We start from the raw sequence: 112,939 nt of genomic DNA, 5'->3' as shown, positions 1-112,939 counted from the left end.
TTTCGCGCCATGCTTGGCATGGGGCGACTGTCTGTGGCTCTCTGGCGCATACCGGAAGTACAACCTTTAAGGTCTTTCCTGGAAGGGACGAGGTCGACCTACTGCCTCGGCCCTTTGCTGTTTAAATCCGACTTAGGGTTTTGTTGCAACAAAGGACAATCAGGTTTTATGTGCCCTCTTTTCCCACATTTATAGCAAGGCCCATGTGTTTTCTTCGTCTTCCTTGAGAATTTGTTTTTTGCTTTTCGCCTTCTCTTCAAGTTTTACTGACCATACTGTCAAAACTCTTTTGAAGTTTCTCAATGGCTCCCTCCAGAGTACTTAATTGAGATGGGACAGCGTTAGCTTGTGCCACCTGTGGTTGTTTACTCTGGACTGCATAAACTTTAGCGCCATCTTCTGCCACTTCTTTGCCAGCCCTCTTTTTGGAACGTCCATAAACTGACTGATGGAGATACTGGTAATACCTGATATTAGCCTTGGCCTCCTCTAAGGTTACAGGTTTATCCATGGCTACTGCTAAACCAGCATCTTTGTCCGCCAGGCCCTCACAGAATTTGCCAACAGCCTGTCGATTGGAATAATATTCTGCAGGTCCCTAAACGCATTAATTGCCAGGGTCATGACCCTATCTGCCCAATCATCCAATGATTCCCCAGGTTGCTGTGAAGATTGTTGAAATCTTACTTGAGCTGACTCAGGAAGTTCTCTTGACCCAAACCTCAGCTCCAGTTTTGCTAGCAGACTGCGATACGAAATGTTCCCATCTCTTTCCATGATGATAGCATGGTAATCTGCTGCTTTCCCTGTGAGACACCAGCACAAACCATCTGGGGATCATCAGCTCAATCCATGCTTTACATGCTTAAAATTCTGATTGAATCCACCCATTTCCCCTTTACCATAAACTGAAAACATTTCGGGAGCCCCGAATAAATGAACAGTGTGGATTCTTCTTCGCACCCCACCGGGGATGGTTGGGATGTTAATCAAAGTTCTGTTTGAAGAATCGCGCCATTTGGGGTCTGTAATTTTTGGGACGGCCCCCCCAGTCAGTGCTTAGCAGTAGGGTGGGGGGTAAACCTTTCATTTGCCCCTGTGCGTGAATGATACTTTCGCTATTTTGCAAAATTTTTGGGGACTTCCTTTCCAATATTTTTGGATGGAGTTTCATCATCTTCTCCTCCATAAATTTTTTTTTTCTTGTCCTGTTTATATTTCGAGAGAGTCAAAGAAGTGAAAACTTGCCCTCTTTATCCGCATTGATAACTTTTTTGGGAGAAAATGGCACATCGGGCAAATTTTCCCACATTAGCGGCAACTTATCATTTGGTGTGAAATCCAGCAAGGCAACTTCATCCTCGTCAAACGTCTTTCTGAGTATTGACTGAAGCAAATCAAGTGTTAGACTTCCCTTATTATTTCTAACAGAAACAATCACCTCTGCTGTTCGGCTAGCAACACCTGGAATGTCCAACAGCTCTCTTTCTGATGCGAAGTTCACCATGATCTTCTTGCTGCTGCATGCTTGTTCACTCGACATGTTGTTTTGCAAATTGTAGCCGAAAGATATTACAGCGATTTATGCAGGAATTAGTTATAATTCGTGCCTCGGAGTAGTTTTTGTTCAGCAAAAGTTTGTCAAGTCAGTCAGTCGTTAGACAGAGGACTTTCAATACTTTTATTTAAAAAATACTTGTATATTTATTCACAGTCTTAGACAAAATGAATAACAAGCAATTAAATTATTAGCAAAAATTTAACTGAAATTTTTAAAGTATTAATAAATTATTTACTTTTTACAAAAATATAAAGTCAAAAATAAAGAAAATAAACAAACCTGGATTTTGTAGTATTATCTGCAACGAGGAGCTTAGCCTCTAGTTAACAGAATGTATTTATAGCTGTGCGTTAGCTTCAGGTATAAACACAAACAAAAATCAGACACAGGTTTCTTCTATTAGAATTGACCTTGAAATCCTTGTAACTAAAACAAGAAAATAATTTCAATTACAATTTACAATTATAAATGCTTTACAATTAAATTATTATTTAAATATTTAAACAATGTTTAATTATTAAATAAAACTTATCTTATATTCTTTTATCAAAAATATTAAAGAAATATCTTTGCTGAACTTGTAGCAACGAAGGTTTCTCGTGCAATGCTACGATTTATTTGATTTTTACTCCTGGGCGGAAGTGGAAAATGCTTAGCTTTTCCGCTTGCGCATGCGCTGTGAGTCCAACTTTCCGAAGTTTCCAAACTCGCCAAAAGAGTACTCTAAATACTCAATTTTGACAAATTTCCACTATAAGTCATCTAAACATACAGTATTTGTTCAATCCAAACCAACAATCCCTTTCCCCCTCTCGAAAATAAAGGAAATACTATAATTTCAATGTTCGAAATACGAAATTTTTACGGTCGGGAAAGTCGCTGATTTACCTCCGGATTGCGTAGAATTCCTACGAAGTTGACGTGAATTCGAATAGTAGCTGCCACCATTAAAGTGTTCTGCTTACCTTGAAACACTTTCCCTGTATGGATGACTGTATATAGTTCTAAGTTACTTCGGATTTCGTCTTGTTGTCTTTTCTATAGTTCCTATCAAGATGGCGGCTTCGATCTTGCTCGTCATGCACGGACTAAATCTCGTCTATCCGGTATCGGAATCACCCGGATAAGGTCAGACTCTCATATCTCACCACACTTCTGACACCATTGTAAACGTATGTCAGGATGGGGAAAATAAACACAATTCTTATACAGTTTTCTAAGTTTATAACAAGTATTTCGGCAACAACAGTGTCTAGTGAGTTACTAATATTGGATTTAAATACATACAAACTTACAAGTTTGGATAACAATGTCGTTTGTAAGATGTTTACTGAATTTGAACTTTGGCGGTTTTAAAACTTTATTTGCATTACTTGGAGGTCAAGACCGAAGTGACAGCATTGGTTGGATTCCGACTTTTATAAGGTTCGATGTTTGAAATCCACCAATGAAACAACAGAAATCCGGAAATCCTCCAATGGACAGACAGCCGGATTTCTGAATCTGAAATCTTGGATTTCAATGGCGGCCATATTGAAATCTCATATAAAATCTACATACGAAAATCATTAATATACAAAAACATGTAGTGAATACTTATGGATTTCTGACCTTAATCAATTATAAACTTTACATAAATTATGTTCTTGAATTGAATTTGACTGAAATTGACATTAACAATAAGAAATCTTCAATATAAAATATGAAGTGACAGATTTCAAAGATGTCTGTCATTGGACGTCTGCTACACAGAAAATGTAAAGAGAAATCTGTTTTCTGCTATACAATAAGGTAAGTTTAACATTTCTATCAGCTAAATTGCAAAGTCAATAAGTGTCAATACAGTGTTCCTTCAGATTAATCAGGTAAGTGAATCTTGTTCTTGTAGATTAGTCAACAAATTATGAAGCTATAGGATTTCACAATGTCTCTTGGATTTCATTATAAGTTCTGTTGTAAGTACATTTCAGAATTATGCTAGAATGTCATATCCTTACAGATTGTTATTGCACTAAGATAACGATATAGTATTTTGTAATATATTTGAAGGAATTACTTGTTTTATATTGGCTTTCTGAGGCATCCATGACTGAATGTTTAAGCAGGGATTTACATCACTGTCAAATTACAGGGGTCCTATGGATGTTGGTCCCACCGCTTATACAGGGGGTCAAATTATTAAATTTGACTTAGAAGGTGCAAAAATTCATGGTGTCCAACAACAAAATTTTAACAGTTCAACGCCTTACCAAACAAAACTATTTACTTGTTATATTATATTTAGCTTAAAGTTTTTAACTGAAAGGGTTTTTAACTGTTTATGATGTTAATCAAGATTTTTGAAGCCATATGATGTTATTCAAGATTTTTGAAGCCAGCATTATATCTTTTATGCATCCACCTGGATGCAAGACCTTGGGAATTGTGCATCAAAGTAGGCCTTAGAAGGATCAAAGTTGGATCCTGCATCTGGTAAATCCCTGATCAAGGCAGTTTAAACGACTTGACACTCACTGCTGTGGGTTCAAATCCCTTCAGATACTTTGAATTATTTTATGTGAGGAAGCAATCCAGTTAGCTTACAAAATGTCAGTGGTTCTGAACTTCTACTCTGCCTGAAATAATGCACGGAGGGGCATTGGGAAGTCTTCCTTCCATGGGAAAGTCACCATATGACCTTTACAGTGTTATTATGAAGTAAAATCCAACCAAAAACAAAACAAATTTGTTTTCTAAACACATGTAGCTTGTTCTCAAAATAATAAAAATTACTTATCATTTGTCCCTCATCAATGTTTGCTTGAATCCTAGCAGAGACTTTGAAGTCATTTGTGTGATGTTTAATTTAGGAGGAAATAATACTTTTGTTGTGAGGTCTTATACTGAGGTGGCAAGTCATCGTTATCATGATCTTTAAAAATTACAATGTGACAGTAAACCCAACCAGAATATAATATATGTTTTTTGCTCGCACTGAATATGTTGACATTTGTGCTTGTAGAATCATGTATAAAACCATAAAATATAAATGAAAAACTGATGTAAAATTCTTTGAAATAAGTATTAAACAAAATTGTAATTTTACAACTACAAGAAGAAAAGATACCCAATGAAAACAGGTAATATACTTAATTTTTTTTCCAGAGGAATCCAATAATTGGTGACAAGTTTGCCAGTAGACATGGCCAGAAAGGAGTCTGCAGGTATGTGTATATCTTAATCCGAAATTTTGCCTTGGTTTATTGTAGGAAGTTCCTGTTTTATTTGCACTTTCAACGCTTTTTGATTGTCATTAGAAAGGAAGGTACCTTGTTAAAATCTCTTACTTAGTGACTTGTAACACTTGAAAATGACATATTATTTAAAAACCCTTGAAAGCACCTTGAAAATTAATGAAAGGTCTTGAAAAGCCATTGAATTTAAAATTTCATTATTATCATAAGAAAGGTTATATAAAATTATTAAAGAAATCTAAAGACTTTAAAAAAAATCAATATTGGAGATAGAGCTAAATACTGCATCTTGTGTAAGTACTTAATTTTGAATTGAAGGCCCTAATAACCATTGAAACCTCGTAAATTTTGCTGTAGAAAATGTGTTATATCTATGTTATCTATGAAAGTGATAGAGCATAGGATTGTTTGACTTTGAGGCTTTGAGATAATTATGGAAGCAGTCCTTGACATAGACAGGTCATTTTCAGCATCTCTCATAGGCTTAATTATGTTTAATAAGTATTATTTTTGTTTTACAGTATGATGTATCCAGTAGAGAACCTACCATTTACAGAGAGTGGAATGACTCCAGATATTATCTTCAATCCCCATGGTTACCCTTCTAGAATGACAATAGGTAAAGCTGTACATCATCTGTATAGAAAATCTCAGCATGTCTATATATTTAACTTCCGAATTCGAATTTGAATAAAACAATAGCAGTTAAAAAAGAAAACAACATGACCAAAATTGAGATGTTTTACCCATTTAAAAACACTAGAGAATACTGGTTAAATAGAAGAAATATATTTAAGAAATAATATATCCCAAATTGTGATTTTATTGCTCAATAACATCACTGTTTTGAGTTCAGATGCGGGGAATTATATCACAAGGGCGTAGCCCGAGTGGTATAATGATGCGCATGTGAACGGCAAACAGTGATGTTATCAAGCAATAAAATCACCGATTTGGATATATTATTTCGATTCTAACACAACATCAACAAATAAATGCTGCCGTACCTGATATTTAGCTAATTTTCGCCTGATCTTTTTCCGTACTTTTGTCAGCGCGTCACATTTTTAGTGGTTATGTCACGTGTATAATGATTACGTCACATGTCTAAATATAGAACGTCAAACAGTGATTTTATAGCATAATAACACATACTTTCGGTTCTTCTATGTTTAATAGGGAAAAATGCAGGTCGTGTTAGAATTATAGATTTTTAGTCCATTTATCTCTAGAATGTAATTGGCAGAAATTATTTAGAGGACAGGTAATCAGTCATAATAATATACATAGGTAAATACACATTAACTTTCTTTAACTTTCCTGAAAGTAATAATGTTTTCTGCTCAATTGATCAACCAGCTAACTGGTCTAGGTTAATCTTTTATGATATATATTTCAATAACATATTGCTTAAACTAGTATACAGTATATGATCATTATATGATTATTGTATGTGATTCAGGTATGATGATTGAATCAATGGCAGGAAAGTCTGCTGCATCGTATGGACATTGTTATGATGCCACGCCCTTCCAGTTTTCAGAAGATGATCCGGCAATCGATCACTTTGGAAACATGTTAGTTAAAGGTAAAATATTACAATGAAAAGGCAGTGTATTTCAAGCATACCTTGTACATATAATTATATTTATTTTAGGTAAAAAAAAAAGGCAAAATTTTTGTTTCTTCATTTTTGTATTTTTCACTCATTTTTCTGTAAATGTCCTCATAACAAATACACTAGGCAGTCACAGGAACAAAACTTTTCTCCTCGTAAAGAATAAAATGGTGGTTTCCTAACTTGACCCACGTGGGTCAGGTTAGAGCGTTAGCATTTCACAATAGTTGTCAAAGTGAACTCTAGAAACATTAAAGAACATGTCAAATGAACGACTTACACTTGTTTTAATCATACAATATCCAAAATGTCTTGTTATTGTAACTTCCAGGGTTTGATCAAGTCACATGACTTGTTTCAAAACTACTCAGTGATTCTGTCTGCATCTAAATTTCTTTCAACATATATAGATATACATGTATTTACACTTAAAACCCAAAATATGTAGAATTTATACATAAATTCATGATGGGACTTTAAAGAAATGTCATTTCAGCATGATTTGAGTATATAAAATCATATTAATATTTTTGTCATTGATTTGCCTGAGTATCCCTTTAAAACACAGAAATTAGAATTAATTGTTGCAAATGAAGTCATAATTTTGCTGTATGATATATACAAGTCATTAAGTTTTTACAGGCTTACGGTTCTAATCAGGTGATAGATTGCACTAGAGTGCATGGATTTCATATTTTATCATCCTCCACCAGTTAAATTGGAAAGTCGCCATATGATATTGACCTATACATTGTCACAGTGACTTGAGAGTCAAACCGTTCAGTTAGAATCAAAGATTGATGCTATATAACATAATTATGTATTTTGAAACTAAAATAGTGTTTGAATCATATATGCCATAAAGTCACACAGTCTTACATAATTATCTTGAATAATCTTCTATTTTGAAAGCTTTACATTTTAATTAGTTATTATCACTACATGTGAGGTCTAAATAATGATACAAGGGATTGTCTCCCTTTAAGTAGCAAGTTGGGATTGCATCTGTTAAAGCAAACTCAATGAAGACAATAATAATGTGTATATTCTATAATGTGAATAAAAATCCCATTCAATTATTTACTTACATCTTACTTTTCATTTACGAGGGTTGTTCGGAAAGTTTTGAGACAATATGATTTTCTCTGTTTCTAATTACAGCTGCGAATATTATTTAATACAAATTATAGCTTAATATGTGATTTATCCGAGTTATGTCTTTAAAACGTTGTAACGTTACTATACGGCATATAATCGTTTCCATAGCAACACCTGTCTACGCATCCTGGCGCACGGACTATTTTCTTGTTATAAGTTTTCTTACTGAATAAAAAGAGCCCCTAAAATTGCGCCAAACGTCACGAAAATTTTATGACGTCACTTCCAACTTAAGGACGTCATTTCCGCTAGTTGTTTAAGCCGTTACCGCAGATCATTATAGCAATACGTGCGCGACAAGACAACGACTTTGCAAACACCGTCAAAAGAGGAACAGCGTGTTTTTATTAAGTTTTGCGTTAATCTTGGGAAAACACCAACAGAAACTAAGCAACTTCTAGAACAGGCAAACAACGGACGTACTGTTAGTCGACCATTGGTATTTAGATGGCATAAAGAGTTTCGGGATGGCAGAAAGTCAACACAAGACAAGGAAAGGAGCAGTCGCCCATCCGTCATCGACGATAAACTGACACTTGCAAGAAACGCGCTTCAGTGCGACCGTCGCATAACAGTAAGAGAAGTTGCTGAAGTTTGTGATGTAGGTACGGCAACTGCTCACAAAATGTTAACTGAGACACTTGCAATGTCTCGGGTTTCGGCCCGTTGGGTACCGAGATTATTGACGGCTGATCAGGAAGAAAACCGAGTAAAAGCATCTCGACAGTTTCTACATTCATACCAGAGAGAAGGCGACGCGTTCCTAGACAGAATTATTACCACCCACGAGTCCTGGTTTTACTACTACGACCCAGAAACAAAGTCGCAGTCTTCAGTTTGGAAGCACACGTCGTCTCCACCCCCGAAGAAAGCACGTGTAACCAAATCGGTTGGGAAACATATGTTTATTCTATTCATGGACCGGAAGGGGATGCTGTTAACACATGCTGTACCGAAGGGAGAGACGGTGAACGCTGACTATTACTGCAGGGTGAGTAATTATGTTAACTTTATTAAGATGAAAATAATTAAAAATAAATATATAAATAATATAGATAATTAAATTGATTACTTACTTAATTATTAAAATAATTATTTGAAATTAATTCACCTGTATCTGTATTAAGTACGAGCTCCGATATTTCTGTTTAAGGTAATCAGACGGGAACTGATCAACGCTATCCGTAAGAAGCGGCCGGAAATGCTTGTGAATCTGGAGAACATCTACCTACATCAAGACAATGCGCCTGCACATACAGCATCTGCCACTTCTCTGGAACTTGATGTTCTCGGGTTTAACCGCATCGCTCACCCACCCTACTCACCCGACCTGGCCCCAATGGACTTTTCCGTTTTTCCGGCCATCAAATCCGAACTACGAAGAATCCGGTTTGAGGACCTAGTTGAACTGCGCTCTAGAGTTATGAGCATTATTGCAACATTTAAATCTGACTGGTATAGAAATGTATTCGCCAAGTGGGTTACGAGGCATGAGAAATGTGTACGTTGTGAAGGAAGATACTTTGAAAAGGAGTAGCAGTTGACTTTTCTACGGTGACGTTAAACTCTGGAAATAACGGCAACGTCGGATAACGTCGTTGCGTGCGCCGGGTCATGGGTAGTGTCTGTGCCTAACGCTTTGTAGCTTTTGTATACATGAAGCTATTGTTATGAAATTTTACACTATAATAGATGAGGTATTAAAGTAATACATAGTAAACTCTTGTTTGATTTTATCGTTTCCAACGCTAAATATTGACCCAGTCTCAAAACTTTCCGAACAACCCTCGTATAACAACCTCCATTTTGCTATTATGTTACAAAAAGAACAAAACTCATAGATCTATACATGTATATTATTTTATAGCTGGCTATAACTACCATGGTACAGAGAGGTTTTACAGTGGGATAGATGGTCGGGAACTAGAGGCCAGTATCTTCATGGGTGTTGTCTACTATCAGAGGCTTAGACATATGGTCTCTGACAAATTTCAGGTATGTGCATGTTTTTAGTTTGACTTTTCAAAGAATTAGGGAGAGCCATTGCACTCATGTTGGCATCAAAGTCACACCTTATTTTGTTTTGTCTGCAAGTTGGTTTCTCCAAAGCGCCAAAGAAAATGGGTTGAAACTTTACACAATTATCGGAGTATATAATAGGAGGTCACTATCCAAGGCCCATAACTCTATGATGGTTTTTGTCAGAATTATGGCCCTTTTTGAACGATGAGAATTCTTCAGTATCTAGGCTCTTGTTTTACTATCAATACTGAGAATAGTTGAGCTTGCTGTCCTTATCAACACCTTGTGTTCTTTTAACTATTATCTTGTTATGTTTATATTATTTGATAGAGCTATGTACAAGTGCTCATATTTTGCAATTGCTGTAAATATACATGATAACTGTCAGGAAGTTGTGTCTTGGGCTCAGTGGTATAGAGTGTTTTGTGAGTAAGTTTATTGTCAAGATTTGGAATCAGATACAAGTGATGGATTTCTTTTCATGTTTTTACATTTTTGTGTTACAACAAAAGAAATAGACAAGCTTTTCTTCATTTAGTTGTATAACTTTGAGAAGACAGTAATGAGTCTGTTTAGACACTACAGAAAACAGAGACATAGTGATACATTATTGATGCATGCATTTATATATATATGAGTTAAATTTAAGTATCATATTTTATAGTGAACTCTTAAATTTTAAAAGATGTACAGAAGTAAAGATAATCTCAAATATTTTCATTGATTTTATTTCAATTCTGTAATCCCTTTTTAAATTTCAATGGATATAAATTAAAAAACCAAATTGTCTTCAAGATATATTTCCAGGATTACAATTTTAAAATACTCAGGTAATGCGTAGCAAAACGATAAAATAGATTGTTGGCCAGTTCTTGCTGCAGGTTACAAAGGCTGTCCATATTTGTACTTTAATTGAAATCATTTTGTAAAGAAGGAAGACAGTTTATAGTAAAAGAGCAACATACACAATGTAATATGGAAAGAAGATAAGGAAGTTATTTTTATAATGTAGGTGAGAACCACTGGACCTATAGATCAAGTCACATACCAGCCTGTGAAGGGGCGTAAAAAAGGTGGTGGTGTAAGGTTCGGTGAGATGGAAAGAGATGCCTTAATATCACATGGGACATCATTCCTTCTTCAAGATAGACTTCTTAACTGCTCGGATAAATCTATGGTAATGTTTAGTTAAATTTTGTTGATCAATTTTTTTTCTCAACATTTGCAACATACAATTTGATTACAATTTTCTGTTGCTTGACAAAATTGAATGGAATTAAGTTAAAGCTTAGTCTATATTTTGAAACTGAAAACAATCTATTTCTTATAATAATTAAAATAATCTTTTAATTCATAATAATGATCATAGTCATGTACACAGAAGTTTTGCAAGATTTTCTCTATTTTTATGCCCCCGCCATGTAATGGCCGGGGCATATAGTGTTACCCTGTTCCGTCATTCCGTCCTTTCGTCATTCTGTCATTCCGTCATCATCAGTTTCCGTTCATTATCTTAAGAACGGTTGCGCACATTCAACTCAAATTTGATATATGGATATGTCATGAGAAAATACAGGTCAAGTTCGAATTTGGTTATGGTTCGATGATTTTTGGCAGAGTTATGCCCCTTTTACTTTGAAAATAATATGAAATTTCAGTTTCCGTTCATTATCTCCCCAACGGTACAACACATTCAACTCAAACTTGACATATGGATATGTCATGAGAAAATACAGGCCAAGTTCGAATTTGGTCGTGGTTCGATGATTTTTGGCAGAGCTATGCCCCTTTTACTTTGAAAATAATATGAAATTTTCAGTTTCCGTTCATTATCTCCCCAAAGGTACAACACATTCAACTCAAACTTTACATATGGATGCGTCAAAGGAATGTGCAGGTCAAGTTCAAATTTGGTCATGGTTCAATGATTTTTGGCAGAGTTATGCCCCTTTCACTTTGAAAATAATATGAAATTTTCAGTTTCCGTTTATTATCTCCCCAATGGTACAACACATTCAACTCAAATTTGACATATGGATGCGTCAAAGGAATGTGCAGGCCAAGTTCGAATTTGGTCGTGGTTCGATGATTTTTGGCAGAGCTATGCCCCTTTTACTTTGAAAATAATATGAAATTTTCAGTTTCCGTTCATTATCTCCCCAAAGGTACAACACATTCAACTCAAACTTTACATATGGATGCGTCAAAGGAATGTGCAGGTCAAGTTCAAATTTGGTCATGGTTCAATGATTTTTGGCAGAGTAATGCCCCTTTCACTTTGAAAATACATGTAATATGAAATTTACAGTTTCTGTTCATTATCTACCCAACAGTGTTACATATTCAACTTAAATTTGACATAAATTATGAATATGTCAAAGGAATGGGCAGGTCAAGTTGGAATTTGGTCATGGTTTGATGATTTTTTGGCAGAGTTATGTCCCTTTTACTTTGAAAATAATATAGATACATCTTAGGAATAAGCAGTTTAAGTTTGAATTTGGTTGTAGTTCAATGATTTAAGACAAACTTATCTTTCCTGAATGTTGGAAAAATTTTGAACTTTCACTTTCAGCACTCTTACTTTTAGCCATTATTTTGGCTACAAATATGCAATATGCTGTTTTTAAAAGGTTTAGACTGAATAATTTCAGTGCCTTGAACATTGTATGAAAATGGTTTGTGTTAACATTGAAAAGTTTTAAGGGCTTTGAACTTAAAATGAAAAAAATAATTAAAGCACCATCTGAAATTTTGGCTGCATGCGGGGGCATCCGTGGCATGATGACACATTTCTAGTTTAACCTGAAATTACCTAAAAATAGCAGAAAATCATATGTACTGTGAATTCACTTAGTTATTGTGGGCATAAATTAGTTATAGTGTTCATAAAATTTGGCAGTTCTGTTGTCAAAAAGGCATTTTCTTAGGTTCTTATATTTGTGAACCAACTGTTTTGCAAGAAAGTTAAATATAAATAATGTAATAAGAATAAGAGAAAAGCAGACAAAATCAAATTTTATTTGATCATTAATTTGTAGAATGACTTATCCATAACATCCATGAAGAAAAGAATAATAATGATTTTGCAGTATTTATTTTCATGTAAATATACATATATTTACAGGCACCAGTTTGCACTGACTGTGGAAGTTTATTGTCTGTATACATGGAGAAGAGAGCGCCATCTACAGCTGCTGCCTCACATGAGAAGCAACTTCAGTGGTCGTGTCTACATTGTAAATCGTGTCATATAGAAATTGTGACCATACCCTATGTGTTCAGATACCTTGTGGCAGAACTTGCAGCTATGAATATTAAGGTAGAAGTGACTGTGAAGGACTGATTGCAGTTATGAAAATAGCGAAGAATTCATGTGAAATAATAGTTACTTGCCTCCCAGTTTTGTATTGGTAATACATAGTATACACCGAGGTTTACTTGCATCTGGTCATTGTGATTCTAAAATTGTGAAATAGAGACACTTGAGGCAGAATTTGCAAGAGGCTTAAATTATAAAGCAAGCTGTCATTATTGCTGTTTGACAAACCTGTGTTAAAGTATCATTGGCAATCGATTTGCCTTGTGAATTTGAAACAGTCCATTCATAGTTACAGAAAATAAACAAACATTGGAAGTGCAGGCTAGCCTGGCTCTATACTGATGGCAATGGCTTATCACTTACGTTTTCAGTAGGTGAAGGGTTGCTTTCTGTCATTTGTCTCCCTTTAAGTATGAGAAATTAAAGTCATTGTTGCAATTAATAGTCAAAGAGATTATACATTTGTATTTGTAAATGCTTTACCAGTTTTTTTGACAAGTATTGTTATAGAATCTCTCATTGTGTGTGTATATCTTATTCACTCTATACATTAATGAAAACACATAATTGTGATGGTTTCACAAGTCAGCATACGTGTATACTCGCGTTTACGTGTATACTCGCTCAAGTCTGTATTTATGTACATGTGTTCTCACAACTCAGTATATATTTGTATTCATAAGCTGGTATTGATGTGTACTCACAATATGTCCTACACATGTACTTGGATATACACATCTACCTACAAGTGTACTCGCATATCAGTATAGATATTTTCAACAAGTATCCTACCAAAGGACACCACTGAACTACACTGTTTCAATGAAAGGTGCATGTATCATTGCATGCATAATGCAAAAATATTGAAATAGTTATCATACAAGTTAGAGAAAATTTAATGACATCACTGTATTATTGTAATTTTAAAATTACATAGATATTTGTTTTTTATGAATAAATATTGTTTTCAAGGGTGTACCTTGTTGTTTTTTGTGTCGCCTTGAAAAGGTGACATATAGGGGTTACTTTTGTCGGCGTCTGTGTCGGCGTCGTTGTCGTCGTCCCCTAAAGCTTGTCCGCAGCATAACCCGAAGTGCAGTGCACAAGGATCGGTACTCTGCAGTTCTTATTTTTTGAGTTATTGCCCTTTGTTAATTTTCATACTTTAATTTTGTCCGGGCCATTTCTCTTCAACTAAAAAAGCTATGGACTTGAAACTTCATAGGATGATAGATCTCATTAAGAAGAAGTGCAGTGCACAAGAACCGGTACTCTGCACTTCCTGATTTTTGAGTTATTGCCCTTTGTTAATTTTCATACTTTATTTTTTTCCGGGCCATTTCTCCTAATGTATAAAAGCCATGGACTTGAAACTTAATAGGATGATAGGTCTCATTAAGAAGAAGTGCAGTGCACAAGAACAGGTACTCTGCATTTCTTATTTTTTGAGTTATTGCCCTTTGTTTATTTTCATACTTTAATTTTGTCTGGGCCATTTCTCCTTAAGTATAAAAGCTATGGACTTGAAACTTCATAGGATAATAGATCTCATTAAGAAGAAGTGCAGTGCACAAGAATCGGTACTCTGCATTTCTTAATTTTTGAGTTATGGCCCTTTGTTAATTTTCATACTTAATTTTTGTCCAGGCCATTTCTCCGAAAGTATAAAAGTTATGAACTTGAAACTTCATAGGCTGATAGATCTCATTAAGAAAAAGTGCAGTGCTTAAGAACTGATACTCTGCATTTCTTATTTTTTGAGTTATTGCCCTTTGTTGATTTTCTTTATTTTTGTCTTGGTCATTTCTCCTCAAGTATGAAAGCTATGGAATTGAAACATCATAGAATGATAGATCTTATTGATAAGAAGTGCAGTGCACAGATATGCTGCTCTGCACTTATTTTTTTTTAGTTATTGCCCTTTGTTATTTTTCATATTTCATTTTTGTCCTGGCCATTTCTCCTAAACTACATTGTTCACAAGGCGACACATCCGACTCGCGGAGTTCTAGTTTTAGTATACACCAATAAGAGTCCCTTTGGCAAAAGGGCCCAAGTCTGATGTAAAAATTGCTTTTATTAAATAATTTAAAAGTTATTTACCATTAGGAAAACAAAATATAGCCAGATACCTCTATTGTAATCAACATGGGTAACTTTTTTAGCTCACCAGAACCAAAGGTTCAGGGTGAGCTATTAGTATCAAAGGGGGATGCTCCGTCGTCATGCGTCAACAATCGTCTTCTTCTCTGAAACTGCTGGGCAGATTTACTTCAAATTTGGTCTGAATCATCCTTGTGACAGTCACACTTGAATTTGCTCTTGTCATTTCAATTGGCCCCTTTAAGGGGTCAACAGAGCAAAAAATAGAAAAACCTTTAAACATCTTCTACAGAACTAATTGATGGATGATCACAAAACTTTGTCTGTAGCATTCTTGGGAAGTCTTTTATCAAGTTTGCTAATATTAATTTGATTGGCCCCGTTTAAGCTAAAGCTTAAATGCCCCACGTCATGGCATTTCTTCAAATTATTGTTTAAACATATTCTATGCTCAAATTTTATATTAGAAAATATTGACAATTGATAATTTCCAACACTGAAAAGCAGTTGTTTCTGGTGAGCAACTCAGGGCTATCATGGCCCTCTTGTTTTTTTTTCTTTTTCATTATATCTAAACATGAGGTCATCGTCAGAACCCACGGTACACATTCCGTATGTACTACATTTAATACATGTATTTGGTAAATAGCCCGGGTTACCAAGTATGCATGAGATATAATCAAGGAAAATATTGCTTTAAAAAGTATTTACCATTAGAAAAACAAAACATAGCCAGTTATCTCTGTTTTAATCAAGATATTAAAAACATTATTTTGTTTCGTTCTTTTTTTTTTCAACATATACCTAAACAAGAAATATAATCAAGGAAAATATTACTTAAAACAATCTGTATGACCATAAAACAAACAACAGATTAAATGTTTAAGTGTAACAATTAATATATAGCATCAAAACCACACATGTATTGATATGCGATCATTTAAGTCCCTAAAATAATAATTTTAGCAGTGCATTTTGTAAATATTAGAGAATAATTGTTTTTAACAATTTTTCCTCAATTTTACTCTTTTAAATTCATTGATATATTTTAGTTATATTATTACATAGTTAAAATTAATGCCTTACTAGTCGGGCAGAATTTTGGCAAAGCCTTAGGAAAAAATGATAAATAACATAGGATTTTGTATCGCATACAATTATTTACAAACGAACAAGACAATACAATTACTTACAAATGAACAAGATCACGGGGGGAATCACGTGACTTTGTATAGTAATACCCACAAGGAAATGGCGACTGCTGAGCCCCGGTAAGTACCTTATTATGTTAAATTAAGGTGACAAACGTTTCTTAACTTAAAACAAAACCTAGCGTGTCATATGCGCGGTAATTTTCTTCAAATGACAATACAAAGTGCATTATCCTATGAGAACATTGTGTGAAAATTGCACATTCAGCGATAGTAATTCGCACGAAGCGATATAATTTGGTACCAAAATAAATGAAAAAAGGCTTTCTTTCTGCACTTAAGACACCAAATCAATAATTTTATTGACATCTGTTCTTGTATAAATCCATATAAAATATATTTTCGAAGGTCTGTAGCCTACAACTGTTCTTTGCATTTCTGGGTAGTAAGTTGCACGAAAACAAAATATTAAATTTCACGCAGCATACATATACATTAAGAAAGTTAAAGTTCATATGTAAAGAGATTAAAATACTTATTTCAATTATTCAAGATCAAATATTTCACTTTTTGTCTATAGGACGAATGCTTAATTGGTTGTTTTTTATAATATATCAAATTAACTTTTGGTGGGATTTAATATCACACGGCTCAGTGTTCTTTTTCTTTTGCGATAGTAGTTCTTTGACCTATGCAGTGCCAGGTGTGTCTTGGCCCTCATTTTACTGTAATTAGAAAAAAGATGAACAAATATGATTACTTGTTATTTGGTATGGTGATGTCTTTTAACTGAATGCTGATGCTTTTATGGCGGTATTTGTTACATTAAGTGACTATGTTACTGAATTTATGAAAATATTAAAGAATCCGCAAGAACAAAATAACTTCTTACAAAAAAAAAAAAAAAACAACAAAAAACACCACCACCAACAACAACAACAAAAAAAGAAACAATAATACAATGATTCAAGTTATGATTAAAGGCGCATTGGGCCTCAGAAATCCATATTGTTTTAATTCTTTAGAAGTGTCAAACATGTGTTTGATAATGTTTATATAATGGATAAAACGCATGATAGTATTTTATTACAACTGAAAAGGTAGCGCTGAACATTAAGTGATGTGTGGTAAAGGTAGCAAAATGTAAACAAAGTAGTATTTTTGCTTCCATACAAGAAACTAATACACCAAAGGTATACCAATTGCCAACAGAACCAAAGGTGAAAAACATTGTTTGAGTATCTTACAAATGAGTATGTTTTCGGAAACTGTAAAAGATACCAAAAATAAACAGAGTTTTTTTAAAATAAAAATGATACTATTACAGAGGCATAATGGGCCTTTAAGGGAAAACGAAAATTTGAAATCAAACTGTCAAAGATATTTATACTTTTTAAAGTGAAGAAAAAATATTTACATAAAACAATCTTAGATGCTGGGTTTCAAATCACATCGTCAATGCCACGACACCGGAGTTAAAGCACTTACGTTTTGTTAGCTAGTTTGATGAAAGTATTCAAGGATGCTGGTGGAACTAGAATCCATAGCGGCGAGAAGCATGTGTATAAAAATAATGGACTTTAACCGCTCGGCCATGGATGCCCTAAATATCTTATTTACTTACTCTATCACAAACATAACGTTTTAACAAAACTTCTTGGGTATATTTATAAATTCTGCCACTGTATAAAAGAATATATCTAGTTCTACAGATGACGGATGTGGGTCCGATCTAACGTGAACTAGAAATGTGTCCAAAAGACACGGATGCCTCCACACGCCACTGTTCTGTCAATCTTATGACTCTAGGTCAAATATTTTTTGGACTACATGTGCCACAAGTTGAAAACCAAAAATCAACAAAGGGCCATAATTCTGTTAAATTTGGTCGCAGCAAAAATTCCTCCCTTAACTACCAGCTACACATTAAGGTTGTTCATCCCTGGAAGTTTAAGCAAAATCTGCCATCCGGTTTAAGAGGAGTTGCGTTCACAAATTTTCTACATAGTATATAGTGAAAAAATCAACAAAGGGCCATAATTCTGTTAAATTTGGTCGCAGCAAAAATTCCTTCCTTTACTGCCATCTACACATTAAGGTTGTTCATCCCTGGAAGTTTAAGCAAAATCTGCCATCCGGTTTAAAAGGAGTTGCGTTCACAAAATTTCTACATAGTATATAGTGAAAAAATCAACAAAGGGCCATAATTCTGTTTAATTTGGTCGCAGCAAAAATTCCTCCCTTAACTACCATCTACACATTAAGGTTGTTCATCCCTGGAAGTTTAAGCAAAATCTGCCATCCGGTTTAAGAGGAGTTGCGTTCACAAAATTTCTACATAGTATATAGTAAAAAATCAACAAAGGGCCATAATTCTGTTAAATTTGGTCGCAGCAAAAATTCCTTCCTTTACTACCATCTACACGTTAAGGTTGTTCATCCCTGGAAGTTTAAGCAAAATCTGCCATCCGGTTTAAGAGGAGTTGCGTTCACAAGATTTCGGGACGTACGGACAGACGTACGGATGGACGGACACTCGGACGGACAAGTGCAATGTTATATGCTCCCACTCTGTGGGGGCATAAAAAGGGCCATGTGGAACGTATATTGTTGAGTATCAATGTCTCTGGCGTGGGTTCGATCCCCGGGAGATGCTTTGATAGTTTAGCACGGAGGAAGGTAGTCTAGGCAGGAACGATGGTTAGGAAACTACCCGCCTATATGACTGAAATACTGTTAAGAAAAGGCGTAAAATGAAACAAACAAACAAAACATTTATTTTTTTCTAAGTTAAGTAATCTTTTAAAGATTATATGAATACATGTATTATGAAATAATATGAATTATTATCAAAATACTTTCTCGATATTTGTTTCTCTGTCACCGTAGACGGAACACACTTGCAAATTGGTAGATCTAAACAAAATAATTATAAAACAGATTCGTCACATTTTAGTAACCTATTGGAAACTATGCGTGAAACTAACTATTTTGTTTTCGTGCGACTTACTATCCAAAAATTGTTCGTTTTACTTACTATGCACTTGCATGGAACATTTGTAAGCTACAGACCTTCGATTAAAATTTTCTATGGAATTCTACAAGAACAAATGTCAATAAAATGATTGATTAAGTGTCTTAAGAGTGGAAACATATTTTAGTTTTGTAAAAGTTCAAAATGAGAAAAAACTCTCTCATATGGCTACACATTGTTGTTATTAACCAGGTTTTCACCGAAAACTGGTTATTGAAATGCCGAGGTCGGCGAGCGGGCAAACTTTTGTTTTCCACTCAATAACTTTAATTTGCTTCGGCCTGTTGACACCAAACTTGGTGTATGGGTAGCTTTTATCAAGAGGCAGATTGGGATTGCTACTCAGGTGTCTGTTCAAGATCAAGGCCACTGTTACTAAAGAAAAAAAAGAAATTCAGTTTCCGCTCTATAAATTGTGTTTGCTTTGGCCTATTGACACAAAACTTGGTGTATGGATAGCTTATATCAAGAGGCAGCTTGGGATGGCAACCCAGATGTCAAAGATCAAAGTCAAGGTCACTGTTACTAAAGATAGAAATTCAGTTTCCGCGTTGCTTTGGACTATGGACACAAAACTTGGTGTATCGGTAGCTTTTATCAAGAGGCAGCTTCGGATTGCTACCCAGGTGTCTGTGATCAAGGTCACTGTTACTGAAAATAGAAAATCAGTTTCCGCTTAATTACTTGAGTTTGCTTTGTCCTATTGACACCAATCGTGGTGTATGGGTAGCTTATGTGAAGACACTTCAGGGGATAACTACCTAGGCCACAATGATTAAGGTCAAGGTGGCGAGTATAAAAAACTCAAATACACAAAATTCACCTCATGAGCATATTGCCAAAAAATGGCTGTTTTCATTGAAAAGCCCCCTGTTACAAGTTTAAACTGCTGTGAAACTATAAAAAATGCTTCAACATTGATCAAACTTGGCACAAATGTTGACTGGATCATAGTCTTTGTAACAGCATGCTCAATCTTAAATTCCCTGTGGGGATGTCTCAAAATTGCCAAAAATCACTATTTTGCGTTGTTTTTACCCATCAAAACTGATTTCAAAGTGCTGCAACTTCTCATTGGATTGAGATAGAGTCAAAGGCTTTTCAGCTTTGGTTACATGTTACCTTAAGATCAAACTGAGGTCATTTTTAACCCCTCACAAGTCCAAAGTTTTTCTGGTGATCACTTTTTTGAACAAATTTTCTTGGTGATCACTTTTTTGAACAACATTTCTCAATGAAAAGCAGTGTTTGGGGCCTACATATGGCATTTTTTTTCACTATTTGAGGCGTCAAAAGGGGGGGGGGATGAAAAGCCCTCAAAACACGCCTATATGAGGTAAAAGGTTAAATGTTGTTACAACCTTAATAACAACATACAGGAGCTTTAAGATTTAGATTTTACATCTGCTTTTGTTTATAGCTTACAATACAACTTGTTCCTTGTCAGGAGAGTATTGATATTCAGGTGAGCAATATTAGGGCCATCATGGCCCTCTTGTTAAAAAATATTTCCTCATTTTCTATCCTATAGTAGGAATACTTAAGAGTGTAGCATTGCCTTGTTGACCTCAACTAAAATGATATATATCATTCCCCTAGGCAAAAATTTTCCACACCCAAAAAGGTTAACTGTAACTTGGTTTATAATGATTACAGCCAAATTAATGTAATCCTTATGATGTGTAATTATATGGCACATATCTTAGATATTTGGCACAAACCATTGCCCTGTGGATCTTTACAAAACATTGATTTATAATGGGCCTTGGGGTCAATATTGGCCCCTTCCCAAAGGTTCAATTGATATTTGTAGACTAATATGGTATTAAAATCTGGAAAGTGATCCCTTGGAAGCATTAAATCAGTCATTATCAGTTTCCGTTCATTATCTTAGTAACGGTTGCACACATTCAACTCAAATTTGGCATATGGATATGTCATGAGAAATACAGGTCAAGTTCGAATTTGGTCATGGTTCGATGATTTTTGGCAGAGTTATGCCCCTTTAACTTTGAAAAAAAGGAAATTTTCAGTTCCCATTCATTATCTCCCCAGTAGTGTCCGCTTTATAAATCCTACACCAATTGAAGGATTGTCTTCAAACTTGGCTAAAATGTTCACCTCAACAAGGGGATGTGCAGAACCCATGTCGCCCATGTGTCAGCTCAAGGTCACAATTGAAGGTCAAATATCAAACAATCAAATATTAGACAGTATGTCGTGTACCCTCTCTAAGTCCTACACTAATTGAAAGATTTTCTTTAAACTTGGCTCAAATGTTCACCTTAACAAGGGGATGTGCAGAACCCATGTTGCCCATGTGTCAGCTGAAGGTCAAGGTCACAATTGAAGGTCAAATATCAAACAATCTAATATTAGACAGTATGTTGTGTCCGCTCTGTAAGTCCTACACTAATTGAAAGATTTTCTTCAATCTTTGCTCAAATGTTCACCTCAACAAGGTTATGTGCAGAACCCAATGATGTTACCCTTTTGCCGGCTTAAGGTCAAGGTCACACTTGAAGGTCAAAAATTGAGTTAGAAAATGTTCTTAAATTTTAATGAAGTGTCACAATTAAGATATGCTGGTCAAGTTTAATAACTCTGCATTTTAACAAAGTTATGCCCCTTTTTAAGTCTTCAAATTTACATACAATCAAATATTAGACAATATGTTGTGTCCGCTCTATAAATCCTATACTAATGGAAGAATTTTCTTCAAACTTTACTCAAATGTTCACCTCAACAAGGTTATGTGCAGAATCCATGTTATCTTTGTGACGGCTAAAGGTCAAGGTCACACTTGAAGGTCAAAAATTGACTTAGAAAATGTTCTTAAGTTTGAACATTTATTTGAATAATTCTGAACTTAGCACAGATATTTGCTTGAAACATAAAAGATATATGAGGTGTCACAAATAAGATATGCAGGTCAAGTTTCATAACTCTGTTTTGCATTTTGTCAAAGTTATGCCCCTTTTTAAGTCTTTAAATTTACATACAATCAATACTAGACCATATTATGTTATGTCCGCTCTATAAATTCATTGCTAATGGAAGGATTTTCTTCAAACTGTACTCAAATGTTTACCCAAACTTGGCAATGTGCAGAACCTATCTTTCCCTTGTGCCAGCTTAAGGTCAAGGCCACACTTGAAGGTCAAAAATTGACTTAGAAAATGTCTAGTACATTGGGAAAATGAAAGGTTATTTGTAACTGTTTCGAACATGATTTGACAATATATATTTATACTATTACCTGTACAATAAGTCTTTTTTTCACCAGAGATATTTTCTTTTTATGTATTTTTATTTGTGCCACTAAAGTTATTCTCTTAACCACCTTTCCAAGTCGTCTTCTGTCAAGGACATTGTTGTGGGTATGAATCGCATTCAGCGATAGTTCTAGTTGATAATGTTTTTAATGCCATGTGTACATTGTGATTTGCAGGCATAACACATAATGGTCAAGTTTTACAAAATATAAAAAAATCATACATGAAAACATAAAAAATCACTTTATCGAGCCTTCAGTCTTCAATTTGAAACTAACTGAAAATCTAATGCCTTGCCATCGAGGCTTGTAAAGCAAGTGATATGCTGGTAATTCTACTTGTAATTCTACTTTATACATAAAGTGTTGTACCATACATTGAAATCTGTATGGTTTATTTCAGAATCTGATAATTACCGACAAATCATTACCAATCATTGAATATTTGCTAAGTGACTATGAAAATATATATGTTGAATTATTGCATGAAACAATGCAATTCTACTGTAAAAGAGGTGTCTGCAGGAAAAATTATTCTTATGCGCTATGAAAAATTATATAATTTAGTTGAAATCAATATTCCTGTTGTTACATAGGATATAGTTAAAATTTTATTGTCTTTCAGTGCGATAAACTATCAACACAAAGATAGTTTATAAGATTTCTCTATTTATCTAATACGATTCCGGATCCAATGATTTTCATCCTACTGTCATACCGTTTTGGAAACCTGCGCAATGGAAATGGACGGAATAAATTACCACTATATATTTCAATAAATGTGCCTCTTAAGCATAAATTTATTTTGTGATGTTCAGCCTAAACTAAACTTAGAAGTTTGACAGGAAGGGCCAAGTTTAACCTTTTACCAAGAAAAAAGGAAAATGTTTTGAAAATCTATTTTTACAAGCCTCGATGACAAGGCATTAGATTTTCAATTTGACTGAAGGTTTGATCAAGTGATTTTTTATGTTTTCATGTATGATTTTTTTATATTTTGAAAAACTTGACCATTTTGTCTGCAAATCACAATAAAAAGTCGTCACATAGAGGATATATTTGTTTGTTTTGCATGCAAGATTGAAATAGAAAAGGTATCATGAGATATATTTTAACAACCAGATACACAAATTTACAACTTATATGCATTTATTACTTTGCAATGATTATTATTATTTTAAATGTTTCTGGGTTTATGTTTAATAAAATTATTTGTATTTAAAGTTGTTATATGTCAGATTAAATGCATAATTTTAATGAAACCGAAATTCGCAGATTTTTTTTAGCTCATGTTTGATCATATGCACAGAACCCTAAATTTTTCTTACCTCAACTTTTTCAAAGAAAAATTTCTAATTATTGCTATAGTCAGGTTATCATTCCTGTTGTCGTCTTTTTCTAAATGGATTGCCTTAATTAATACTTGGACATACATGTAACAACACATTGGACAAGACCTTCAAGTAAACTGGACTGAACTTGACCTTGACTCATCAAAGACCTTGACCTTTGAATTATGTTAGTATTTTGCTTGATTTGTGCTAAAATTGTCTATGCATATAAATTGTAAATTTGTGTATGATAACTCACTCCCGAAACAAAACAAAATAGACTCAACCAAAACAAGCGTCTGCTTCTTTATCTACAGTAATTATGTAGTTGCATGACCATGATTTGCAAACCAAATTTAAGACTAAATTATTCTATGACCACAGCAGATTTCGTACAGAAAACAGCCACTTGAGACTAGAATTATTTATCAATGTTTTTTTTTTCAGAAACCAGCAGCAGTAAACTAGATCTATGTACTTTTACATGCTTTCTCACATTTTTGGCCGGGTTGCATAGGCACAAACCCGGGTTATAGTATGATGAATGTCGGGCGACAGAATGCCGGATGGGCGGGCAAGCTGAGGAAAATATTTTCTAAGCAACAACTTATCAAATTAGCCTCTCGATATTTTGTATTGAGCATTAACACGTGGTCCTATACTGTGGGAATCGATTACATGTCTGTCCCTCATCCACTTCCTGTTTACCGACTTAGTTAAATTTTAAACATAAATTGTCAATGGTAGGAAATTTTCGTAACAGTTTTCTCTCAGCAACTACTTATCGCAGCCTCTTGATATTTGGTATACAGCATAAACACATGGTCCCATACTGTGGGATTTTATTTGAGGTCTGTTGCTCATCCACTTCCTGTTTGCTGACTTAGTTAAATTTTCAACATTAATGAATGGTCAATTGTAGGAAAGTTTCGTAACATTTTTCTCAGCAACTACATGATCATAACATGTACTTATCACAGCCTTTCGATATTTGGCATACAGCATAAACTAGTTGTCCAATACCGTGAGATTTGATTTCAGGTCTGTTGCTGGACATCCACTTCCTGTTTACCGACTAAGTTAATTTTTCGACGTCAATAGTAGAAAATTTTAGTAACATCACCACCGTGTATATCCAGTAACGCCGGAATGTGAAAATGACAAACGATTTGTTCAAAAAGTAACACAGAATTGTGCAAAAATGGCGGATACCTGACAGGATTTTCAACGCGGTTAGTAAACTGGCCAATATATTTTTCATTTAACCAAACTGAAAAAAGAAATAGCCGCATTCCGGCGTTACTGGATCACTGTGCAGCCTCATGATATTTGGTTTACATATGCAACCCGGCCTTTTCTGTCTTTGACCTATCTTAAGTAGACATTTTCGATTTATCTAAAATTCGTATAGAAATTTTAAACACAAAATTTGGACATGAATCCAGCAAACCTATGTCCAAATAAAGTGTAAAATTTTCATTAGAATTTGATTTAATAATCAAAATTATACATCTAGTATCTCAGTCATTGTAGGGCCAAAAAGTAATACTCGAGTTCTGCCTAAGTATGTCTGTAACCAAAGTATTGTATGAAGTTTACAAAACAGTCTAAAAGCTTTAATTTTTCGGAGTTGGTTTAGAAAAAATAAACTAAAAGACTAAAATAAATATTATTTTATTTTAGCATACATACATTTAATGAAAGCAAATAATGTTTTTTCCATGATATTTTAAATAAATCTATGATGATCAACATATTGTTTCAGAACCATGTATATTAAGTTAAAAAACACACACACAAAAAAACAAACTAAAATCTTGTTTGATGAAAGAATACTATGATTTTGCACTGTAGCAGGTATGCGATTGAAGATCCAGCTGTTACACAGTCATATTCTGAAATTAAAGTACAAACTTGACTTCAGGGAATCCTAAACAAGAAAGTATTTTTATGTCTCTACTAAAATATGTGACCATGGAGTAGGTAACATTTCTACGTGATATTTTTTGTCCGTTTAATATTTTGAGAAGGCAAAAACCTTGATTTGTTAATAAAGAGAAAAGACGGAAAATAAGTGACCCTTACTGATTTTAAGGTCATTGCGGACTTGACCAGTAACAGCTTGTCCGAACAAATACAGACAACATGGCCTTGACCACTAAAAGCTTCTGACCAATTACTAGAAAGTGCTTCAATCAGCAATCCTAAGATAAGGTTCGAAGTTTTAAGACTATTAGATAATAACTTTCCATTTCAAAGTCGTTAGACTAAAGTAAAAATTACCATTGTGTTGGCCACTAAATCTTGTCCTGACAATAAACAGAGAACATTATTTGCTGTTTGATGTGGAGTTGGTCATTACTAGCAGATGTTCCTAATGATTTTAGGTCAAAGGTGGAGGTCACCGTGTCCTTGAATACTTAAAGTTTTTAGCTCACCTGAGCATATGCTCAGGGTGAGCTATTAGGATCACTCTTCGTCCGTCGTACGTCGTCCGTTGTCCGTTTACACTTTTTAAACGACATCTCCTCTGAAACCATATGGCAGATCATAATAAGGCTTCACAGGGATGTTCCTTGTGTGAAGCCTTAATTAAGTTGTTCAAAGAATTCCATTCCATGCAGAACTCTGGTTGCCATGGCAACCAAAAGAAAAAACTTTAAATATCTTCTTCTAAAAAACCAAAAGAGCTAGAGCTGAGATATTTGGCATGAAACATCTCCTAGTGAGTGTCTACCAAGTTTGTTCAAATAAAAGCCCTGGGGTCAAAATTGGCCCCGCCCAAGGGGTCATTGATTTTCCCTATATGCATATAGTAAAAACTTGAAAAATCTTCTTTTAAAGAACCGAAAGAGCTAGAGCTAAGATATTTAGCATGAAACATGTTCTAATAGGTGTCTACCAAGTTTGTTCAAATAAAAGTCCTGGGGTCAAAATTGGCCCCGCCCAAGGGGGTCATTGATTTTCCCTATATGCATATAGTAAAAACTTGAAAAATCTTCTTTTAAAGAACCGAAAGAGCTAGAGCTAAGATATTTAGCATGAAACATGTTCTAATGGATGTCTACCAAGTTTGTTCAAATAAGAGCCCTGGGGTCAAAATTGGCTCCGCCTCAGGGTCATTGATTTTCCTTATATGTGTATAGCAAAACTTAAAAAATCTTCTTTGAAAAAACTCAAATAGCTAGAGTTTAGATATTAAGCACGAAGCATTTTCTAGTGAGTGTCTACAAAGTTTGTTCAAATAAAAGCCCTGGGGTCAAAATTGGCCGGCCCCGGGGGACATTGATTTTCCTTATATGTGTATAGCAAAAACTTAAAAATCTTCTTTGAAAAATCTAAATAGCTACAGTTTAGATATTAAGCATGAAACATTTTCTAGTAAGTGTCTACAAAGTTTGTTCAAATAAAAGCCCTGGGGTCAAAATTGGCCGGCCCCGGGGGACATTGATTTTCCTTATATGTGTATAGCAAAACTTAAAAAATCTTCTTTGAAAAAACTCAAATAGCTAGAGTTTAGATATTAAGCACGAAGCATCTTCTAGTGAGTGTCTACAAAGTTTGTTCAAATAAAAGCCCTGGGGTCAAAATTGGCCGGCCCCGGGGGACATTGATTTTCCTTATATGTGTATAGCACAAACTTAAAAATCTTCTTTGAAAAAACCTAAATAGCTACAGTTTAGATATTAAGCATGAAACATTTTCTAGTAAGTGTCTACAAAGATTGTTCAAATAAAAGCCCTTGGGTCAAAATTGGCCCTGCCCCAGGTGTGTCATTGTTTTTAACTATATGTGTAAAGAAAAAACTTGACCAGCTAGACCTTAGATGTTTAGCATGAAACATCTTCTAATGGGTGTCTACCAAGTTTGTTCAAATAAAAGCCCTGGGGTTTAAACTGGCCCCACTCCAGGGGTCTATATACAGGTGAGCGACTTCAGGGCCATCATGGCCCTCTTGTTTACTAATAATTAGATAATGCTTTGACGTACAGTCTTAATATTTGACGCGTAGGTTTTTATGATAGATGACCCGTTTTGATTTTGTGGTCAGTAGACGAAGGGTCAATGTCATTGTGCCCTTAATTACTACTAACTATAGTCTGACTAATAAATGAAGATCTCTTAGTCTATATCCTAAGATTTGGTATAAGCAGTTGTTTAATAGTCAGTTGGTGAAGTTTTAAGGACACTGGCTTTCACAACTGAAATAACCCTATGTGACAGTAAAAATATTTAATATATTTTTTCAGTACCATTTATCAAATGATAGTGAGGCTATATTGGAGCTGAGTAGATTATGCTTCACTTACAGTCCTTTCTATGTATAAATATATACATTGTTATATAACATAAACTTGCAGTAGTATTCTTCAAGTTTTTATATTAGCCCAGTGTATTCAATTTGTTTAATTTGATATACCTGTCATGCAAAGAAATCGAGTATGCGTTGTATTGTAGTTGTCATTCTTCCGTTATTGAAATTACTGATAATAGTTAAAGCAATAAGAATATAACTTTCTTTGCAATTTTAATGTTTCAAATCAGTGAAATGTGCGATGAGACATCACTTTAATTCTCTTATTTAATAAAAGCTCATTAGATATACCATCTTCCATATTGCTTTCCTATCGCAAGGATAAGTGAAGATAGCCATTGTGATTCCGCTTTCCCCGACAATTGGACTGCTTGTGAGATTGCATAACCGAAACTTTCATAGTCTCCTGGTAAAAACTGTCCGTTATGTTTGCTACTTCCACAATTCCATCTCCAGTTGATGACTGGACCTTTTTATAAAATAAATGTTTGTAAGAAACAACTAAATAGATCAATAAAAAGTAAAATAATAACATAAGTGAAACAAAAAAGTAAAATAAGAAATATATTTGTGAAACAATAAAGTGAAACCGTTTGTCTTATAATAATAGGATACTGCTACAAACAATTCAGCAAGAGAAACTGTAAGTTTCATCAGAATTCATTAATGATTTACGCAACATGTCCGGATTTGAATCCCATCGGATACTTAAGGGACAATTTATTCCAGCTTGGTTGTCCTATTCCATTCGAGTCGAACATCAATGTATTAACACGAACCATTATCCTTAAGTAAAATAACATTCACAGACATATGAATTCACTTGTCGGTTATGTGGCAAACAATGCCAGGTAGTACTCTATGTTCAAGGTTGCCATAAGCGATATTAGTGTGTGATATTTTGGTCTGCGAACCCTGCCGTCAAATTCACACGAAAATATACTCCTAAAATACAATTAAAACAGCCCACCCTTCCTCTCATATTTACGTATATATATCTGCACTTAAACTTCTGTTCAGCATGTCAATCTATCGATTTTGATTTTTATTTTATGAACTGATACGGATCAAATATGCGGCGTCAGTGTATATATGAGTACATGTATAGTCTATGGACAATGAGGTCCACCCCCCCCCCCGTAAGGGTTCAAACTGCAGCATTCGCTGTCGAGTACGGACCCCGGACATGTCACAAATCATGCCGTTAAAGAGTTAATTTTGAAGCACAAATTAAGTGGTGTTAATTTAACTCCATGCAATTTCCACTGATTATAAAGACGTGAATTTTGAGCCAAAAGAAGATTATCCGTGCTAAGGGCTCACGCACCCTAGCAGTGGCGTACCTACCGATAAGCCAAAACGCCCCGATGAAATCAATACTTTGGGAATAGATCGATCAACATATTTATATACATGTAGCTGCTAATTTATTCTTCTGGTATGCGTAGGATTTTACCTTATTCTTATTATGTGTTACGTATTTTGATAATGTGTATACACACATAATCACTCAAAGGTTATAAAAAAAGGGTTTAAGCACATATAAGCAAATTAATTACCTTGCTTGGGTATATCAACGGGAGGCAATTTTAGAGAGAATTATTATATCGTTTTTTCGGTCTAGAATCGGTGTAATCAAAGATCTTAAGAAGGCATGGCTTAAGACTTTCATATGCAAAAATAAAATGTTCGGCCTTTCCACAGAGCCCCGGAGTGACGTTCACAATGTTATAATTAGGAAATAGATATCAATTCTGAGTGCATTGTTGTAGAATAATGCACGGTTTGAGTTCAAATGCGTAGTAATATAATCACGAAGGCCGATAGGCCTGAGTGATTAATTACAAAGCATTTGAACGAAAAAGGTGCATTATTATAGGGTTAACGCACGTTTTTCCGTGCTATAACGTCTGCAGAGTCCCGAGGAACGGTTGGTGCCCGAGCCCGGTAGGGCGAGGGCTCAAACAGTTCTAAGGGACTCTGCAGACTTTATAACACGAAATAAACGTGCGTTGACGCTACTATAGCATAAAAATTTAAAACAGATTCATGATGTATATTTAATACAAAACACAATACATTAAATCCTTGTGCTTGGACGGTATTTATCCAATTCTACATGTTTTATGTATGCGTTTTATTTTTCCGGAGCCAACAACTTGGGAAATTCTCAGAACCGAGCGAAATTTTGAATTTTAATTGATTTTACATGTGTTATTTATAGTATATACTGGAGTAATGTCATTATAAATGCCTTATATTCGCTTCTAAACAAGTGTCTGTGGGAAAAACGTGCGTTAACCCTATATTAATTCTCGACTTTTCGCTTGGCGGGGTCGCGGGGCGAAAACACGAATGGCACAAATCAGCCACCATAGGCTAGAGACGGTCGCATATACGTCGTTCGACATTTCTTGTTTTATTATTTGTTTTGCACACCGTACAATCAAATGGGCAGAAAAGCTTTTTTGAAGGTATGATTTGGAATATTTAATGACAAAATGTTGACGTTTACGGATCGTATGAAAAAAAGGATTAATTATCATGAGAAAATATAAGTTTTTTGTGACTTCAAACTAAAAATACTGCATCTCATCGATTAGTGTGGTTATTTTCAGTCAAAATTCATGTGAAGTAAAGCTTGCACAGGGCCAGAAATTTGTTAGCATGCTTTTTTGGATGTTGACTATGAATCCATAACATTGATTTACTCGAATACAGTCGGGATATGTTAAAAATAGATGAATACTTATCGTACGTCAATTGTATTCCCCGCGCCGACATGTATATACTGGTACAGCTGTGGACGCTGGAACAGCTGTCTGCCCATTTGATTGTACGGTGTGTTTTGTTTTGATTGGGTTTTACATCACACCGACACAGTATAGGTTTTCTTGCATAGCAGACTGGCGTTTCCATGAGTTTCACCCATGCCGGAAATTTCATCTGGGAGTCGCGTGCCATACAACAACGTCATTTTAGCGCATTTTATAATTTATATATGAACCGCGTTAAAATGTCATTTTAGAAGGGAAATATGTGCTTTGGATGACGTCATACATTTTTTCCATCAATATAATGATGACCACACTTATATCACTAAGTAAATAACGCAAAGCTTCTGTGACATTTTGGCAAAAAGAGCTTTTTCCCCGTATATAACTTTGGGGTAATGATATATGAATCCATAACTATACATTTAAAGAGAACAAATTTATGCAAATTTTTAAGCAAACATCAAAATTTAAAAAGTCAAAATAAGGTTGTTGAAATATATAATTAGATCTAGAAAATAATGAATACAAAGGTCAACAAATAGAACGAAATGTACTATAAACGCACCCCTAATAACACATTGCTACACCGGACAATTATGATGAAATATATAATCAGGCCCGTCGTCACGATTTTGTGATTGGTGCGGCCAATTTGGTATGTTTTAGCCAGAATCTAGGGGGGTACGGGGGCATGCTCCCCCGGAAAATTTTGTATTCTAGGATGCTCTCAGAGGCGTTTTCCCGTATTTTTGGCACAGTTTACAGCCTGTCGCTAGTGCATTTTATAGTAAAATGTCGGTGATTTTTTTTACAGATTTAAGCGGTGAAATTTAAGGTTTGCATAACGGACGGGCAGGTGTACATTAAAGATGAATACATGTAATTGATATTTGGCAAATGAAAAATAAACAATAACTGATGTTGTTATAATTCTTTAGATGCATTTTTATCTGATAATTATTGTAAAACAAATACAAGAAATATTACAGTACGTGAATTATTGTTTAACATAAATCACACAATGGTATAAGCTTAAATAACAATCGATGCCATGATGGAAGAATAGTACATAAAGAGTCAACTATAATCGCTTTTTGTTTAGCAGAAACTTGTATTTTGTTCACAATAATCTTACAAAAACACAGAGTCTCATTTTATGTAAATTTTCCAAAAACACATTGCCGTCGTTCTCTGGTGGTTATGAACTCATCGGCAATTACACGTAAGTTGAATGAATCTGTCAGATTGTTCATGCGTACTTGAGACATTGTCGATCTCAGGTATGTCTTTATTCTTCTGAGCTCCGAGAATGTCCTTTCACTGGTAGCATTAATTGCAATCAACAAAATATTTAACAGCACAACGACCTCGGAGAACAGTGCTCGTTCTAGCACCGACTGTTTTGACACAAATTTCAAAACGTCAGGTAGAGTAACAGTACTATTTTCTGATTTGTCAAACTGTGAACGTAGCAGCTGAAGCTGCATTTCTAAGATGACTCGGTAAATATCATTGCCAATAAATTCAGTAATAAACTTACACAAATTTAATATTCTGTTTATTACATACCAAAAATAAGTACCTTTTGAAGCGAAAAAAAGAAAGATTTTTTTATTGACGCCCATAGAAAAACGATAACATTTATTGCGTATAACGCAAATGACGCCAAAATATATGCACGGCCGTGCAATACCGTTTTCACAGAGTCGCAAAAACGGCACGGATATGTGATAAAAATTTGACTTTTGAATGGTTACCGTGTACAATCAATAAAATGTTACCAAGTTCTCGGAGAATTCAGGCATACTAGTTAAAGATATTCATAATGCATATATGAATGCATACGATGAACTATCCGAAGCCACGTCGATGTCAATTAACTTCACACTTGACTTCGTAGGACCCCTACATATACCTGGTTGTTTCTTCGCGTCATGTTTGTATGTAACCGCGTATTGCATAAGGGGCCAGTTAAGTGTCAAATTGCTTATCAGCGATGCGTTTTTTTTTTTTTTTTTTCGTTTGTTTGTTTTTACTCATTTTTGGCTAAGATATTGGTCCGGACGAATTAATGTAACACAAACAGCGTTGAATGCTTTTTCTCAATAAGATTTAATGCTCCCATAATTCAAAAATGAAAGCCTCTTTTTATTGTTTATGGTGTCACATATATAGAACATAGAATAGACTGTTAACGTGAAGTCAAAGTAAAGACAAAGCAAACTTACACCTCCAGTAATTCAATAAGTACGTTTACTACAGTAATGTAAGAAAAAATAATTCCGAAGAACTTTTATTATCAAACATTTTTGTAATTTGAATGAACTATTTCGCGCGAAGTAGTTTCAGAATGTTCAAAAATCTATTTTACTTTTAAATTAAATGAACTTGGCATTTCAGGACGCTCATATTCATTTACATGTTTATTTTAAAAACTAAAAAGTCCGATATTTTAAGTCATGTTTTTCCTTACATTCTTCCTTTCTTCTAATATTTATCCATAAGTAACGTAAGACTTTCTACAGTGATAATTCAACAATTAATTATTCTCTTATTTTTCGTTGTACCTTCAAATAGCTTACATCTATCCGCAACATTTTTGTATCTTTATTTTGAAAATTACTTTAGCTGGAGAGGTATTGTTTTACTTGTTTTCCAATCCAATCTGAATAATATTGTTGTGAAATGTTTGTAAATGTTACTTTCTTTATATGCAATTTAATGAATAAATAAAGTTACATCAAAGTATAAATTTTAAAAAAATGTATCGCTACATTTAAAAGCAGACTCTCCACCACTACGCTAATGAATGCAGATTTTGATGTGTTTTCGAACACATTACTTGTATATATTATATATAATGAAAGTACATTTAGAAATTTGTATAATAACATAGATTATGTTTCACGTTTACTTCAAATCGACTATGAACTTGCCAGGTTTTAATTTTACTTTATTAAAACAGAATAACGTACAAATAATTAAATCATGAATATCTTAAGAAGGGAAGAGAATATAAAAGACAAGATATCAAGGCTTCATTCAAAAGATATTGCTTAGCTTCCTCATCAGTTGTATAAAGCTAGCACTACCTAAATCTGGATAATGCCGATCATTGTCATGCATACTTGTAATATTCATATTTTGAATCGATGAGCTCAAAAACTTTTATATTGTCAAAAACTTCATCCGTCTCTGTTTCACCACAGAACAACTTTTTAACACGGCAACACTTTCGTTATGAAATAAACCTCGATATATTTTCAAATATAGTGACAGGTATTTTTCTAAAATTAGGACCTACATATCTACCGCCCTTACCCTTAAATTTTTATTGCATTTTTGTAATCATTTAATTTTTCATTTCTGGAGAAAAAGTGTAGGCACGTGCCTACAGTGCCTATAGGAAGCTACGCCACTAGACTATAATGTTTTCTTTTCACACAATACCGAAATAATATCTCACATACACTAACGCCACATATATAAGATCCATATCAGTTAATAAATATTTTGACAAAACGGCGCCAATCCGTATTAGCAGCGTAATGACGTCATCATATGTCATCCTAAGTAAACAACTCATTCATAAACAAATAAATTTTTCAGCAAGGGAGCTAAATTATATACATGCTTTGTTGATTTTGCAAAGGCATTTGATAATGTTATTCACTCCCTTCTTTTGTATAAACTATGTAATACTGGCATATCTGGACCTTTTTTCAACGTTGTTAAAAACATGTATTGCTCAAATGTGATGCACATAAAAGTTGGTAATAAGTTAACAGAAACATTCTCTCCCCAGATGGGGGTGCGTCAAGGGGACAATCTTAGCCCAAATCTTTTTAAGATGTTTATTAATGACTTGCCAGCTGTATTTGATAGTAGTGATGACCAAGTGTGTCTAAATGATGTAAAAATTAGTTGTTTGTTGTATGCAGATGATTTGTTATTGTTGTCAACTACACCAAAAGGTTTACAGAATTGTTTGAATAAGTTATCAACATTTTGTGACAATAATGGTCTTATAGTAAATCTTAAAAAGACAAGTATTTTGACCTTTTGTAAAAGTGGAAGGCTTTCTAGTGAGAAATTCTACTTTAAGGGAACTGAAGTTAATCATGTTAAAAGTTATAAATATCTCGGAATTATTTTTGCATCATCTGGTACTTTCAGTTACTGCCAAGAAGATCTTTATAAAAGAGCACTGAAAGCAAGTTTTAAGATTAGTAAGGTTTTTGGTCAGCTACACCAAAATGTTGACACTATCATCCATCTTTTTGATCATACTATTAAACCCATTCTTCTGTATGGTAGTGAGATTTGGGGTATACCAAATATTAGTAGTTCTATTGTTAAAAAAACAGATTATGTGTTGTTGAAATCCTTTGGAAATATGTCCTGTGATAAGATGCATGTGAAATTTTTAAAACATATTCTGGGTGTACACAAAAAAAACATCAAATGAGGCAGTATGCGGTGAACTAGGACGGTATCCACTATTTATTGATGTAATATGTAGTTATGTTAAGTTTTATCAAAGACTGCTAAATGGAAATGTTAGCAAATTACTATCTGCTGCCTTTATTGAAAGTCAAACATTATTTACGGATAATAAAGTTTGCTGGGTTTCTTGTGTACAACATTGTTTTAAGCATTTAGGTATATCTGATGCTGGTTTAACCAATAAGAACTTAGTAAATGTTGTTAAACTCAAGTTAGTGAAAATGTACCAAACCAACTGGTGTTTGAATATCTCAGGTACTGAAGGGAAACTTAGAACATACTCTTTGTTTAAACAAAGGTTTTGTAGAGAAGTGTACTTTAGACATATTAAGGACAAAGATATAAGAACTTTCTTCACCAAGTTTAGAGTAAGTGCACACAGATTGAATATAGAAACAGGCAGATATAAAAAGATCCCAGTAAATCAAAGGTATTGTAACTGTTGCTCTTCCAATCTTGTAGAAGATGAAATTCATTTTTCCATGTGTTGTACAAAATTTGATAGTAATAGAGAACTACTATTTAGACAAATTGAAATATCAAATAAGAACTTTTGTATGTTGAATAATAAGCAGAAATTTGTTTGGTTAATGTCCTCGGAAGACCCTAGAGTCTTGAATGTCTTTTCTAAATACCTACTCGAAATTTATAATAAAAGAAATCTTATGTTAGGTAGTACTATTAGTAATAAAAATTTGTCAGACCATTGAATGTATATTATTGTACTTGAATATCGAATGAGTAATTATAGTTTTTTTTTTTAAATACTGTTTTATTTATTTACTTCTTATTTTAACATTACTATGCCTGTGTTATTTGTTTTTCCAATAATACGAATTAAGCCTTAGTTACTTTATTGTCTTCATTTCTACCATACAATACACAATTTGTTGGTTGATATATTTTGTTTTATGCCTTGTGTTTTATGCTTGTGATTATATATGTCATATAGTATGACCCTTGATTGGTGAAATAAAATTATTCTATTCTATTCTATTCTATTCTATTCTATTCTATTCTAAACAAGCTGACGTTATTTCATACAATGGGGCACTGATGTAAACACAATACGACGTAAGTTTTTATTGAATACAGGGGCGGATACAGAACATGGTTTCCATTTGGGGGTGGGGGCTGACATATGGGTTGAAGATTTTGAAAAAAAAAATAACGCAACAGGCAAAAAAATGTTTGAAGATTGCGGCAGCATCTTGTTCATGCGACATAAGATGTAATTGAATTGTTTTATAGCTCATGTTATGAGTGGCCCTGGGAGGGGTGTCCCCTCCCATAGTCTAAGAAAATTTTGAAATATGAGGTTGAAAATGGTGTTATTTCCTTGACTTTCTAGTGCTGTTTATGGTAGATCTACCTATTGGATGGTTTTATATCACACTGTATTTTGCAGAGGTTAGTGTTTGCAGAGTGACTCTTTTGAATAGAATTCTCCTGATGTTTAGAAGTAAGGATTTACAAAATAACAGCACACTTACCAAAGCATGCACAACCTTTGATAAAAATTATTTCAAACACTTGATCAATTTACTCATCTAAATAATAGATGATTTTCCAAAGTAAAGTTGTATTAAAATACTGCCTTTCTATTGTACAAAATCATAATTTCAAACACTTATATTCAATAAGATTTTTTTTTCTATCAAGGAATCCAGAGGTCAGTACAATTTAAATTTTATTTAAAAAATATAACTGTCATAAAATGTTATTAAAAGCAAATGACTAAGCATTTCATCTTGATAAAAATCTTAGTAAAAATTTAGTTATTAAAATGCGATTCTTCTAACATTATCTTCATAAAACTCGCAATCTTTTTTAGTTACAAATAATAAATTTCAATTTCTTTATTATAGGGCTTTTGAAAACAAAGATAGTAAAATATGGTGTACAATATGTAACCCGTCTATTTGCCACTATCTGTGACTATTTCATTAGACCTCTGGAAAGTAATAAACCAATCAATTATGCAGTTTAAATATTGAAGTCATTCAAGCATGTTGATAGATAAAGATATCTGCCATGCCCCCAGGCAGGAGATTAACAACTGAATGACAACAATAAATGTTTTGATAAGGAAGTACACTACATTCAATAAAGTTTGAAACTGTCAAAATATATTCCAGCCCAGCTGGTAAACGTATCTTTGGGCCGTCCTGGGGTGGCTGTAGCCCTGAAGCCCGGGCCTGAATCTGCCACTGGAATAACGTTTCTTATTATTTCTTTTGTTTAATATTTTCCATATCTTCGCAACAGTATAGGTGCGAAAATCGAACAGCGTTATACGAAAATCGGCACCGGAAGTTATTTACGCTTGAAAAATAACATATTTCATCGTGTTAGAATCGAAATAACATCGGCCTGAGCATTCGGAACTGCTTCGGCTATTATCTATAATAACCTCGGAAACAATACGGATTGAAAGTAGTTCTACCACGTGGTTTCAGATGTAAACAGAAACAGAGATAATGTAAAACGAATGTATATATTTGACAGCAAATGTCTGTTCCGGTACTCTTATGTTTGAAAATATGTCTGACAACATTTTGTAATTTAAATATGCCCACTGATGTTCAATTTTAAACAAATCCGGGTTGGTTTTTTGTACTTTCGGTTTCTACAACCATAATAATAAATATATAAATAATGTATTGTTTGTTTTGACTTATTTTAGGTGGACTTTTACTACATATATTGGAAATAAACTTGTCAACAACTCCCAGCATTAAATTACTATTTGTTTACATGTTTAGTTTCTTAGCTTAGGTAAGACCCAAATACCGCATCCGTTCTGTGTATTCATACTATTGTGTTCGAGGTCCTTATCCGAAGACTGACGGAAAGGGCCGAGTAGTTGCGATTGGTGTTCGAGGTCCTTATCCGAAGACTGACGAAAAGGGCCGAGTAGTTGCGGTTGCGGCCTGAGAGGGTATATCGGCTATTTAACACCGGTTTTGTCGTTTTGATGCGACAAAATTAACCACTCAGGCCTACGGCCTTCGTGGTCAATTCCTACGCATCAAAACTCCAAACCGGTGTTAAATAGCCGATATACACCTATTTCTTAAATTTAACTCAATACAGAATTGGAGCAGTGCCTCTAGACGCTTGCAGAAATCATGATACAAAATAGACAAATATCGTTTTTTTTTCGCCGATTTTTTTCATTTTTCATTCATTATCATACCTAAATCTGTGTGAAAAGATGAATTAGACCTGTTAAAGTTCATTCCGTTGGGTAAAAAGGCAAGATTTTAGCATTTTATCATTCAAACGCCTTGTCCGGTATATATCGGAATACGGTATTTAGTGTGGTTTTCTAATCCTTTTTTTAATCTCACTCATTATTCCATGCGGTCTGGAGACCGCAGGGTATTGGTACGCGTTTGAGGCATGGAGGAGCACGTGACCTGTTTTCGGTACATGGAGGAGCATGTGATCTGTAAACCGTACATGATTGGTTAATTGACCTTTTCGAAAACCTGGCTAAATACCGTTGCCGGTACGTTACGGATAATCCTCTAGGGAATAAGTCAGAATTACACCTAATTAAGAACAAAAAACTATTACGTGATATTTTTAATTTTCTATAATTATGTTACCGTTCAAGGTGGAAAAACTTGAATGATGTGTTTGAAAATTATCAATGTTTCTTTAATATGTATTTCAAAATGTTACAAACAATAAATTGTTTATACTGAAAATCTACAAAATTAAAATATTCGTAGTGGCATCTGCCATAATAAATAGAGATATTTTCTGCGAAAACTTGTGTGTTTACTTTATTTTTTTTTTTGCTCGGAATTATTCATAAAATGGTAGGCCTATTTAATCATTTTCTTAAAAAGAAATAATTGTTTTATGTTCGACCTTCTCCGGTCATCAACGGTCACCAGTTTCCAAAGACCTTCTTCTATATTGATCGATTATTGTCAACTATATTCCTGATACAAACGTTTATTTATCCCCCCAAACAATGTTGAAAATAGTTAAATGAAATATCTTTATATCATTAAAAATGTTCCCCGCAGGAAACCATTTTACTTGTAAATATACATGTCGACGTTCCTGATTTACTGGTGGGGAAAGACTTCAAGATCCGGTTGTTCAAAACATTGGTTAGTGTTAACCAGTGGTTAAATTCATTATCCTCTGGTTAAATTTTGTCCGTTGGATAAGTTCTGTTGCTCAAAACTTATCCAACGGATAAAATGCGTTATCCAGTGGTTAACTCTAACCAGTCCGAGGACCACCGGATAAAGATTTAAATCATTATTAAAACAGTCTAAACCATAAAAACTTGTTTGAAACCAGATTTTTCTTACAAATATATGTTTATTTTGTCTTAACTAGAACATTTCATATGAAATGCATAGGATTGAATTGAAACATTTCTGAAAAAGTGCTTTTAGAACCTTTTTCAACCTGAATTTGTTGTTGTTGTAGTTCAGAAAATTCAGTTAAACAGTCCTCACTTTCTTATTTTTTAATAAAACATACAAGTGTCAGTACTCATTTTCTTAGTTAGAACATTACCCATCAAATGGAAGTAATTTCAATTCAAAATTTGGAAAAAAATTGTTTTTGAATTTTTTACCTATGTGTGTCTAAGGGAAAAATAGATCTATCGATACTTTTAGGCCTTTGATATACTTTTGCTTTATTCCAAAAACATGAAAGCACAAAACATTCAAAATTAAGTCTTTGGGAGCTTCCTGACTATTAGAAGATTATTACTCATCAATAAATCAGCCATTTTGTTTCCAGAATCACTAACCATCCCTGTTGCATTGTGGTACTTAACCAGTGGATAAATACGCAATCCACTGGTTAGGTAGCCAGGGTACTATCCAACTGCCGAACAATGAAATTTTATCCACTGGATAGCTGGCCGCTGGTTAAGGTTTTAACCAGTGGATAAGCTATCCATTGGTTAATTTTAACCAATGTTTTGAACAACCGGTCCTGATGCCCGTCGACACGAACGGGCACCATATTAGAACCACCGACGTTCCCAAAGCTACAGTACGCTCAGCGCGGCTTTTTCAAAACCCGCGTAACCCCGCGGACGAGGTTTACCGCGGACGAAAATTTGCTCAGATATTGTCCGCGTGACCCCGCGGACAGAAAATTTTCACCACCGCGGACATAAATCGGCAGCTGAAACCGTTCCCCCGCGGAACGCAGTGGTAAATTGCGGAGGAACGCGGCGGTCAAACACCGGTCAACGCGGTGGAAACCTTAAATTTTAAAAATTAATTACTGTATTTAAACATCAGTATACGTACGTACTGTAACATGTACTGTACATATAACTATATGTAAAATTTGTTTGTTTGTATTCTTTTTTGTTCTAATAAAAGTACATGTACAAATGCAGTGTATTTCTTGTTCTTCTTCTTGTTATTGTGTTGGGTAATGTATAATATGTATTCGACATCAAGATGAATCATTGTCGTCGCAACTTCATGGTAGTGAGAAACCTGAAGTAAAATAATGAAAGATTCGGCATATGACATTTATGAAAAAGATACTACAACAATTTATATGCCAGCTTTTGTTTCTTATTTAAAAACTTTGAAAACGTAACCCTCAACAATTTATTCAGGCAATATTCCAGGACGTCTCTTTCAATTGTCAGATGCGTTTTACTGTTTCTGTTTATTTGCATAACAAAAATATTAAAAACAACAACAAAAACAGGTACAGCTGTAATTATTTTTATTTCAAATTCCGTTCAAATTATTTAACGTATAATAACATTTAAGGAGACGATTGTGGTCAATTTTCAAGTCATTGTGTAAAAAAGATGACGTTAAAAAATAATAAAACGTCTATTATTTTTGGAGGTTAATTTATACTGACCAACTGACCATGACGTCCCCCGCGGGAAACGGGTGACTGATTTTATCGATGAATTAAGAACGGTCGTCAGAATTTTGTCCGCGGTGGAAACAACTGAACACCGGGGATCGCGGGGAAATTAGGCTTCTCATCGCGGACGAACCCCCGCGTTTGTCTGCGTTAAAAAAAAATCGTCCGCGGTGGTATCGCGGAAAAAGCAAAACCCGCGGTGAGCGTACTGTAGCTGGATAGCTTCCTCACATAAGGAAATCCAAAGTCCCTGTCGGGATTCGAACTCACAGCTTATTTTATTAAGTATAGAAATAAATTGCAAACTTCTGCAAACAATGACCTATTTATTTATTTTACGTAATATCATATATACATAATTATAAAACATAGATAAATATACAACGAGCACTGTAAAGCCATAGAAGAAACTATTTTCGCCGACTTTAGATAATGAGTAGGCGAGTCTTTCTTTTATGTGCGTTAGAATGAAATAACTTAAATATTTCAAATGAAAATTGAAAGAGTAGACTTGAGAAGAACTATTAAAGGAAATTATTATTTTGTTTAACATTGATATAATACGCATTCAAAAAAAAAAAAAAAAAAAACATTTTTAAGGGACCTAAATGGTCCCGCGATACTAAATTTTAGTTTTGAAAACTGATCGTTACACTAAAATATTTAGCTGTTTTGTTTGTACAGATATGTAGATATCTATGTCTCTGGCTTGTACTATCGTCCTACAGATATTTTCCTTGATTATATCTCATTTTAAGTTATGATGAAACAAAAGAAAAAATAACAATGAAAAACACTTGTTAAAAGAGGGAAATAAAATCCATCTTGATAACAACAGAGACAACAGGCTATGCTTTGTTTTTCTAATAGTAAATATCTTTTGAATTATTTAAGACAGTGTGAACGTTGACCGATCCTTAAAGATTGTTCAGCACGACATTTTTGTTGCGCTTGTGGTATTTAGTTAATTCTATTCGACGATTTTCTTCTAAGGGGGTTCCAGTTTTTGTCACTTTAATACTGTTGAATCATCCATAGGATGCTTTTTAAATTTTTGTTGTATTATCTGTGATATGCGGGCTTCATCACCTTTGATCCCCTTTCAAATTTCATTTTATTTAGTTCCGCCCATTGTTTTCTCGTTAAGAGCACATTCATTTTTTTTACTTGGGGACCTTTTACCGCGTATCATGGAATGGCACTGACGGTTCCATGAAAGCCGCCATATGAACACATCTGCGGATATTTCAAAATTCAAAATTTAACCAGTTCATGTTAAATGTTGAATACTGCTTAAGCCGGTGATAGGGTGCGTGGCCGGTAACTTGCACTTTTCATTACCGTCCATGAACAGGCTCAATCAAACCGAGATTGCAACATTTTTAGTTTTGTCGCTTTGTGCATTCTTTAGGGATTATTATTTCTCTCTATTTCATGCATTTTCTCTTACATTCAATTCTTGTATGTGATGTTATTTTCATAACTTTAGATAAAGACAAAAGTAGTACAATTAAATGCCATTTCACCGCTTAGATATCCCCTAAATCCCTTGTTATAGCACAAGCTATATTAAACACAAGACTCTGGCGACCCTTCGGCTCGGCGTATAATCAAAAAAGCAAAGGCACGCCACTGCCTAGCACACCATTATCGTCGTCTTAGCTTACTTTATAGGGCCACTCCCCTCGGCATTTGTCAGGACATGTATGTAAGATAATATTTTAGCATTATATAAAGAGCAAATATTGTAAGAACGGAAAATACCAATAAAATGCATTATAATCATTGTTGTCTTAAAAGCATTTGTTAACTATATTATCGAGGGTGAAAATATAACAGCCGTATATACATGTAGTCCTTAACAAGTGTTTCTTGGCGATTTAAAACCGTTTCTTTTGCTTCTTTGTGTATAGTGACAAAGTCACGAGGAGTGTCAGAATGGTTGATGTAGTGTTAGAATCGAAATAATTTATCCAAATACGTTTTAATCGCTTGATAAAATCACTGTTTGAGACATTATTTCTTAAGCATTTGATCGATAAACCTTGCATTATTTTATTACAATGCAAGAAAATTTAATATCTAGATCTATTTCCGTTCTAACATGCTAATAAAAATACAAAATTGATAAAACTCTTCGAACTACAGTGTGCATAGAAGTAAATTTCCTGACATCATTTTGCTTATTAAGGTAGAACGCGACACATCGCGAACTTTCGAGTAGGGTCTTGAAAATTGGAATGCTAAAAGTTGACCATATTTCTGATTTGATTCCGTTAATTTTATTCCAATAGTTTCAACCAATTTTTGTACACACGACATCAAAGTTGACCATCAAAGCCCGTTTTTGAACAAGACGTCGTTGCGTATCCTTGGTAACTATTACGGGTATCACAACGCCATAGGCGGACAAAATACCTTCCTTTAAGATGATATAAAATTTATCGTTTTACGCCAAAAAATGTTTGAAAAATGGGAAGAAACTTGTCAATTTTGTGTAAAATTTGACGTTGAGTTTAGCCGCAATTTTCGGCTTTAAAGCGGCTTATTTAAAAATTCCTGAAGTAAATTTTTGATGATATATATGATGATAAGGCGAAGTTGTTGAATGCGATGATAATATGATAGTGATATGAAACTGAATAATGTGATTGCAATGAAAAATGATGCACGCCTGGTAAATGATAGAGTTACCTCTTTCGGATGTATACGGTTAACTGCCCGCTAAAATCGGTAAAAGGCTGTCATTTTTTACATATTTTGTAAACTCTACACCAAATATCGAAATTCGGAGAATGCTATGCCATATAGATTTTATTGACATTTTCAGAAAACGTAAAGTTGTTATAATTGTGTTTGAAATGTCTTTGTGGTGGCGTTTCCCAGTTACCGAATCTAGCGATGAAATGGTCCATTTCATCATGAAACAGATTATTTTCCTCCAATTTTCATCATAAAAACGATTCAGATTAATTAATACAAACACGTTTGAAGAAGATATATGATCTAGAAATCGATTGAAATTGAAATCAGATCAAAACATCAGTTATTAAAGATAACATATGATATTTATTCTGGGAGAGTACGAGGTGTCTTCCCCCCACTTAAATATTTGTGGTTTGATTGGTATTACTCTGTAAACCTACCCAAACTAGATACTAATGAACATATAGAATGTATTACAAATGATTTGTAATGTAAATAAGTGGTAAAATGTCCTAAAATGACTATTATAAAGGAATTTCTATATATGAAACACCAATTATAATCTGTCAGAGGGGAAACATACACCTTATATAAAAAAAAGTACTGAACTCTGTTATAAATTATTTACCATCCTGGGTGCCAGACCATAATTTAAAGGTTAAGTATCATTTTGAAACAATTTTGATAAAAACAGGACTGGGGCGGGTTGACCTGAGCGTGTGGACTGGCCGTACCTTAGGATAAAACCCGTTCCCAACCTGTTTAAATTAGTAATTTCCAACTGTTTCCATATAGTAGAGATACAGAAAAACAATTGGTAGTTTAACTTAAATCTAATCTTATACATACTCTTGTAATTTTACGTTAAAAAATTCTTAATAACTTATAGTCGTTTTCCTCCCTCCCGTGCACATCTCCTCCATGTAAAATATCAATTTGTTTTGCTAAATTTTACTTAACAAATACTATTTGCTTTGATATCATTTAACTGTCCATGAGAGACAGCACCATCAGTTTAAGCTACATATATATAGTAGCTACATGTATTTTTCAATTACATGCCAAGGGGTGTTCCCAATATAACTCTATTGTTCTTTTTGTAACAGTTATTAAGTTATTTATCATATATAAATTTTTAATAGTTGTAATAGTGTACAGTTCAGATATTTTTTATTGTAAATAATCTATTGTTTCGTTTATTACATGTAATTAAATTTTAAAAGTGGTCCTAAAAAGTGGCCGTATTTCTTAAATACTGACTTTAAGGAGAAGAAGTCTATAAGACCTGTCTTTCATTCTCATCCTTTTCCATTGTGTAAAAATGTTTTGTTTGTTATATATTTGTATGTACATTATATATACTTTCGGGAATAAATATGTTTAAACCAAATACTGACTGTACACTATCACCAAGTTTTATTGTCCCTGGTACATGATCAAGCAAAATTGGGTAGTGGCTACATGATACCTACAATGTCTTATAAAGGCTCCATTTTTCATCTTTTATCTATATTTTTATCCCTTGTAAATACTAAACAGCTGGTCTGTTTGTAAATAAACAAACTTTCTTTTTAATTTTTTTATTCTTTCTTATATATGGTACATCTATAACATACTATATGTTGAAATTGAGCCCTACTTAAATAATATGGAGCAAAGGCTATATAGGGCTCAATCAAGTATGAATTCCTCTTTTATTTGTTATCAAGAGGACTTCATCACATTAAGGCTGTCTAATTCTATAATTAAACTAGCATTATATATTCCTTAAGATTATATATATGTTGAAATATAATGCATTTCTTTTTACTTAAAGACAACCTTAATGTTAGCAAAGACTCCATATCAGATTGTACCTATATACACAAATATATATTAAACAGTTCCTCAATGACAAAAATGGAGCACTCGTTAATTCATTGAGTAGAGCAAGTATGAGCCAGCTTTTTTCTTCTTTAAAAAAGCTGTACTCAACACATTGTAGGTAACCAAGTAATTTATTATTAGCCATTTCAGGGTTCTAACATTTTTATATCTCTCTTTATTACCCTTCCAGATTTTTTCCGCCTTTTTGATTGGATATTGATCACCCGAAAGATATTGATATAACCGAGCCAGACGGGTAATATACACATTAAATTTCCCCGTTGGGTACCCAACGTTGTAAACAACATGCGCTGAGGTGATGCGCGTACGGTTCGATTTTACGCGGTGTAAATTCCGATTTACAAGCACTTTTTAACTGTCAAATGATAAATATTTACCAAAGTAGAGTAATGATACAAATTCCCATCAGTATTGAAAACAAATATGACCTTGTGAAAGCTTGATATTAATTACAAAAAAGTGCTTTCAATAGACTTCTCCTTTTCTCTTGTTTACATTCGTTAGGTTCGGGAAAAATACGTCATGTAATTTACGTGACGTCATGTTGTGATGAAGAGGTACCCTAAAGGGAATCTTATTTCGACGTTTCATTTGAAACAGCAATGATTTTTTAAAAAATCGTCTAAACTCGGCAGGGGAAGGGTAATAAAATTATTATTTTGGTTTTGGAGTGATATATGTGGATATATTACCAGCCAATATAAAATATCACCCTCGCCTAACGGCTCGGGTGATATAAAATCTTAGCAGGTAATATATCCACATATATCACTCCAAAACCAAAATAACATATAATATTCTTTTTATATAGGTCTAAAGAGAGTCTAGAATAACATTCTATCACTCCACGTGATTTTGTCACTATAGACAAAGAAGGAAAAAACCGGTGTTAAACTGCCAATAAACACTGGTTAGGGACTACTTGTATATGCGGCTTTTATGTTTTCACCCTCGATTATATAGTTTACAAAGCCTTTTAAAGCAACAATAAAAAGCATTTTTATTTATAATTTTCAGTTCTTATAATATTTCTTTTCATACAATATTGAAATAATATCTCACATACACTAACGCCACATATTTGATCCATATCAGTTAATAAATATTTTGACAAAACGGCGCCAATCCGTAAGCAGCGTAATGACGTCATCGTAAGTAAACAACTCATTCATAAACAAGCTCACGTTATTTCATACATACAAGAATGATAAATGGGGCACTGATGTAAACACAATACGACGTAAGTTTTTATTGTTGAAAACTTGATAAAATAACGTTTTCTCTTATTATTTATTTTGTTTAAGAAATAATATATCCCAAACAGTGATTTTATCGCTCAATAACATCACTGTTTGGAGTTCCGATGCGAGGAATTATATCTCGAGGGCGTAGCCCGAGTGATATAATGATGCGCATCCGAACGACAAACAGTGATGTTATCAAGCGATAAAATCACTGCTTTGGATATATTATTTCGATTCTAACACGACATTAACAAATAAATGTTGCGGTACATGATAGTTAAGCAAAATTCCGTCTGATTTGTTTCCGAACTTATTTTCAGCGCGTCGGATTTTTAGTGGTTACGTCACGTGTATAATGATTCATCACATGTCTAAATATAGAACGTCAAACTGTGCATCTGTTGCATAATAACACACACTTTCTGTTCTTCTATGTTCAATAGGGAAAAATGCTGGTCGTGTTAGAATTAATAATTTCTATATCTTTGCAACAGTAGGGTGCGAAAATCGAACAGCGTTACACGAAAATCGGCACCGGAAGTTATTTCCGCTTGAAAAAATAACATTAGTGATCTTCCTTATTTTATCGTGTTAGAATTGAAATAACATCGGCCTGAGAGGTGTATATCGGCTATTTAACACCGGGGTTTTTGTCGTTTTGATGGGAAAAAATTAACTACTCAGGCCTACGGCCTTCGTGGTCAATTCTTACGCATCAAAACTCCAAACCGGTGTTAAATAGCCGATATACACCTCTCAGGCCGATGTTATTTCTTAAATATAACTACTGAATATTACTGTTATTCTTATAAGATCATGTATCAAATATATCAGTACTATTCCCCTCCTTTGATTTTATATTACAGTACAGCGGTGTCGAGTTTGGCCTTTAATAGATGTGTGTGTGTGTGTGTGTGCGTGCGCGCGCGTGCGTGTGTGTGTGTGTGTTTGCGTTTGTTTACCCTCGCCACCGGAAAGAGACCATATGGGCAAGCATATACTTCATTTGTAACCTAATAATAGGGGAGCTGATGTTTCTCTACTTATTGTTATATCCGTACATGTGTTATGTGCATACCATATCCCCCATGACAGGGTAGTCTCTACATACAATCTCTGCCATGGGAGGAAGATGGGGCAATCCCATACTAAGTTTAAAGTTTCTAAAATTTAATTATTAAAATGCACTTAATTTAAAAATGGCCAAGACGTTTATAGAAGTTACCGTCTTTTATAACAGGTTAATTTAATAAGAAGAAAATTTCAATATTTACATATAAAATTTATAGAATTCGCATACTTACATGTCAGGAACGTTTTCTGACCAATTCAATGTGGGCTCACTGTGACATATATTGGTTCTATATTAAATGTTATAAACCGAATACATTGGGATGCATATAATTAATTATATGTTTGTAATTATCATAATTTGTTATAAATTTTGTAAATTTTGTAAGTTTTACCGAACACCCGCTTTATAAAAGTAATTTTGATTCGTTTAGAGATGATTGCCTCCTTTGTCCTCATTGGTCTAAAATTCGTTGTTTCAAAATAAGGAGGTCAATCCGATTTTGTTAAAATTTCTGCAAGTTTTGAGTTGACCTATTTTGACAAGTTTGTCGCGCGGACTGGATACAAAATTTAGCGGGTGCCCGTTGCATTCCAATGTATACGAGTTTTTACCATCTTTGATAAATATCATAGTTAAACGTGGTGGAAATGGCCCTTTACGGTATGACCCACCTAATGCATTACCTCCACTTTGAAGAGTACTCAAATAGGCTAGAACTACTGTCAACTGCATTGAAACTGAGGGGCGTGGGTTCAAGCCCCAGAAGAGGCAACTTTTTTTTTCTTTCTTTTTTTTCTTTGAACCTTATTTGTGTCTCTCAAATCACTCTTGATAAGAAAAAAGTGTTTCATTTTAATTATAAAATTATTAGTGGTATTTATTGGCTAAATTGTGCCAAATTTATTATCAAATATGGTACCTGATATATTCAAAGTCTAATAAAGTAAAAACTAGACGGTAAAAGTATTTTATATTTGACAAGCGCATCCAATATACTTTTAAGAAAATTAATGCAAACTTTGAAAACAGCCCCAGATTTGAGTAAATTTTATGGATATTTTGAATAAGGCCCTCCAAGTAGAAAATGATCAAACAACTACTTAAAATGGGTGGGGTAGGGTAACATTTATATACATATTTCAAACATTTTGAGTAGAAACAATAATTTTGCTGGGTCATTTGTTAGCTGAATGCTATTATTTGTTTCTTAAATATTTTCTATAGGAAAACATTATTTCATAATGATTATATAATAGAATAATTATAGTTTTTTATTTCTGAAAAAGTGACCTTCTAATTGCTAAGTTTTACTTTAGAAAAATCTCCATAACTCGTTAACCATACGGTAAACTTTGTTTAAATGTTGCATTCTTGTGTCTTTTTAGGTATATAACTGACCCATGTTGTCAATTTTATAGTTTCTTATAGTGCCCATTAGGGGGCTCATACCTTAATAGACGCCGTTGTTACTATTTTTAAATATTATTAAGGAGACAGTGCAGAAATGTCAATACACAGACCACGTGGTTTAGATCACAAAATCCTTCAAGCTAAGCTGCAAAATCGGATAGTAAATGCGCCAATGAAATCTGTTTGGTAACGACCAATAATATCTCTTTATTTTGTCCAAATTAGCCATACAACTTTTCGGCCAATCAAAATTCACATTTTCGGCGCTATCTGTCAAAATTCGTTTCTGCATTGTTCTACCTAACCAAAATATGTTATATTATATGATGGCCGTATTGAAAGGTAATCAAAGCACAGAAGGCGCTGAATTTGTTTGGGTCTCAGAATGTCAGAAAGGTGAAGGTTGTGAGATTTTAAAACAATTTGTTTTTGTATAGTGCCACCAATGCTTTCCAGCGTTTTAATTGTAGTAGATTGGCTATAAGACTAATTGCAACACTGATATTCAATCCAATGTTTATTTGACTTAAACATTTTGAAAAAAAAACGAGTTGCCTTAACTGGGATTTAAACTCCAGGACCAGGTTGTTCAAAACATTGGTTAAAATTAACCAATAGATAGCTTATCCACTGGCTAAATCCTTAACCAGCGGTCAGCTATCCAGTAGATAAAATTTCATTGCTCGACAGTTGGATAGTACCCTGGCTACCTTACCAGTGGATAGCGTATTTATCCACTGGTTAAGTACCGCAATGGAAACAAAATGGCCGATTTTTTGATGAATTATAAATTAATTAGAATCAAAAATCTCCCAGAAACTAATTTTGCATGTTTTGTGCTTTCTTGTTTTTTTTTTTGGAATTAAACAAAAAGTTTATCAGAGGCCTTAAAGGGACTCCACTGAGGTTTAAAAGCCTAAAAACATAACATTGAAATTACTTACATAAATGAGCTGGAACACTTTAAACAGATATATATGCAAAGATAGTTAAGAAATATACTTTGAAATAAATTGAAAATCGTATTTTTATGCTTTTCTTAGCCCGATTTGAGTGAAAAGCGTTTAAACGCTTTTCATTTTGGGTCATTTTTTTACAATTTGAATAATTATTTTGGAAAAACGCAGTGTGCGAATTATCTGAAATTTTGCACAAAGATAAGTGGTCTAAACCTACATCAAATGGTACATTTATCTGGAAAAAATATTTTCAGTCCTATCATGTCAAAAAACCTCAGTGGAGTCCCTTTAAAGTATTGATAGATTTATTTTCCCCTTAGACTCACATAAGAAAAAATTCAAAAACAACTTTTTTCAAATTTTGAATTGAAATTACTTCCATTAGATGAGTAATGTTCTAACTAAGAAAATGAGTACTGACACTTGTATGTTTTATTAAAGAATAAGAATGTTATGACTGTTTAACTGAATTTTCTGAACAACAACAAATTTAGATTGAAAAAGGGTTGTAAAAGCACTTTTTCAGAAATGTTTCAATTTATTCCTATGCATTTTATATGAAATGTTCTAGTTAAGAAAAATAAACATACATTTGCAACAAAAATCTTGTTTTAAACAAGTTTTAATGATTTTTACTGTTTTAATGATGATGACTACTCCACTGGTTAAGGGCATTATCCGGTGGTCACAGGACTGGTTAAAGTTAACCGCTGGATAACGCATTTTATCCGTTGGATAAGTTTTAAGCAACAGAATTTATTCTACAGACAAAATTTAACCAGCGGATACTGGTTAACACTAACCAATGTTTTGAACAACCGGATCCAGACCTCTTGCTTCCTAAGCGAGAGCGCAAACCCCTCGGCCACGGTGAATTTATATGTTAACGGTCTGAAGAAAACCATATTATTCTATATTAGGGTTTGTAACGACGCTAACTGTTGTTTAATACTTGTGTAAATACTCATGGCGCTTACTATAAGCATGTATATCTATAAAGAATAAAACAATATTAGAAATATTCGACCATTCGGGAATTATTTTGCTTGAAAATTAATGCGCCTGTCATGTGACCATATTTACGCAGTGATCTCCCCTGAATTTTTCGGCCTAAGTGTTACATATAAAGATAAGTAACCGCTTCAAAAAAGCGGACTACTTACGGCATTTGCAATTAACAGCATTAGAGTCTGAATTTCGCTACCATTATTTGTTTGGTCTGACGACCCAAACACATAAAAACTATGTTCTCAGACGTGTTACTAAGATTTATATTAATAAACCTTTTCATGTATGAAATAAAGTTAAAAAAAAACAACAACAAAGAATTACAGTGTTTTACTGCGTTGGCCTGCTATAGGAAGGCGTACGCGTATAAGCGTCTTCCCCCCTTCAATACTTAAAGGGACTCCACTGAGGTTTAAAAGCCTAAAAACATAACATTGAAATTACTTACATAAATGAGCTGGAACACTTTAAACAGATATATATGCAAAGATAGTTAAGAAATATACTTTGAAATAAATTGAAAATCGTATTTTTATGCTTTTCTTAGCCCGATTTGAGTGAAAAGCGTTTAAACGCTTTTCATTTTGGGTCATTTTTTTACAATTTGAATAATTATTTTGGAAAAACGCAGTGTGCGAATTATCTGAAATTTTGCACAAAGATAAGTGGTCTAAACCTACATCAAATGGTACATTTATCTGGAAAAAATATTTTCAGTCCTATCATGTCAAAAAACCTCAGTGGAGTCCCTTTAAGAAATAACATCGGCCTGAGAGGTGTTTATCGGCTATTTAACAGCGGTTTGGAGTTTTGATGCGAAGGAATTGACCACGAAGGCCGTAGTTGTTAGAATCGAAATAACATCGGCCTGAGAGGTGTATATCGGATATTTAACACCGGTTTGGAGTTTTGATGCGTAGGAATTGACCACGAAGGCCGTAGGAGTTAGAATCGAAATAACATCGGCCTGAGAGGTGTATATCGGCTATTTAACACCGGTTTGGAGTTTTGATGCGTAGGAATTGACCACGAAGGCCGTAGGCCTGAGTGGTTAATTTTGTCGCATCAAAACGACAATACGATGAATAAGGAAAATCACTAATGTTATTTTTCAAGCGGAAATAACTTCCGGTGTCGATTTTCGTATAACGCTGTTCGATTTTCGCACCCTACTGTTGCGAAGATATAGAAATTATTAAACAGAAGAAAAAATAAGAAAAAACGTTATTTTATCAAGTTTTCAACGATAAAAACTTACGTCGTATTGTATTTACATCAGTGCCCCATTTATCATTCTTGTCTGTATGAAATAACGTCAGCTTGTTTATGAATGAGTTGTTTACTTAGGATGACGTCATTACGCTGCTTACGGATTGGCGCCGTTTTGTCAAAATATTTATTAACTGATATGAATCTAATATGTGGCGTTAGTGTATGTGAGATATTATTTCGGTATTGTATGAAAAGAAAACATTATACGAACTAAAAATATAAATAAAAAATGTTTTTTATTGTTGCTTTAAAATGCTTTGTAAACTATACAATCGAGGGTGAAAACATAACAGCGCATATACAAGTAGTCCCTAACCAGTGTTTATTGGCAGTTTTACAACAGTTTTTTCCTTCTTTGTCTTTAGTGACAAAATCACGTGAGTGTTAGAATCCCACCTTTTTCCGGCTTCATCTACGGCAATTATTTGCATATTTGGGACAGGAAATATTGTACTCACTAGTCACATATGTAGATATTAACTAAATACAGTTTTTCCCTATAATAAATGAAGCATATGCTCGACCATATGGTTTTATACCGGTGGCGAGGGTAAATAAAACCAACATACACACACGCACGTACGCACGCAAGCACGCACACACGCACGCACGCACACACACACACACACTATTCTGGAAGACAGCTCTGTCGTGAAGGAGGTAGTTATGTCGCCAAGGAGATAGCTCTATGTATACGTATTAAGTATCTGGTTGTCTTTGTATATTTTATTAATTATGTTTTACACGTCACAAAAATTTAATAAATAGAGGATATTGAATGAGTGTAAGTTTAATACTGAATTTATTGCACGAGTTGAATAAAATTATATTATGCGAGCTTCTATTGAGCATAATATTAGCTTATTCAACGAGTGCAATAAATTCAGTAATGAACTTACACGAATTTAATATTCTATTTATCACACACCCAAAATAAAGACCGTTTAAAGTGAAATAAGAGTCATTTTTCACTGACGCGCTTGTAGTATAACGCTAACGTTTAGCGCGTCTTTACACTATTGTATAACGCAAATGACGTCACGTCAAAATATATGCACGGTCGTGCAATACCATATTTACGGAGTCGCAAAATCGGCACGGGTGTGTGATAAAAACATAATTATACTGGTGTAATTATTTTACATGTATAACATGACGTATTTTCAATATTTTGAATAATTAAACATTAACATTTACAACGTTCAACTTGTTATCGTCACACTAAAGGCGCCTCTATTTTTTTTATTGTAATTAAACAACTTTTATCTTGTATATTTTATAAACAGTTCACTGCATTATCTATAATTATCTATGTCGTGGCCACGAGTTAGTAAGTCTTGGCCACGAGATAATTAACCAATCAAAATACACTATATATATTATGAATTTTGTAATCTTAACAACTTTCTTTTACATGCACTATTAATCTTTGAAAATACTGAAGATATTCACTTTGAACTTGTCTTTAGGTTCATAATAGAAAGTCACCTACCAAGGCCAATCATACACATTAATTTTGACTAAAGCTCTTTATCTGGACAATTTTGTAATCGAATTGGTCAGTTTGTACGTACTACGGCCTGTTAACCTTGTAAATACGATAACATGAGAAGGAATAAGTCCTGGTTTATTTTATTTGGAAGGGACATTGCCCATGGACAGTAGATAGTCTATAAGGTAAAATCCTTGTCTGGTGAATAATTTAGAAGGGATAAGCCATGGTTTATATAACCCAGAATGATCATTACACCTTATCAGAAGATGACATCTAATATTTTCGAGATCAGTGGGTCAAAACATTCAGGGTCACAGTGACGCTAAATGTAAAATTATTGACCAGTCAATAAGTTGCATAAATGACACTTTTACAGACTGGTGAAGTAAGGGCATCCTTATACTATAGCACATGTCTAGTTTATTAGGGAAATTCTTATAAATGGTGTAATCTGATTGGTTATTTATCTCGTGGCCACGATTTAGCTTTCTCGTGGCCACGACTTAGTAACTGGTGGTCACGACATAGTATCTCGTGGCCACGACTTAGCTATCTCGTTGCCACGAGTTAATTAGTAACTGGTGGCCACGACATAGTATTTCGTGGCCACGACTTAGCTATCTCGTGGCCACGACTTGTAATTAGGAGGTTAAATTCGTCTCTTTGCTCACGTGATAAATGAGCTCGGATCAGTCAAATTTGATGTTTTTGTGCATATACTTCCTTAAAAGAAAAACTTGAATCGAGTAAAATGTGATAATGATGATAGTGTTTATGTTGTAAATGTTCAATCAACAAAAGAACCTCAGATGACAGTGCATTTTGAGAATAAATACAGTAGGGTGAACGTTTCGGTTGTCAGAAATAGCGTTTTTCGTGCGTCCGTTTTTCGTGTAACGTGCGTGCGTATAGCGTGCAACGTGCGTTTGCTGAAACGCTTTCTCAAGCGTGCATCGTTTACAAGCGTTTAACGTTTATCGTTTTCCGTGTATCGTTTTTCGTTTATCGTGCGTCTGAAAGCGTGCGTTTCTTATTCCCAGAAACGTTTAGCGTGCGTCTGCGTTCGTCTAAGCGTTTTGCGTCTGTTAACTTACTATTGAGAAGTAAAAGAATATCTTAGATATATTATGTAAATTTCTTGTTTCTTAAACATGTAAGAGATGTTCTGTGTCCCTGTCAAAGAATAGAAATATTATATAAAGAAGTATTATTGTGATATTTACATTAAAGTTTGAAAGTTTGTGACCTCGCGGTGAATACTGGTCAGATTTCTACATGCTTTACGCCGTTCGAAGATTAATTAGTTTTAATCCTATTTTACATACGCATAAGATATAATTACTAAGTAATTGCAACATTTTTGATATTCAATTCAGCAAACAGGTGTTTATATGCGTACCAATATATATTAGATATGAAGTTCGTCAGACATCAAATGATTTTAATCAGACTAGCACCCCACCCCCTTTACAAGTTCATCTTCTGACTTTTCATCAAAGACTGTCCGAATTTAATTTTTAATTTAATTTTAATTCTATCCGAATACTATTTAGGGTGATAATTATTTTAGACAGTTCCTTCCTATTTTTCTTGACAGATTTATATTGATATGTAACAGCCTGGCAGGGACTCGAACCCCTGACACTCGGAATATTCCTCTGAGCTATTCGGCCGCTTACACGTTTTACTTGTTTAAATACTGAATAGTCATAAACCTACTGTGTATGCAAATATTTCCCAGGGTTACTTAGCATTGTAAATTAATTTCTAGCTGGGCTATACAAATGTATGTCAGTCACAGGGTGAGAAAAAAGTGCATCCTGACATGGACTCGAACCCGTGACCCTCTAAATACCGTACCGCAGCTGTACCGACATTTGTTAATAGTTTCATTATTTGTACATGTATAGTGAACATTTAATAATTATACATTGTACATTGTATTATTTCTACATTTTTGTACAAATAAAATTAGCTAGATTTTTTTCTAGATAAAAAATTCTATGGTGGCTAATATATACCATGTTGTACTTTTTAGACATGTAATCACAACAGACAGGCTAAGCCACCCTTTACAAATTCCCCTATCTGACAGCTCATAATCAAGGCATAGACTACTATTTTTGTATGTGGCCTGGGCTTTTACTGTTCACTTACAAACCGTGTAACACTGATAGCGAACAGATGCGCAGGCTGGTCTGGATCCATGCTGGTCGCAAACCCATTATGTTGGTTTTATCGTGACGCGGCTCAAATATATCTTAATCTTATATGAGGTCCATAATATAACCCACTTTGATAAACATATATAGCTTTCTTGATTTTTTTTCTGTATATTATCTAAAATCACTTTTAAGGTTTATCAATCCGTAATCATTACTTAACATAATACCCCTTTGAGATACCTGAGATGAGCCTGTGTCGCCCTTTGCTAACTTAAAAGTATAAAACCTTTCCATATATAACCATATAATTCTTTGAAGATTTTTAGATAGGTATGCTGTAGTCCCAAGTCACTTGTTTAACTTTCCTCAAGTAAGTTATAAACCTCATAACTGATAAAACTCTAACTATAATATACTTTAATATCACCTATGTATTTATATAAATTTACAAAAACCCATTTTGCATACTAATATATCTTTTGGGACCTGTACAATTTCAATTGATTGTAATTTTAATTTTCCTACAATATCAATTTTATGCTAGGTAGGTCAGTTCATTAAAAAGAGCATAATACAAGATCCATATGAAAAGTAATGTAATTGATAACTCAATCCAAATAAACTTTATTAATTAAAAGCTTTAATAAGATGACTTAAAAAAGAAGATTTCAATAATTGTCCATGAAAAATATAAATGTTATAGTAAATTCTATGTGGACCCCAACTATTAAAGAAAGCAGTGCCACATAAAATGTTGATACACTGGGTAATTTTACCTTAAAACTTAACCTCTTAGGAAATGATACAGAATTTTTTTTATATAACATAAATCTATTATATTAATTAACAAACATATCTAATTGACTAAAATAAGGTAGTCCTAACAAATTTCATTACAAAATATGAGAATTATGGCAAATCTCCTTATTTTTCTCATTTTTTTCCTCTCGATTACAGTTTCAGACCTGAAATAAAATTGCGTTCTTAATATTTATATATACTCATATATTGTAATGCCCTAGAAATTTTACCTTTTTAGTGATTTCACTGGATTTCAGTATTGTTTATTTCTACTTTCACTTTCGTTTTGAGAAGTTTTTACCGGCGACAACACAGTAAATATTGCGCTGTCCCAATGAAACATACAGGACATCAACTTAAATCTACGTATTGTGCCAGCAATTTAATCATTCTTGATTCTGGAAGATTTTCCTTTAATGTTATCCATTTCCCTTAATGCTATCCGTGGTAGAATCCTGTGTTTTTAATCTGTTTTCGTGACTTCTGTCAAAATAGTTAATTCCTTTATTTCACACTCAAGATTATATAGTTCGATTGTTTATGATGCAGCCTCACTTAATATATAGATTTGCCTCATAAATCCATCTGAATTTAATTGTTAGCACTGTATATTTATGAAACATTGCAATGCATTTTCAATGTCGGCCATGTTGGACTATTACGTAGAGATTACGTAGTGAACGCAAGGGATAGTTCTTTATCCGATTGCGCATAAAAAGGAACACGTTACCTTCGATATTAGCGCATGATAGCTTATAAATATTTCTAAAAATCATTTGTTGAGGCTGTGACAAAAATTAATTTCGGTGCTAGGTTGAGTGAATTTCAGTTCTTACATAAACTCGTTTAAAATACCTTTCGAGCTACCATTTTAAAATTTATCACTACTGGTCGGAGACCATCAACCGGACACTTTTGAAACATTTTTCCGTACTAAAGACCAAAAAATTTGACATTGTTCAGTTAGGTTCTTCTCTTAACTAACAAACTAGTTTGTTTATTTCTGATTGTTTTGACACTTATATCATAGGCTCGACAAGGAGGGTATCAAAATTATCTACATTGTCTACACTACAGTACCATGTGTCCGGACAGATATGTACATGATGTGATTTAATTCAGATAAAAGCTTGGGTGTTTTGATTTTTGATTTGTAACATGATATACAATATGTCAGCAACAAATGCTGAAGTTTTGGATATTCTATTATTCACTCTGCAAATGATTATAGATGGTATGTGAGGTAAGGCATTGCTTTCATGACCCCTGAATTTCAACGTCAACATTCTTGAAATAGACATTAAAATATTACCATTTACGGAGGTTGAAATAAATTTATTTACTTAATTTTAAAAGAAACATGCACTTATTGTTGATAAAAAAGTGACTGACAACCACTTTACAAAGAAAATATTAAATTAAGCATTTTCGGGGCCGTCCGGGTTTGGTGGTAGTTTGCATGTAGCTAAAGTTTTTAAAAACTTAAAATGATTACGATATTTTAATAAAGGTTTAGAAACGTTTTCATTTTGCGTGCGTTTTAGCGTGCGTATATCGTTTAGCGTATTTCGTTAAGCGTATATCGTTTTGCGTGCGTCTGCGTATTTCGTTTCGTTTTGCGTGCGTATAACGTGCGTTCGTATAGCGTGTATCGTGCGTTCACCCTACTGTACACATGTCAGTGTACCGAGTATTGCGTTGGAGTTGCCCGCTGGTGACACGAGTATTGCTTTTTAGTGTAACGAGTATTGGTTATCAATATAGAGTAAATGCAAGTAGTAAATACAAAGTATTTGCTACATTCAATTTTAAATATTTCTTATTGTGTATACTTATTTACACCACTGGCATGCGAGTAGTTCCCGTACAGAAGCAGTACCCGTATTTTTCGTTTCAATACTTGATTTTTACTTCACGGGGGAGGAAGTGTTACACGAAGGATGGAGTTCTTATGATAACTTGTTCAGGAGTTCTTGTGATAACTGTCACGGAGTTCGCCGGAAAACATCTGTATATACTACAAAAACACTCGTCAAAAATGGTTATTTTCATCTTTCCAAAATGAGTTTTAGGTGCTAAATTAAACTTTAATGATTAAGCTTGTCTTACATCTTGTATTATGTGTCAAAAACTAATTCACAGGCTAATTTTCATCGCCTCTTGCTTCAAATCTGGTAGTTTTGAGTAAAATTTCCAAATTACTTGCCAATTCACAAGTTTTGACCGGTTTATTTCTGGCATTCATCCTTTCCATACATAATTACCTATTTATAATGCAAAATTGCAAATATAAAGCACCGGCTTACAGATTTATACCCGATTTTTCAAATGTCCCGGAGTTCTTGTGATAACTCTGAAGATGTCACAGAGTTCTTATGATAACTTTTGTTATTGCTAGTGTGTTTCTTTGGCTAAATCACGGCACGTTTTGGCGTTTATTATCATTCAATAAGATTGTAAATCATTATGAAATGCAGTACGATCATCCTTTGCACAAAAAATGTGGATAAAACGTTGGTCTCAAGTGTCTGCAAAGGATAAATAGGTGATAGGCTATCATCTACAGTAAAATTGAACCAGCAGCCACTGATATTCAGCAGTATAATGGCTTAAACAACAAAACAAAAATGTCTCAAAACGTACACATTGTTCTCAGTTTCACATGTTTTAAGCAACCACCTTTCTTAAGCAGACAATATATAGGCATGCTTCCCTTACCTAAAGGCTAAGTAATTTGTATCATTTTATACCATAATAAATAAGTATATAACCAGGATAATTTCCACACCTATTTCTTTAAAAAAGTGCGATACATGATAAAAACTCAACTGCGGTTGACTCTAACTACCAATCTCTCGAAAAAATTTGAACTGTCCCTCCAGGTTCCAGATTTACCTAGAATGGGATTTCAGTTATTGTGCATGGGCATTCAAACTATAATTCCCCAGGTGTTGCTTGTAAGTGTCGCAAGTCCTCTAATGTAACTTAAAACAACAGACAAAACTCTGAAACATATTAATCGCTGTACTATTATAATTACTGCTGTATTACATAGAAAACAAATGTTTCTCTGATTGATGCAGTAACATAGATGCTGTACTGAGAAAAAATAGACTGTATATGCCTGGATGAAAATGATAAAGGGCCAGAAACCTGCTAGGGGCCGGAAAATGCAAGGAAACCAGTACATAAATCATTTTTCAAGTCTACGAAATCTAAGTCAAACAAAAAAGAATACTATGAAAATGAAACAGGGGGAAAGAAAAAATATCTCTTGAACTAAGATTCACTCAAAACCAACGTTATATATCCTATTTTTTGCGCAAAGGATGAGCGTACTACATGTCATAATGATTTACAATCTCAATGAATAACTAAAAACGCTAAAACGTGCCGTGATTTAGCGCAAGGAACACACTTGCAATAACAAAAGTTATCATAAGAACTCTGTGACATTTCAGAGTTATCACAAGAACTCCGGGACATTTAAAAAATCGGCTATAAATCTGTTAGCCGATGCTTTATGTTTGCAATTTTGCATTATAATTAGGTAATTATGTATGGAAAGGATGAAGACCAGAAATAAACAGGTCAATACTTGTGAATTGGCAAGTAATTTGGAAATTTTACTCAAAACTACCAGATTTGAAGCAAGAGGCGATTAAAAATGGCCTGTGAATTAGTTTTTGACACATAATACAAGATGTAAGACAATCTTAATCATTAAAGTTTAATTTAGCACCTAAAACTCATTTTGGAAAGATGAAAATAACCATTTTTAACGAGTGTTTTTGTAGTATATACAGATGTTTTCCTACGAACTCCGTGACAGTTATCACAAGAACTCCTGAACAAGCTATCATAAGAACTCCATCCTTCGTGTAACACTTCCTCCCCCGTGTACTTGCATTTTTCAAAAATTGATATCAAATCAAGCAGATGCATAAAAGAGACAAAATCTAAGTGTCATTCACCTGTGCGTTGTCAAAACGTGACCTTGTTTTCTCTGGGGGATTCTGTCCTTACGCGCATGCGCAAAAATATTAAAACTACAGTCTCACTTACATCCCGGCAGAGCCCCGATAGACGTCCGGGGTGATCCGGGAACGACCGGGGTACGACCAGGAACAACCGGGGTACATCCGTAACTCTGCCGGCAACGTCCTGGATGATCCGGGAACATCCGGCATTCGACCCCGTATGGAATAAAATATTTAATATCACCGGGGTGTTTCGGGATGATCCGGGAAGGTATAGCGTTGCCGGCTTCATCCTTAGCTCTGCCGGGGAAGCACCGTAGCTCTGCCGGCACAAACCGGGGATGATCCGGGTATGATATAGCCGGTAGAGCTACGGTAGAGCCCCAGTATATGCCGGCAGAGCCCTGGTAACTACAGGCACAGCCCCGGAGGATAAAGGTAGAGCTACGGTTGATCCCGGTAGAGCCCCGGCAAAGCCTGGATCATATCAAAAGAATAACGACGATTGCACTTATTTGTATTAAAAGCCTTCTCATTTCCTTTCTATCCAGTATGGCATAAGGATTTTTCAGAAAATCATCACGAATTGCTATTCTGGAACAATAGATATAATATTAAATAAAAATTATGTATCACTGTTATCATTTTCGGGCGTTTTCAATCCACCGGGGTTCTACCGGGGCTCTGCCTGGATCGTCCTGGGTTCTGCCTGGATCGACCGGGGCTCTGCCTGGGTCAACCGGGGCTCTTCCGGCGTCATCCGGGAACGACCGGGGAAGGACAGGCATGAACCGTAGCTTCACCTGGGCTCTGCCTGGATGATCCGGAGCGCATACTGGGTGGTTAGTAGGGAACTACCGTAGTGCTGCCGGGGTAAGTGTGACCGCAACAATAATTTCATCCCGGATCATCCCGGTAACTTACCGGGATGGTCCTGGGCTCTGCCGGGAGTATGTGAGACCGCAGCTTTACATGTGAGGCTTGTTAAAGGGGTTTTCACTTATGCAACCTGTGTACAGATAAATAGGCAATGTGATGGAAACTTATTTAATAATCAGAATTTTGATCATATTACTATATTAAATAATTTTATGGCTTTAATGTGTTAAATAGCATGCATACAAGCACGCCATTGTATGGAAAGCCTTGACTGTCTTATCATTATAAACCTAAACGTTGTTATGTCCATATAGCAATATATTGAGTCAACCTTTCCTTATACAATGTGCACTCATTAATATATTATGTGGATCCATCTTTATATGTAGTCAACTGAACAATATATGATGTCAACGTGTCTTTATATGATGTCAATCTATCATTATACGTTGTGCATTTTTGAATATATTATGTGGAGCCATCCTTATATAGAGTCAAAATAACAATATATGATGTCAATCTGTCCTTATATGATGTCAGTCTGTCATTATATGATGTGAAGTTATGAATATATTATGTGGAATAATTCTTATATAGAGTCAACATTATATGATGTCAACGCGTCCTTATATGATGTCAATCTATCATTATACGATGTGCATTTTTCAGTATATTATGTGAAACCATCCTTATATAGAGTCAACTTAACAATATATGATGTGAATATGTCCTTATATGATGTCAGTCTTTCATTATATGATGTGCAATTACGAATATATTATGTGGAACCATTCTTATATAGAGTCAAAACAACATTATATTATGTAGAACCGTCTTTATATAGAGTCAACTTAACATTATATGATGTCAACACGTCCTTATATGATGCCAATCTTTCATTATACGATGTGCATTAATGAATATATTATGTGAAACCTCCTTTATATAGAGTCAACTTAACATTATATGATGTCAACATGTCCTTATATGATGTCAGTCTTTCATTATGTGATGTGCAATTACGAGTATATTATGTGGAACCATTCTTATATAGAGTCAAAACAACACTATTGTATTCAGAATTGTCTTTATATAGAGTCAGCTTAACACTATATGATATAATTTACTTCGAGTTTTCCCGCTGTTGACACGAACGGTGCATAGTGAGATATAACCCGGTAAATTTAACCCCATCAGTATAATGACAAAAGCACACCATATAATGATGTTTGCACTTCATATAAAGCAGCGGTCGTATAATAATAGATGCACATCGTATAATGAAAGATTGACATAATATATTGATAAGTTGACTGTATATAATGATGCAACCACATAATATATTCATAAATGCACATCGTATAATAATAGATGCACATCGTATAATGAAAGATTGACATAATATATTGATGAGTTGACTGTATATAATGATTCTACCACATCATATATTCATAAATGCACATCGTATAATGATCGGTCGACATCATATAAAGACACATTGACATCATATATTGTTCAGTTGAATTCATATAAGGATGCATCTACATAATATATTCATGAGTGCACATTGTATAAAGAAAGAGTGACACAACAACGTTCATTTTTACAATCATAAGACAGTCAAGGCTTTCCATACCATTGCATGTGAATGCGTTGGGGTAACGGTACCGAGTTAAAGATACCAGCGTTTAGTCTACGCTCTTTTTCCTTAATTACATCTATTTACCTCAGGAAAAAATGGTCTAGTCAACAATTATAAATGAAAAATAGGTCTGATATAACAAAATTATATAATTAAAATGGGTTATATTTTATGTACGGGAACTACTTCTCTTCATACAAAATAATGGATAATTTCGGTACCCCATATGAGGCCTCATAACTAAGGGTTATTCTATGTTTAGAACATGATGGAATTTCCATGATGTGTGTCACGATGCGTAACATTCATTTTTGGTTAATAAAGTTACTTAATATTTTTTGCACGGAAACTGCTCGCATGCCATATATGTGCAGAATATGCAGAGTTCGGAGGTACTTTACTGGAAACATCTGCAAATAATCCAGATTTTCATTCCTGCTCATAAAAAATCTCAGTTCCTTATAACCTTTTACCTCATAACTTTAGGCGTGTTTTGAAGGCTTTACACCCCACCCCTTTTGAGGCCTCAAATAGTGTAACACATGCGCTATTTAGAAATTTTGAGTTTGAGAATTGTTGTTCAAAAGTGTGATCACTTTTTCGGCGCCACCCGCCACCATTAAAGAGGTACATCAAGTGGGTGCCACAGGGGGGATGTGCCCCCTTCTGTTTGGGGGTTTGAAGTGGGGCAGTAGCCTCTAATCGCCGAGAAGAATTGGGACTTGTGGGGGAGGGGGGGCTAAAATGGCCTCAGGTCGATTTAAACGTACCGTGTAATCAGCGCCGAAAACCTTAGACTTTATCTCAATCAACTGAAAAGTTACTGCACCTTGAAATCAGTTTTGATGTGGAAAAAACAACGCAAAATAGAGTTTTTGGCAATTTTGAGACGCTCCCGTTGCCATGGTAACTGGAAATTTAAAATTGAGCATGCTATTCCATAGGCTATGGTCCAGCCAACATTTGTGCCCATTTTGATCAGTATTGAAGCCCTCGGAGCCAATATTTTACTAAGTGTAAAGCAAACTTGCCCTGTAAAAACCTATTATTAATGTCATCTTAATATTTTTTTCTTCTTCTTTTCAGAGATTGGTCTCCTTGATCACAGTTTCTTGAGACATGTATTTAACGATTTTTATCGTCAATTTTGATGGTTCTACCCTGCTCCCGACCATGCTTCCGACCCTGCACACATTTATTTCATCCATAGTGTGATTTTCAATCAAATGGGAAATTAAATAGAGGATATTTCTTTAGTTTAGTGTAAGATCGGAATATATTTCGCCGAGTGAGCACCAAAAGGTATATTTCACGAGTGACGCAGCCACGAGTGAAATATGAACATTTGGTGTTCACAAGGTGAAATATATTTCGATCTTACACTAAACTAAACACATTTTCTTTTTATCATATGCAAAGAAACGTTTTAAAAAGACAACGTGAGGGGCTTAAATTCAAAACAGTGAAATTATCAAAGATTTTTGTATTTTCTGCAAAAAATAGCATTTGTTTGCACTAAAATAGATTTTAAACTGGATTTTGCCATTCATGAAATGTGCATAAAACTTTGCAACAGAATGTTTTTGGTCTTCAGAAATGAAGCCGATTCAAGGTAAATTTCTTATTGTTATCATTTTTATTTTTGTTTAAAATGTTCTTTTAAACATAGAATTGGAAGTGTACTTGGAAATGGCTCATCATATAACAATGTGAGCTTTGTTGTTATATGAATTTTGGTCTACTTTCACTTTGGACTGACTTTGTGAAAACAAACACGGCTGAGAGAGCGGAAACACCTTAATGAAGGTCCATCCGCTCGTAAGGATGCAAAATGCAGCGGATACCAAATGCAGCTTTCGTTGTCGAGTACGTACCCCCGAACTAATCACCAGTCATACCACTAACTTTTTTCTGTTTCACAAAGTGGTATGCTGTTCCAATGACGCGAATGAAATGTAACTTTATATACTAAAGTTTAATTATTTCAAAACAATCAATATATAAACATGTTATTATTAAACATTTAATTTCATAAATATAAATTAAAAATAATTATCAAAAGCAAAATTGTTAAAATCTTATGCCTGAAATCTTCTTTATATTGACAAATTCAATCACTAATAGTATACTTGATATGCTGCGTGTAAATGTATTTCAAAATGTAACAAATTACAATTTCATGTACTACTAAAAAAGGGAAATAACAAATTTATAACCGAAGTAACATTTATAGCTATTTATAGCTTTCGAATTTATGTAACAGCAGAACTGCTTTCCGGTTCTCATTCATTAATATGACATGCTGCGATTCACCGAAGGGGAAACCAATATAGAAATCGAAAGGAGTTCTTGAATGCGGATTTACTTTTAGCTGTTAATCGAAAGGATTTATTGCTCAAATCCGGGTCCATGGACAAAAAAATAGTAAACACAAATAGCTCCGCGCCTGTGGGCGCGGAGCAATAATGCTGTATACTGTTTATCACTTAAATACAAAGTAAAAGTTGTTACAGTAAAAACAATTGAGTCACCTCCAGTGTGACGATAATAATTTGAACGATGTAAATGTTAATATTTTATGATGCAAAATATTGAAAATACGCCATGTTATACATGTAAAATAATTACATCAGTATAATTATGTTTTTATTAAATTTTATGTGACGTGTAAAATATAATGAATAAAATATTCAAAGACAACCAGATACTTAATACGTATACAAAGAGCTATCTCCTTGGCGACATAACTACCTCCTTCACGACAGAGCTGTCTTCCAGAATAAATTATATCATATATTTTCTTCAATATTTAATAGTTACCGATGTTTTGATCTGATCACACCATATATCTACTTAAAATGTGTTTGTATTAATCTGAATCGCTGGATGAGAACTGGAGGGAAAATAATCTGTTGCATGATGAAACGAACCATTTCATCGCTAAATTTGGTAACTGGGCAATGGGGGGAGGTTTAAAGGTAGAAAACAGTCGCGCCAATATGAAATTCTACCAGCAAAATTTACTTCCAATGTTTGGAAATACTTTTGTAATTTCAACTGAAAATGAGAAAAAAGCAGATTGTAAAACATGCCATGGCGAGCTGACTTATACCGGTGGTACAAATTATACTTGTGTTATAATATGTAAAGAGTTAAGACAAGCTTAACAAAACATTAGAAGTAAATTTTGCTTGTGGAATTTTATATTGGCGCAACTCCTTACAGACAGGATGTGTGACGTATTAACTTGAGTTTCGCAAATTTTGGATTATTAAAAATAAAACCGTCTCCGATACAGTCATGTCAAGTTATTATAAATCTATAAATAGAGACTAAAATATTTATTTATTTTCATGTAAAAATATAGTGCTCAATAAAGATGATTCATATTTCGAAACTAATGACTTCTTAGCTCAGCATCATGGCATACGATTTTTTACTTCCTGTGTCTTTAATCGGCAAATTGTATTTAGGTAAACGTTAGATAATTCATACTCAAATTATTTTGAGAAACAGCGACTGTATTATAAACGATTATCGCATGGTTTGTAACTTTTTCTTTGTTCTTACTTACTATTTATTCTCAGTATACTTTCAACTGTATTGATATATAGCAGTACAGTTTTTTCATTGATTCATATAGGAAAAAAAAAACTCAACAGCTATTTAGCAGTCTGAGGTTTTTTTTCACACCTTGTATATATTAGTATAGTTAAGGGTAGCGGTGGCCTAATGGTTAAGGTGTCTGCCTCTCAGCCCTACTCGGGTCCCTAGTCACGACCATGTTTTTTTCAAATGACTGACTGGTTGGTTCCAGGAAGCGGACTCGACAGTTATTAATATAAGTTGCAAGAACTTTTTTCGCAAATATGTTTAAAACCAAAACCTGTATAGTTTTTCACTGAGGCTCCAATTGGGCAGCGGTAACGAACATTCCCCCCCCCCTAAAAAAAAAAAAAAAAAAAACAAAACAAACAAACAAAAAAGAAAAAAAAAAGAAAAAAGAAAGAAAAAAAGAAAAAAAAATTGTGAAAGAAAATTAATGAAATGAATTTATTCTCATATTCTCATATAATTATACAACTGCTGAAATCAAAACAGTCAGTTTACAATCCATCTCTATCATTGGACGTTTTTTTTTTTTTTTTTTTTTTAAAGTTTTCAATATTATAGCTGTAGGTAGCTTACAACATCATTAGTTGGTATTGGTTCTTTTTATCTTGGAATGAGAAGGTGACATATATGTCGGGATGTTTCTGCAACAAAATTGTCTCGGCCTTACGACCTCGACATATTTTAGCAGAAACACCCCTTGATGTCGCTCAACCAGTGTTATATCCTCGTAACTAACTCGTTTCATATACTATAACTATTACATAAGATGGCGATCCACGATCTCTGGACTTACGAATATTCGCACTCGATTTTTCATTTTGATTCGTGATTATCCGAGTACTCGGATACTCACCTAAGTCCGACTGGGAAACGGCGCCACGAATACATTTCAAACACAATCATAACAACTTTACGTTTTCTGGAAGTATTAATCAAATCTACATGGCACAGCATTCTCTGAATTTCGATATTTGGTATTGAGTTTACAATATATGTAAACAATGATAACCCTTTACCTTTGAACACACCTGATTTTAGCGATGGAAGTAGCGACATTTACCAGGCGTGTGGTGATTATGAGCGGAAGTTAGTTAGTTTGATGATGGTGATGATGATTATATTGATGATGAGCAGAATTATGTTGATTTTGATGCTGCTGATTATGTTTATTATGGTGATGATGAGCAGAAGTGTTTTATTCGTGATAATTAAAAGCATGTATAAACCGTAGACCTAGTTACGCTCGTCGACACCGGAAGATAAATGTTACGATTATTATCGTATCGTCAGACAACTTAATTTCTTTATAATCATACTGAAACATGAACGCTTTTAACATATCCCGACATAATGTATGTGTGTTTTATAATTATGATTGAATCTTGTATTATTTATTTGGAATCTATCTGGCTGAGACCGTCTACATTCTCCGTTGTTCTCAATTACATCTTAATTCATTGCATTGTTTTATACCTGCCCGAGGGCGCCCGCTGAAAAAATCTTAGTACAATTAAACACGCCTTTTACTCGATTTACTCGACCTTCACAGGGTTTACATAGAGTCCCGCCGACTTTTGTTCGAGTTATGCTCGAATTATCACATATTTGTGTATATTTGATATAAATTGACCCATTCTGATGGCTTGGCTTATAAATTTTCGAAGAACACCTACCTATATACAAAATGAATGTGAATATTGGTTATATAAAACAATGCCAGATGCAACAGATGACAGGATAAGGGAATTAGAACTCATGATAAGCCTGACAGACATTGATGGGTCCCCCTGCTCATCAGGCTCGCCAGGGGCAGAAGGTTGGAGTGGTAGGTGGGCCTGGGTGGCCCTTCTTGCGTTCTGTCTGTGCGTGGGAACCTTCTTCTTTGGATACATTCTAGTATGATGCAGCAAGTACTCTGGGTAGATCTAGCAATTGAGGGTGGCAGCAGGTAGTTGTGGCTTTCGTTGTACAGTTCATGTTGATATAGAGGCCGTGTAAGACCGTATACGAGGCCATGTGAGACCGTGTATACCCGTACTTTACCGTGTATGCCATGTATGATTCGTACTTGAACCGTATTTGTCGTATGGCTATCGTATGAAACCGTTTATGCACTCGAATGAATCGTACCGTGATCATGTGACATTCGGATGTTAATTGGGTGTTGGATGTAGGACTTGGGGACGGTCTCGAACTCCATACGATTTATATACGATCTTGGCACGGTTGGGCTCACTCGTTCAGTGACTTCAAATACAGTTGTATATACGGTCTCACACGGTCTCTTACGGTCTTGTACGGTCGTTTATACGATCATACATGGACATTACATCCGTACCAGTTTTTTTTTAAAGTTTTAAAAATCATACACGGCTTACACGGATACATTCGAATGGCCCGAGTGTAACTCGGTTAAACTCAATATTAGTTCGGTTGTATGTACGGTTTACACGGGTGGCCAACCGTATAAGCCGTGTTTTCTGTGTGAGATGGGCTAAAGTTCAAGTCATGTTATAGGTAAGCAATGGTTAATTTTTGTTCGTTTATCTGACTAACCCAGGCTCTGAATGCTTTCTTATTATGCATTTTAATAATTATAATGACATGTTCATAACAAAAAAAAAAAACTGATAAAAGAAGTTACATGATCAGGTCTTTTACCATGTGAGCATTTAATACCTGTAAATAAAATGCATAGTATATTATTAACATACCTGTATGTGCACTGCCTTGACATTCTATAACTCCTAACTCATTTACATATGTCGGATTTCCGTCCTCTGCGCACATCCAAGTATAAGTGCTAAAAATAAAGTGAGAACACTAAGTACTAAAATAATATACTTAAGGACTTTAAGATATGACTGTTCAAATTTTTTATTCTAATTGTGAAGTAAACCGCCATATAATCTTAAGAACTTTCATAAATGTATTTCATATTTTATAGCATGTTATAATGAATATCATTTGCCATGGTGACATATAGGCCCATCGGGCCGGGTGCCTAGTTTTATGTTTACTTATATGATATGTATATTTGTAATTATGTTAATGCACATGTCAAGATAATAAACAATTTACTTACTTACTTACTTACTTACTTACTTACTTACTTACTTACTTACTTACTTACTTACTTACTTTACTTACTTACTCCAATAGTTTTAAAAGTGTCTGAACTGATAACTATATGCATTGAAACATACAGAAAATATATAATCTAGTTTAATACAAACAGATCTAAGATTTTACAAATCATTTAATGATAAGACAATCATCAAACGCCAAAATTCCTGCCATTAAAATGAGTAAACCTATATTAATTCAAAATGTGTTTTAATAGACATACCCTTCATTGGGACATGACGGACACTTCATATTTTCAAGTCGTACCCAAATAACCATTCTCAGATTCGCACTCCTTTACGCGAGACTTTTTATAAAAAATAACTTTCATGAAATTTCAAGAACACGGCGAGTAGTCGCTTATCAATTTAACTTCCTTTCCGAAAAGGAAAATCCAGCATTAATTTCTGTCTAAATCTAAGTCTAAATCGTTGGTTATTACATTGAATCAGTTTCACGTATGCAATAATCTTTCAAATTTATTTTGAAACTGGAATTTATTCTCCCGCCAAGGTAATGCTTTAATAGGTAAATAAAAAAATCATTCCAACTACACAGCGTGTTATCGGTTTAAGGTTACGAGGTATGATCAAAAAGTTCTCGGCTCGACATACTTTTTGCAACTACACGGACATTTACACAAAATACGTCGATAGAAGATTACTGACCGAGTTACGCGCAGTTTTACACAGATTAAGTAACATAAAAGTAGAGGGGGTGTCATTTAGACCAAATGGAGAAAGTTAAAACCAGGACCGTCATTAAGTACCTCTTTAAGAAAGCGATGCCCCCAAGAAATCCATGAAGACTTCACCCCCTTCCTATAGCACTGTGAAAAAATAGGCTGCTGAATTTAAGAGGGGCAGGGAAAGCATTGGAGATGATGAGCGGCCTGGGCGGCCAAAAGAAGCCACCAACGATGAAACTGCCGAAGCTGTGCATGTGAGACAGAAGGCGACACCTACGAAGCATTGCAAGGTTAGAGGGTATCAGCTTTGGTTCAGTTCAGGCAATTCTGACTGATGTCTATGACATGTCAAAGGTTTCCGTAAGATGGGTCCCCAGACAGTTGACTGACGACCAGAAACGGACCAGGCTTGACATTTTAAGATATCTTTTGTCTCGCTACGAGGATGATCCTGATTTTATCTACCGGATCGTAACTCAGGATAAAATATGGGTCCATCACTTCGATCCTGAATAAAAAAAGAGCTTGCGGTGGAAGCACCCTTGCTCATCCCATCCGAAGAAATTCAAGAAGGTGCCATCAGCAGGGAAGATGATGACTTCAATTTTTTGGGATAATCAGGGGCTAGTCATGATTGACTATCTTGAGCAAGGTCGTACCATAAACGGTACGTACTATGCAGACGAATTGAGAAGCCTGTTTCAAGAAGACGCCCCTTAAAGGAAGGGCAAACTGACTCAAGGCGTTCTGATCCTGCACGACAATGCGACAGCTCACACATCCCAAGTTGCAATGGCTGCAACTGACTGCGGCTTTGAAATTCTTCCCCATCCCCCATATTTTCTGGACATGGCCCCTCTGACTTCTACCTGTTTTCGAAACTGAAAACCAAGCTTCGTGGTAGACGTTTTGGAAGAAATGAAGGTGTCATGAAGGCGGTCAATGAGTTCTTTGAGAACCAAAACAGAGAGTTCTATTTTGAAGGATTAAACAAGTTGGAGCACATGTGGGCAAAGTGCGTTGATGTTCATATTGAAAAGTAAGACCATTAGTTACCGGAAGTACTTCGGGCCTAAAACTTTTTGATCAATCCTCGTACACGTGAAAGAAGTTCTTTCTGTATATTTACATATTAAAGTTGAACTTGTGAAACAGGAAAGCACAAGTGAGTATTATTTCACGTTAAGTTATTTAATTATGAGAACACAAACGTAAGATTAAACAACTTTACGACTTATAAAAGAAGGAAGTAGGGATAAATTGTACATTTTATTCTTATTTTAAAACAAGAAGATCGCGACACTGAGCATTTTTTCCGGACATCAACCGTATCCTACTTGAGTTGTAGGCTTTAGTTAATTTAGTATCAACTCTTAAATTACTGTTCGCCAGGGAAGAATAAGATTTAGGTTATTTTGTTCAATAAGAAAGTTTATTTTAATACACATTTTTTCCTCAAGCTAACCCGTTTTTGATATACACTTATCAAAAAGGACTGTGAGTGACACTATCCGAAAGCTTTCTTTTACAATTATTATTATACAGCGATGAGTAGCGGAAGAAAAATTCCCAACAAGAAAACGAATTCAAAATACTATGGTAAGGTTGGTATCGGTTGTGAAGAAATGGATACGGATATCACGGAGCCAGTCACGAGTGAAAGCAATTCATTTATTGAGCAGAGCTTAGATCACACACAAGCTCAAATTCAACAACAACTGCAAAGATCTCTGGAAGGTAATTATATAGTCTGTTTTTAAACAATTACTCGCCAAGGCACAAGACACATCTAAAAGTATAATTCTTTAAGTTCTAATTTAATTGATATACCGGTAAGTTTTTGCCATTAACGGTAGCTGTTGTGTGAAGAAACATACGGTCGAGAGTAATAAAATTGACAAATAAACGTGATCTCTATTCCCGCCATCGCGAAATTACAACAAGTTATTCAGGACGGAGAAGTTGCAAGTTCTATTCATATTCTTCGTGTTTTAATTTAGCTACAAGATGCATTGTAGCATAAATCGGCCATCCAAACTATACCTTTATTATGCAGAAATATGATATTCTTCATTTACACCGTGTATATCCAGTAACGCAGGAATGTGAAAATAATGCACGATTCGTGCAATAAGTAACGAGAATTGTGCAATAAATGGCGGATACCTGACATGCTTTCGGACATGGCTTGACCACCGTTTTGATCTTGATTTGGCTTTTTGTCGACTCATATAAGTACAACAATGCATATTATACATATTTATTTCGATTTTTGGTAGGCAAGTAACAATTACTAAACTTCTAGTGACAGGAAATTGAAAATAAGCTGATAAAATGTGATTCAATCCTTTTTTATAAAGTAACGCCGTTGTACGTGAATAGTGCTTCGCGGTAACGCCGGAATATGGGAAAATGTGATTTTTTTTCATATACTGTATGGTACTGAATTGTTACACATGTTTAACGCCTTTTATCGGCGAATATAATCAAGTATTTGTTGCGTCTTATCAACGCATTGTCTTTGTAACTCTTTTACAAAATAAATGAGAATTAAATCTTGACAAACTTTCAACATTTTGATTGCATATTGTAACTTAATACAGCTTATAATTGTTTCCTGAAATAAATTGTTAGTTGCAAACATGTTGCCAACGTCTGATATTATTAGACAATAAGAACAAAAAAAGTTCCTTTGTAAATAAATTGAATATAAAATTAAAGAAAACAATCAAGAGAAGAAGTGTCTGTATATTTTTTGCCTGAAATAATGCACCGGTCAAGCTTGAAAGTCTCCATATGTCTTTTACTGTGTTGGCGTGATATGAAATCAACCAAAACAATTTTTGGCTGTAGTAATTTGCCTGGTGATGTTCAAAAGTTGAAAAATTGCATTTCCTTATTATCCTCTGCTAAAGTTAAATACATTATAACCCTTTGGGTAAAGTTTTACCCCACTCTTTAGGTTTCTTATTACATGTATATGTTAACTTATATGCGAAAAACATGTGAATCTAAGAGCTTACGCTGGGCATTACTGTAGACATTTACAAATCTAACAGGACTAATAACACTAAAAGAGGCCACCAGTACAAAGTCAGGTCACATCCATACTGAGTAACCATTTGCTTTCTCGGGTAGCTCATTTGTACAAATACATTAGATATTAGATACAAAACTATTTCATAGATTTATCAGGTAAAGGGTGAAATAGACTTAAGATAGGTTGAATATATTTTGTTTACTTTCTCAATGTACTTATATATGGTGAGCTACTAGAGATGTGTTTGTGGAAGAGTTAATTGGTCCATCCCATGAAGGTCTCAAAGTGGACTTTTTTGCGTTTACTATGTCAAATAATTAATAAAGAGTGAGATTTTTTTTTATAATTTTTCGAAGCCCATTTTTATAACTACTATGTCAAACTGCTAGCCCGTTGCTACCCCGTTGTACTTTTCACGCATTGCTAATTCGTACTCAATTCAGCAAAGATTTATATTACGAAGCTTATGGGGCTTAGCTCTGTGGATTCTTGGACAGATTCGAAACTGTGACTATATTTTCGACGCAATCAAACTAAATTAAATTCTGTATGAAATCAAATTAAGTTCCCCACAGATATATACATATATTTGAAAAGTTCTAATACTTGCCGATTAATGGCGTTAAAGATGAGTAGCAATTCAGTACCATATATGAAAACAATCACATTTTCCGGCTTTATTGGGAAGCATTATTCACGTACATCGGCGGTACCTACCCAAAAATGGCTTGAATCACATCTAATCAGCTTATTTTTAATTTTCTATGTCACCAAAAGTTTAATAAATGTCATTTGCCTACCGAAAATCGAAATTATACGGTATAATGCATTGTTGTACTTATAAGAGTCGACAAAAAGCCAAAATCAAGCTCAATATGGTGGTCAAACCATCATTTTTACAAATGATCTTAAAAAGTAAGCAATTTCGTGGAAATAATCTTGATGAGGGAAAAAGAGTAATGTCTTCGCACCCGTATACGGCTATTCCTTTTTTCAGTTTGGTTTAATAAAAATTATATTGACCAGTTTACTTACCGCGTCGGAATTCTTGTCAGGTATCCGCCATTTATTGCACAAATTCTGCGTAAATTTTTGCACGAATCGTGCGTAACTTTCACCTTCCGGCGTAACTGGATATACACGGTAGTTGACTTACATTTGATTATCAAACGCACATTATTTTTTAAATTTCTGAGTTAATTAAAAAAAAAACGGAAAATAAAATTGTAGAAGTCGATGGTGCATGTAACAAGTTGATCCAATAAAATTAGTAACGAAGAATTCTGTCTGACACGCTAAAGTCATTTTCTTTGCTCCAAATGATATATTAATGGCATCTTTTCTTTGTTCTTAATGATATATTAATGATATCAAATAGAGTAGCTCAATAAAGTTAAACAATAACACATCGCATTTTACAGCAAGCAAACAGATGTTGTATGGCGTTTTTGGAAATGTTATAACAATACTAGAGGAGTATGAACGAAGAGAGCTACAGCAGTTTAAAATACAACACAATATCCCACATTCTGAAATCTTCATTCCAGATCAGAGACATAAAACATTTGATGATGTAAGTAAGAAACGTAGAACATGTATTTGCAAAATATTGGGTTAAACAAAACAAGAAATAAAAGAACCAAACAAGAACATTTCTTTGATTCTATTCAAATATCTGTTAAACAATAACATATGGGACACGTAATTTAGTGAGTGTTCGCTTATCTTTATTACTTTCAGATCAAAAGCAATGTGGAATGTCAGCTTTTACTCTTCGAGACTCAAACGAAAGCATGCCCACCAGAAGTATTCGCTGCGCTTCGTGGAGAACTGAAGAGCCGAACACTTGGTTGGTCTGCAGTAAGAGCAGAGATGGGTTTAAAAGAAATTCATCAAACAGATCTTTATATCATGCAGCTTTACGAAATCTTGGTTAAAGGAGGCACATTTCATAAACCAATTAACAGGTATATATCATTATTTGCGAATAATGTTCACAAATCTATATTTGTGATGTTTAATATTTTACAAGTCGAACAATTGTGAAGATATTTGCATAAATGAGCAAGACTACATTAAGGTAAAAAGATACTTCTGATAAAAGAAAACAGTAAATGTCTTCCGACAATGTTTTTGACCTTTAACCGGTACACTTATTTGATGATTTAAAAACGAAAACATTTTTTAAAAATAAGAAAAATACTATATGGTGAAACAATCGAAAATAAGCCAAGGTTTTCGTAGAATTATACTTCTTTCTTAAGTGACAATGTAACAGAACAAGTGATGAAAGATGGCTTCCAAGCTATGATTTATGGCGACCATGACCGTGCACAGCTGGATAAAGAGTTTAAAGAAAATCCTGGTAAAGAGGCAACAGGTCCCAAAACTAGAAGAAGTGAAATGATAAAGGAAGGTGTGAATATTGTTTAAAAATAATCTTTATAATACATGTAATACAAATAAAATCATATGATCACTAAAATATATTTTAACACGCTTAATATAATTGTATTTCATAACAAAACATTTTTATCTTAAGGCTAATATATACTCCCTGAAGGGAGAGCATTTTGTCGACGCCTTGTCCGTGCGTCCTTCCGTCCGTCCTGCACGTATAATTCTTGTCTGGAGAAAACTTGAAAAGTACTTAAGGGATTTGATTTAAACTTAACACAGTGATAGACTCCATTGGGGTTTATTATATTTATAATGTTTGTCCGGCGATAAATGGATAAAAACAGATTTTAATAACTGCTGAATGTTTTCAAAAGAAAATTTATCTGTCATTCTATCGTTAAATGGAATTAAATTATTTGAATTTGGTACAGTGATTTCTACATTTATGTACTTGATGTTGTAAAAAAGACAGTGAAGTAAGAGTATGAAAACATTATAATATTTATCGTAGTCTATATAGGGACTTACAGATCTTTTATATGCAGCGAAAATATCTTAATGTTTGATACATAACTAATGAATATTTTTGTACAATTATATAGGTGCTGACAGAATTTCTCGTGCTCGTGGTGACAAAACACTTGATATCAGTCTCAAAGAAGATGTCATGAAATATGAAAGTGGCGGACCTGAAAATCTAAAATAAAACATTGACAGATGATTAGTGATCTTGTTTCCAAAGCAACCGTTTCAATTTTTGCGATGACTGAGCAAATAAATCAACTGTGATTAGTTGTCTACAGGTTAAAAAGAATATGGTTGTTAAAAATAAAACAAAAGAAGAACATTTTTAATTTGATTTTGTATTGCTGGTAATACCAGAATAAATATTATCAATGAAATATATATTATTTTTTACACATTTATGATATGTGTTCTTGTATATAAATAAATGTATGTACATTCACTACATCAGTAACATTTTTTTAAATGATGTTCGTTGCTATTAGTAATGTTATGCAGAAAGTAAATAAAATTAAAATGTATTCCTGGGTTACCTCTCTGTGTACAATTGAATATTTCAGGACAATTTATTCGCTTTGTCAATCTGATATTGATGTACATATCAGCATGATTGCCGGACGTACGCTTTTATAATGCAAGTTCCGCTATTGATACTGAATAACTCGCACGCATGTTGCTATTAAATATTATCATTGGTACTGATAACGCATAACACTCCCAAAGAAGCTTCCATGAAATGTTAAAAACGATAACTCTTATCTCATTATTATCTTATTATATCATTTGTTTATGAAAGACAAAACTTTTTACCAAGCTATGGATGTTTAAATGAGAACGTTCAAATACAAGAAACTGTAGCTTTAGAGAAAATAAAACGTGGAATACAGTTGTAGTTTTAATTTTACATGTAAATCTTTTGGTTTATACTAATTTATTTTTGTTCGATTGTGTTGGAAGCTATAAGCTTATTGAAACACTCTCGTATTCGTTCCTGGAACCTACTTGTAGTAAGCAATGAGTGTAAAGGTCCTTGTTCACGGAATCCTTAGATTACTTATCCGACGCATTAACCGCTGGCTATTCTATATATATCTTTATTTCCTCCAACACTGAAGAGTTACATGTTATAATGCAACGATGATTCTATATCTCCAAAATAAGAATATAACTTATAACAAAACAGAAACACAGATAGATGTAATCCTTATACTAGTATGAGGACTAGTAAAGCATTAACCTCCTAAAGAAAATGACATGATAGTTAGTAAAACATTGATCATATATGAAAGTTTACATATGACAATGAAACATCAACATGCATTAATTGAAATATGATTGGTAGATAATCCTTGGCATGGATAAATCATTCTTAACGATTTTCTGTGATTTCTTTGGCGCCGCTGTTATTAATACTATATTTCAGTTAAGAATTTGGCAATAGTCACACATAACGGGAAATTTTCTTTTAAAATATTTGCACATCAGTTTAAACAATGAAGAGCAACGTGTTTTATAAACTTGGAAGTGTCTTTGAAAAATCCATATAAGAGCAGACATCAGGCTATTTTTATATATGCATTATACATACGACTACAGGCTGTAGTCGTATGTGTAATGCATATATAAAAATAGCCTGATGTCGTCAACGTGCTCTACGAACAAAGTACGTGCTCGTGTATCATCATTTTGGTTATTACTTTCCAAGCATATCTAGATGGAAAGAAACCTGTTTCTGAAAAGTCATGTACATATGAAGATAGTTTATATTTTCCAAGAACACAGATCATGTCGGGGAAAAGCCTTTAGATTTAGCAGGTCGTGCATAATATGATGTTAAACGATTAACAAAAAAATGCTTAAACCTCATATTTGAATCTGTATGACATAGTTGAGACAAAAAGATAAGTTTTCTTATATCAATAAGGTAAGATATCAGATAAATCCCTAAACAACTGAGAGCAATGTCAGTACGAGTTCCATATGGAACGCCTTGAATCCATTTGGCCCGTTCCAATGGCAGTAACTGGGTCGTGGTGACACCCCTCCATAATTCACTCCCGTAATAGAGCAGCTGGAAGAACACTTTAGTTTCGTAAATACGCCTTGAAGTGATAGGGTTTGGTCCATTTTGCCCTATTTCACAGTTAGTTAAGCGAAATAATGTTTTCCTAAGTTTAAGGCAGCTTTCGGTTATGTCTTCGCGAAGATTCATGTCATGTTTTCGAAGAACGATTTAAATATTTGAAACAAAGATATATTAAGACCACTTTGATACGGTTTTAGTAAAAATGAAGAAATCCAAGTGTGGTCAAATGCTTGTTTCGCATCTAAAAACATGTATACATTGGAAAATTATTTTCCATGGAATATTATACACATTTGCGAGGCATTAATATTGTCACCAAACAGATAACGTTCTTTTGGAAAGGTACCTTGTGATATGTTTAAATGAATGCCACCATCCATTTATGCAAATAGAACGACCTTTTTCAAATAATTTTAATGTCACAGGGTGAGAAAAATGTGCAGCCTGACCGGGACTTAAACCCGGGACCTTTGGAATACCGTTCCGCGGCTCTACCGACTGAGCTATCCGGCCGCTTACACATCTTCTCCCCTTAATAGTGAACAGTTCTGAACCGTGACATACTCCCCCGCTATATTGAAATTCGTTCTCGAATTTCTAATGGGTAAAGAAAACAATGTGAAATTGAACTCAGGGCTTATACCTTCTCGGCCACACGTTGGGTGCCAAATGTCACAGGGTGAGAAAAATTTGCAGCCTAACCGGGACTCGAAACCGGGACCTTTGGAATACCGTTCCGCGGCTCTACCGACAGAGCTATCCGGCCGCTTACACATCTTCTCCCCTTAATAGTGAACAGTTCTGAACCGTGACATAAACAAGATGGAAAAAGGGAGATAGCTGTGTAACTAGCTGGATCATTTCTTTTCTTGTTTCCTCCCTTAAATAAAACTGTTATTATTTCTTTTTTCATATTTATATATGTGTAAGAGAGCATTAAAACATATGATTTAAGAGCTTTGTAATACATTTTATCAATAATTCTACGCCATTAATGAAGTTCTCATAAAATAGATTGTCTTGGCCACAGGCTTTCCTTTTCTTGCATGAATTAAGCGCTGGTTTTACCATAACGCTGGTGATTAGGTATTTTGCACGTTGTTCGCTTCGATAGTTTCGCTTTCAATTGTTTCAAGTTTACCTTCTACAAGAGATTTGTAATCAGAATCAAAGTTTTATCATTATTCATTGAGAATATTTGCGAGAAACAAGATTTCCAGCCCTCGTTGACTTCCTATGGATCTGATCACAGGAACTTGAAATTCTATCAATATTAACGATAATATACAGAATATACCCCAATATTATATAAAAAAAATATTTATAGTATATAGGGGGTATATTTGGATATTATCATTAATATTGGTTATTTGATAGAATTTCAAGTTTCCGTGATCTGATACAGTAATTCCATTGAAAGTCATTTCAAAACCGGGTGTATATTTGGTTCTTGAATTATTTTTATTTACCAATCGCCAAAAATCATTATTGTCTAATTCTGATGCTTTGACTAGCAAACATTTTTTTTATCTAGGAAGGATAAAACGGATTGACGATGTGTTTTCGGTTATAGGATCTTGGCTTTTTTTAAACGTACGTATTTTCCGAAAGTGGTGTCACGTGGCTTTCCGTCGCTTATCCACAGTGCTTGCGCTTGTTTCAAATTTTTGTGTCGCCTCTACGGAGTAGTGGCGACATATAGGGATCACTTCTCCGTCGTCTGTCTGTCCGTCTGTCCGTCTGTCTGTCTGTCTGTCTGTCCGTCCGTCCGTCACAAAACTTGTCCGGACTACTCCTCATAAACTACTGCTGCAATTTCATCCAAACTTTACAGGAATGATCAGTACCAAGTCTAGTTGTGCATATTGTCAGGATTTTTCCGGTTCAATGATTTTTGTCAGAGTTATGGCCCTTTAATAATTTTTAATTTTAAAGTTTGTCCGGACTACTTCTCTTATACCACTAATGCAATTTCAATGAAACTTTACAGGATTGATCTGTAGCTCAAGTCCTTGCGCATATTGCACGGGTTTTTCCGGTTGAATGATTTTTGGCCGAGTTATGGCCCTTTGATAAAAAGGTTTCTTTTTCTGTGTGTTGCCAGATACACAAAAGCTTGTCCGGACTACTCCTCATAAACTACTGCTGCAATTTCATCCAAACTTTACAGGAATGATAAATACAAAATGTAGTTGTGCATATCATCAGCTTTTTGTCGGTCCAATGATTTTTGCTTGAGTTATAGGTTTTTTTAATGTTTGACCAGACTACTCGTCTTATACCACTGATGCAATTTCAATGAAACTTTACAGGATTGATCAGTAGCTTAAGTTCTTGTACATATTGCACGGGTTTTTCGGTTGAATGATTTTTGGCCGAGTTATGGCCCTTTGATAAAAAGGTGTTTTTTTCTGTGTGTTGCCAGATACGCAAAAGCTTGTCCGGACTATTCCTCATAAACTACTGGTGCAATTTTATCCAAACTTTACAGGAATGATCAGTACAAAGTCTAGTTGTGCACTGTCTGTCTGTCAGTCCGTCTGTCACAAAATTTGTCCCAACATGAAATTGGCCATCATGAGGCGACACATGTGATTACTGATCGCTCTTGTTATGTGCAATTTATTGACTGTCATTCCAGTAAGCTTTATTTTAGGTATGAATAAATTTGTTGCTAGATTTACAATCACAACTATTCCAGAGTAAAGTTCATTAATATCGGAAATTGAAAGTGTTGACATCTTATTTGCTAAACGCAAAAACTCGCTTTTTTTCAAGAAAGGTATTAATCCTCGAGGTTCTTTGATTTGACGTTGTAGCGCCGATATATGTCCAAACGTCGAAAAATGTCCAAACGACGATAAATGTCCAAAAATTGACGATAAATGTCTCAATCGCCGATAAATGTGCAAAACTCCTTTAACGATAAATGTCCAAAAAATAACGAAAAATGTCGCAACAAATTAGGTGCTCATAAATGTCCAAATCGGTTAACGATAAATGTCTCAACTTTTCATATGTTAATTGCACTTAATTCTATGATCAACAGTAATGCATCAGCCAGTTATAAAGGTTTCCATAGGGATTAAAAGTACCGATTTAAGTAGCGTTCTCACCAGCATCCCGGCAAAGCCCAGGACCACCCCAGACGATCCGGGATGAAAATATTGTTGCAGTCTCAATAACCCCGGTAGCACTACGGCGATACCCAATTTCCATACTTATAACAACCAGGATGAACTCCGGGCCATCCATGCAGAGTCAAGTTGAAACTACGGATAATGCAGATAGTAAGTGGACGACGGATGACCTAACACGATATTCAAACGCTGTTAAGTCTTCGATCAAAGAGATCATAAAAGCTGAGATCCATGCTAGCACAGCCCCGGATGATGTCGGCATAGTCCCGGATGATCCCGGCAGAGCCCCGGTACGGTCAGATAGAGTGCCGACAATCACCGGTAGAGCCCCGGCAGAGCCATTGATCATCCCGGACGTTGCCGACAGAGTTACGGACGTACCCCGGTCGTTCCTGGATCACCCGACCGACCACCGGGACTCTAGCGGGATGCTTGTGAGATTGTTAAAAAAGTTAAAAAAATGTATTTGAAAATAAGTTGATTGTTGGATACAGTCTATCTCCCTTACTATTAAAAGGGGAAAAAATAAGTTAAACCGAGGTGCATTGTACTGGTGCTTTACACCGGGCACTTAAAGAACCAGGGTCGCCTCTGGAACGGGGCGTCTTCTGTATCATGCACTATCCCCCGAAAAATAATATACTAACAATCTTCAGGGGACTTTGGTCATATGGGCAACCGGTACCAACGATAAAAAAGTCAAATAAAATAAGTTATTATTCCCCCCTTCGAAGAAGTGGGGGTATATTGCTTTGCCCATGTCGGTCGGTCCGTCGGTCCGTAGACCATGCCATTTCCGCTCAATAACTAGACAATGCTTTGGCTGATGGTCCTCATATTTGGTGTGGAGGTTGGTCATGACTAGTAGATGATCCCTATTGATTTTGGGGTCAGTAGGTCAAAGGTAAAGGTCACGATGACCTCACCATGAAAAGCTTGTTTTTAGAAGATATTTTGTTTGTAACATTGTCTCATTGACAACTACAGGGTTAACTCAATTCATGAACCCATGGGTCATATTGGTTCTGCCCCATGGCAATGATATACATGTATTCCATAACAATTTTGTACTATGCATTTTTTATACACATTTAAAAATCTAATGTTATAATATTAAATTGGCTGTGTTTAGGGGGGCATACATGTTTTACAAACATATCTTGTTAACATCTGCATTGCGCTACTCTACACTTATAGCTATATTCAGTGTCGTCACTCGAACTCAACCTCCACTCAAACTCGGGAAAGGCTTCCTTAAGGACGAATTGAGGACGCCTTGGTCAAGGTGAACTCAAGTGTAGAATTGGTATTCATATTTGAAAGTCTTCCTCGACTTACCCGAGGAAGGTTTGAGTAGCAAATCACCCGTAAAATCACTGTTATAGGTGATCTGTTCAATAAAATATACAATAATTACATAATTCATTATGTATATCAATTGGATTTCAAGATAAGTATTGATTTGAAAGTATCATAAATATGAGTTTGGTACAGACATCATTTGTACATGTACTTTTGAAAATGATTTGCAGAATAAAACGTTGACTAATGAGCAAGTGGTCTGTGTACAATAATAATTCATCTATATTTAAATTATATTCTTGCTTCTACCATCAAATTGCTGAAGTCTATCGACAGAATTAATTTATTCTACGTTTTTTGAAAATGTATTAATCAGGTTTTGAGTTATTTTCACGACTAAAGCGCAGTTTGATTAATAGTGAACACTAATATAACTTGAAAATGTGAAACATTTTGGACAGAAAAAGAGGTATGCTTATTTCTACCATATTCATTTATTCAGTTGATGCACATAAACTAATAATTTTCTTAACAGTTGATGAATTTGTCTTTACGTACAAAAATGGTTGTTACTATTAGATTGGTACTTTTGAATATTCATAGAATTGTGTCTTTAAATCTCTTCTGATGCATCGTCGGATACCCACGGCCGAACCATTATCATTCATCAGTGTATAACAGAACAGAAACTGCCACCACAAAGCGGGCCATGCTTTTCTGCTTTGTAATAAAACTTGCCAAAACAGATGAGAGAGTTGGCGTTTTTAACTTGATGATGTCAAATTGGTCTTTCCAAGAAAAGTTCATGAGTTTATTTGTTGTAGACACTTTAAAATCAGTTTCTGGCTTTTTAGTGAGTGCTGAGGTCTCTTTAATAATCTCTGTTGATACACATTTTAAAAGTGCAGATTTATATAGTTCTGATTTTAATAGATGTTTAACTACAGCAGCTGGCCCTTTCCTGTTGACAATAGCTTTAATGGCTGATTTCTCTACTTTGTCTGTAATTATTTTGGACCTTTCCTTCTCATTGTACACCAAAGTTACCTGTTAGAATTCATTTAAAAATTTATGAATATTTATAACAATTCTGATATTTATAACAATATTTTAGTTTCAGGTTAAACACTATTTGAATTTTATTCAGTAATAAAGAAATAGTTTCAATGCCATGTTATATTTTATGACAAATTCATTACTAAACTAGCTCTACCACTCATGAAAATCAGAAATCAAATGAACACATATAACTGTTATTTGTATTAAGGCCTTGAGTCTGTCTAAGATATTACTTGTGATTGATTAAATGACATCAATATATTAAAATTGATCAAGTGCAAACCTGGAATTAAAAATCTGAAATTTGAATAAACTCGTGGCTTTTAAATTAAGTTTTTATGGAAATATTTTACCAGAATATACATTTCTTAAAACTGATTTTATCCAATTTAATTGGCATTGTTACTTGAAATAGATTTTAACTTTAACAATGATAAATTTATTGCACTGACTGTACCTTCACATCAAATGGCTTTCTTGTACATGTAGTCACAGTTTCTGTGCTTGCATCCACCATTTTTGGTCCACAGTGAGTAATGCTAGGTCTCTTTGGGGTTGTGATCTTCTGTGGTGTTCGAAACAAAGACTTCTTACTTTTTGGTGTAACACCACTTGGTGAAGAAATTGTACGCTTTGTTGAACCTGGTTTTGATGCTACAAAATATAGAATTAACCATAATATATATGCAAAACCTTGCCCAGTGAATTTATGTTTAAATACTAGATAAATTTGCATGAGATACAACATGTACTATCCTGCCAATGAAGGATTTGGTTTAACATTGTATTCAGCAGCTATGGTCATATTTCAATTTCCAGCTTTCATATGGAGGAAGACCACCCAGTATTATTCCAGTCACAAGCAGATGTACATGTTGTACCTAGGTAGAACCACTAACCTTTCATTAGCTACCTGGACAACTACTTGTCTGAGTTAGAAAACTAAAAACAAGTTCTTATATATTCATTTCTATAATAAGTACTTGGAACAGTTACAAAGAAACAATAATTACTTATCCCGAACCAGTGATTTTGCAAGCTAATGAATCATCAGACATATAAATATATTTTCTTTCTAAAGAATCAGGGTCAGCTTGGCACTAAAACATACTCGACCCTATCCCAACTTGGTACAGGGCCGAGTTGACCCTTTACTTTTTCTAAATATTAAAAAAAAACAATATACAACGATTTCCCAACAGCTTGTCTATGTTGACAGTTGAGTGACGATTCACCCCTTATTATTCAAAACATTTTTTATTCATTTGGATTGAAAAACATGTATGGTTTGGGAGGGGGGTAGTTAAAGGTCTTCAGCGTACCCATTTATATAGTATGACATGACGTTAACTTAAATGCCACATCAAATGAAAAACAAAAATATTAAAAAGTGGTTTATAAAGTTTGGGAAGCCAGAACTGGAGGGGTGGGTGGGGTGTTGATGTTCGCATCTTTTTGTTATTTTTAACATTATTTTCGTCACTAAACAGCTAAATGAGGGGCTAATCGGGAGACTATTTTTTCAATATTGATGAATACATTTAAGTGTCCATTTTGTGTTCCTACAGAAAAATATGGAAAACATTTTATAGTATACCAATTTTTAACATGCATCCATCGTTTTTTCTAATTGAACTTTTTATATCGTTTCTATAAGTTTTAAGAAAGATAGTCAGATGTCGCAAACACATACATACCAGTTGGAGTAACATGTTGCGTTGATTGTGCTTTAACAACACCTGGCAATTGCTCAAACTTTTGCAAAAGTTCTCTTTTCTCGGCCGCTAATTTACGACCGATTGTCGTTTCATCCTCAGTGCATTTTCGGATTCTATTAAGAATATTCACACACAAGTTACAACAAAATCCAGTAGGTGAAACGTTAATACTTGCAAAAATATCGTTATATTGATATCTGCTTGCAGATGAACTGACTTGGCGATAGTTTTTGCCGTTAATTTTACCAAGACACGTACAACAGCTTTTAACTGTGGGCGCTGCCATTTTGTTTCTTACTGTTTTTTACCTCCGCAGTTGAAGAATACAGATTTTGTTAAACGCGATGTCATTGGTAGATATTTTACGCACCTGTTGCTGTATATCGACGCAAATCGATTCATTTTACCCACGGTTGATTGCATGTTATGTGACATGTTTATCAATCGTGGGTATCCGACGATGTTCTGATGATGCTGAACGTCAACGACACTGGGATGCACAGGGGTACATATTATATCGACTATATATCACATACGTTACACACAAACACCTACCCATTAAGATATGTACCACTATGTCTATATAAATGTCAGAACTGTCACACTAAACGACTGGTGTAAAGCCCATACAGCTACGCGTTTTCATTGACTTAGATGTCTTTGACACGACTGACACGAGCCTGAATGTCCATACCATTCACTTTCCTTGCCAGTCTGTTACGAAGCTTTCAACCGATTCGCATCCGACGAGATTTTGGCTTGAATGCAGACAACATAATCAGGTAATATAAATTTCCACTTTTTCAGTTTATTTTTCTAAAGTAATTAATTCATGATTATATAATTCTTTATAGCTACCCTAGTTGATATATTTCTTCAGAGCTCCTTTGTACGATCCAAAATTCAATGATACGCCGCAACTAGATGATAAATCAAGTCATTATTATCCATGGCTGTACGGAATAGTCCGTAGACAATTCTGGAGATACAGTATGTTCATATAAATACTGCGGTATTCTGATCGGGACATAGATGAGTGTAGTATTTTGTGCGCGATATTAATACGAGAAAGCATGCTCGTGACAGTAACTTGTCACGCTCTCGTTATCTCGCGCACAAAATATAGGCATACGCGAGAGTACGACATTAATGGTTGCGTTTGATTCGAGACTTTTGTCACTTTTCACGTTGGTAAATTAGCGTAAATGTCGCTAAATGTCGCACTCGATAAGAAGGTTAGTTTCGAATCTAAACATTACAAAATATTACATAGAACAAAGGGGTTGAGTCGATAAGGGCATGAATCGGCCCCATAAGGGAAGCAGATGAAAACTAGATATTGAGAAATAATTTTATGTGATTAAAAAGTGCTGAAATTTTGATTTAATTAAGTTAAAAGATTGGGAAATTATGGCCGTTTGAAAATCACTGATTTTCCTAATTTTTTACTATTGACGTCGGCTGTTGGAAGCTAACTGACGCCAAACGCTCTAAAACACGTTTTAATTGATGCGTCTGGGTGTTCTTTCATTGAAATCATGTCAAAAACTCCACAACGTCAAAAACTTCCCTTTATTTACGAGTTTTAAACAAAATCTAATATAATTTTCAGTCAAATTACTTCATGTTTTTGGACAAATCTAATACAATTTATAATAATATATATGTTTAATTTTCTACTGTCGTTAAGATCGGTCCATTACGACGTATCAACGCATGGCCGTAGGACAGTGGGAGCTAGGGGGGCTTAGCCCCCCCCCCCCAATTATATCGACCGCTATTGTAAATCATATGCAATCCCCCTCCCCCAATGATTGGAATAGCCCCTTTAAAATTCTTGAAAACTCTATAAGATGTACTATATATTGAAGACGAAATTAGTGAAAATAAGGCAAATATACCACTAAAATAGTGATGACTAAAAAATACGTTGGTCCAAATGTGTGTGACAAGTTTAGCGCCCCCTAACAATCCTAAAACCGTTCCTACGACCCTGCAGCGTACAGCTTCCTTGTACGATTTGATCGGATGATCAAATGTAGGCAGATATTTTTTCTAAATTATACAAAATCATCTTTTGTTTTTCATTGCAATAATAAAGGTGTGCGATATATCCCTGATGCACATGACAAAACGTACACCTCTGAGCACCCGGAAACGTTAATTCGTGGGTTTGTCCCTCCTGGAATTAAATACATTACATGCCTTAACATATGAGTTTTCATCATGTCATGATTTGATTTGAAAACACTCAGTAAGGTTGATCGGATATTGTAATTATGTGCAAGCTTTATACCTGCCATACACAGACCCTTATTCTGATGAAGTTTCAGTCATGGATCATAAACAAGCATAAAATGCTATCTCACAAGGCTCTTTTAGGCGGCTGGCTACTCATTGCTAAAGGACGATGATGATGATGATGATGAGTGAAGGTGTCGTATAAGATTGGTCAAATCTACCTGCCAATGAAACGTATGTATGACGAAATTAATACGTCTAATAACAATGGAAGTAACAATGTGCACTCAGTAATGCAAAGAGACTTTTTTCCTGATTTGTCCAGATGTTTAAGCAAAGTGACGAAATGCACCGTTGAACATATTGCATTGGAAGTATGTTTCGATTGTGCATTAATTTGTTATGTTTGTTTTTAAATCTACCAAGTGAGTGTTGGTTTTCTTTACTGGAATTCCTGGGATAGACTTATGATTATGTGTTGAGGAAAATGTCATGTATCGGAAGTTACTGTTGTAAACAGTTTAATTGCAGAGACATTGAATTCAAAATTGAAACCAGAACATATCAATGTATAGATCTTTCCAAATAAGGTGAGTTAATTAGATTTTACGAAATATATATTTTTTGGATGCACTGTGTTGCAAACTGTACTCTAATCTGATTAAGAGACGAATCATAAACAAAGAAAAACTGATTCTCAAATATAACTTAAACGTTGACATTTCGTAAAAACCCTTGTCAATCAATTAAATATTGGAGAGAGGCTGGCGTCAAAATGACGTCATGGTAACGTCAATTATAGAAATTCGCTTGAAAAAGACATTTTTGTTCCTATTTTTTCAAAACTTTGTTATCAGCCCACACTTTACGAAACTTAAAATTTTCATAGAATCAAGAGCATTAAATAAAATTTCGTAAAATGTGGGCTGATATCAAAATCTCTATCAGAAAAGGATAGGTCATTGACGCGTAAAACGAAATATGAGATGTTATTGAAGATGATTACTCCCGTGAAATGATAACTTTATCAGACTTTTCCTACGCTGTTTGTTCTCAAATTTTGAACAAGACCAATGCAATGTTAGTGATACGAATTTGTGATGAAATTTTAAATGAATTTGACGAATTTTCAATGCTAATACTTAAGTAAAGCCATCATGTCCTAATTTTTGGACGTGAGGATTTTACATTAGCTTGAAATATATTGATGCATTCGGCGAGTGAATTTAGCACTAACAGACCAATTTAATCCAATAGAGTGAACTTGTAATGTTAGTTCGATTGTTAAGAAATACAGCTGTAGTGAAATAATGAATCTTTAGTGAGGTTCAAAAACGCCGATTTTATGGGGCCATTTCTATATCTAAACGACTTGATCAGTCCTTTAACTTCATAGCAACTCAAGTTGACACATAGCAACCTTCTACATATTCCTACAAACCATCCTAAGGTCCAAAGCAAACAACCTTTCGCCCTTAGCAACCGTCTTTTAGTCCATAATATCAATATAGCACCCTTAGCCATCGCTTGACTGCTTATGGCAACCACTGTCATGCCCCTAGCAACGGCTTTTTGGTCCATAGCAACATTTAGCGTCAGTCGATTTTTTGCGACGTTTAGCGTCAGCGTTGCGACATTTAGCGTCAGGGCAATTGCGACGTTTAGCGTCAGTGTTGCGACGTTTAGCGTCGATTGCATGTTTATTCTCATAACAGATTCACCGAGACAGGGGTGATAACTAAACATATCTGGTTATCTATTTCAGGATTTGTCTAACCTCTTCGCATCTAGTATCATTGGGAACAATCTAAAGTTCAATTTGCTGTTGTTGAATGAACAGGATGAGTTTGATCTTAAGGTAATACATGCATTTTTTGTTTACTTGACTTATTATCACTATCTCAATCTGTGTAAAATTGCCAATAGTCCAGATAATCGTCGGTATGCGAGGGTTCTAATACCGTAAGGCGAATCAAGCGAGGAGCAGGGGGGTCTGACCCACTTAGAATTTGAACATTTACTTTTGTTAAAAGAAAATCGTAGACAATTTTGGTTAACTACTACCTCATTCCTTTAATTAAGGATCCCCCTCGGCAAAAATCCTGGATCCGCCCATGTTCTGCATTGAAATTAAAAACGCCTTTTTTCGAAATATATGTAGATCAAGATGAAATAAAAATAGATTTGTTAATGCAATAAGTTTTTTAATTGTAGTAAATATTAATTAAATATTAAAGTTGTACGAACTCTACTTAAAAAAAACCAAAACCACTTTACACTTACTACTCTATAATGTACTATAGTATAAGCATGCCACGAAGTATGAAAATCACTCGGCAATATATTCACTGTATGACGTACATGTTCTACATGCATAACCACTAAAAACTTATCATGACCATTAATCGACGTACTTTTACCAAATCATGACGTACGATTAGTGCTGTATGACACTCTGTTACCATGTAACGAGGTATAAAAACCACTATATATGACGTACTATAACAGCTTTACGACACACGATATCCACTATTCGACGCATGGTAACCACTCTTAATATGACGTACAATAACGGCTTTAAGAAGCACAATCACTTTATACTACGCATTGTGACCACTTTACGACGCACGATAACAACGTGCGACGTAGGATAACAATTTTACGATGTACGATAAAAATTCACGACGTACAATAACGACTTTAAGAATCGCGTACTGTAACCACCATACGGCACACGATAATCACTTTACGACGTATCATAACAATCATACGAAGAACGATAACCATAACTATAACGACGTAGTAGTAGACGATGTTTTCTAATATTATTCACTTATTTTCAGATGTTTGTGTGTAGCTGCTGTTGTTGCAACATTGCAAGCGGTCAAAACATATGGGTGTTTCGGATCTGTATCTGTGACTGAATATAGAATACTGCATGATTTAATAGACGGAACATACAAAGTCCCGGTCAAGGAGAGGACCAGTACTGAAAGAGCATTAATACGGCGGTATTCAAGAGCCAGACAAAATCTTCAAGTAATTGATAACAAGATATATTATAACGGAAAAGAGCTCTTACATGAAAAGAAATGTAAATATGTTGTCAAGGAAACATTCACAAAATGTAAAGGATCGGACATTCGCAAAGTGTATCATATTCTGAAGAGAAAATATTCAGGAATCACAGTGAAAATGGTACAAGCAGAACTTAATAAGTTACCTGAATATCAAAAGAAAAATTTAAAGTTCAAAAACAAGGCCGCACTTAAGCATGTGACTAGTAATAACGTTCATGATGCTCTACAAATAGATCTGGTAGATATGTCTAGAGACCCAGTTATTCATAAAAAAATTAAGTGCAAATACATTTTAAGTGTCTTAGACATTTTCAGTCGGTTTGTTTGGCTCAGACCTTTGCCCTATAAATCTGCAATAGCAGTAATGAAACAATTGAAAATCATATTTTCGGAATTCGGAAAACCTAAAATAATTCAGCATGACTGTGGAAAAGAATTTACCGGGCAAGTCAAACGTCTTTTGCAAAAACTAAAAATTAAAGACATCAAAAGCCGCCCATATCATCCTCAATCGCAAGGTAAAGTGGAACGTATGCACAAACATTTAAAACAAAAAATTGCTTTCGACATATCAAATGTAAATAAGTTCGGTGTTAATTGGGAGAAAATATTGCAAGTCTACCAAAATATTCTTAACAACGAACCCAAGGAATCTCACGAACAAAGCAGAATCTTTAAGTTGCACAAGAAACAAAATTCGTAAAATAAAGGACGATGCCCAGGCAGCAACATTTAGATTGAATAAAAGAAACGACAAGCCAGTTCAAACCACGACTTACAAAATTAATGAAAGAGTAATGGTAAGATATAAACCAAAATGTTCATTAAACAAAAAGAAATTTGTGGTTGATGGTTTTATAAGGAAACAAGAATAAGACTATAAAGGAGAAAACATCTAAGAAAAAATGGGTAAATGTAACTGATATAGCGACGCTTCCACCAGAATGTGCGAAAAAAAATAAGACGAAACCATAAACAACACTATTACATTCAGAGAAGTAAGGTCTCATCTTTGCGAGATCTTCAATCGGAATTTGGACTTGACATCGGTTATAACCCTCCGGGAAATGGCAATTGTCAGTTTTCGGCCATAGCATTTCAGTTAAACAATATTGGTGTTTTTAGATCTGAAGCAACATTGCGCAATGACGTTATAAGTTTCTTGAGGAGGAGCTCCTTTTGGCATGAATCAATTACAGAATCCCCGACAAATTATCTATTCCGTATGAGACAAAATGCGGAATATGGCGATCACATTACATTACAAGCAATTTCAAATATTCATATTGCACAGATTTTAGTTGTTTCAACTTTAAACAGCAGGACTACACTAATAAGTCCAAATGGTCACCCCGACGGCGAGGTTAATGAAATTTTACCTATGATCGTTCTAGGTCACTTTCCCGAAGGTGAAGGGGAACATTATGTAGCCCTAAGCTATGACAAGGAAATAGTTCGAAATATAATTTACGAATCATAGCAGATATATTTTGTTGAAACTTATAGTGATCATGATAGCAACAATGACACAGATAACTTACCAAGAGATAGCGATACTGCCAATGATAATTTTGATAACAATGACACGGAGAACTTACCAAGTGATATCGATACTGCAAATGGCAATTTGGATAACAATGACACGGAGAACTTATCAAGTGATATCGATACTGAAAATGACAATAATTTGGATAACAATGACACGGAGAACTTACCAAGTGATATCGATACTGCCAATAATAGTTTTAGCGTTACTGCCAATGACTTGAATAACGATGTTATTTCTCTGCGCTCACTTGTCGAAAATATGCGACGTCGACGAAGACCGATTGCACCGAGTTCGTTCATATTTACAAATCTACCACTACTTACACAAGTTAAGATAGTGCGATACTGTATAAACGAAAATAATGAGATACGTCTTAAGCAGATGTCATCTTAGTAGTGTTGTGCAGTTATGTGACATTTACCTACCTAGAATTTACATTTTACCTGATATAATGCAGGATGTGCCGAATGTTGTAAGCGTGAGACGACTTTTGCTGAATTTTGGTCGTTTCAGTGGCCTAATATTAGAAATCCGCAATATTATAAGTTGTAACCAAGACATAACCAAGTGTAAACCAGTTAATATATGTGTAGAAACAGTTTAAAGATGAAAATATTCATTGACAAATTGTGATAATTTCAAAATAACGTTTGTCGAATGGAGAAGAAATGTTAAAAGTTTTTGTCAACAAATTAAAATAAATATTACACAGTATTCGAATAGTAACATTATAATTGCTATATGATGGTGTCATTTAAACATTTATATTATTATACCTCAATATATCCTTCAATGTAAAACTCCCATAGGCCTACAATGTGTTCTGATCGAATATCACCCTCCTAGAATATATTTCCCGGGGAATATTTCTTATATCACCCTTGGGTACATAACTCTTACATAACTCTGTATTGACAAAAACGATAATGCTTTAGTAACCATTTAGCATAATGCAAAATGGCAGCCATGTGTTATTTATATAATATTGTTAAGTTAATATTTGACATATAAGTAATTTTTAAATGTACATGTTTGTATCCAACCAGCACAGCAAGAAAACATACTATTACGTCAAGTGTCTATTACGGTGGCACAGATGTGACACATGGTGTCTTTATTTATCTTGTTCACACGAGATATTATCTTGTTCCCACAAGATATTATCTTGTTCCCACGATATATTATCTTGTTCCCACGAAATAATTATTTTGTTCCCACGAGATAATATCTTGTTCCTACGAAATAATTATCTTGTTTCCTCGACATAATTATAGCCAATCAGAAGCTGTAAAATGGTAATATAGCAGTTACTTCCCCTTATTTAGTTGGTGTTTAATAGCGCATACCCTCATCTGGTGACGCATTTGCGTGCAAACTGATCTGGATCGACACTTTGGACCCCCTCGCCGGGCATTGAGAATACGCTACCTTTCTGACCTATGATTATGCCAGTATTCTTCAATGCCTTCCAAGTGCTTCCTTATTACAGGCATGAATACATTCCTACATGTAACCACATGACTCTACGATTAAAATCCATCGATTTTGCCATGTATGAATAAGCCATATTGAGCCAACTTGTCATACTGATCAACATGAACTATAAAATATGACCCATTGCTGATATACTACCGCCACATAAGATGCCTAATTTTATGATATCTCAGCAACTTTGGAAGGAATACATACAACATATTTCGTACCGTGGTTCAAAAAATATATTAACAGATTTATTTATTTATTTATATTTCACATGAATATATTCAAATACGTGTTGGTGGGGACACAAGTATACAGCTCATTGTTTAAAAGTCTTGGTAAGGCATCCGTGTAGTATTTTTGTAAAGTTTCACGTCTCTAGGTCAATTACCTTTTAGGCTACGCTCGACACAAATTGAAAATGGCATTTTTTTCAAGGGAAAGGCAATAACTCTGACAAAACATTTTTTTCTTAAATTGATGATTTATTATTAATAATTTAATTGAACATCAAATGACCATTTTGTTTGTAATTGTACACTCAATTGAAAACGATAATGCAACACAGCGTAGAGAATAAAATAACGGTGGGATCGGACCGGTTTATACTTGTTGTTAACAGTATGTTCTGAAACCAAAAGGTAAATGGCAAGACGCAATGGCTAGAAGCAAATGGAAATTAGCAAAGGGGCAAGTAGCAAATGATAATATTAGCAAGAGGCAACCAGCAAATGATAATATTAGCAAGAGGCAAGTAGCAATTGCAAGTAACAGATAGCTATTGTATGGATTGCCGGTAGGGACATGCCAATTTGCTTATTTGCCAATTGCTGAATTGCTTGTTCCATAGTTTCAACATATTCCCATGTTACGACTGTTGGTATCCAATTATATTAGTAATATACTGTTAACATCATTGAAAATTACGAACGCCAGTAAAGTCTGTCCTTATAAATGTCAAGTATATCACAAACAGAGATCCTTCCCGTGTGTTTAGTTACTAAATTATAGATGACGCAAATATGCACCAATGATTATATCTGACAATACAATTCTTGATTGCGAGTATTTCAACGTTATTATGTAGGATCAGTCATGAAGGGTGACTTTTTAGGTTGATTTTTGGTTGAGATTTGATATCTTCACTGTTTTCATGTGATAATATAAATCTAAATGTCATTCTTGCAGTTTGGAGTACATTCTTCTTTCACTAAAGGTACCATAAGATTGGCTAAGGTAAATATATGACGGTACAATGCACAACATAATTATCTTTGTGAACTAATAGATGCTTTTCTGGCATTCTTAGATAGAACATGTATCTGTTTGCTATATAACTGTGTCATTTACCTTGCGGTATAATTACCACTCCTATATCTCTTTGATTGATAGAAGAATTAATCGTGTTAAAGCAGGTGCAGTTTGACAATAACATTGTTAAATGCCGTAGAAACTTCGACTGGGAAAGCTTTTTGAAGTTCTGTCGACGATTATAACCGACAAAAATATTATAATAATATTTTTTAATAAATCTCATTAAGTGTTTTGCTACCGTGCTTCGTCTTAGATGATGTTTTTTTTTGGAGAAGCAAACTCATTTCAGAACACAACTTTAATCACACATATTATAACGAATTTACGAAATAAACAAACTTATAAAATAGTATTAATGTCGACCGGTGCTAAATTTGAATACCCGTTATTATAGATAAATGTTCGGTGAATAGAACGAAGACTTGGTGTGACTCGAATTCCACCAATAATTAAATTCATATTAAAACCATCTTTCGAGTCCTACCCCTTCGCCAACTTATACAATATTGATGTTCTGGGAAAGAAAAGAACCTTGAAATGAATGAAGACTCAGACTTGAATCCCTTCACGAATAAAACTGGTGGGTGGGTAGGTAGTAGGTAGGTAGGTAGGTAGGTAGGTAGGTAGATAGATAGATAGAGTATAATAAGGTTTAAATCATGATCTGTAATGTTTAAATCATAATCTGTTCAAAAGTGTCAGCAAATTTATGGACGAACATGTTTTACTGAATTTCATTATGTAGGATCATGAATGAAACCAAGAGTACTTGCACAATACTGTGTTGTTATATAGACCTAAATAAAGTTTTTCTTTGTTTTCTTTACTTCTTATTAGTTCAGACTGTCACGATCTGAAACTGTGAATAGTATATAATAAAAATCAGAATACAAAAGGGCTTAGAATAAAAGTTCATGAATATCACATTTCATTTTGTAAATTAATGCTCTATCATTCAAATTTGTTTTACCTTAATGCTGGTGTCGCCTTTATCAATGACAAATCATTATCTGCAGTGCCACCATCAGATGTGTGGGCTTTTTATGAGTAAATATACTGATTGAATGGCTTTTTAAGAAATTAAAGATACATACTAGAGACAACCCAATTATGTGAATATTGATTATTATATTTTTAATAAAATAAACGTGCATATATTCAATAAAACAATTCTTAATATTTTAGTCTTGAAATAAGTATCTCCCCCTTTGTAAATATTTGTTCTAATATTTAACACCGAATTACATTTCTGCATAAAGAATTTAATTTTTAAACGAATTAATGTTCACTCTCCAAAGACATATATGGGCAGACATATTGTCTGCATTGATTTGAATGAAACAGAATTAAGACTGTTAAGAATTAAGAGTACGTCTGTTTAACAATACCTGTAATACTTACATGCATAAGAGGCAAATTTGAGTTTTAAGTTTGCAACTTAATAAAAGGAAAAAATTCAAATGATCATACATGTATTTCAAAATGAAAGCTTCATTTCTTCTTTATTGAAGCAGGCTCCACAATCATAAAACTTCTCAAACGAAAGTATGATGACTTGTGTTCGAGTCAAAAGGTTTCTGAAAGTGAAAGAACGAAAGTTACTAAAACTATTATTTGAGCCGGTTCGATCAAGATATATAGAACCACAATTTCTCCTATGATAACTATGTATCTATGATATTTAAGAATATAAATTTACTAAATTATTAATATTCATTTACTCTGAAGGATAATTGAAAATTGTTTCTACTATTCAGTTTAATTGTCAGTATCTGCTGTATTATTTTTCTAAACACAAAATGACGCATGTGCATGTCTTGTCTTTAAAAAAGAATTATACAAAAAGGAAGATGCAAAGTAACATTTATACTAAGTTTAATTTTTGTTATTTTTCTAGTGCGATTTAAAGCCCCAAATAAAAGTATCAAAATACCATTTTAAATGCAAGGGAAATAAGGACGAGTAAAATGTTTTCAATGATTGTAAGAGTAATGTACATCGGTAGTCGTTCAATGTTATATCGTTCTCTGTTATTCATCTTTCTACAAATGCATTTTACACATCGGGGAACTTCTTATTTTGGTTAGTATACTGGTTTATTTATTGTCGATTGTTGTCAAACGAAATAGCTTGCAACTGAAGCCCGCTCTAATACAAGCAACTTCCAAGGTTATGCTAAGTGTTTGATAAAACGGCTTATAAACTGACGAAGATCAAATATTCTATGGAAAGCTTATATTTTCCCCGTAGACCGGTGCATATCTCAAAGAATTTGGGACAGAAATAAAATATTTACGGCTATTTTCTTTTTCCGAATCGAGCAATATTTGTCTTGGAAATGATGCCGAAAATGACGTCAATGTCACGTGGTATTGCTACACTGTGGTAAGCAAAAACAATTTTGCATTTTTCTTGTATTTTCGATGATCTTAACCGAGTTAAATATGGGTTATCGACAAAGAACTCGGGGAACTTGCAAATTTTCCATCATAAATATCAATGTTTCTACATATTCCCATGCTACGACTGTTGGTATCCACTTATATATATAAGTAATAATCTGTTAACATCATTGAAAATTACGAACGCCAGTAAAGTTTGTCTTTATAAATGTCAAGTATATCACAAACAGAGATCCTTCCCGTGTGTTTAGTTACTAAATTATAGATGACGCAAATATGCACCAATGATTATATCTGACAATACAATTCTTGATTGCGAGTATTTCAACGTTATTATGTAGGATCAGTCATGAAGGGTGACTTTTTAGGTTGATTTTCGGTTGAGATTTGATATCTTCACTGTTTTCATGTGATAATATAAATCTAAATGTCATTCTTGCAGTTTGGAGTACATTCTTCTTTCACTAAAGGTACCATAAGATTGGCTAAGGTAAATATATGACGGTACAATGCACAGCATAATTATCTTTATGAACTAATAGATGCTTTTCTGGCATTCTTAGATAGAACATGTATCTGTTTGCTATATAACTGTGTCATTTACCTTGCGGTATAATTACCACTCCTATATCTCTTTGATTGATAGAAGAATTAATCGTGTTAAAGCAGGTGCAGTTTGACAATAACATTGTTTAATGCCGTAGAAACTTCGACTGGGAAAGCTATTTGAAGTTCTGTCGACGATAATAACCGACAAAAATATTATAATAATATTTTTTAATAAATCTCATTAAGTGTTTTGCTACCGTGCTTCGTCTTAGATGATGTTTTTTTTTTTTGGGGGGGGGGAAGCAAACTCATTTCAGAACATAACTTTAATTACACATATTATAACGAATTTACGAAATAAACATAATTATAAAATAGTATTAATGTCGACCGGTGCTAAATTTTAATACCCGTTATTATAGATAAATGTTCGGTGAATAGAACGAAGACTTGGTGTGACTCGAATTCCACCAATAATTAAATTCATATTAAAACCATCTTTCGAGTCCTACCCCTTCGCCAACTTATACAATATTGATGTTCTGGGAAAGAGAAGAACCTTGAAATGAATGAAGACTCAGACTTGAATCCCTTCACGAATAAAACTGGTTGGTGGGTAGGTAGTAGGTAGGTAGGTAGGTAGGTAGGTAGGTAGGTAGATAGATAGAGTATAATAAGGTTTAAATCATGATCTGTAATATTTAAATCATGATCTGTTAAAAGTGTCAGCAAATTTATGGACGAACATGTTTTACTGAATTTCATTATGTAGGATCATGAATGAAACCAAGAGTACTTGCACAATACTGTGTTGTTATATAGACCTAAATAAAATTTTTCTTTGTTTTCTTTACTTCTTATTAGTTCTGACTGTCACGATCTGAAACTGTGAATAGTATATAATAAAAATCAGAATACAAAAGGGCTTAGAATAAAAGTTCATGAATATCACATTTCATTTTGTAAATTAATGCTCTATCATTCAAATTTGTTTTACCTTAATGCTGGTGTCGCCTTTATCAATGACAAATCATTATCTGCAGTGCCACCATCAGATGTGTGGGCTTTTTATGAGTAAATATACTGATTGAATGGCTTTTTAAGAAATTAAAAATACATACTAGAAACAACCCAATTATGTGAATATTGATTATTATATTTTTAATAAAATAAACGTGCATATATTCAATAAAACAATTCTTAATATTTTAATCTTGAAATAAGTATCTCCCCCTTTGTAAATATTTGTTCTAATATTTAACACCAAATTACATTTCTGCATAAAGAATTTAATTTTTAAACGAATTAATGTTCACTCTCCAAAGACATATATGGGCAGACATATTGTCTGCATTGATTTGAATGAAACAGAATTAAGACTGTTAAGAATTAAGAGTACGTCTGTTGAACAATACCTGTAATACTTACATGCATAAGAGGCAAATTTGAGTTTTAAGTTTGCAACTTAATAAAAGGAAAAAATTCAAATGATCATACATGTATTTCAAAATGAAAGCTTCATTTCTTCTTTATTGAAGCAGGCTCCACAATCATAAAACTTCTCAAACGAAAGTATGATGACTTGTGTTCGAGTCAAAAGGTTTCTGAAAGTGAAAGAACGAAAGTTACTAAAACTATTATTTGAGCCGGTTCGATCAAGATATATAGAACCACAATTTCTCCTATGATAACTATGTATCTATGATATTTAAGAATATAAATTTACTAAATTATTAATATTCATTTACTCTGAAGGATAATTGAAAATTGTTTCTACTATTCAGTTTAATTGTCAGTATCTGCTGTATTATTTTTCTAAACACAAAATGACGCATGTGCATGTCTTGTCTTTAAAAAAGAATTATACAAAAAGGAAGATGCAAAGTAACATTTATACTAAGTTTAATTTTTGTTATTTTTCTAGTGCGATTTAAAGCCCCAAATAAAAGTATCAAAATACCATTTTAAATGGGAAATAAGGACGAGTAAAATGTTTTCAATGATTGTAAGAGTAATGTACATCGGTAGTCGTTCAATGTTATATCGTTCTCTGTTATTCATCTTTCTACAAATGCATTTTACACATCGGGGAACTTCTTATTTTGGTTAGTATACTGGTTTATTTATTGTCGATTGTTGTCAAACGAAATAGCTTGCAACTGAAGCCCGCTCTAATACAAGCAACTTCCAAGGTTATACTAAGTGTTTGATAAAACGGCTTATAAACTGACGAAGATCAAATATTCTATGGAAAGCTTATATTTTCCCCGTAGACCGGTGCATATCTCAAAGAATTTGGGACAGAAATAAAATATTTACGGCTATTTTCTTTTTCCGAATCGAGCAATATTTGTCTTGGAAATGATGCCGAAAATGACGTCAATGTCACGTGGTATTGCTACACTGTGGTAAGCAAAAACAATTTTGCATTTTTCTTGTATTTTCGATGATCTTAACCCTTTCGCTGCCAGAGGGTTATTGTTTTATTGTTCACCTATTTGCCAGAGGATTTTCTGAGAAATTACTATATTATTAATTAATATAATTATTATTATTTGTTATTAGTATTATAATAATTATATATGTTTCCAATTCTGTTAGTATAATAATAATTATTGTCGATGGTATAATTTTCTTTATATTTATTATTATTTTTATTATTATTATTATTAATTTATTATTATTACTATTATTATTATAGAAACGGCTAAAGCCGTCCATTTGGCAAATACGCCGAAAATAACAAGGACGGCTTAAGCCGTCCCTATGGCAGTGAAAGGGTTAACCGAGTTAAATATGGGTTATCGACAAAGAACTCGGGGAACTTGCAAATTTTCCATCATAAATATCAATGTTTCTACATATTCCCATGCTACGACTGTTGGTATCCACTTATATATATAAGTAATAATCTGTTAATATCATTGAAAATTACGAACGCCAGTAAAGTTTGTCTTTATAAATGTCAAGTATATCACAAACAGAGATCCTTCCCGTGTGTTTAGTTACTAAATTATAGATGACGCAAATATGCACCAATGATTATATCTGACAATACAATTCTTGATTGCGAGTATTTCAACGTTATTATGTAGGATCAGTCATGAAGGGTGACTTTTTAGGTTGATTTTCGGTTGAGATTTGATATCTTCACTGTGTTCATGTGATAATATATAAATCTAAATGTCATTCTTGCAGTTTGGAGTACATACTTCTTTTAGTAAGGGTACCCAAAGATTGGCTTAGGTTAATAATTTCAACATGACGGTACAATGCACAGCATAATTATCTTTTTAGACTAATAGATGTTTTTTCTGGCATGCTTGGATATAGATAGATAGTTTTATTCTGGTAAAAAAAATACATGTCATAAAACAACAACAAATTCAATGTCAACATCAAGAGATACATATAAACATGAAAGTGCATGTGTTGATGCCATATATTCAATACCAAGGATGACACAAAAAGAAGGCATTTATAAGCCGACTTATTTCCATTGTGGATAGAACATGTATCTGTTTGCTGTAACTATGTCATGTACCTTGCTGTATAATTACCATTCCAATATCTCCATTCTTGTTAGAAGAATACCTCGTGTTCAAGCAGGTGTAGTTGAACAATAAAAATTGTAAAATGACATATAAACTTCGCCTGGGAAAGCTATTTGAAGTTGTGTCGACGATAATATCTAACCGAACACAATATTATGATAATATTTTTTAATAAATCTCATTAAGTGTTTTCCTAATTTGCTTCTTCTTAGATGATATTTTGTTTTAATAAAAATGCCCTTAAAGGGATGCATAATCATTTCAAAACATAACTTTACAGAATACATTATAACGAATTTAAGAAATAAACAACATTATCATGAAGTATTAATATCGAGCTGTGCTAAATTGTGATAACCGGAATTATAGATGTTCGGCAACATCTTTCGAATCCAACTCCATCGCCGGCTTATGCATTATTGTTGCTCTGGGAAGGGAAAGAGGAGAACATTGAGATGAATGAAGACTCGGTACGTATGACTTGAATCCCTTCACAAACAATACTCGTACATGCAACACGCCCGACTCCATCACCTGCTTATGTTTTATATAACACTGGAATCGATTTTCGCCAAAGACAGAATATTGATTAGTCGTATGCTAAATTGGCAATTTTACTTTATCGTTTTCTATTTTAAATAAATAAATCAATGTAGTTCATTAAAAAGCAATGCTATATTACTGTATAGATTTGCGAACTGATATAAGTGATCAAAGAACAAATGAAATCATTGGTCATTGAAATGAAAAGCATCTAAAAATTAAACATATTTCAATGCGACAAGTTTTAGTTTTGTAGTTCAATTAAGCTCAAAACTGTACCATATAGAAAAAAAAAGAAAAGCAATAATTATAAATTAAACATAAGAACAAATATATAGATACTAAATAAACATTTCAAAAAAGTAGTTCAGTAAGATATAAAAAAAAGGTTTAAATCATTATCTGTTCAAAAGTGTCAGCAAACTTATGGCCTGAAATCGAGTACTTGCACAATACTGTGTTGTTATTATGCATTATAGACCTATAAAGTTTTCTTTGTTTTCTTTACTTCTTATTAGTTCTGACTTTCGCGATCTGAAACGTGTGAATAGTATATAATAACAACAGATACTGGTTTTATCAGAATACAACAGAAAATATACTGATTGCGTGGCTATTTAACATAGGAGGGACAACCCAATTACGTGACTTTATTTGTTATAATTATATCATGAACGTGTATTTATTCAATAAAAAAACTATTCTTAATATTCTAGTCTTGAAATCAATATCTAAACCTTGTATTTTTTTGTTAGAATATTTACCACCGATTCACATTTCTGCATAATGAATTTAATATTTAACCAATTAATAATCGAGTAAAAAGGTTTCTGAAAGTAAGTGAACAAAAGTTACCAAAACTATTATTTGAGCCGGTTCGGACAAGATATATAGAACCACAATTTCTCCTATGATAACTATGTTTCATTTATATTCAAGAACATAAATTTACTAAATGATTAATATTCATTTACTCTGAAGTGATAATTGAAAATGGTTTCTACAATTCAGTTTAATTGTCAGTCTCAGCTGTATTATTTTCTTTCATTTCTTTACGTTAAACACAAAATTACGCATGTGCATGTCATGTCTTTATACGTATGTGCACGAAAAAAGAATTATACAAAAAAGGAAGATGAAAAGTAACATTTGTACTTAGTTTAATTTTTTGTTATTATTCTAGTTATCAGTCATGACGAATCAACACACAATTACGGTCTGGATACATTTATAGGAACACAGTTATTCTATTCTCTAGGTACGGGCATTATGTGTTGATGCGATTTAAAGCCCCAAATAAAAAGTATCAAAATACCATTTTAAATGCATGGGAAATAAGCACGAGTAAAATGTTTTGAGTAATGTAGATCTGTTGTCGTTCAATGTTATTTCGTTATCTGTTCAAATGCATTTTACACGTAGGGGAACATCTAACTTTGTTTACTATATTGGTTTATTTATTGTCGACTGTTGTCAACTTATATTCATATGTTTATTAATCATAATGGCTTTGGCGATTGTGTATTGCCTAATTAAGAAAGAATATAACAACTTCTATGTACATGTAATTTGTAATGTTTATGTCCATTTAATCTCTTTTGATGACCTTAACAGTATTTGCTACATTTATATTAAATTTGTTGGCTGGTTGCAACAAGACGCATAAGCTGTATAAAGATATTGGTACATCAGATATGAAGTACCTGAATTTTCCCTTTGCTTTACTGACAAATTTTATATTTTTCTTCTTTTATTGTTTTTAATTCCTAATCATATTTTTTCACCTTTTTATTTTTTATCTATTTCTTGGTGTTTTTTTTTCGGGGTACGGTGGGTGATGTTTGTTCTTTTAGTAAAGATAAAAAGTCTACATATCTTTTCAGCGTGAAAACTTTTTATCTCAATTGCACAAATGATCGCCTTTTTAAATTAAAGGGGATTAATCTGTATTGGTAATCATTTATTTTCTTTATCAGAATAATTATTGAAGCTCATTTTTGTTTTTGTATTGCATATAAGCAATAAAGACAATAACATAGACGAGGTATTTTCTTCATCCCCTCAGTTCGACTACAGGCAGCCATTTATGGCCGCATGACGTCCTGCGGCCTTGAACGCGCATCTGCGTCCAACAGTCAAATTTGCGCGGGCACATCTTTCACACACTGGTCGGATGACGTAAGCGGATCAACAGTGGCCGCTTATATACGCTTCAGATAATAAAAAGACGCCTTTTTCCAAAAATAATTATCATTTAAAATACTTCCATATAAACCGTAACCATGTTTGCATATAAAAAGTCATTTATTTCCGTTAAAGCATTTACCACAATGTCGATAATAACACTTTAATGATCACAACCCTGCAACCATGTTTCTGCTCCTTAGGTTAACGTCCCATATAAAAGTGCTGAAAAGTTTTTGAAATAAATATGCACAAATAATTACCAATCATGACAGTATGTGCAGAGTGCAACAAAGTTCAAGGTCATAGATCAAGGTCGTAACTTTGAGAGTAAGGTGATACAGGAGCTGTGTAGGATTGCATGGGTGGAGAAGTCTCGAACAACACCCTACCACGCTATGGATTATGGACGAACCGAGCGTTTTAACTCGATGTTACTCGGTATGCTTGGTACTCTGGATTCAGAGGGTAAGAGCAATTTGGAAGGACTTTGTCAAGCCTCTTGTTCATGCCTACAACGCAACAAAACATGAGTCAACTGGCTACTCTCCACATTATTTGAAGTTTGGATGGCATCCACGCCTAGTCATTGATGCATTCTTGGGTATCGAACATCAACAGAAGTCCAAGTCCACGGAGTCCTATGTTGACAAGTTGAAGAAGAGGATGGAGTTTGCATACAAAACTGCCCAAGAAACCTCCATCAAACAAGGAAAGAGACACAAGACCTACTATGATGCTAAGATAAGACATTCCAGGTTGGAAGTAGGTGATAGAGTCCTCATCAGGAACGTTACCCCTAAAGGCAAATTAGATGACAAGTGGGAGATTGATTGATTGATTGATTGATTGATTGATTTTCTTTAGACCGGGCGGTCAAGGATAACCTACGAAAGTGCAAGCACTTATTTTCAGTAGGGTCCTTACCTCAGCAGACTGTAGAGACAGCTATGAGATACAAGGAAATCCGGGAACCAGTCCCTAACTCTTATTGAATAGATTACTTGGCTCTTTTACATGCCCAGTGTATAGCACTGATACTTAGATGATTACCTGGGTTTCGTACCAATAAACCTCTAGGTAGGTGGGAAACACTGAAAGTGTTTCTGAAAAATCCCAAGGGTGTTACCCAGGATCGAACCCGGAACCTCAGGAGTGACAGTCGGTCTAACCAACTGAGCTATCGCGCCACCTGAGAAGGACCTTACATCATAGAAGGCATCCCCAATGAAGATATTTCAGTCTACAAAGTGAAGAAAGAAGCTGGCATGGGAAAGGAGAAAACCCTACATAGAAACCACCTTCTTCCTCTGATGTCCTTACCGTACACTAAAGATGAGACACAGAGTGAAGAGAAGGTATCTAAGCCAAACACCAGACCGGAAAAGAGGGAACAAACGATGGGAGTTGTACCAAAACAAGAGTCTGACTCAGACTGCAGCACAGGAAGTGAAACTCCTAGATACATCCCTCCACATAGAAGACCAGCATCCAAGCCCCGTTTACTAAGACCGGTGCAGCCAACCAACAGTACATATGTTGTTTGTGAGGATCAGTTGTCATCTACTAGTGGAGAAATGTCATCTTTATCAAGGAATTTAGGGAGTCAACATTTTTCTCCAAATCTACATTTTAGAGATAATTTTTCTGTTGATAACTTTAATTCTAATTTTTCAGGTAGAAACTAATCAAATAGTTCCCATAATATCAAATAGTAATTTAAATAATGTTTCTAATGGTAACAATTTTTCTCTTGTTACAGATGACTCCAGTATTGTTCGAAGGTCATCAACAGTTACAAAACCACCAGATTGGTAAGGAGAAGTGGGTAAGACCCATCACAGCAAATATTGATCATTTTCAAAATCATGACATTTTGTATCCCCAATCGTTTGCAGATCAGGGGAGAATGTCACTTTTATTTTCATATAAATGATTGAAATGTTTTATTTCAGTTTTGATTTATATGTGTTTTGTTAACTGAACTTAATTTCTGTGTTTTACATTACAGAATTGTTATAAAGTTTCAGTTTAACATGAAATCTTTATCAGAAATCACTATTATGTCTGTGTATGCAATTTACATTTCAGATTTTCGAAAGAGTACAAGTAAATGAAATACATGTATGTATATTGTATTTCCAAATGTTTAAGGAAATGCCTTTGTTTTAACGATTCATATTGAATGCATTTCTTTTTTCATTTTATCTTAATTTTGTGTCTGAAAAGGTTATATTTATCTTTTTCAGAAAATATAGTGCAGTACCTCTCATGTTGACAAATTAAGTGTTGTACCTTTAACATGCTAAATTTCATTATGTGCCTTTAACGTACCATTACTCTTGAAGTTAAATTTCAACTTCATGTTGTTCTTATTTATCTATTTCAGTATACATAAATGAGAAAGAGTATGTGTTTTTAAATGTGTTTTATCATAGGTTGATGCAAATTGGAAAATGATTGTTGATATTTTAATTTCGGCAGATTTATTATTTTCGCAATTGTTTATTGATAAAAAATTTACAAATGTTCAGTATCTTAACTTCAGTAAATGTTTTGGAAAATTTTGGCTTAAAATTTCAAATTCATTTTAGTTTAATTATTATATAACTATTGCTGAAATTAACTTAAATTTACTTAAAAGGTAAGTTAGTATAAATTTAAATATATTTTCAACTTGTAAGTAGGATGCTGTAAATTAAATTATGTAGGAAAATGTCAGGAGCCATTTTCGCCTACCAGGGGAGAATGTCACAGATTGAAATTATTTGGTAATGGCAGCTGTGGCTTTTCATAGTTTTATTTAAGCGGAAACATCGTGCATGCGCGTTTTTATTCGGTTCCGTTTAGTTTTTATCGTATAAGTTTAACTTCCGCTATTGAATCGATAAACTCGACAATTTCCGTCACTGATGTACATTGTCGTTCTCACCCGTGCAATATCGTGAACGTCTCTCGTTCTTTGTTGTACATGTCCAATTGTTTTGTTTGTTGCATATGTTTCTATGTGAGAAAGATCTCCATAAGTTCTTTTAAATATTCTTTACTTCTGCGCACTGTTTGCTTTTCCTGTGTCGCTCACTCTTTACAGTCATCTCTTACGAGTCAGACGTTTAGTTAATTCATTTGCTATTATTTAATAGATCCTTATTTATTTTATTTCAATTTATATTGAAATAGTTAAGATAAGTAAATATCTTTAACAGACGCTGCGGTAAGAAATAATATGAAAACTAGGATACTGATTGTATTTCTTATTTATGTATTTTTGTAATTTCTTATTCCGCGTCGATTGTGTATATATTGTTATTTCATTGTATTTTGCTTTTATATGTAATGTATTTGTAAGAGGTATAATTATTTTATTATATTTTTAGACCATTTTTACTTGGTATAATTGATTAAACATCGGACCTAGCCCAGAGTATGTTTCTGTGATTCCCCAAGCTCAGAAATATTTTACCCTGCGACACGCTTACAAATGTTACTAAGTCCATGTTTCATTTGCTGTCCACTCCATAACTTACATGGAACTCTGGGAATTTTTAATGTCTTTGCTCAAATGATTTTCACAATGTGTACAGGGCAACATTAATTCAACACCCAAAAATGCAATTCATACATAAAAAATGAAATGTTCTTGTTCATTACTTGTTGACTTTTAGAGAGAATACAACTGGTCACAACGTACTTACAATAGACACAGCGCAACAGGCATTTTACCAAAAACAATGCATATGAATGCCCACTGCGGCTTTGAAAAAAAAGTCCTTCATAATTTTTGTTTGTTTTCGTTGTTTTCACACGTTTGTTTTCAATATTGTTTATACAGTAGAACTTCTATGAGTCGAACTTCGATTAGCCGATTTTCTCGATGTGTCGAAGAAAAATTAAAGTCCCGACTTTTCCCCCTATATATTCCTTATAAAAACCTATTTATGAGTCGAGATTTTATGTGTCGAATTTTTCGATGTGTCGAAGTTTTTTCGTGGTCCGTGTTAAGTACATCTAGTGCAATTTACCACAAATAAGTCGAAGTTGTTCGATTTTTTTTGACACCGTCGATCTCGAGACATTTTTCACACTTTATCTGGCTGCGAAAACGATTTCCAATCAACTTGTGTGTCGGGTGTTAATTACACAGCCGTGTGTTCAAACAGCCTTTGTTTGCGATAAAATGTGTGATCAAATGCTTTAATCGTTACTATTTTAATTGCCGTAGTGGTATTTGAAAGTAAACAGTAAGAACTACTTTCATTTGATTACCATCCTTGACCCGGTGTCGCGTGAGAATAACACGCGAAATATATACTATAAGTTGGTTAAGTTATCGCCCTTTCGTATTGTTACGCCTTTTGTAACTCTTTTGTATACGTCAACGGGTAATCCAAATAATTAGCAGTGAAAAACGTTATTTAACATGCTATATTTATCATTGTAAAATGTGAATATCAGATTAATGATAGTAAAAACATGAAATAGGTTTCGTTATAGACTAGTCACGGGTCGAAATTTTGTCATGAAATTGAGTGCGATTCATGAGTCGAAGTCCCGATGTGTCGAAGTTTTTACGCAAGTCCCTTCAACTTCGACTTACCGAAGTTCTACTGTAGTTTAATAGTTTCAAGTTAGTTACCATCCGCGCAAAAGGATAACGACATCTTTGAAATAATGGTTAATTTACGTTCTACATATGAATTTTCTCAATCCAATCTTACTAGTTTATAATACCTGTTTTATACTTAAAATTGTATGGATCAGTGTTTACAATAAACATAAAATTATATTCTAAATTAAAGTACGTCCGCCCTGTCCCAAAATATGGTCCACCCTGTCCAGATGTACGGTTCGCCATGTCTCACTCTCCTCTGAAGAACTTTGCATGTGACACTTTCTAGCAAATGTCTACACATATTTTATCAATAATGCAGTTGGGTTTTTAATTGACACGCCAAATGTAAACTAGTAATTTACTTCTTCATTTCAGAATTGTGACCGATAAATCTATTATGTTTAAATCAAATTTTATTACAATTTGCAATTACCATATACTCAATATTTTATATAATAAATATTTTGCTTAAAAGAGGAACAGGAGAAAATAATTGTAAATTTTCTAAATAAAAAAATTATCATAATTAAAGTTGAGACATATTATCAAATTTGCAGAAATAAAATGTCCAAATAACTATTTTAAAATATTACCAGTCACTAAATACCCGAATTGTTTATACAATCAATTGTAATTTAACGTTGCTTTTTGCAGACACTTTTGCAATGTTTACTTACAGTTCTTTATAGACACATTATAGACAGATTAACAAAAACTCCTATCTGAACGTTTTAACCTTAAATTTGGAAATACATCACGCATAATCTGCCTTTCAACAAATTGATTTTATTTCATATAAACAATAATGACTCTTTTATGATAGGAGTATTCATTATTTAGCAATTATTAGTGCAAAGAGGATACCCGAGCGATACCCATATATTTTTGGAGGCAAAAAAACAGGCACATCATTAAAAGGGACACATTTTTTTCAATAATATTCTAATAAATAAATGACATAAGCAATGATTATTATATTTGTATAAAAAAGAAGTACTAACATCTAGGTTGCGATATGATATTGTGGTGTTGCCATTTATTCATGTAGAATTATGTGTTTGAAGATCCAGTTTCAATACATTCATTTTCTGTCATGTACACAATTTGTAAGTTAAGTTTTATTTTAATATATCAAAGAAAGCAATTTAAAAGTTGTGAAAATTCTTATATACAATGTAATTTTTCTAATATACGAAAAGGCTTCAATCAAAAGCCGGTAAGCATTACATCTCTCTCTGACACGCACACGCACAGCCACCAACACACACAAACACACACACACACACACACACACACACACACACACACACACACACACACACACACACACACACACACACACACACACACACACACACAACTGCAAACTGCACCCAAATGGATTTACCCATTTAAGCTCCTTTGTATTCATGTTTACTATTATTTGAGATATTTGTTTAAATCTAAATTAATTTATCAACACTATTAAAATCTTAAAGAAGGAAGCACTTGGTTTATCCTAAAAACTAACAAAGGCAATATCTGTCTTTCTTCAACCTGTAGGCGCATTCTAGATAACACATTGCACTTCTATTAATGTTTCCTTTGTCCAAAACTCCTTTCTTATATTTCCTTTTTGCATTGCTAGTGCTCTAACATCAAGTTCATGGAATCTGACTTATACTACTAAACTTTTGCTAAGCACCATATGTTTCAGTGTGAATATTTTTTGGTATATTTTATTATCGTCGTGCGAAAGGTTTAAAATGATCATTTACTGTTTAATCAATTCAGCAGAAGGACGAATTTAACCCTAAAAATAAATTTTAAACTGATTGTGTGCTAAAGAAGAGGATGACACCTCTCTTTGAAGATTTCAGAAAATGCAGCGTGTTTCCATTTCCGTAGGAACACGGACCCCGCAGCATTAGCAAGGCCATTTTGAAGAGAAGTTGCTGTCGAAAACCTTGTACGACGTGCCTGAACGACCAAAAACGACCCTTAGCTGGTGTTGTGACCATTTGCCGACCTCCAGCATGCCTCCTGGCGGGTGCACCATGTAGCCGGTATCTCTCCCAGGCTTGTTAGCATTCCTCATATCGAAGTGACATATGTAAGAAATGTAAGGCACTTAATGACAATAAGCCGGTAATGGCGCCGTATAACAAAATATACGTGGTTGTACTAGGGATGTCATCTGGAGCCGAAACGGCCATCCAGATATCCGAATCCGACATCCGGATACACCCGGATGTTCGGATTGTTGTTATATTCTTAGTTATGACGTAATCATTTTTTCGCGACCTTTTTCAGACTATTGTATTTCGTTTTACTTCCTTTTTAATTGAATGTTTCGTTATTGATTTTATTTTTTCTATATTCTATGTTATCGATAAATTTAGTGCATATGGTACTTACGATTTCAAATGAAATTCATCGCCGATTGTCTCAATGCTTTGATACACAATAACACTCGCTCACATTTGTGAAAACAAAATAACACCCGTAAAAAGTTAAATATAATGTTTCCATAGTTCAATAGCACGCATACAATTTACACAGCCCTGGCTATTTGATTAGAATTATCAAAGAAGTTGCCGAAACTTACATGAATTACACCTATTTTAAGTGCTCATAAATAAAAAAAAACCTAAACTGTGAAACATTTTTTTTCAAAAAATGAAGGTTTGATTAATACTAACGGAGAAAGTTATTTTGACGGATAATCATAGTTTCAATTTCAATAAAATCTGTGATAATTAACATATTATTATTCGTAAGTGCATTTCTTGATTTGATTATTTTATTTCTGCAGATTTTCATTTTTTCAAAGTAAGGAGTCGACGGGTCGGTAAGCCGAAATAAATATAAAAATAATAGCCTATTTACATTTGGACATGAAAAAATGTAACACCGTTGCCTATGACAATCGCACAGGAC

General features: G+C 34.1%; 4 protein-coding genes across 4 annotated transcripts; 2 read left to right on the top strand and 2 right to left on the bottom strand.

The window, feature by feature from the left end:
* Positions 1 to 4,708: 4,708 nt before the first annotated feature.
* Positions 4,709 to 13,872, top strand: LOC132739034 (DNA-directed RNA polymerase I subunit RPA2-like; the record flags this gene model as incomplete). The annotated part of the gene is given in 6 exon segments (XM_060726683.1): positions 4,709 to 4,764; positions 5,316 to 5,413; positions 6,257 to 6,382; positions 9,438 to 9,565; positions 10,605 to 10,769; positions 12,720 to 13,872. Coding segments are annotated over 6 exon segments (792 nt in total), but the record flags the coding sequence as incomplete, so codon positions are not given.
* Positions 13,873 to 25,494: 11,622 nt separating this feature from the next.
* LOC132739032 (uncharacterized) lies at positions 25,495 to 71,056 on the bottom strand. The gene is made up of 4 exons (XM_060726681.1): positions 70,779 to 71,056; positions 70,144 to 70,232; positions 28,414 to 28,591; positions 25,495 to 25,702 (listed from the first exon to the last, which is right to left on the bottom strand). Coding segments are annotated over exons 1-4 (324 nt in total). The 5' UTR covers positions 70,835 to 71,056; the 3' UTR covers positions 25,495 to 25,701.
* A 1,731-nt stretch (positions 71,057 to 72,787) lies between these two features.
* LOC132739031 (uncharacterized) lies at positions 72,788 to 78,074 on the top strand. The gene is made up of 5 exons (XM_060726680.1): positions 72,788 to 72,980; positions 75,705 to 75,856; positions 76,024 to 76,250; positions 76,548 to 76,699; positions 77,286 to 78,074. Exons 1-5 carry the CDS (start codon positions 72,791 to 72,793, stop codon positions 77,387 to 77,389), a joined length of 825 nt encoding a protein of 274 aa, XP_060582663.1. The 5' UTR covers positions 72,788 to 72,790; the 3' UTR covers positions 77,390 to 78,074.
* A 2,401-nt stretch (positions 78,075 to 80,475) lies between these two features.
* LOC132739033 (uncharacterized) lies at positions 80,476 to 86,970 on the bottom strand. The gene is made up of 5 exons (XM_060726682.1): positions 86,493 to 86,970; positions 85,253 to 85,449; positions 84,421 to 84,783; positions 83,773 to 83,824; positions 80,476 to 80,558 (listed from the first exon to the last, which is right to left on the bottom strand). The coding sequence occupies exons 1-5, from the start codon at positions 86,797 to 86,799 to the stop codon at positions 80,476 to 80,478; spliced, it is 1,002 nt and encodes a 333-aa protein (XP_060582665.1). The 5' UTR covers positions 86,800 to 86,970.
* Positions 86,971 to 112,939: the final 25,969 nt, after the last annotated feature.

Source organism: Ruditapes philippinarum, unplaced genomic scaffold, assembly GCF_026571515.1.
Source record: "Ruditapes philippinarum isolate M1 unplaced genomic scaffold, ASM2657151v2 ctg3054_1_1_1_1, whole genome shotgun sequence".
Lineage (NCBI taxonomy): Eukaryota > Metazoa > Mollusca > Bivalvia > Venerida > Veneridae > Ruditapes > Ruditapes philippinarum.
The sequence above is the reverse complement of the archived record's forward strand: the minus strand, read 5'-3'. Positions and strand labels throughout refer to the sequence as shown.

What these genes read in the sequence shown, in the direction of transcription:
- LOC132739031 (XM_060726680.1), top strand. Translation starts at nt 72,791, where the DNA reads ATGAGTAGCGGAAGAAAAATTCCCAACAAGAAAACGAATTCAAAATAC. An exon ending in ACTGCAAAGATCTCTGGAAG is followed by an intron (nt 72,981 to 75,704) that starts GTAATTATATAG and finishes CGCATTTTACAG; the next exon opens with CAAGCAAACAGATGTTGTAT. An exon ending in AAGTGAAATGATAAAGGAAG is followed by an intron (nt 76,700 to 77,285) that starts GTGTGAATATTG and finishes ACAATTATATAG; the next exon opens with GTGCTGACAGAATTTCTCGT.
- LOC132739033 (XM_060726682.1), bottom strand. Translation starts at nt 86,799, where the DNA reads ATGGCAGCGCCCACAGTTAAAAGCTGTTGTACGTGTCTTGGTAAAATT. An exon ending in GAAAGCCATTTGATGTGAAG is followed by an intron (nt 84,784 to 85,252) that starts GTACAGTCAGTG and finishes GAATTCTAACAG; the next exon opens with GTAACTTTGGTGTACAATGA. An exon ending in GCTTTGTGGTGGCAGTTTCT is followed by an intron (nt 83,825 to 84,420) that starts GTTCTGTTATAC and finishes TTTATTGAACAG; the next exon opens with ATCACCTATAACAGTGATTT.
- LOC132739032 (XM_060726681.1), bottom strand. Translation starts at nt 70,834, where the DNA reads ATGGTTATTTGGGTACGACTTGAAAATATGAAGTGTCCGTCATGTCCC. An exon ending in CCGTCATGTCCCAATGAAGG is followed by an intron (nt 70,233 to 70,778) that starts GTATGTCTATTA and finishes CTTTATTTTTAG; the next exon opens with CACTTATACTTGGATGTGCG. An exon ending in TCAAGGCAGTGCACATACAG is followed by an intron (nt 28,592 to 70,143) that starts GTATGTTAATAA and finishes TTTTATAAAAAG; the next exon opens with GTCCAGTCATCAACTGGAGA.